Below are 144,179 nucleotides of genomic sequence, written 5' to 3'. Positions count from 1 at the left end.
CGACATCAGGTCTACATTCTACACATTCATTGTTATCTTGATTATTCCCTTCCCTTCTGGTCTATTTACACATCAGCCTTTATCATTCCTTCTGGCTCACCTTTAATGTCCCATAGTTACCTTACATAAGAGAGCGCAGCTACACGGTGCTAAAATCAGCAGCTTGATGCTAACTTATTAATAATAGTATATGTTATTTTGGGGGCTATATAAATTACGTTAAATAATCTGATAATTTAACCCCTTAAGGACAATGGGCGGTCCCTAAACCCATTGAAAACAATGCATTTTGAGCCCGTACATGTACTGGCTTTGTCATTAAGGGGTTAATAGGGTTTAGGTGTACTAGAATGGCACTATCCCATTGACAGTTATGGACAGAAGGCTCATACTGCAACCTTTGCCCCTATAGTAAACCAATGGTTTATAAAATGAAGTAGCAATTTAATAAACACACCAATGTTTACTTCTTAAAGTGTTTATTTGGTTTTCTGTAGTTAACAAACAAACAGAAACAGTAAAAATATTTAAGATATAATTAGAATGTTTGGTTTTTTGATAAGTGAATCTAACTTAAGTCTACACAGCCATAAACATCTCCATGGAAAAAAAACAAAGACCATTGCATCACGACATAAGGCTTATTTTTCTTATATCTAGAAGAAATATGTAAAATGTAATTAATGGGTTTATTCACTTAATCTTATTATAAATTACCCAGAATAAATATAAACCTTAAGTATGGGAAACTGGTTTATTCGCTAAAATATTTTATACCTAAAATAAATCTATACCTTACATATTGGAAATTGGTTTATTCACCAAAATATCTTATACCCAGAATAAATATATACCTTAAATATCAGAAATTGGTTTATCCAACAAAATATCTTATACCCAGAATAAATATATATACTATAAATATCAGAAATTGGTTTATTCACTAAAATATCTTATACTCAGAATAAATATAACCTTAAATATCAGACATTGGTTTATTCACTAAAACATCTTATACCCAGAATATATACCTTAAATATTCACTAAAACATATTATACCCAGAATAAATATATACCTTAAATATTTACTAAAACATTTTATACCCGGAATAAATATATACCTTAAATATTTACTAAAACATTTTATACCCGGAATAAATATATACCTTAAATAAGAGAAGTGGGTTTAGTCAATAGAGTAACATGAAACATCTCACTATTTATTACCAAAAGCCATCCTTGTTTTTCTGAACAAACCTGCATCTGTTTGCCCTTCCATAAAATAATGCCTTTTTTTAGTGCTCCCTAGGAAGAACAGTAATACAGTAAGAAATTAAACACTGCTCTGATTTTTTTTGTTCTGTTTTACAAAGTTTATGTCTTTATTGGCTCAACAAGAAGCCTCTGAGGTTCTGAAAGATTCTGATAACTACGGTACATATTTTTTCTATGCTTGCCCAAGAAAAGGTATCAACTTTTTACTGGCTCTTCTCTTGGACTAATACAGCTGTATCAATATTCATTCTCCTGCAATTCATCTGAATTGAGCCTGACAGAACGCAGATCCATGTGCATGCCGGTTTCTTTTATTATGTAGATATAAAGTGCACATTAAAAGACGCCCCATAAACAAACGTGCGCATGCAAGCAATAAGAAACTGGAAGGTCTGAAATCTAAGGCATCACAGGTCAATAGAAAACTGTAATATTAACTCAATACTTTTGATCAGAAGTCCAGTAAACTATTATCCAGGAAGGAAGTATATGCCATTATATGATACTTTTCAATGAAAAATCTTGCACACCATTTTTGGGTAAAATACAATACTTTGCAATTATATACAAGGCTAACTGCTGGTTAAAATGTTGACGGGGACAAAATTAAGTTAATGAATGAGTGTTCCCATTGAGCCATAGAATTTCCCATCCTCAAGCAAATGGAGTCCTCTGAATGCATTCACCGGGGAATAGATCATGCACCAGCATCCTTTATTTGTGCATTAAGGGTTACATTGATTGCATTGGACTCAATGGTAATTGATTAAATTCTTGTCAAGATCTGCATCTTGGGAATATAGTCCTTCAACTGCATCAGAGCTCAGCTGGCCTGTTCACTGCTCATGCGCACATACATAAAACTATTGCAAACTGAAGAACTAGCTATCGGAGGGCTTACACATAATGAAGTGTATGCACCCTTTTTACCTGGGTTTATGTGTGCACAACATTTCTTATGCAATAACTACATGTTACTGTATATGCATCAGTGCTAAATATATATGCTGTACTATATGGTGTGTGTATATATATATATATATATATATATATATATACACACACACACACTGTACTATACTGTAATGTACATATTATTACTGTCTATGTGTATATCAATATAGATATAGAACAGTAAAAAGCATTCATTCCAGAAGCACTGACTATATATACACACACACACACACACACACACACACAGACACTATATGCAGCACAGATACAATGTTTCCCTTCTTATAAATGGCCTTTTTAGATCATTGGAATGATTTGAGACCCGTCGTTTTATGCTGCAGTTCTGTGTTCTGTGTGTAGTTTGCTGAACCTTAGTTTATGCACTTCAATGTACAACAAATAAAGATTATAGATATATGGAAATCTGCAATAATCAGATAGAAGCTCACTTGGTGACAAATAACCAACTGCTCTTTGACCCAAGCTATGAAATGGAGTACACATACGAGATTAAAAAGCACTATTCCCAAAGAGCATTTTCCTCTGTAGTTTCTCCTATAACGTAATAGACCCCACACTGTATGACAATGGAGCTCTTTGCGGTCCCTGCAGGTCCATACTCCAAAGAGTTTGTGGAGTGAATGGTAACTATTGCAATAAGCCCCGCTCCTCCCCAAAAACACAGTGCATTAAACCAGGCACTCAAACACAAAGTGGCAAATTAGCTGTCCCAAAAATCCACAAAGCTGTGAAGTGTTGTGTATGTGGTGTCATTTTAGCCTGGGCAACGCAGCCAAACTGGGCACTATGCTGTTGTAGATTTCTTGTTTCTCAATGGAGAAAATGAGAATCCTATATGAAGCAATCTCTTCTAATTCACTGCGGTAATTCAGGGTCTGTGGCCACCAGCACTGAAGAGAGTGGTTAACAAAACAATATGGATTTCTTCGTCAGATCTGCAAGCATTCGGTGAGCATTTCTACCCAGACAGCTGGGTTAATTCTCTCTCTCTTTGGTATTCTAAGTAGTAAGTGTCTTTTTGCTGCAGAATGATATGACAAACATACAACAACAAAAAAATCCATGACTGCAAAGCTTGAACCTCACTTAAAATGTTAAGGATTTCAATGTTAAGCAAATGTCAATATTTTCATCTTACAAAAACAGGTCTGAAAAGCGGCCCCCACGCAGGCTTTGCTGTTTGTTGATGTTGGGATGTCAGAATGGCAAAGAAAGCTATGATCTACTACACTGCAGTGCCAACGTCAGAAGCAAACCTGAAATTCATCGCTCTTGATGTGACTGGGGCTCAAGGAACCACGGGTCACACAGGACCAAGGGAATGGAACACCAAAACATTTCATTACAAATCAACCATGTAACCCGCTATTAGTACACGTTGCAACAGATAAACGCAGGCCAGGGGTAACAGACGATAGGAGGGGGCTTAAAAAAAAAAAAATAACCCATCCAATTCAAAATACCAATTTCTCTCAACATTACACAGGAGGATTTCTCTCTTTTCCGCATCCAAGGAGTATAGAGAAAAAAAATGAAATTACGGAATTGAACAGTGAAGTAGAAACCTTTAGCTTTCAGCAGAAGGAAAAAAAAACCTTACAACGTACTGCAAATATTAACCCAATAATGCCTGTGATCTCTGCATCACATTAAAAAACAGTGCTGATACCACATAGAAACCTGGTACATTATATCACACAGGCGCAAAATAATTCTAATATAAACACTTGCTTACTTTGTTTTCTTTTAACCTGGAAACCAGTGCCATGCACTTAGCATATAATGAATAGGCAAAAATAAGTAACAATCTACCACAATTGTTTTGGATTTATTTTTGATATACTTTTTAGAGGTGTTTTGTGATTGGAATATTTGCACAGCAATCAGAAAGTATTGCAGGGTGCCAGTGCCCCAGTTAGTACATATTAACCAAGTATCGCCACTTAAAGCACCCCCTTTGCCCCATCCCTCTTTTCATCTTAATTATCTGCATCGGCGACACTTACTTAACAAATCCTTAAACAAATGCCAAATAAATAAAAAACTTTCCCCATTTGTCTAGAATGCCACAGAAACCAGACACATCCCCCCCCTCCAAAAAAAACGAACCCTTTCAACACGATCAAGTTAAAAAATGCTCGCCAGGTGAAAGATTCAAGGGCCGCTCTTGAAGATTTTGATGCCTCGAAAAACCTGAAAGCCCCTCAGTAGAGATTAACCCCCTATGGGTTCCAGGGGCCCATGCCACATGCTGCATTGCACATCTTCTCTGGTACAAAATGGGTTAAAAACACACAAACAAATCATGCATTTTTGAAAGCTTACCACTTGGATTCTTGCTTTTCTTAAGACTCTTGCCACAAAGACACTGCAGCATATGCGTTCCTTTACTGAAAATGTTCCAAAGAAACCACATTGATTTGGGCGAATAGCAATCCAGCAGCTTAGACACCCTGAGAAGGAAAATATCCTTGTTGTTGCATAATAATAAACTGAGATCAGTTCTCCAGAACAAGGGTACCAATTTAACCATAGAAAATGATTATTTTCCTATCTTCTATCAGTCTTGGTTCCTTGCAAGGTTTATTTCTCAGAGGCTCCTCAATTAGAGAGCTGTATTTTTCCCCTTTTCGCTTTCAGATAAGGTTAAGATTAATGGTTATAACTACATCAACACTGGGCTATTACCAAGGCGTACAATTCTCCCTTTCCAGCATGTAGCCAAATGAAAAGTAAGCTAAAGAAATCCCACGAGAGGCCAAAAACTAATCAGAGAACAGTAATACATGTAAGATCCCCGAAGTGAAAAAACATTGCCTATCACTTGATTGCTATGAGGATGGGTGGATCTGTAGAGCATCAAAAGCCAAGGCAGGATTCATGTTACTGAGAGACTGCAGTTGTAGCACCAAACATTACCCAATCAAGCCTGAATGATGATGATGATGATGATGAAGTAAACTCCCCTCTTTAAGTATGGATATTGTTACCATCAATTCCCTGTGATATGTGTAATCTTATTAAACCTGCAGTTCCAAAAATCACACAGCAGGACTGATGTAAAAATCCAGATCCCCTTAATAGATGGATAACTGTGGGTGGAAAGGGAGACAGATCCTCTTCCCTTAGCTCTCACTCTCCCTGCTGCTCCAAGCACTGGTGTGCATTATAAATACATTTCCCTGTCTTTCACTCCCTGTGCTTGGCTCTGAATTGCAGGCACAGATAGAGTAGGAGGAGTTGAAGATATTTTTTTTTTCATTTTTTTTTTTCAAAAAAAGCTTTATTACAACCTAGACATTAAGACATGGGATTTTTATTTATTTATTTCTTTTTGGTACTTAGGATGGGTTAAAAAAAAACAAAAAAAACCCCAAACATAATAAAGCATTTTTCCGTACACGTATGTAATGGTTTCGACGGGCGAATTTGTTTATTGTAAGTGACATACATACCTTAAACAAATACATTGTTTATATACAATACAGCAACACATACATTTGATTAAAAAAAAAAAACATTTGCAGGCATCCCCTGTAATCTCATTAACAATTCATCTACATGGTTTTCTATTAAATGCATGAGAACAATAGACTCATTATATTGATTAAGCTGAGTGAGTCAAAAACAATGTACGGCGGGGTTTTGTTACAATGTTTCCTGCTGTATGATGCCATGAAGGTTAACCCTTAACATAAGAAGCTCAATTTAGTAAGGCTGTTTAGTACGGTTTTGATGCCTATGGTTGCCACAGTAACCACAGGCTGCGCAAAGCTCTGGAGAGCCATACATATTAACCTTCAGGACATTAATAGGGTTAGTTAGCAAATCTAGGTCTGTCAATGGCCAGCACTAAAAAAACAAAAGTACAAAAAGCTAATAGATAAAAAAACTTTAACACAATTTATTATATCATAGCGAATTAGAAAAAAAGGAAGCCAAAAACACAATGGTGTTTATGTATAAAAAGTAATTCTAGTAAAAAGTATCCATAACACCATAGCAAATAATGGTGCGTTCTTGCCTATTGGACTATTCCATCAGTTGCTATGGCAATAAGACAACTTTTCAAACTAGTTTTTGTATATAGAACCCCTAGCGTGCATTATGTGTCATTATTCCTCATCAGCAATTCTCTAATAGGCTGCTCGTGAGGTATGTTTTTATATAACACCCTAGATGTTCTTTCATGCTTGTCCTTCAAAGACTTCCCAAAAAATGATCACAGGCTTTCATACTGGTAAGGATGTCATGATAGTTTGGGTACTAAAATGGCAGGTGCTATGTTATGACATCATATATGACTTCCTCTGTCCTGAACTATGCCAAAGCCTCGTGGATGTTGTGTAAACCATCAGATTTGTTAGAGCAATGGGAGATGCAAATGTATATGTAAATAGGACCCGACAATTAATGGCAAATATTACTCACTTCCCACGTTGACCACGTACTTTCCTTGAAAAGAGTTAAAACGCAATAGACTATTTACATATGTACTACGTTTGAGAGGCAATATTCACATATTCGTCAGATGTAAATGTAGTAGGTGTAGTTGTGGGTTATTACCTGTTTCGAATGAGATTAAATGGTGTGTATATGCATTCTAGTCATCGAAACGTATGAGTTATTAATACTCCTGTTAGGATTAGATTGGTTCCCTCAAAATTGGGGTACATTCACATACTGTAATGATGGGCTAAGCAATATATGGTCATAATTTGTATAACTGAGATGGGTGTTTTTAAATAGCATTTATAGCATTTCCAATATGTATCTGCTGGTTGTGTCCTCTCTTTGATGTATGTACAGAAAGGTCATTTCAGCAGCACCCCAAAATCTGTATTTGTATGCCTGCAAAAGAATTGGATTCTTTTTGTCATACACATGAACCATTACTATGACAGTAATCAAAGAGCAGACTCTGCTAATGTGTGAAAGTCCTGAACCTGCATGGCTGGAGATACACCAAATCTGACATATAGACACTCTACTACCCTACCAGAGGAGTAAGCAATGAGAGTAAGAAGTCCAACATGGACAACATTAAGATAGGGTGACCACATCAGCTATTTTTTCCAGAACACAGGTTGCTGACCTTTATACTATTACTCTGTAGTATGCCATAAACACGCAGAAGGAAATCGGCTACTTATTTACACCCAGAGATTTATCATTTTACCCTACATTAGTATGCACACAATTCTAATAAAGACACCACCCATAACTGTTCTAAAAGGTGTCTCCATGCAGAGTATGAACGCACCAGAATATGGAGGTGGTGATTTACAGTTTTCTGGCACATCCTCTGCTGCTTGTATGTTTTTGTACTTCCATTGAATCAGAAACTGGTTTTTGACATTTAGTTCCTCCGTTCTTGGCTACACAAAAGCAGACCTATGATGTCAACTTGTCATGAAATAAAAATAGGCTTTAGCTTTAACATCTGGAGTGGACATAATGCAACACCTTACTCCAGCCCCTATTGCAGAATCCATAATCCATGCTACTATAAAGTAAGTTCTAAACTCAAAGGCTTTTGGAGAAATGTCTCAATATGATCTCTGAATGTGTCAAATGATTATTCCAAACACATAATACACCAGCTAACGTGGTTTGATAGATCTTACATATAGATGTGATTATTCCCCAAATCATCTCCCTATAGGTTTGTTATATTACATTTAAAAGCTAGAAATCTATAGGTGTACGCTATCCTATCCAATGATCTTAGCGGGACACTTTTGGTACAGCGTGTGGTCTTGTAATTCTAGTAGCCAATGGGATAACAATATCATTATCCTAGTATGATACTTTCACCTAAGCTGCAAAAATTATACCATTGAACTATAACTACAAGAGGCAGTCTGTTCGCTGGAATACAATGACTCGCATTCAACAGCTTTAGTCTTGTTTTCAAAATACTCCATTGGTACACAATTATAATAAATATAAGGGACAGATTTCCCCCACTTTGTCTGGGCCCCCAGAGGTAGACATCGACTGAGAAAAGAAATGTGTATATGGCGAATCGGGAAAGGCCTTTTAGAAGTACATTAGTAGAAAAATACAGTAGCCATAGTTGGAGTCTACATCTTTGAAGGTGTGTGAACAGACTGTCAGGTTCACTAAGTCTGGAGCAGATACTTTTACATTCTGCACTGATTTGATGGTTCACAATAACCCCGAATTGTTTTTTTCTTACTACTGGCAAAATTAGTTGAAATGTATTTATATAAAATCTGTATATAATGTAAACTTACATAAGCTTTTAGAACCTCAGGGGTCCTGTCTTCAAATAGGAAAATAGACTTTTGTTGACCTAATGAAATGTATCAACCTCAACTAAAGACTCAATTTTCTCTTGGGCTAATATAGCAATATCCGTTTTTCTTATTAAAACAGGGTACTGATCCTGAACATTCCTAGGTCTGTTTGTGAAGTACATGTACAGGTTCACTCTGCAGTACATGAATTTCATCTCTCCACATCAATCTTGCATTATGTAGGATCAACTCACTCCTACCTACAGGGAAAATCACTAGGTTTGGTCCTTCATTATGTATAATTAATACAGTGAGATTAAATTTTTCGTACCATTTCTGCTCATCTGCTGCCCATTATTTGATGATTATACCACAACCTCATGTGCAAGATAATACACACTTGCATCCTTTTCTTTGAAATGGAGGGGCCTGACATGACACAAGAGAACCCTATTTACTGGTAGTTAAGATTTACCAAATGATTTCTATTGCATGAATGATTGGTGATTTCCTGATCACTCATTGAATGCAAAACTCACTATAAACCACATATTAATACACAGCATAATAACAAACTCACCAGCACACAGCTGACTCTTCCATGGACCTCTGTTCTGTGCTCTGTAGCGCCACCTGATGGCCAGTCCTACTAAGCATTTGTAACACGACTCAGCCCTGCTGACAAAATATACTTGCATCTTTCCGCCTGCAGTTTATTAATTCAATGTAAATCAGAGTTCATATATACATTTACACACTGGTAAATTATGTTTGGCAGTACAACCTCTTGGCTAGCAAACTCACTGCACATTATCTTCATGAGAGTAGCAGGGTACTAAATGGTTAACAAAGAGCATTGTTAACCAGTTTAGTTCTCTTAGAGGACTGACAGCAGTGATTTTATATATACTGAGGTCCCTCCATAGGGAGACCTTTCCAATGCGAGGTCTTTGTTCTCCCTCCACATTATTCATGAAGAACTCAAATTGTTTCATTATGTTGCTGTTATTAGTCTGTACTAGTTTTAGTCTGTAAATTCGGTGCTTCCCCCCGATTCGACACGACTGATTTGGATTGTTCTTTTTTTTTTAATGAAAATAATGTTGTCATGGTCCTAATAGTGCTAACGAAGTTAAAACGACAAATAAATATGGAACAATTCTTCTCAAACAGCAGCTTTATTGATGAATATTTTATTTTTACAATTAACATTGAATATATTCATCATGCATGAAAGAATTAGCTTAATTTGGGATGAACACAGAGAAAGACATTGCTTAACATATCCCTAATATACTGTATCATATTTGGAGTTGGGAAATATAAATAGATAAAATGTAATTGGAGATTTACCATAAACCTTATTGTTTGTTGGTCTTGTCACGCCTGTCCGATAAATGCTAAAATTCCCTAGCTGCATTAACCTCTGCAACTTCTGCTCTACACTACTAATACGTCTTACATCTACCTAATTTCAAGTATGAACCTTCATACACCAAACTTTGTTGACAAATTCTTTACACTAAATATTCTTGATCTTCACCTTCCTTCAAAGGACCACGCCAGTAAAGTGCATAGGAATTCTGCAAAACAGACGATAATATACAGTTCATTAAAAATCATTTAAAAATATATTTTGGAAATCAGACTATCCATTTAAAAAGCTATGATAATATTTAATATAAGTATAATTTTATTTGAACTTTTATTTTTATATATGTCCCATAACCCAGGGCCCATCTTATATTCTGGTAAATAAAGCTCAATAAATAAATCTAAAAAAAACAGGTACTTTATTTAATCTATTGTAATTTTTTTTTCCATACATTTTTTATTTAAAATGTTTGGCGCATCTTATGTTTAAGTTTATCTTATATTATGAAAGATATGGTATTTTCATTTCTAGGCAGACACCAAGTCATTGCAAAACAAAATATTTTGTTAAAGTGGCTATTGAATTGAAGATCACTTATAAATTTAATGGAATCTTTGATCTATAATCCCCAGTTACATCATTAGAGAAACTTCAATTGTAAAACATGTTTTTATCTCTCCAACTACTTGTCTCCATCAGCTGTAACTGCAAAAATATCTTATTTTACACATGAAGTCAAGTGAGTCATTATGGCGTGTGAGAGGTATTTATTTGGAAATTGAATAAACCAAATCACCCCATGATTCCCTTTCAGGTAATTGACACTAGTTATTTACAATCTGATTGTTCGGGTTATTTCTTCTTTAATTGTTTTTGAAGGCTTTCGAGTTCTGTAGGTTAGTTCGGGGCTTCTAACATGAGGAATCTGGTCATGTTCAACTGGTCATCTTAGGCTAGGGGACTCTTAGGTCTGTGGCCAATAAATGAGCAATAAAATAGTAAATGGGAGGCATCTTTAGGCAATGGGCCACTGGACATCTGTCCAGAAAAGCTTTATTTTAAATGAGGGAACCACTTTAAACATGGAAATTTGAAGATACCAGGTAACCCTACAATACTATCCCTAAGAACACAAAAGTCGTAAAAGATATTTAGGGGAACTTGCTAACAAGGCTTATGAAAAGCTCAAAAGCATGTCTTGGAGTCTTTGATTCTCATCTTAACTTGACATTGGAGTTTATTCACTACCGTGTTTCCCCGAAAGTAAGACAGTGTCTTACTTTCTTTTTATCCCTAAAAGCCCCACTATGTCTTACTTTCGGGGTATGTCTTATATTGGGAAAAAATTGTCCATATATACCAATCCACACGCATACCAATCCACACATATACACCAAACCACACACATATACACCAAACCACACATATACACCAAACCACACATATATACCAATCCACACATATATACTAATCCACACATATACCAAACCACACATATATACCAAACCACACATATATACCAAACCACACATATATACTAATCCACACATATACACCAATCCACTCTCACTGTCACTCTATGCTTTCCTACCTTTCCTCTTTCAGTTTCTTTGCCGCCTCTTCGCTCTTCTTCTTAGTTCTTCTGTCTTCTCTTCTTCCGGGTCAGAGGGCACGGAGACCGGTGGGCGCGGCTTCAGTGCTGTGCGCCGGGATCTGGCAGCAAACCCCGGCGCACAGCAGCTGTTGCCACGGGGATCACAAGGGAGCGGTATCGGAGGTCTGTTAAAGACCTCCGATACTGCTCCCTTGCGAGCCTGCTCCTCCAGCGGCGGACATTACTGTCCGTCTCTGGAGGGGCGGCAGGGGCGTCGGACCGCGCTGCGGCGGACCCCGCGACGGCAGTGGCGTCGGACCGCGCTGCGGCGGACCCCGCGGCGGCGCCCCCTGGAGTGTGGCGCCCTGTGCGGTCGCACAGGTCGCACACCCCAAAGGCCGGCCCTGGTCCTGATGGACCACGGAAAACATTATTGCTGCTCCAGCAAATCCCCCGTGTTTCCCCGAAAGTAAGACATATGTCTTACTTTCGGGGTACGGCTTATATTAGCCGACCCCTCTGAAACTCCCGATACGTCTTACTATCGGGGGTGTCTTACTATCGGGGAAACACGGTAGATACTGAGTTGCTTGCAAGGTGTGATTAGTTGTGAGGTGAATTTGGAATCCCCATCCCCTTGAATAAATTAAAAATAATCAGTAATTATAAAAAAACTAAACTGGAGTCCCCAGGACCCTATATCAATTAATGGGAGGCTGTCAATGTTCTTCTTCCATCATCCCCTGTCCATTGGAGGAAAGGGTAATGAAATTAAACTTGAGTAAAATACCCATGTATACCCCTTTACGCTCATTCCCTGCACAGGTGGAAACAATTACCTGTGGGAGGTATGGACTTCACCACATCCTCCCTCTTACTATCCTGTTATTGGTGGGATGACTGTCAAAAGCAAAAACCTTGGGGACTCACATGCTTTAATCCATTGGATAGGTACAGACTTTGGGAGATGTAGTGGGTTGTGTAATTAAACAACCAAAAAAATAATGGAATTGGTTGATAGAGAGCCCTGAGGACCCCCAATTACACTTTATTTATTTACTTTTATGTTTTTACGTATTTATGTCACAAGGTTGGCCAAGGTTGGTGGTTTTAAAGTTTGAACATTTCAGGTGAGGACATGCAAGTTTTTTTTAAACCTCACCTGCACTTGAAAACATTGGCAAGCATGTGTTTTATTGAATATGCAAGTTTTGCGTACTCTATCACATAATTCCATACAACCTCAGTGAAGTCTGGTCAGTTAACTTTTTTAGTAAATTGACCAAATTGAGGATTGGAGGTTTTTCTTCTGTAATGGAACAAGTTGACTTAAATTTGTTTTTGTTTGTTTCAAAGTTACTTATTCCAGAATTTTAAATGATCTACTGTAAAAAAGCTTTAATTTTAGAAATAAAGGTACATGGTGCACACTACAGAGCTGTTAAATATAAAAAGAAGGTAACATGAAAGTTTATTTGTAAATGACACATGGCACCCATGGAGTAGCTTTAATTTTCTTTGTAAGCTTTACTTGATGTAACCAACTGTTTAAACATCCAATGACTGCAAACATGAAAACTCATCTCTCATCAACAAATTCACTTATCTGTAAGAACAAACTCTCCAAAGATACAAATACAACAAAAAATAAAAAGCAACATAGTTTAGACAAGTTGGTAAAATTCAGGATGTATCACTGTTGTATCCCTCTCGGAGTAACACTCACATTTTAATGAGCACTATGATCCAGGCTCAAACATCTCAGCACTCGCTATATGTGTTTCCAGGAAAACCTTAAGGTCTGGCGGATGTCAGACAGATTCTCAGATGTAGGCAGGAGAGATGTGCAGAGCCAGTCGGGTGTGCCTTCCAACTATCTTTGGAGAGTGATCAATCCTGGGAAAGGACCGGAGGTGGTCCGAAACGTTGGCCGTGCTGATTGAAATAAACTAGTGCTACAAAGACCCGTGAGTGCCCATTTTTCTTTGGTTACATATATATATATATATATATATATATATATCATTTGTTCTTACAGATAAGTGAATTTGTTTTTGCGCACCCTTACCGATGTTTTTTTCATTATAGTTTTACTTTTAGTGATGTATTTGAAGGGTACACTATTTTTGGGTTGCAGCAACATTATATAATAAGAGTGCCTATATTCACAATATATACACAGTAATGTACATATAGCTAATGGTTGCCCTGGGAAATGGGTACCCCAGCTTTTAGGTGACTCCAATATAATGCGAAGGCCATTGCTAATGAATAAGCAAACAGGAGGCGCTGGGTAAATAAGTGTTAAGCACATAGGTACTTAGACCAAAAGCTGCCACTAGCTGACTGGCAGCTGCCTTAAGATACAGGTTGAAAGTGCCACACAGATGAAAGGAAAACATTTTACATGATCACTTTGTTGAAATGATTTTATAAGAGATGTCAGAACGTTGCTTTGCACAGACATGTGGCCTGTATTTCCATCCGCCAAAGAATATTACCTATTGCGACTGCAGTCTTATAGAAAGAGTGAGACGGAATTCTCTGCATACTATTGTGCTCATTGAGTCTCTATAGAACCAGATGGCATCTGAGGCATATACAGAGAGAAGTAGTTTGCAGTGAATCAATCTATGGACTAAAATGAGTGACAATTGCCATAAACCAGCACCATTATATGAGACTGTGTCAGAAACAAACCAACATTACATGAGTAATTATTTCTAAGCTCCCTTGCTTGCACACCTAAACTTCTAAACCTGGCCCTGATCACGATTTGCACATCTGTTTCTGGTCACTTGCTGGACCACTAACATTCATTTGCAGGGCCGGCCCAAGGCAAAGTGCCGCCTGGGGCGAATTTTAAAATGCCGCCCCACCCTTATCTACCCTTCCTCTCCCTCCGTCCCTGCCGCCCACCCCATTATCTACCCTTCCTCTTCCCCCCTTTATCTACCCTTCCTCTCCCTCCGTCCCTGATGCCCCCCCCCGTTATCTACCCCCCCCCCCCTTGTACTTACCTTTCAGCAGTCCTGTGGCGAGTCTCCCTGTTCGGTCTCGGTGCCGGCTTGTAATGCTGAGCGCCGGAAATGAGGTAATCGTCCGGCACTCAGCATTACAAGCCGGCACCGAGACCGAACAGGGAGACTTGCCGCAGAGGAGAGAGGGGCGCCAAGCGGGTACTGACAACTTGGTAAGCGAAAACCACTCGGCGCCCCTTTCTCTCTCCTTCGCTTTGAAAAAAAAAAAGGCAAAGTGCCGCCCCTTCAAAAGTGCCGCCTGGAGCGGTTGCTATGCGATTGGCATTGTATTGTGCTCCTCTCCTGACATCTCAGAGTCAGTGCGGCAGTGGGGGTTTTTTTTGGTGTTGGAGTGGAGGGTGTGATTGCATGCTAGGGAAAGTGGGAGAGAAAGATGTTTGCCCAGGGTCCATTGGGTCTATATCTAAGGGTTTCTAGCAATGACCTTCCTCAGATCGCTACCATAGCAATACTCACTAATGCACATGCTATTTTAATTACGCATTTATTTTAATTGCACATGCTTCCTCTGCCTGGAATATCTGTGCTCTCTTGTACTGGTTGCTACTTAACCCTGTCCACCTCTGTGCATATCAGTGGAATTAATGATAAAAGCAATGGACTATATTGTACTTCATTTGACATTAATAAGATGACGTATAATCCATACACACTTAATGCATATAATCTTTCATATGGTATCGATAGCTGAGTGTGATACTAAATCTACACATTTTCCACTTCCGTTGTTATATCAGTTGATGCAGGAGTAATTACACCTTCAGTGAAGCTCTGTCTCCTCTTCTTTGCAGTCTAATAACCGCATGCTGTGCTGCTTGCAAATATTCTAAAATGAAACAGAAAGTTTCATTTTCCCTGCTTCACATACCTTGAGATTAACTATCTAGAAGCATTCAATGCTTCGGCACACAGAGGCTGTCTGAGATTGTAAGAGGTTGAAGAAAAAGAACAAGTACAGACAAGAGCAAGAACTGAATAACACAGTGACGTGTATATATATCAGCAACATTACACAGTTTCAAGTGTTCTTAAACTATTTTAGTTTTTTTGGAAAATCAAAACACCCCATGACAAATTTAGTGATAAATATTGTGCTAGAAGAATTGAGGGTGATGTCTTTAATCTAAGGTAGATGTGATCTTTTGGACAAAATGACAAACCAGAACTTGAATTACAGCAGACATTGCGAAAGCGCTGGAGAGGCCAGAATAAGACCGAGAGATTTGTGGGGAAAGATAGGTGTAGTAATGCTTCTCTTTCTCTACAAATCTACCCAGAAAGAACATGCCTTGCCATCCCTGCCAAGCACCGCCTTGGTCCCATGGACCCACCAGGCCCAGTGTAAGGGCCAGCCCCGTTCGGTTTCCAAAAGTCATAAGATAAAACCTTTACACTTAATGTTCCAGACCCCCCTCCTTTTAAGATAATATAAACTGGATTCCTTAAACTAATCTATAAACGTGTAAACCTAACATAATATTTCGAAGTTAAGAAACATGTCATATAGCTGATTATTTAAGTTAAATATAGAAATGTGTGACTGTATTTTTATTACTGCTCCCTATTTATTGTCACACAGGTACCCCAATGACTGGAAAAGACTGGCATGTTAGGAATACACTCTTAGAAGTGGGGCTATCAGAAATCAGGACAGCCCAGTATTTACTTTTTTACAGGCTATATATGCATGTTCTTCATTTCTGTTTTACAATTACAATATTTAGTGGTTTATTGGACTTTGCTTTAATTTTATATATTGCCCTTTATACCATAAAGTATATTTTATTGAGTGTTAACTCAGCCCAGATCCATATAAAGTACACTAATACTGGATAAAGGGTTGGTAAGCCCCGCCAATTTTTTGAACCTCTCCCCCTAGCATAGTCTCTGGACTCCTGTTGACACCAAGGGATAGGTACCGTAAAATATCATGAATAATTAGGGTGACCACATAAGCCATGTTTCCCTAGACTATGCATACTTTTCATGTGCTTTTGACCAGCACGTGTAAAGTGATGACCTGCAGAATGTGGGATGAATAACTGAGTAACTTATTACCTTTTTATAAGTTTACACATCCTACATAATAGAGAGCAGAACTAGCATTATTAGCCGGTCAAAAAGGTAACAAAAAGGCTTTCCTGAATTTGATGAACTGAATTACAGTATTTAGTGGTTTATTGGACATTGCACACCTGCTCCCCATTCACACCTGAGACCTTATAACACTAACGAGTCACATGACACTGGGGAGGGGAAACGGCTAATTGGGCCCAATTTGGACATTTCCACTTAGGGGTGTACTCACTTTTGTTGCCAAGGTTTAGACACTAATGGCTGTGTGTTGAGTTATTTTGAGGGGACGGCAAATGTACACTGTTATACAGGCTGTACACTCACTGCTTTACATTGTAGCAGAGTGTCATTTCTTCAGTGTTGTCACATGATATAATAAAATATTAACAAAAATGTGAGGGGTGTACTCACTTTTGTGAGATACTGTGTATATATATATATATATATACACACACATATATTTTTATGTATACGTATACGTATATCTCTTATACACTAATTTTGCCTAATTTTGAATATAAACTTAATTTACTACAAATCATCCAACTTTGTATAACAATTTATCAAATGTAGTTTTGTTTATATCTGAATTCCCAGTGGATTTCATCAATTTAGAGATTACAATACTATTTGGATATTTCTTCATTTACAGAACCATTTCGATAATGACTTAGCCATAGTAGACTCCAGAGGGCCAAAATAATACATTATGTGATTAGCTAAGAAACCATTCCAATATTAGACCAATATTCAATTACTGTACTACCTACTGGTCATTATTATCTACCTATTGATCATCATTATCACTTTATTTATGGTTTCCCTGTATGACCTTAAAAAAGATTGCAGCCACCCTTAAGATTAATAACCAGAAGGGTTGTCACACAATATATATTTGATTTATCCATATTAAATACACTTGAGATAATACTAATTTTCATGGTGATCATTCAGTAGACCATTAAAGGTGTAGTTTCTTGGATGAAGTTATATATTGCTATATAATGCATCTGCATTAAGCACAGTGATATACTGTACATAAGTTATATGTATTTAATTTATGAAATAACCCCAAAAAATAATAAAACACAATGGAGTGTTTTGGTAATTGAACTAAATGTAGCACTAAAATTGCTTTCAAAGTGCAAACCACTAAACCATTGTACAAACCTGGATATATCTTATGGTGAATGGATAGATTATCATGGTAAACATGAGCTGACTCCTTCATATATCTGAGCATCCCAATCGGTGCGTTTCTTTCTGACACATCACAATTAAAATTATGATTGCCATTATTTCTACATTTCTATCATATTCTTCAGCGCTGTAGAATATATTTTATAAAACAACTCTTGTTGTTTCTTTAGCTTCTATAACCATTTGGGGTGCCACCTCCAATGAGTCCCTACAACTGTATCTTTACGAAGGGCTTTTAAAGGGTTAATATTTAGAGAGTCAAAGAGTCCCCTCATTTATAAAGTGTTCAGGTATAATAATATATCTAATGAGTTCCATTTTACCACCTAGAAATATTACCCAACTTGCTTTGAATGTTCTGAGAAATTGAATGAATTGTTAATTTTGAATGTTTTATTGTTTGATTTGTTTCAATGTTTATATTTTAATGGCTATTAGAATTATTATTTCTGTTTAGTACATGGTTATAAATTATTTGTAGGTTGCTTCTGATATACAGATTCATGAGAATTGCTTGCTGAATGCCCAACAATACACCAGTGGAATAATAAAGTAACATTGTTTTTCTGCAAAAGGTGATACCAGGTGATTCTGTGTCCTTGGGACAAGTTTTGTTTCTAAAATAATATATCAAACGCAAATAGTAAATATGTGAAAGCAAAAGAAAAATTCAGAAGATGCAATAAATTACTAATAATCTGCAGTGTGCACATTGGACGATTGTTACATATGGTGTTCAATGTCTTGGAATTTTTGCGTTTGTGAAATTTGTATTTGTTATTTTTTTTATTTTGATACTTGCCATGTTTAAGTAAATATAACGTAAACATATTTTACTTTATCTTCCCTTTTTGGTGTGCATGCTTTAAATTTCATATGTTTGTGATCCTGTTCGGTGCTTGGAGGGCACTTGTTCAAGCATTGCACCCTATTACATTTTATTTGCTTGTTTGATCTTTTTGGTGTCCAGTTCTAACAGTTACATTTTTATTACATTGATGTGTAATAGTGTTTCATACGTGCTGGGTGAGTCCTGAAAACATTTGCCCTCAAAATACCACTAGTAACCATTGTGCATCCCATATTCTTTATTCCATGACTACTACTATGCAAAAATGTTCTCAATAATATATTTTCAAATAATTTTAATTATACATTCATAAAATATAAAACCAAAAGTTCCTGAGCAGGTGACATTTATTAAAGGGTGGTAATACGTCCCAAGACGTGTTCTTTCCAAATAGATTAAAGGAGAAAGAAGCCTTAATGTGCAGAAGCCTTTCTGCACCTTTCTTTCTCCACAAATCTATCTGCATTATTCTGGCCTCTCGTGCACGTCCACAAAAAGGCGGAGCCACAGGGACAGCCTCTTCCCCGTTCCTCTAATCAAGGAGGAGGGTGTGCCCACAAGTTCCGCCCTTTTGTGGAACCGGAGCAGAGCCGTACACATACACAAATTACACTGCAGGTAAGTAGCAATTGGGGGCCCCTTGCTATCCAGGGCCCTGCGGCAAATTCCCCATTTGCTCCATTGTTAATCTGCCCCTTGCCCTGGTACTTATACCAAGGCTCTATCCCTTTAAAACCCGGACAATGGTTACATATTTCTCAATTTTGTTACTTTAATTAAAGGTATCTGATAATTTTCATAGAAAACCACTTACAATATGCTAGTACATTAAATGAAATACATCATAGGGATATTAAAGGGTTTAAGTAATCTAGCCTGTAATACATTATTCATTAATTATCTGTAAGAATAACCTGTAATAAATATATATTTTATTAATTTGAGTTAAAATGTTTCATTGTTTAATGTGTGAAAGCTGTATGGACATCCTCTTCTAGTGTATTAATTCATATCATACCACAGTCAAACTGTGTGTAAGCTAATGTATTGTACCTTTCCCTTTTGTTATACTACAAACTGTTAAGCTCTAGGTACATCTGTTAGTGCTAAATAAATAACATATACATATTTAAATACAAAAGTACTGTATTACATTGTTTTACCTTGACATGAAAATAGTAGATATAATTAGAAAGGGGTTAATGATTAAATCCTAAGCAGCGCTGTCAAGGCATAACTTAAAGTGGCACTTTAGCCTTTAATGCATATGATAGCTGAGTGTTCCCTTTACATTTTTATGTTGTCTCGCTTGCAAATGCATGGGGAGTTTTCAATAAAATCTCCCATATGCATGTGCCTGTTTTCCTGCCCCCAGCTCCTTGGCTTGGAGAAGATGTGCTTGGCCAACACATCTCTTGCTTCCTTCGCCCATGTGGTATACTCCGCTCCAAAAGTGACAAGGGTTCCATGGTGGGGGAGTCTAACACCTACTGCAAAATGTGTTCTTTAAGGTGCATTACCTACTTAATTTTCTTCCCAGGACACCAAGCCTCTCAAATAAAACCCTTCTTTTCCACTTAAATGGCAAATGTTGCAAACTCTAATCCTTTATACAGCCATCTTCTTGCTGACCTACATGTGTTGGGAAATCAAGCTTCTTAATTTTTGGCAAACTGCCTTAAAGGAATGTGCAAGGTTTGCAATATTAAGTGCAAGGGGGCTTGAGGATAGAGTTAATATCCTTACATAATAAATGATACTGTCAAGGAAGAAGAATTACCTGGACAAAAGTTTTCTGATGTGCGGATCTGTAGCAGAGATGCCTATTTTATCTAGGAGAAGGGAGAAGAAATTCTATCTTCAGTTTATGGTGGCCAAAAACTGATTGTTCCCCCAAAAATATGTTTATATGTTAAAATACCCCAAAGCTTTATTCACAACATATTGCATATGTTATTAACAGATGGCTTTTTATGTATATATCAGAGTAATGATGACCCTAAGATATATACCAGATGTGATGATGACAGATGTGCAGGCTCATCTATTGGCTTTCTTTGAGGGTTGTCATCAGGACCTATGGATGCTGTATGTAAATGATACATGGAAATAAACAAAGATGAGAAAGTTCAGCTCTAGAATCCAGCAATTTAGGCATAAAATTCTTTATTAGAAATATCCCATATATGGAATACATTATCCTATCTAAAATGCTAATGCAACTATTTATATATAGCTTATATTTATATATTACTAATGATTAATAAGGAAACAAAGATCAGATTTGACTCAGGAACCAAAATTTATTTCATCTTAGTCATATTATTGACAAAAAAATGTTAACACTTTGTGTGCAATGCTCTGCCTGTTCACCAACGGTAAACCCATGATTTCTATGAAACTTTAACAAACACTTTGTGATCAAACACATGATTATTTTTAGGTGCAGCAATATTATTATTATTATTATTATTTATTTATAGAAGCTTATTTTCAATAGTGTCTCTGGATTAAAGCCAACACGATTCAATAAATATGATCTATGCTGAAAAATGTGTGTTATTTTTTTTAGGAAAATAAAAATACAGATTTATTGTGTATTTTATGTATTTGTAACTTCTTGATAACTGTTGTGTTGATATGTAATCCCAATGTTGACATCTTTTTTTGCAATAAATGTAATCATTAATTGTTTTCTGGAAAGCTTCTGACAAAACCAGTAGCTGGTGAAGTTTTTAAATTGATGGATGATTAATATTACTTTCACACTTATAGGCTCCTATGGATCCCAAGTACTGTGTTCAACTTTTGCCTGTAACCAATAAGGTTTCATATTATGTATATTAATACAAGTTAACACTAATTTGTTAAGTTATTATTTTCTTGTTAGTTAATCTTTTCTTCTGATGAATGGCTATAAATCATTTTCAGCCTCTGAATATACTGACGCTGTACTTTGTTCACTGAGCCCTGGTTCCCATGCCATTGCTCAATGTTTTACAGTTATATTGGCATGATAACAGTTAAATGCGTAGGCTTACGTTGCTGTTCAAGCAGAGAAAGCATACATATAATGAGTTTCTTAATTTAATATTGTCAGTGTCAGATAAGGAAGAATAGAAAGGAATAAAGGAAAAAAGAGCAAGGGAGTTGCTGTAAGCCTCTTCTTATACAGTAAACTATATATTTAATTGTGTGCGAGAGAGACAGTTGATGAGGGAGACAAGAAAGAGGTGAGATAAAATAACCTGGGCTGTTGGAAGATGCAGGTACACAATCTAATTAGGGAAAAAAGGAAGAATGTAATCCTTTCCCATACCGGTCCTAAAATGTAGAAAGGTAGAAAAGCATATAAAACTGCATTTTATAGAGATGACATGTCTCTCGCTCTCTCTCTCTGCACAAACCAAGGCTTGGAAAACTGATATCTATATTAATTTACATATCAAGTGGTTCCCTATCCCCAAACACCACAGTCTGGGGTAAAACACACACTCACTAGTGTTGCTGGATTTATTGATTTTCAAAATTAACAAACCTTAAAGGAATATGGACTGTTATTCTTTATATACGGTATTAAATTAATGAAATGTTAGATTTTATTTTTAATTTACACTGAAAAGCGCAAAACCCACTTCATGTCTTAATTTACAGCATCTACTGTACAGCATCTCACTTTTGTACTGAGTCATTCATTCTGATGTTATTTGTCAGACTCAATCAACTCAATGTAATTCAGTACACAGTATACATTAATGCTGGGATCGATCTTAACTAAAGTATTTTGAAATATACTGTGATGGGTTACTTACGTTACTATGCAGAAGTTGATTCTGTGGGAGAAAATCTGTGCAAATGTAACCACAGCTTTTAAAGTTTTCCACCAAAGCCGTCATAAACTAGTTGCACAAATGACAACATACAAGAGAAAGATATCTGCTTAAAGGGAAATTTAAAGGAAAATTACAATTTTAACAACTTCTTAATTGGTGACGGACTAAGACGTTGGTTGCTTGGTCAGAGCCTGATGGACTGGCACTGAAGGGAACAGAGGCCTCTAGGCCTCTAGGGTTGCCTGATCTCCAGTTTTTGGACTTTCCATGTCAGGACCCTGGTAAGCAGGTCGGGTAGGAGCCCAGTAGCAGGGGATATCAGGGGTTCTGTTTGCACCCCACGATGCATGACGGTAAGTGATGTGGTACGGACAGGCGAAATAACACACAGCACAACAGAATACGAGGAAAGGTACTGTATTGATATAAGATATCACCAGCAAGTAAAGGCAGTAGTCTCTAGGCAGGAAGCCCACTGGCAGGGCTGACTTGTACGGAGGCCCACTGGGTGGGCAGGCAGTAGTCTCTAGGTGGGATGCCCACTGGCAGGGCTGACGGTTACGGAGGCCCACTGGGTGGGCTGACAGCAGGAACCCCACTGGCAGGGCTGATAGGTACGGAGGCCCACTGGGTGGGCTGACGGCAGGAAGCCCACTGGCAGGGCTGACGGGTAGCTCACGGTACCGGCAGGTAGCTCACGGTACAGGCAGGTAAGCTCACGGTACAGGCAGGTAAGCTCACGGTACAGGCAGGTAAGCTCACGGTACAGGCAGGTAAGCTCACGGTACCGGCAGGTAAGCTCACGGTACCGGCAGGTAAGCTCACGGTACCGGCAGGTAGCTCACGGTACCGGCAGGTAAGCTCACGGTACCGGCAGGTAAGCTCACGGTACAGGCAGGTAAGCTCACGGTACAGGCAGGTAAGCTCACGGTACAGGGCCAAAGCAGAGCGGTCCATGCACTTCAATGCAAAGGCCCTGACTACAGGGCAGGGCAGGTTAATAAAGGCCAGGTACTACTCAGGTGATCAGACCCAGCTGACCCGGTAATCTGATCCTGAGCACTCCAGAGAGAGGGAGAGGGTGGCCACTAGTGGTAGCAGCCAGATATAACGGCAAAAATAATTATGCATGGTCCGGGCTAGCAGGGTGGAATCCTGACATTCCAGTTCAAAGTCAAAGGTAGTACTGAACATTACAAATTCCTGCTATAAAGGGAGGCTGTGGAGCAAAACCTGGGGAGTGTGTTACTAGCAGCCATCTTACACATGGTCATGAGGGGTCTGTGCTGGACATCAGGGCCATATCCAGACTCAAACACTTTGGAGACAGTGTCGGCCAAGATGTCCACAGCCTCCCTATATGATAGTTTAGAACATGTGAAGTAAAATCAACTTTTCTGAGAAACATAAAGAGTGGCATAATAAATTGTACAAAGTCTTTGACACTGTCTGAAATACAAATGAGATCCCACAGACAATAATAAGACTATACATGGTCAGGTCAAACAACTTCTGGAGACCTTCCTGTTGGAAAGAGCACAACAATCAAACTCCTGGCAAGAATTCTGGCAGACAAATTGTAGAAGATTCTCCCTCAAATTCTGCATTTCTCGCAAACGGGTTTAGTGAGTGGTCGTCACCTGATCGTTGAGATCAAATCTGCAATAGCGACAGTCTGGACTGCCTCTAGGCACAAATCTAGATCGGCTTTAGTTAGCCTGAATGCGGAGAAGGCTTTCGACCAGGTGGCATGCCCACACTTGGAAACGCTGCTCAGTATTTTGGAGGCCGTTTTCTAAATGTTTTTGCAAAATTTTATTTCACATAAGACTTAGATCAAGATCAATTGCTTGGTTTCAGAGAAAATAACTATCTAACTAAAAATCAACTGGTGCTAGATTAGCTAATTACAATCATATATAACTCCACTGGATTCTGGGGCATAGGTGAGGAGGGTGCCTTGTTTAAGGTGCGCTCGGAAGATGGGGAAAGGTTACAGGGATTGGTGTTAATTTTGATAAGACTTTTTTTAGATAGGGCAATAGTGCCACTGGGTCTAGCTTGGGTATAAACACCCCTAAGAACTCACCAGACTTTTTTGGGAAGAGCTGCACTCATTGAGATGATAAGCTTCCCTAAACTCCTTTACCAAATTCAAATGCTCCCCATCCTGCTTAGAAACAGTAGTAAGATATTGAGCTCCTGCTTTTTTAGATCAATATGGAAAAATGTGAGAGTCAGAATCAGCTAATCCAAGGCTAAATGTCCCATTACCAGTCGACTATAACTTGACAGTACTGGCAAGGTATGCAATTGACTGGATAAATTCTACTAGTATACACTGACATTAACTTTTACCAATCGGCTAGTTCTGGACTACAATCTCTGTTACATACCCCAAGATACACTTTGGCAGAAGAGGCGATCTCAAATCCCGTCACGCGTTGAGCGAGTACCTTTTGGTGTTTGGATATGGAACCCAATGGCATAAACCAGATAAAGGTACTGGAAGACTGAAACATCTAAACAGAAGAAGTAGGCAAGCCATAGTCAGGAACAGTTCCGAGGCTGAGGGAGGCACAAGGTAAGGGGTCCATAGGAGACCCGAAGTCTGGTAACTAGGAAGTCTGGTAGAAGATCAAGGGAGCAGGAGCAGGAACAGGAACCGAGACAAAAACAGGAATAAGAATGCTGGGATATCTTCTGCATAAAGAATAACCTAGCACTGAAGACATGGTGTTGTGGGTTTTTATGCTTCCTGATATCCCAGTCATGCCACTGTTACCAGGGAAGCGAAGGGTGGAGCAGCAGCACACAGAATATCATTGGAGAAGGAGATTACCGGACGCTGTGATGTCAGAGGGAGCGTGTCTTCCTCAGGCGTCGCTACTTTCTTTAATGGTGTACTTGCGTCCGCCATATTGGATGGTGGAAAGCAAGTTTTGGCTTGTGGAACAAATTTTGTGTGGTGGAATGCATGGTGGAATACATGGTGGAACACACGTGTGTCTGCCATCTTGGGAGGTAGAGCGCAAACGTCTGCTGCTTCAAAAGACCCTTGGCTGTCGGAATTCGGCATGGAGACCATCTGGCCCTTTTAGAATTTTTACATGTCTGTTACAAACTGGGTCAAAAAGAAATCCAAGGTCTATAATATAGCACACTGGGCCAGCTTTGTGCTCTCCTGCATAAGGGTGGCCGCATCAGGGAACATTGGGGTGGAGGGTGTCACAAGGTGCTGATGATTGTATGTTTAAATATATATATATATATATATATATATACACACAGTATGTATACTTCTGGATACATTGCTACGTAATATAAATATTATATATAATAATGATCCTAAAGTGGAACCTGTCATCTACACTTTGGCAATCTTCCCTTAATAAGTGACCTATTTTCTCTATTGGTAGAATTAAATTGGTATTGCAAATATTACAAACAGTTTGCTGTTGATATTAGTCTGTGCTGCTGGGTTACAGTATTTATCATTGGTTTACTGAAGTGGAGCGTTCCTAAATACAGTAAATAAATCATTCTGTCAATGCAAAATGAAACATAAAACCATAGATTTATATAGTGAAGCCATTATGTCGTATGTATAAAGCATCAAGACAGAGAAAAGAGGAGGCGCTAGATTGGGTGGCTAAAAGAAGGTTTCGTTGACACCAAGCAGTAAATCTCAGGGGGTTCCAGTGGATCTGAACATCCTGTACTTGTCATATAGGATGGAACAAGCAATTTGTTCTGTTTATTATGTTCTAATTACACGTGTAGTGGAAACTTTACAGTGTATTGCTTAATCCTAGCTGGTCCTAAATGCAAGTAATTCATACGCCATTTCTCCGTGCTTATTAGCTAGATGTCTTCTGCCGTATCTTATCATACTTATAGGCTGTGTTTTCAGAACACATACAGTCAGGAATCCCTAAGCATCGTAGAACAGGTAAGCACAGCAAGCAATAAGGCACTTTTAGCCAATAGGGCCACTACTGAGCTGAGATGGTGCTATAACAAGGCCTGCCTTAGGCAGCCAGCAGAATAGAGCCTCATGGGGGGATCATGGGAATAGTTGTTCTATTTCAACATACTGTTACTGCATGTTACATCTGTGCCATTGCACTAATCCCTAGGTTACACGGATTCCAGCTTAGAATGTGCTGAGGTTTGACAAGTACATGTTCTTTCCATTCAGAATATTAATGCAACGTAAGGGAAAAGTCCCATGGCAGGTGAAGGCGAATATCTAATGGTCCTTTAGAACTGCATCATAATGGAGAGCTCAAAAATGCTTTGTTGGGTGGAAAAATATTACTATGTCAGAGTCTGCCTCGGGTAAGTCACACAGAGGCTTTGTATTAATACATATAATAATTCTGACAGTGCGGATACCACAAGAGTATTACTCTGAATGAGGAGGGGGCTGACACAATATTTAAATATCATACTTATATAGTAAATACAAGACTTACAGCATAGAATGGAAGCTAATTTACTGTAGTATGATTACCATAACAGATAAGAAGTGGTTAATACCCTTTCCATTCCATGTGTATTAAAGGGGATCTGTTGCCTTCAAATTTTCTGCCAAAAGTAAACTCCCCATAACCCGTACTTTTTGTTTTTCAGTCACAGTGAATGTTTTGGATAGATTTTATTTAATAGTTGTCGTTATCTGTATCATTTTCTTCTTTGTACAGTGCTGCGGAATCTGTCACCACTTTATAAATAAAGTATAATAATAATAATAATAATAGTTTACCTCAGTCTACTCTGTATATAAAATAATTGCCTGTCCTTACACAGGCTGCATGAAACAATCAACAACAATCAGCAACTTAACCGGGGAGAGATGACTGTACGTGGCGAAATCCAGGCTTCAGCTACCTGGAGCCTTACCTCTTCAGGATGTGGGTGGGCGGGTCTACTGGCATAAGTGGGAGGTCCCCTGAACATGATAGGAGGGAAAGTGGGTGGAGAGTGCCTAGATACCACTCCCCCAACGCAGAGATTCTCTGCGTTAACCCGGGGGCAAAAAGTAGTTGGTGGAAAAGCAAGTTAAAGACCAAACAGCCAATCACTGGCAGGAAAGTGCTCCCATTCAAATCAGCACTGATGACTCAAGGTGAGTACTGGTGCATGCACACTACTGAGACAGAGATTTATTAGATGTAAAGCAGGGGGGCAGGGAAAAACACCAAATGTATATAGAAGAGAGGATTCTGATCCATGCATTTCGATGCAATAAAAACAAGCTTAAATTTAAGGTAACACTCAGCTGCCGTATGCCATATGCATTTTAGTGCATATGATGGCTGCAATCAGGGCTGGCCTTAGGAGTGTCCGACCTGTGTGGCTGCACAGGGCGCCATGGCAGCAGGGGCGCCTGCCCGGGACTTAAATTAAAACATCGGGGTTTTGTTTTTAAACTTTATTTAACATCCTTCATGTTTATTTAACATGAAGGATGTTAAATAAAGTTTAAAAAAACCCCCAATGTTTTAATTTAAGGGGCGCCGAGTGGTTGCTCGTGAAGTTTTCAGCAACTGCTCGGCGTCCCTCACTCTCCGTGACTCCGGAAGACGGACACCTCCCGCTCCCACCGCAGGACTCCGGCAACAAGGTAAATGAGGATAATGAGAAGTAGGGAGAGAGGGTAGATATAAGGGGCAGGGGTGGGGATAGTGAGAAGGGGCAGAGGGGGGGAGGTAGTGAGAAGGGGCCGCCAGAGGAGTAGTCCGCACAGGGCGCCAGAACACTTAAGGCCGGCTCTGGCTGCAATATACATTAATGATGAATGCATACACTTAGGAAGGAGGTTTCTAATATACATGTATTGCTTATTTTACTACGTAAACCTCACTTCATAGGTTTAGTGTACGGAACTATATTTGGGAAACTGGCATATCCATGTTCATTCTCATGTTTAGGTCATTTAGATAACTATGATAAGATGGTTTGGATCACAAATCACCCTGCCTTTATGATATAAGTGTACATCGAACCATGTAGATGTTATTATTCACTGCCGCAAAGTGTTAAAGTTCTAATATAACACCCAACAGTGCAATTCAGAATGACTAAATCCCCCTCAGCAAAACAAACACATAGAAAAAAAACCTACTGCTTTAAAACAAATACATCAATCATTTAGGGATTTTCTTTGGCAAACAAACATGTTTTAGTACGGTATCATTTATACGCCATCTCGTGTCTGGTTTATGACCGGATTAGGTGCAGAACGGATAGAAAGTCTCAGGAGGTCCTGATCAGTGGGGAAGATATTTCATTATATTATCAACTAAGGTCAAAGAGATTGCAGAGACATAACTGGATATTAAAAATGAACAGTGTGCTACAATGGTTTTTTTATATAGAAAATGATGAAAATATTTAATATTGCTAAAATATATATTTTTATTCCCCTTGTGAATTAACACAGTATCACTATTTTTTATTTTATTTTTTTGGGGAAAAAAAACCCTAACAATTTAAGTTCCATTAACCATTCAAATACTTTGGTTGAGGTGCCTGTCCGCACTAATAATGTAATACAACAAAGCCAAAATATATGCGTTCCATTGAGCTCATTCAGTGATGCAATACAATCTGCATTTTCAGTTATCATGTTGTTCTTCACTAAGGGCCATGTTTAGCCCTGAAGTTATATTTTTCATCTTAGGGTATCTAATTTTGTGTTTGAACGTTTAAGTTGACCCTACTTTTACGTTTACAACCTTGCACCCCGGCATTTCAATTGAAAACCATTTGTAATTTCCTTGCGTTGCCCGGCTTTTACAAATTTTGGGCAACTGGTTTCCCTGGTTACAAGAGGCAAAAGGATTGTCAGGACTCATAGTTTCCCCAATGTTTGAAATCATTCAGAGCCGCAGTATACCGTAGATCACTGCCATGGATATGGTCATTTCTACCAAGGCTCAAGAAGAAAAAATGTTAATGATTAAGTAATTAATTATACCTCTTGCTGCAACCAACTAATATTAAGGTGAACCAACCATGTGTTAGAAGGCTCGAGGCCTACGATTGCGAAACTGCCATCTAAAACTACTGGACTGATTATTGAGTAATGAAACCAATCGTTTCTGATGGCAGTTTTACATTAATAGGCTCTTAGCTATAAAAGATACAGTTTCTCCTTTTCCCCCCCCAAAAAACCCATGAGCTCAGAACACGTGCAAAACCCTGTGGCAGTCTTCAAAGGACCCCAATGGTACTGCCATTAAGCGTTTAAGTCATCACAGTTTATAGCGCTATAGATGCATGATTATCACAAACAAATAGGCAAGTGTACATTTTCCTGCCTTGAAAATAAATCAGCATAATAGTCCCAGATGCTCCAGTAAGTGATCTCTTCCTGATACACATGAATGGTTTAAAAGAATATTACAACCAACAAAAAAAAATCAATCCCTACTGCAAATTAATGTACCCTGGCATGAGGTCTGCTGTTTTCTTATCCATAACACTGCATTGCTTCTATTTAACCTCAAGCTATATGTCTAACATGCACTTAGAATGTGTTCCTATGAATCGTATGACATTAAACCAGATGTAATCATACCAGTATGACAAACCAGTATATATACGTTCATTTAGAAAAAAATCTCAATTGTCATTATTTATTGTTTTATATAGCACCATCATATTCCGTAGCGCTGTAAAATCTCAATTTGTTATCTGGATCGCAAGCCATTTCTACGGCGTATTGCAAACCCTACTTTGGAATACTCATTAGTACTGCTAGCTATGTATTCTTCAAACAGTCAGGTCCCACACTTCATAAATTTTGATTATTAATGTCTTCATAATAGCTGATCAGTTGGAATAGTAGTAGAAATGTTCACAGAATTAGTTGAACCCTAATCACTGCATTGGTTTCTGTTTTGTTTGTGTTTACTATTGTGTAAACATTTAAAGTTAAACATGTAAATTAAAATACCATGAAAATCATTGTACATCGCTACAGAATATGATGGCGCTATATAAAACAATAAACAATAATAAACTGCGAGTTTAATGTAATACGGATGCCGATTTTTTTTTTTTAACCAGATATGATGGTTATAAGCTGAAGGTCCTCTTATAATTAGATTTACAAAAACAGTGTTCTCATTACCATTAAAGAGTTCCTTGCGTAAATCAATAGCTGCATCTATTTTCCTGAGCTAGATTTTAATGGAAAAAGAGAATTTTATCATCTGTGACATTTGGAGGACTCCATAGACGGGGGAAGCCAAGGTTCAAAGGTTCAATTGTCAGGTTAACTCACTCTCACCATTTTAATAGTTGCCAAATTGTCCTCCTTATCACCACTATTTTAAAACCTATTAAATAAAAATGTCGTAATTTCTAAGAAGCCCGGAGCATAGTGAATTATTTTTCATATCAAATAAGGAATCTGTTTCGTCTGCTGTTGCTGAAGAAGTAAAGCAAGGGTTTATCTAACAAGGCGTGTGTAAAATATCAGTGTCTGTGGGGCTTTATTGCAATAAATCAACATTTATGGAAGAATGTGATGTTGTCCTGAAAAATCCTTAAATTTGGCAAAGTTAAAAAAAAAATCATGGGTATACCATTAACTTAATAGTGCCCTGTAATTAGAGAATAATAAGTCAAACTAATCAGTGGAAGAAGAACTATAGACAAATCAAACTGATCAAATGGAGGAAATCAAATACAGTATTATTATATAATTATTTATACTGAATAGTATCTGTAGCAAAGCTTTTGCCATAAACATACTTAAAACATGGGGATTAGTTTTGCTCTCCTTAGCAATCAGTTCCTCATTTTCCAATTTAGTCCTTTTAATCGCTTTTTTTTGTACTCTTATAAGGCTAGGTTTCCACTTGGGTTTTTTATGCTAAAAACGCCTATAAAAACGCCAATAGCGCCACCTGGCGTTTTTTTGTGAAAAACGCATGCAGCCAGATGTTAGCTGTAATTCAATGGGAAATCGCAAAATGCCATTTCCACTTGGCGTTTTTCTGTTTGGCGTTTTTTCAGTCCTCTTTGGCGTTTTTCTGCTTTTTTGGGCTCTGTGGCAGTTTTTCAAAACTGCAGCATGTTGACACTCTGGCGTTTTTTGCAAGAAATCTTGGCTTTTTTTCTCCAATAGAAGTCTATGGGAGAGAAAAAACGCCATGAAAAAGCCATGTGGGTTTATTGCCTTGGCGTTTTTTATGGCGTTTTTTCCACAGTTACAATGCAGAGGATGGACCCAGTATCTGTGTGTCCTACGAGAAATAGGCTGAAAACAAACAGTTTCACACAAAACAAAGTCCTGGACTAGTTCATATTGAATTTTACACCATTTGGAACAAACATGCCATTACAAACAAACATACGCGACCGGATCCTGCGTGCCAAAAGCAACAGCAAACAATTTGCACCATCATTTGGGGCCAATCTTCCCAGAGGAGCAGACATTCGGAATAAAGCATGCCTTACAAACCACAGAAAAGAGACAAAAGGTTCTACCAAGTAAATGACATCAGGAGGGGGCAGATACTTGCCATTTATCCTAATCCCTTTTAGCTGGGTGAAACTTCTAACTTGTAAAGGCTGGAAAAACTGCCTAAGGTCAAAAAAAGCAATTTCCACAGAAAGGCTAAAACGCCAGAAAAAACTGCAGAAAAAACGCCAAAACGCAGGTAAATGCAGTGGCAGTTTCCTTGGCAGTTTTCCTGGCGTTTTTCATCAAGAAAAAAACGCCGGACAAAAACCCAAGTGGAAACCTAGCCTAAGGCTAGGTTTCCACTTGGTTTTTTTTTGCTAAAAACGCCCATAAAAACGCCAATAGCACCACCTGGCGTTTTTTTAGTGGAAAAACGCAGCAGCCAGATGTTAGCTGTTCTTCAATAGGAAATCGCAAAATGCCATTTCCACTTGGCGTTTTTCTGTCTGGCGTTTTTTCAGTCCTCTTTGGCGTTTTTCTGCTTTTTTGGGCTCTGTGGCAGTTTTTCAAAATCGCAGCATGTTGACACTCTGGCGTTTTTTGCAAGGAAATCATGGCGTTTTTCTCCAATAGAAGTCTATGGGAGAGAAAAAACGCCATGAAAAAGCCATGTGGGTTTATTGTCTTGGCGTTTTTTATGGCGTTTTTTCCACAGTTACAATGCAGAGGATGGACCCAGTATCTGTGTGTCCTACGAGAAATAGGCTGAAAACAAACAGTTTCACACAAAACAAAGTCCTGGACTGGTTCATATTGAATTTTACACCATTTGGAACAAACATGCCATTACAAACAAACATACGCGACCGGATCCTGCGTGCCAAAAGCAACAGCAAACAATTTGCACCATCATTTGGGGCCAATCTTCCCAGAGGAGCAGACATTCGGAATAAAGCATGCCTTACAAACCACAGAAAAGAGACAAAAGGGTCTACCAAGTAAATGACATCAGGAGAGGGCAGACACTTGCCATTTATCCTAATCCCTTTTAGCTGGGTGAAACTTCTAACTTGTAAAGGCTGGAAAAACTGCCTAAGGTCAAAAAAAGCAATTTCCACAGAAAGGCTAAAACGCCAGAAAAAACTGCAGAAAAAACGCCAAAACGCAGGTAAATGCAGTGGCAGTTTTCTTGGCAGTTTTCCTGGTGTTTTTCATCAAGAAAAAAACGCCGGACAAAAACCCAAGTGGAAACCTAGCCTAAGTGATGCTCCTGATCCCTTGCTTTTATGTTTGAATGTCATTTTGTAATGTGTGCTTAAAGGTATTATTCCACTTGTCTTCTGTGTTCTATCCAGAAAACAATCCATCCCAGTCTACGCGTTCAATAGTTGGTCCTTCTAAAAGTGTCTTGGTGAAGTAATTACGAATTTGCTTTTCTGAATTAATCACAAATAAAACCATGTTACGGTCACTACTTCCCAAGGTGATCAGGATGGATACATTTTGGGAAGACAATGGGTAGAGACAATGAAGTGAGATACTCCAATAAAAAATAAAATGAGCCTTATTCTACAACCAGTAAAAAAAAACCCCTCTTTAATTAGCAAGCATGATGATTAAACATTAAACATAGAATATAATTAACAAAAAAAACCTCCAGCTTAAAATTTATAGTTATCTAAAAAATAATAATATAACTGTTGTGTCTTCTCTCTTATTTTGTTTCATTTGTTTCACTTCCTCTTTCTTCCTATCACATGTATTCTTCATTGTTGACACCGTCTTGCATCCATCTCAAAGGTTTGTCTGCCACCCGCCTAGAAAGAACTCATTAGGCAGCTGGAAGATAATCAAATTGCATGCACCCACTGTGTACTTTGCATTATTCCAAAGATTCAAACAGAGGGTTACTCTCCAACAGTATCAATATAGCGGTTCTCGCTACGTGCTGATCATCATGTGTCCAACTTCACATACAGTAAGGAAAACCATTTATGTGATCACAATGATTTGTTTTATATACTGGCTCGATTATAGGCCGTACCCGACTTCAGGCCGCACCCTTAAAGTTTGGTGCTATTTTAAAGAAAAACTATTTTTAAAGAAAAAATACACATTAGTGGAATAGTAAAACAGTATTTTATCTAATTAACAGGAATACATGTATTTTATCATTTTTGGTATCTATTATGCAGTTAGTCAGCATATGTTATATACAAAGAGCCATTTTAAGGCCCCCCCCCTTATAGATATGCCGCTCTGCCCCCTGATATGCCACTCTGTCCCCAAGATATGCCACTCTGCTCCCTAGAAATGCCACTCTGCTCCCTAGATATGCCCCCCGACTTACCAATGCACCCCTAGACTCCCTGGTGTCTCATTGTTTCATTGTTTCTCTTTTCTGAGGTCCCTTTTCCTTCCTGTGTAAAAAGTACCGTATTTGCTCGATTATAAGAGCAAATGCTCTGAAAATACCCCTCGTCTTATAATCGAGGTCGTCTTATAATCAGACCCCAAATAGAGGTCTGACTATGAGACTAAGATCTAAATCCCCCGCAGCGCTCCTGAGGACCTGGATCCTTCTGTCTGGTAACACCCCCCCCAAACTTACTGGTGCTTCTGACTCCCCGGTGTGTAGCCGGGGCAGCGGGTAGAGGTCTAAGCGATTCGCGTAGGCAACTTCCGCTCCAGCTGGAAGGAGGTGCTTTTCGCAGCTGGGGTTGACTGCATCCATCGCGCAGACCTTCCCTGACTGTCAGAGAGGAGATTTCCCCACACCGTTTCATTAATTTGTACGTACCGTATTGGCTCGAATATAGGCCGCACTTTTTTCCCCCACTTTAAGTCTTTAAAGTGGGGGTGCGGCCTATATTCGGGGTCTAGCGCCCGAATGTAGTCCCGGGCGCCGGGCAGGCAGCGGGGTTAGGATACAGATACCCCACAGCGGTGCAGGGGACCTGCATCCTACTCTCCGATACGCTCAGACAGCCTCCCCTGCCAGCACTTTCCACGGGGGGGAGGTGCCGGCACGTGAGGTTGTCTAAGCGCATCGTGTGGACGGTCACCGGCTGCGGTGATGCGGGTAAACAGCCTCCGCTGCCGGCACGTCTGCACGATGTGTTTTAACAATCTCCCTTGCCGGGAATTCCCACGGGGGGAGTCCCGGCAAGGGAGATTGTTAAAGTACATCGTGCAGATGTCCCGGCAGCGGAGGTTGTTTACCCGCATCGCCGCAGCCGGTGACCATCCACACGATGCGTTTGCTGAGTGCCGGCACCGGAAATTGTATACGCGTATTGCGTAGATGTCCCCCGCCGGCCCCGCAAGACACCCGGGAGTCTGCTCTGGTAAGTCGGGGGGGGGCAGAGTGGCAGCAAATCTCGGAGGGGGGGACAGTGGCAGCATATCTCGGGGGGGGAGGACAGTGGCAGCATATCTCGGGGGGGGGGACAGTGGCAGCATATCTCGGGGGGGAGGAGGACAGTGGCAGCATATCTCGGGGGGGGGGAGACAGAGTGGCAGCATGTTTTTTTGTTGCTTTTTTAAAGAAAAAAACTTTTTCTTTAAAAAAGCACCAAACTTTTAGGGTCCAGCCTATATACGGGGGCGGCCTATATCCGAGCCAATACGGTATGTCCGAAAACAAGGAAAAAACCCCATTGGCACAAATACGAAGCAGAGAGCTACGAAATTTCTTTTGCTTTTTGTTGTTTTTTTTTTACTCTCTCTCTCACACTCTCTCAATGTCTCTGTACCTTCATTCTCCGCAGCTCTGCCACTTCTTGTTCATCTGTCTTCTTTCTTGCCTTTCTTTTTTGTCTCCTTTAACTTGGCCTCTGGAGTGCTTCTGCAAAAATATGGTGCCTCTGTACACACCCTCTACCCCAACTGGAGGAATCAGGGAGAGGCCCTGCCTGTGGGTCGTGCCATGGCTCTGGCCTTTTGCAGAAGTACTGAAAGAGGGCATAGGAATTCAGACAGATTCGTGGAGAAAGAGAAGTGTTTTTGCACCTCTCTTTCTCTGCGAATCCATCTGGCTTGGGGGTGAAATTCTTTACCAAAAGCTAGAAAACTGAGAGCTGGCTTTATATTACCTTAAGGGTGCTACTGGGAGAAAATATTAATTACATCTGCTAGTTTGTTAACTCAATTAACAATGTTAAGATGTATTATTATGTCCTAGCAGAAGTGGCCCAAACAACCACTAGGATGTAACAGAGCGCCCTAGGAATTTTCCACCGGTGAGAACATTTCCACTGACAGCCTAGAATCCCCGTGTCAAAACTTTTTTCCCCAATTTCTTGTTAGTTTTGATTATCCATACTAGATGTTAGACCATAATACCAAAATAGTAGCAATAGAAAGCTGTATATGTTCTGAACCCCCCCCCCCAATATATAATTTGTGTGGGTTCACTTACCATGAGAGAATGGAAAACATGGTTAAAGAAACATATGCTTAAATGAACACATGTTCATAATGAGGTTAGGTAAATTTACCATTTTATTCTTTTTTACTGAAGGTTGAATCACATAAATACACATACTTTTGACTTTCTATGGCCACATCATATTAGTGTCTGCTTTTGTAGTCAAAAGATAATGAAGTGTTCCCAGGAAAATAATGAATGAGTCAAAATCTTACATGTTTAGGAATAATTTCTTAGAAGGGGTTGGGCAGTACTAGGAATGGTGTTTAATGCTATATAGTTTCATACATGTTAAATTTGTTAGAGCAGGTGGAACTGCACCTTTATATATTTGTTGTGGAACACTTTACCCTCTTTGGTCCAAGTGTGAACATAACCATACTTCCTTATATTTCAAATGGCTTCTGACGAGCCCTGCTGGCTGATCGCATGTACTGCAATCAGAGGCGCAAGGCAATGGAGCTCTGCTTGTTGATCATTCAGGGCTAATGCTCAGTGAAATATTTCTTTTTAAATTTGTTTGCTCTTTTTTGACATATTGCTCATAATAAACGACAGACTATACATAAAAGCGGTATGGAGAGAAAGCCCTATTTGTCCTTGAAAAAAACAATGTATAATTTGTGTAGGTACACCAAACATGGAAAAATAAAGATATGGTAAAAACGGCAAAAAGCTTATTTAGAGTAGTAATACCCCGGGTCATAAAGGGGTTAAACATGTAACTATTAAACACATTCCCTTCACAACTCTCCCTTTGGTGAACAGAACACTTTGCAACGGTCAGGGAGCATTTTATAGATTTCCCAACTGGAAACGACAATGGCAACGTTTGTCAGCGTGTTAGAGATGAAAACGTTCCAAAAGCCGCTGCATGTAAACGCTGTCGGTGCTCTTCATCTATTTCCCAAACAATTCAACTTCCTGTCCGTTGTAAAGAGGTCCGTCGTATACAAAGAGGGATAGCCATTGTTTTGGAGACCATTGGTCTCTAAACCCTATAGAAGGTCTTCACAATAATGGCTCGTGTAGCGGAGACAATACGGTATTTACGGCTTAGAACGGGTTGTAGAGCACTGCGAATTGCGGATAGGCCCGTCAGGAAGTGCCGGCTCTGAGCTCCTGCGTTCTGATTGGTTGCTTTTGGATTGGTGGGGGTGAGCTATTACCTGTTTCCGTTGCGGCCTCTTCTCTTCCTTGTCATGATCATGGCTACCGGTGTTGAGGAGCCTTTCCCTTTCCATGGGCTTCTACCCAAAAAAGAGACCGGAGCCGTTTCCTTTCTGGGCCGGTACCCAGAATATGATGGCCGCGGAGTCCTCATTGCTGTGTTGGATACCGGGGTAGACCCGGGGGCTCCTGGCATGCAGGTAACCGTAGTGTGTGTTTTGTTTTGACCTGAGATTTTTTTTTTTTGCTCTCCAGAAATCTCTCCCGAATGCATGAAACGTTCTAATAGTATATTGTATTATTATAAATACATAACACGGTCAGTGTCATTTTACAATATCCGATCCCCACAAATCACTGCTGCTGAATAGGACACACTGATTATTTACCATATGGGGAAATAGCTTTAATAAAATGGCCATCTTGCATTGTAATTTAGAACTTCTGGGCAGGAGACCTTAGATGTAATGTATGTGTTCATTTACTGGGAAGGTGGTAGATAAGTGGAACAGCCTCCCAGCAGTAGTGGTAGAGGCCAATACAGTGAAGGAATGTAAACATGCAGAGTATAGGTTGAGAACAATGACTGATTAAGGTCTGAGTTTTTACAGCTCGCAAAAAGGTTCCTGATCGTCTGTCGAGCTGCTTTTATTATTAATAAAATGTTATTTATTATATAACGAGTTGGAGTAAGCTGCATTGCAGTCCAAAAACCGTTATTTTGGCAGATTTGTAAAAAAAACAAACAAACCACAGGCTTAGGAGTAACACAATTATAACTGGCATAGGGGCAGGGTTTCAGGACAATGGCAGGACATGGATAGGAATCCTGACCTTGTCCTTAAGCCCTGCTGGGATGACTGCTGTACAGGGCATGGTCCGCAGCACCGTCCCGGTTCCCATCCATCGTCACACGCCGTTACTCTCTATTTCTAGATTGTAATGTTATCTTCGTTTGTTTTGAGGCATCGGTGTAATGCGCTATACAGACAATAAGCGAGCAAAGCTGATTTTCTTAGTGTATGGAGCTCTCTAATACTGTAGTCATCACAGTGCTGTTACCTGCCAGCGTCCGAATGGCATCACACTTACTAATAATAGGAATTCAGTTTAGTGTCTTTTTTTTTTTAGATGCCGCATAGTGTAACATAGTGTGCTATTGTTAATTTGTTAATAAATAACAAGATTAATAAAGGTTGCGGGACAAATTTCCAGACAGAAAGGAATTAAAGAGAAGGAGGGGGGATCCTTGGTAGAGGGTGTACATTAAGTTCCCCAATGTTCAGCTGTATAGTGAGGTGTATGTAAATATATTAATACACACACACACACATATATATCAGGGCTTGGCAAACCCTAGTCACCAGGTTGTCATGACAACTAAAAATCACTTCCTGGTGCCCTGGAATCAGGGTAGCTGCTCTCCCTTCTTGGCTACAGGGGGTGCTGAGGCAGTTGCCGCGAGGGCACAGCATCCAAGCGCCCGTGTTAGTTGACTCCTCGGTGGTAGAGGGGCAGCAGCAGGGAGCTGGCGTGTACTGCAGACAGGTCTCTGCGGATTAAGAGGGGGAGAGGGGAGCAGTGTATGTATAGTGTTACAGTCAATGTGTATGCATAGTGCCAGTCAGTGTGTGTGTGTGCACACACTGTAGTATTAGTGTGACGATGTATAGAACCAGAGCCGGTGTGTGTATGTACAGCGCCATTCATTGTGTGTGTGTATGTATAGTGCCGGTTAGTGTGTGTGTGTGCACTGTAGTATAGTGTGAGTATGTATAGTACTAGTGCCAGTGTGTGTATGTACAGTGCCATTCAGTGTGTGTATACTGTTAGCCAGTGTGAATGTCTAGTGCCAGAGTCAGTGTGTGTTAGTGTATGTTGTTGGATAGTGTGTGTATTAGTGTGGTGTAAGCATATGAGGGCATGATGTGTGTGTTACTGTATGGCATAAGTGCGAGTGCATATAGTATTAATGTGGTTTTAGCCCTGATCTATATATGTATTTTATATTTGATTTTGCAACACTGTACAATGGAATATATTATATAATCTGATATATATATATTTTGTCAACTGCAAAAAAAACTAGAAATCTGAAGAAATGTATTAACATATAAATAAATTAAATACATTTAAATAAATAACATTTACTTACGAGATATGGTACAGCACAACACCCATCACTATGGTTCTTGAGTAAGGCTCATTGAGAGCCGAAACGTTGGACCTTCACCAAGTCAATACATTTTATAAAAAGAAGACCCGCTGAGTGCATCAACTTTATTTGCTGTGTGTGTATATATAATATATTTAGTCCTTCTCATTGAAAGCATAAAATAATGAATAATACACATTACTTCAAATATAGACATACAAAGTGAGTTTGTTTCTATGAAATTGAAACTTGTGTTGTATTTGGCAATATAAAAATCCAGTGGCGTGTTTGTAATAATGGTTGAAGGAAATCAGGTTAGCAGGCTTTATAGTAAACTTCAGAAGGAACTTGGAGGTATTTTGTGATAATAAAGATACTTTGTGACCCAGGAGATAGGTGCAAAGACAATAGGAAAATAACAGACCGTAGCACAGGGAGATGTTCCTTTGTGACTGGCAGCAGAAACGCATCTTCTGGTACACCGCGTGATTTCATGTTTTTGTCTTGTCAGATAACAACCGATGGGAAACCAAAGATTATTGATATTATAGACACGACTGGAAGTGGTGATGTAAATACCAGCACGGTGGTTGAACCTAAAGAAGGAGTCATCGTGGGCCTTTCTGGAAGGGTATTAAAGGTAAAAGCACCGTAACATTTCTTTTTAAATCTGCTGTAATAGTAATAGAACTGTTCATGGGCTCTGCTCATCGTTGCACCATAGATTCATGGTATATTACTCATCTTGTTTCATTAATAGGGCAACCTTTACCGTTATTTATTTATACCGTGCATAACCTAGCAAGTAGAGCTGCAGTCTAATGCCTCGGGCAGCCTCACCAATAAACTGATGCATTTATATGACCTAAAGGTTAGACATGGAGGCGCAACACCCTTAATGCTGAGAGAGCTATGCTTCTATTCGCTAACTATCACTTGGCATTCCTAACTTTTTAAGATACGTGCTCCTGGAATCCAGCAGTAATAAAAGACACCTACAGTCTTTTGCAGGAAGAATCCATCAGCCACAGACCACTATGTCTCGACCTGGAAATTGTTGGTCACGCTTATTGGGACACATTGGCTTTTAGACACATCAGAGATTTTATGCTAATTGTCAATTTTCAATCCTGCTATAGGTTCCTGCAAACTGGGTAAACCCTTCAGGCCAATATCACGTTGGTGTTAAAAATGGATTTGATTTCTATCCAAAAGCACTCAAAGAACGCCTACAGGTAATGTGTACATAACAAATAAACTTCTTCTCAGAATGTTTATTTATTTTTTTTATATATAAATAATAATATAAAAAATCCATTGAAACATTTGTGTTTTGTAATAAGTTACTTTGTTCGATGCTTTAGAAAGAACGTAAGGAGAAGCTCTGGGATCCCATCCATCGTGCGGTGCTTGCTGAAGCCTGCAGAAAGCAGGAAGAATATGATGCCAACACCAATTCCCAAGCTCAGGTTAGTATGGGAAGTGATTTTAAATAACACTATTTCCCACCTCAATACTATAACAAAACATAACGTGATTCCTACAAGTGCTGCTTAAGTCAATTAACTCTATATTTTCTGTTATCACCCCTAGCTAGGAAAACTAATAAAGGAAGATCTTCAAAGCCAAGTTGAAATGTTGAATTCCTTTGAAAAAAAGTACAGCGATTCAGGACCTGTGTACGACTGCTTGGTGTGGCATGATGGCGAAACGTGGAGGTAAAACACCATTCTTCACTTATTTAACCAGGTTCAGAAAGTAGTGAGTAATACATGACCATGTCATGGAACATGTGCTGCTGTGTGGCAGTTTAGAAATTCTTGCCGTGTGCTCTGGAGTGTAAATTAGCCTTCAGAATTTTGCAAATCTTTCAGATTGAATTTTGTAATAATCATACAGCAGTATACTGCCTCTATGAGCTTAAAAATTCGGTGACATATTATACTCATAAAAGCTAAAAATATAAACACCTGGCAGCAAGTAACATAGAGTAAGAATTGCTGCCTGGCGCCTATGGTTTTACCTGCTAGACACACTAAGCAGCCCTATACAGAGCTGGTTCATGGGCCTGGCAGCGAGCTCTATAATAAAGTTTGGTATGTCCAACAGCCAAATATATGAAGTGCGGCCACTGAGAAGGGGGTCATGTAACCCCGCAGGATAGGGGGGGGTGTGAGAATGGGGTCACCTAACCCTGCAGTATTGGTGCGGCACCTCTTGATGTAGGAGCCACAAAACGGAGACAACTGTGCAAACTTTGAGCCTTGTCTTGTAAAATGCACATTTTTTTTATGGGCTCCAACACATTTTATAGTATGGATTCTTCAGGTATTGGAGTAAGAAAACAAGACGCCTTTTCTCATTTTTTTCCTCCTCCTGGCTGTTCTACTGAAGGCAGGAAAAATTCTGAAGTCAAAGGAAGCTGAGCAGCGGGTTAAATCGATGGGAGTAGCAGCAGCAGCCACTTGTAGCTATACACTCAGTGAGATTCCACTAACCCCACTACCCGTCAATTGAATAGTTTGCATTTAGTTTTTCAGACACCCCATCTGAATAGTTGGCATTTAGTGGCTGCTCTAGTACTGTGTTCAGGTCACTCTTAATGTTTTCCCTTTGTTTCCTCCTAGAGCTTGCATGGACACAAGTGAATGTGGAGACCTTGAAACCTGCAAAGTGCTATCCAATTACAGAGAAGCCCAAGAGTTTGGATCATTTAGCGCATCAGAAATGTTGAATTATTCTGTAAACATCTATGATGAAGGGAACTTACTGTCCATTGTGACCAGCGGAGGTGAGATCTCAACTCATGAAATTAATTAACCGTTTACTCGTATATTTTATACATAGAACCGCTACATGTGACATAACCTAGAGGGTTATTAGAGGGGGACTAATACAGTCCAAGTTTTTGCAAGATATTCACGACCAATTTCTCACACTGGTCTATACCATATTAATCTTGTTGTTGTTTTGACTATGTTCGTTTATAAATCTTGCTGCTACATCACATCAGATTTAAAGGATGTGAACAATACTTGCCAATAGATGCAAATGTCTTCTAAAACAATGCAAGCAGAGTCTTGGGAGGTCTGTTACAACTTCTTGCTTGGGCTGATCATCGGAAACCAAGTAGGAATGTATGAAATGAACTAGCTACCACTTTTGGAGGCAAATGTGAAATCAAAGTTGCAAAATACCAAGTCCAAATACCAAAGTTCTTGTTTATCTATGTTGTATTCCAATTCCTTTTATAGTTTGATGGGACTGGTCCTTGTTTTTGTAACGTAGTTACATATAATATATGTGAGACATGACATATTTGTTTGCGCAGAACTAATGAGCACAAGCAGGCATCCCCCCCAGTAAACATCACATAGTTAATGCAGGTGACTGGTAAAATGACTCCTATCACTATTCTATTTTATTTAGTAAACTTCTGTCTTGTCTACAGGTGCTCATGGCACACATGTTGCCAGCATTGCAGCTGGATACTTCCCTGATGAGCCCGAGAGAAATGGTGTTGCCCCAGGAGCACAGATCCTTGCCATAAAGATTGGTGACACTCGGCTGAGCACAATGGAAACTGGCACAGGACTCATAAGAGCGGTATGGCCTCTGCCAGTTTTGTACATATATGTTGCCTGGTTTTGTATTTTTAAATCCTATGGCTGATTGTGAAAAAAAAAATTGTGCGCGTATATGGAAATACATGGAGGCATGATGACATTGAATGCTGTTTGAGAAGGAATGCTTTTCATTGATTAATTAGGGTGTTTTTCTTTTCAACAGATGATTGAAGCAATCAAATATAAGTGTGACCTTATTAACTATAGCTATGGTGAAGCCACCCACTGGCCAAATTCTGGGTATGTTTATTTCACAGTGTGAGTTACAAATATCCACTGCAGCTGCTTAATGTTCGGATAACATTATTTTATTTCTGTTGGTTTTTCAGGAGAATATGCGAAGCAATTAATGAGGCTGTGTGGAAAAACAATATAATCTACGTCTCAAGTGCTGGAAACAATGGTCCGTGCCTTTCTACAGTGGGCTGTCCTGGTGGTACTACCTCTAGCGTGATAGGTATGCTGCAGATCTAAGCCATTTGTGCCGTGCGTGGCTATATTTTAAGAACCTGCTGAAACTGATGTTGTTTGCTTCTCCGTGGTATGTGAATTCATAGGGGTTTTGTAGAAAAAGTGATTTTGGTGCAGTCTAGAACTGATGAAAAGTGTAGGAATCTGTTTACTATAATATGCCCGAAGGAGATACCTAGGTGGTCTTGAAAGTTTGCTATCTGTCACTTTTTATTGGCTAACTAAAATGCATCATTTGCTGTGGTTACTTTGATTGCTTCAATATAGAAAAAAAATTCTTAACCTCGACGTTAGACACATCAGTAACAATTTATTTTTGCCTTAGGCGTGGGTGCTTACGTTTCACCAGACATGATGGTTGCAGAGTATTCCCTTAGAGAAAAGCTGCCTGCCAATCAATACACATGGTCGTCAAGAGGTCCTAGGTATGTTACAAATATGAAGCGTACCCAAGAGCTTATTGCCAAACCATTAAAGGTTATAATTGTCTACATATTTGCCCAGTGACTTAAATTTCTTAGACACCTGAAGCAGTTTGACAGTTCATGATAAAGCAATTATTTTGGTATCTGTGTATGACCTCTCCTGTTGCATCTTATTAAATGTAGTTAAAGAAACTGTTTAATGTCCTTGACACATTAGAATACATATGAATTGATGGCTGCGGTGTCCTTTTTAAGGAATGGACAAAGTGTTCCTTTTTAACAAGTCTCTCGGTCTCTACCTTTTCAATAGTAATTCTGATGTGGCTGTTAATCTTCTCCAAAGTTTGCCATCTGTTTGTTTTATTGGCTAACTGAAATGCATCATATGCTGTGATCGCTTTGATGATTGCTTCAACTTTTCTTTTGCTAGTACCGATGGTGCTCTTGGAGTCAGTATAAGTGCCCCAGGCGGTGCTATTGCTTCGGTGCCAAACTGGACATTGAGGGGAACCCAGCTGATGAATGGGACGTCCATGTCCTCTCCCAATGCTTGTGGAGGCATTGCTCTAGTATTATCAGGTGACTAAGTATGAATATTATAGCCTGTGTATACAGTCTACCCTTATAACAGAATATGCATGATGTGATGTTGCATGTAAGGAAAGACGTAGGGATAAGTAAAATAATGGCCTACAAGCTGGGGTAGGGCACAAGAAAAACTGGGAAAATTAAAACTGTCATAGATGGCAATTAATACACATTGCAGAGTCTCAACTGGGTGGTATGTCTGAAGATTGTTTCTTGGGCTTTTGTAGCTAAAATATATATATATTTATATATTTATTCAGGTCTTAAAGCAAATGGCGTCCAGTATACTGTGCATTCAGTGAGGAGAGCGCTGGAAAATACTGCCATGAAGGCTGACAACATTGAAGTGTTTGCCCAGGGACATGGGATTATTCAGGTACTACCTGGCTATTTGCTTTATTATTTTAATCATGACTTTCTCGCTGGTACGCTAGAATCTTCCAGAGGAGGAAAGGCAATATTGGCGAGCGATGTTTTCAGTAATAGGCTATCTCTGCCATTGGTTAGTTGGAGTGTACTTTAGTTAATCTCCTTGCGCCATTGTATGTCACTATGGAGTATTTGTGTCCCAGTAGACTTTTGTTTCTCTTTTCCTAGGTTGACAAAGCCTATGACTACCTCATGCAGAACACGTCCTTTATCAACAAAATAGGTTTTACGGTTACTGTTGGTGGTGGCCGTGGCATCTACCTCAGGGATCCCGTTCAGGTCTCTGCGCCATCAGACCATGGTGTGGGCATTGAACCATTCTTCCCAGAAAACACAGGTGAGTTGATTCTTGTGCTGAGTATTATCTTTTCCAAGAAAAAAAGATACCATATTTTCTTGAAAACATTTTAGTTCTCGGTAATCAAAGATCTTCTGAGAAGGATTGCAGTCTTCTTGGGTGCAGCAATAGCCCACTCCTGTTTTGTAGTGCTTCATTCAGGTATGCTCTACCAGCACTTTTAAGTAACCTCCAGTAGTACTCAAAAACCATTTATAATACTATAATATATTCAAAATGACAAGAATTAAATTGGTTGACACTGCTGGGTTCAGCTAAACGGTTTCAGCAGTGGTCAGGCGGTAGGACCTTGGTATTGACTCTGAAGTAGCAGAACAAGTCTAACATTACTTAACAAAAAATGTTATAATGCGTGCTGTCATAGTATCCTCCCGAATCTGGTATTTCTTGTGCGCTTGTTGTGTGTGTGTGTGTTTTTATTTATTTTTGTATTGCCACACTTCATATGTGTTTGTTTTTGTTGCAGAAAACTCTGAACGAATATCCCTACAGCTTCATTTAGCTCTTACATCAAATGCAACCTGGGTTCAGTATCCAAGTCATCTAGAGTTAATGAACCAATGTAGACACATCAATGTCAGAGTGGATCCACGTGGCCTACGAGAAGGAGTGCATTACACAGAGGTAAGCCTAAACATTGTTTCATCAATATAGATTACCAAGTTTGCTTATTTTTCCCGATGTAGAGACTGAGACCTTAATCAGTCCTTTGTATGCAAAAACCATTTGATGCAAGCTGTGTTCATGGTAAATATTTTTTTTAAATAACTAAACTGCTGTGGAAGTCCGTGTTGAGTGTTTTTCTTGTCTTCTTCCTAGATTTGTGGTTATGATATCTCTGCACCAAACTGTGGTCCATTATTCAGGGTCCCTGTAACGGTTATCATTCCAGCAAGGTAGGTTTTATTAATGTGCTATAACTAAACTGTAGAAACATACTGACATCAATAAAGCGTATGTCCTGTGACTCAATAGCATACATTTGAGTATAATTCACCACATGAGAGGTCTGACACCCTCAATGGACCATTAATGCATTTGTGAAAAAGGAACCAATACATGAAAAGCTTAATTCAAGTGAAGTTTTGCAGAAAAGAAAAGCATCTGCACTGGAACTTCAACCATCAGCTTCCATGCTACATACGATGGTTTGGTCCTTAATCTCGGCATTTACATTATATTAAGGTAAAAATGTTAACATAAGTGGAAGCCTAATGTGGCGATTTCCTTTCAGTTTGAATGAGGAAGCCACTTATGATCTGGAATGTAAAGACGCACATTTCAAGCCTGGTCAAATTCGAAGACACTTCATTGATGTTCCTCAGGGAGCCACATGGGCAGGTAAGAGTTCTGTTAAATGCGGGAGATACTTTTGTGTGTCAGCAGTCTAGGCCTAACTTTTTAACCTTTGAAAAAAAAAAAATCATGCATTTGCTGCAAATCCTCTAAGTCATGGTATTTTTCTCCCCATTTTTCTTCAGAGGTTACAATCACTTCAAGGTCACCTGATGTGTCTTCCAAGTTTGTTCTGCACGCTGTGCAACTGGTGAAGCAGAAAGCTTACAGGAGCAACGAGTTCTATAAATTCTCGTCTTTACCTGAAAAGGGCTCTGTGACTGAAGCCTTTCCAGTGTTGGTGAGTTCTGCCGCACTTTCTTTTTTATAATTGATGATTATGTATGATTTTTTGGGGGGTTCTTATAACCACACGTTCTCTGTATTTTGCTTTATAGAGTGGGAAAACCGTTGAGTTCTGCATCGCCCGCTGGTGGGCGAGTCTCAGTGATGTCACCGTTGACTACACGGTTTCCTTCCATGGCCTCGCCTGTGGTCTGCAGCAATTAAATATTGTAAGTTTGTCTTTGTGTTATCTCTCTTAACCTGTAACAAAGTTAATCTCACTAAGTGCATGGATTTTGTGTTTTTAAAATGTAAGAAAAAGTACATGTTTGAGAAGAATCTTTCACTGGTGTTGCACGCTTAATATATATATATATATATATATATATATATATATATATATATATATATATATATATATATATTTATATTTATTTATTTATTTAGTGGCATTTTACCTTAATGAAAATGTTACTTTTGGAACTTTATCATGTAAGTGATAATTCCCTACCTCCCTAGAGTATAACTGACTACGTTGGAGTCGGTAAGCGTGTGACTGAAATAATAATTTGTTTTTGAATTTAAAACTATAAGAACGTTCTCGTGTTTTGAGTTTTAAAACTCCGGTTTGTGTTCCTGCTTGCAGCACGCATCGGAAGGCATTCATCGCTTTGATGTGTTTTCTACGTTAAAGTATGAAGACTTGTCTCCCAGCATTAGCTTGAAAAATTGGGTCCAAACCTTAAGGTATGTTCTTTGTAAACGAGACATCAGTCTTCATTCCCGTGTAAGTGAAAGTTATCTTTTGTGGGTTATGGTAGTGACTTGTTGTTTGTTTAAAAGCTCTTGGATGTCATCGTGTACGTTTTTACACGTGGAGACAGAATTCTCATTATGTATAGTTTTGTACATTTGCTTGGTGAAGCAAATGTAATGTGATCGCACAAAATACGTAGGGACCGGAATGATTTTGGGTTTGTGTTGTATATTTAATGGAATATTGAAGAGGATGGTATTAGGAAATTGAACTTGGTTCAGTGAACATGGTTTGATATGTGTGTGTGAAGTGTTGTATGTGTATGGTGTCCTATGAATTGACATGAGAGCATTAGAGTTTGTATGAGCGTGCACGTACTTAATTTTCCGCATCTCATTGCAGACCGATCAGTGCCAAGACAAGACCCTTAGGATCTCGGGATATATTGCCAAACAACAGACAGCTATATGAAATCATTTTAACGTACAATTTTCACCAGGTAAGTGTTTTTTGTTTATTTTTTGTCCATCCATGTTCTGCCGCCTTGGAAACATTGTACAGCAGAGTAACTGAAGTGTTCTGCAGTCTCTCTTCTTTCTGTGAGAGTTGATGTCATTGTTTTTCTTATGCGTTACTGAAACGTGTTATGTATTGTGAGTAACAGTGTCCCAGACTAGTTGATTTTGGGGTCTTGCATTATGGAGTGGTGTTCCTCAGGAGCACATCAAATCCATGACTGGTCCTGTCTGTCTGTCTTTAAATCTAAGCAGATCAATTTAATTAATTTTATTGTCCTACAATGATTAACGCTTCTCGGCAGAAGAAAAAAAGACATGCTAATATTTATTGATATTGTATTTAAAACTAATGCTGTCCTTTTCTATATATTTAATAGCACAATGTTCAAATAATATTTAGACGTACTTATATTGATGTCTTATCATTTATGGTGGAGATGTATCTTTGAAAAAAGATGGCTCCTTGCAGACCTTGAGCCCCACATGCATTTATTTTGCAAAAAAGCACTAGTTCTGATAATGATAGGAAATGAACTTTTTACTCCTTTTATTATAATACTTTGCCCAATATTTATTTATTTGTCAGCCTAAAAGTGGAGAAGTTACCCCCAGCTGCCCGTTACTCTGTGAATTACTCTATGAATCTGAATATGACAGCCAGCTTTGGATTATTTTCGACCAGAACAAAAGACAGATGGGCTCCGGAGATGCTTACCCCCACCAGGTACTGATCACTACATGGCAACTTGTGACTTTATTCCCTTAACGTTAAAGTGTAGTGTAGTATTCTTATTTTAACATTTAGAATTAGAACATTGTGTGTATTTTTCGTTACATATGCATAAAAAATGGTTCAGTATAAATGTAAGGCAGATAGGAAAAAAAGAATATGCCTTTTTAATGTTACTTTTTTCAGTCCTCTATATGTCAAGGTAACCTGGCTTCCTATTCGCAGGATCTGCATGATTATTCCGTCCCATTATTTAATACTTGATTTAATTAGTAATGGTGGGGTAGAGAAAAAGAGAAATTTAGGACATAAATGCCCCACACTGTCCCAATTCTCGGCTTTCAACAGGTCAACTTTTAAACTAATTGTCTTCAAAATTATTTTTCTTAAAGCTGTGGCTGCAGCACTTAAGGAACTCTTGGCGCTGCGGGTGTATTAACAGACAAATCATGCTGCATTCTGCGACAGCATCGTAGTGATAACTTCACGTAGAGGCATAATATAAATGTTTGACTGTAACAATGCTGACATTGCAATCCCTGCATGTAAATGGCAGGTCCGCTTTAACAGGACATTGAAGCGATAAGACATGGTGGATAGACAGGAGAGCCCGCACAGCAGTCTTAGAATAATTGATATATACTTTCAGAGATAATGATAAAGTAGGGGGAAAAAAATGTCCATGATTTCTGGAATCCTGCTGAAACTAAGAATCACACATAAGCAAAGTCCCTGCATGAGGAAAGATTATGGAGAAAAGCTAGACTGGGACTGTTGGATTTTTGTAACTTCCGCAGGACACTTTTTTTTTTTTTAATTTTTTTTTTTTTAATTTATTTTATTACTTTTAATTTGCTGATGTTAAAAACCTGAAAATAGTATGGTATTTAGTTCTTTATAAATAAAATAATGGTATTATAATAAAACTGGCAATGTTTTGTTTTAACTGCAGTATTCCGTGAAGCTGGAAAAGGGAGACTACACAATCAGAATGCAAGTACGTCATGAGCAAATAAGCGAGCTGGAGCGTCTGAAAGACCTGCCGTTTGTGGTGTCTCACCGCATGTCCAATACTTTGAGTCTAGACGTATACGAAAGCCATACCATGGCTCTTTTGGGGAAGAAAAAGGCCAACAGTACCACGCTTCCACCAAAGCATAGCCAACCTTTTTTTGTTACAATGCTGCCGGACGAAAAGTAAGTAACGTAATGTCACTATGCATGCGCTCAGAAATGCAAATCCGTTTAGCTGGGCTTATTGTTACGTTCCCTTTCACAGAATTCCCAAAGGCGCCGGGCCTGGCTGTTACCTTAGTGGCACGCTAACGCTGTCAAAAAGTGAACTGGGAAAGAAAGCTGTAAGTATTTCAGGAAAATCTTTCAACGCTAGAGATATGCAAAATACATTGTATGTCCAGTGCCAGGATCTGGCGTTTATTAAGCCTCGCTTTACATATTAATCATTCATAAATATACTAAAATATCTTTATTTTGTAAATTTAAAGTCATATTTTTCTTTTAATGGACTACATTTTGCAACCACTAAACCACCAAAGGGATGGATCTATATATCTATATACAGAGATCTATCTACACAATCGGAGGATATTTGGGGATATTTTGACTATGTATCTGATGTTTAGCAATACAATTAGTTGCTCAAATTAATGGAAAACAACCAACCAGTTCACATGAATATACAAATGGAAGTGGTGTGAACACATTGCGGTTGCGTTAAAATAGTAAAATGTGTACATTATTGTCGATACGTTTTTTTGGATTATGTTTTCTATTTACTATTTTGTGTCTTATTAATTAGTATGTGCAGAAGAGTATTTGCCCAATAAAGTGTTAGCGTTAGTAGTTAATATTGCTGTAGCGCCAGAACCGTGTAATTCCGGAAGTTGTCGGTCACGCAGGGTGGGACATAAAGCACATTGTGCACTATGATCGGGACCCTGCCCGTCTGTTCCAGCTCCTATACTCTAACCACACAGGGCAACCTCACGTCCATTCCCTGCATGAGAATCTAGCCGGCCGACGCTCCGCCTGACTGTCTCCGCATCACGTGAATGTATTTGTATTTACGTCGATGTGATATAGATGTACACGGAACCCCGATACTGCTGCTGGAATTGAAGGCACAGTGTTATAAAAATACATAACAGAACACGATAATAAGGCGGTTTCTTAGGTAGACCTGTATCTTTTTTTCTTTTAGTTTTTTTCTCTGCCTTATGGGTTGCCAGGGTGAAGCCTTGCAAATGATGACTTAATAATATTAAGCTATTATAATTCTCAGTCTAGGTAGACCTTCTTTAAAGTCGTTCCCAGCAATGCTTGAATTGTGTCCATAGCAAAAAGCGGTATACTGGATGTGTGACTATTGTGTACCTTCCCTATGACGATCAGCAACAGTGGCCTAGCTCTTCTTTAAGCTGTTTGTTGGTATAGTGAGCCTAAGCCGTGTATACCAAATGAGGCTTCAATACAGACGAGACAGGCCTTCTCTCTTCACTTCCTCGGCCTACACTACACAATATGGGCATGGGTTGAAACTTGCCATGGATCGCAACCATTTTAGGTTTGGATTCGTGCCAAAACTTTTATTGGTATAAAAATATACTCATCAACACACATAACAATGTGAAGCATTTATTGCTATTGGTAAGGATCCACCCAGGTGGAATTTGTATCGGGCATGATGCTTTCCGGACAAGCAGCCATTAATTGTAGTGTCGAAAAGCTGATCAATTATAACAGCCATGCTGGGTTCCTCCAAAAATAGATTTCTTCGTACTAGTCTCGTTTAGCAAATGGGTGAAACTCGGTTGGTGGTTTATATTTTGAGATTGCTTTTAACCAGCAGACATGAAAGATTCCCTTATGATTATGGATGATACTATCATTAATTAAAATAACTGCGTGAATAGGGACGGAATAGAATTGCCTGCGTGCTCGTATTGTCCAGCATTCCGTATACATGATCTCCCATTGTAGCAAGTCTTTGCTAGGTTTGGTGATTTCCAGTGCCGCCCTTTTTGGTAAGTGATCGGCACGTCTTTTCCTTTATTTCCTACATCGTGATTTTGACGGCTATTTGTGAAATCTATGTAGTTATGCAAATATTTATTATCTTTGTTTTCATGCTGTAAATCAAAATGTAATCATTTGCAACATATGCGTATCAATATATTTTTAGGAAACCAGGTTGCATATGTTTCCGCTAACACAAAACTATACAAAAAAAAAAGCGCACAACCTAAAAAGCCTAAAAGCCGTACGTATTCAGATTCCTGGGTTGCTGCTAGAATAATAACCAATAAATACATAAAACAAATCAAGAATTCAGCCTATACTCTGTGAATACCATTAATAAAACACCTATGTAAGTATTGGGGATTCTATATGGCCATATATTGCATAGCCCGCCACTACATCAAAGTACCCCAATGTTTAATGCGTCCCACCTAATTTTTCATGGCTATGTTGCTTGCCAAGGAGCTGAATCACTGGGACTGCTTTGCATTTTAACCCAAAAGAGAAGCTCAATCAATTCTCTGTCACTCATATTTCTGTATGCTAGTTTTCATGTCAGTGTGTCCAAATCTACATTGTGGTCAGACAAATGTGGCTAAATGCAGTGCCATGCCTCCTGCTGCCGGACCCCCCTTTGCTGTCTCGTTCCTAGTCTGGCCAAGAGCTTGAATGTCCGCAGAAGGAAAGCCAGCTAGTTACCTGCCATTAACTGGGCTTAGTGCAGGTTGGTTACGAGCAATCCATTGTATCCACTTTCAGAATGGTTGGGGAAAAATAATAGTTCATGTCTTGCATTTTACTTTACCCTGCTGCTAAGGCTGTAATTTGACAGCAACTACTAGTACCACACTGAGCTAGTGCTTTATGGCAATACTAATGAAGTCCTGCCTACGTCAAGAAGTTCTTTCCTGCTTAGACCTTTTGTTAGTCGGAGCGGCCCAGCGCGTGATCAAGAGTGAGACTTATTTACCCCAAAGCAGTATGGTGACTTCGCATGCCTAGTACATACATGCAGTGAACGACAGATATGTTTTATTATGCGAAGACTGCTGTTTTGGAATTAAAAAAATAAAAGTTCCCCGCTGTTATATGTATATAGATTTATACTGTGTTTCCGATTTATACTGTTGCTGGGATGATACAGAAATGGATATACCGTATATTCCGGCGTATAAGACGACTTTTTAACCCCAAAAAATCTTCTTAAAAGTGGGGGGTCGTCTTATACGCCGGGTACTTACCAAGCCGGAGGTTCCCACGAAGCCACCAATCTCTCTAATCACTACGCGCCGGCTATTGAGGCCGAGCGCAGGGATGCCGTCATGTCCCGGCGCCCGGCTTTAATTGCCGGCGCGTAGTGATGAGGGAGCAGGGAAGCCGAGGTCTGAAGTGCCAGACCTCGGGCTTCCCGAGGTCTGGCACTTCAGACCTCGGCTTCCCTGCTCTCTAATCACTAGGCGCCGGCTATTGATGCCGAGCGCAGGGATGCCGTCATGTCCCGGCGCCCGGCATCAATTGCCGGCGCGTAGTGATGAGGGAGCAGGGAAGCCCGAGGTCTGGCACTTCAGACCTCGGCTTCCCTGCTCTCTAATCACTAGGCGCCGGCTATTGATGCCGAGCGCAGGGATGATGTCATGTCCCGGCGCCTAGTGATTAGAGAGCAGGGAAGCCGAGGTCTGAAGTGCCAGACCTCGGGCTCCCACAACTGGATGGAAGAAAGAAGACAGAAGATAAGGTAAGAGATAGGGAGAAAGGGGGGAGAAATATATATATATATATATATATATATATATATATATATATATATATATATATACACACACACACACACACACACACACACACACACACACACACACACACTGGTGTGTATATATATATATATACTGGTGTGTGTGTGTGTGTGTGTATATATATATATACATATATATACACACTGGTGTGTGTATATATGTATATGTATATATGTATATGTATATATATACACATATACATATACATGTGTGTGTAAAGGCAGGGGTGTGTGGTGAGGGCAGTGTATAAATGTGTATGTATGGACAGGCATATGTGTAGATATATATATATAGATATATATATATTATATATGTGTGTGTGTAAGGGCAGTGCATGTATGTATATGTCAGCAAATCAACCAGCAAATCACCGGTAAGGTACATCGATTGCCGTGATTGGCTGGTTGTTGTACGCTGGGTAGAGGGGTAGTCTTATACGGCGAGTATAGTCCAAACTCTATATTTGGACTGTAAAAGTTGGGGGTCGTCTTATACGCCCAGTCGTCTTATACGCCGGAATATACGGTATTCTTTTTTTTGTATGTATATAAACAAACATTTCAAAATCTCTATAAGGCTCTGTATAGAATGCCTTTTGTATTTAACTGGCTTTATTCTGACTCTTTAGCAAATGTAAATAAAGCATCTTAATCAGCGATTGTTTCCTCGTGATACAGCCAAGGTCCCATGAGTGTGACCTTCACAAGCTGGCATCGTCTGCTCCGGCGGCTGCTCCACTAAACGAGAATACACCTCGGGGGGTACAAGTCTATAGGAATGATAGCAGATGTACGTTATTTCTGTTTGATGTATACAGTCGGTGACAATTTACCTGCTTCAGTCAGCTTGTAACCTCAGGGATGCAACCAGACCTAATATTTATAAAAGCATTGCAATTATACCGCGGCACTGGCCTGTTCTAAAACAATAGCCCCTGAATGACAATAACCACCTCTGGTTCCATTCTTTAAGTGGAGTAATTCCAGTTAGCCACAATGCTCTCACGTTGGCCGCCCCCACTGGTTGCACCTCTGTGTCTTCTTGCTTTAGCCCATATCCTTGCGCTATAGCCATGCCTTGAAGTCTGCATGTTTTCTTACAGTATGTTGTTCTAACTCCCAGGGGCAGTCGGCAGCAAAGCGCCAAGGAAAATTTAAAAAGGTACTGATATCAGTTATTGTCACATGCTTTACGTAGAATCTTTGCTCGTACTGTTAGACAATCAAGACCACCGAAGGTAGACTATCGTATATGACCGTTCTTCCTGACGTTTCCCCACCAAGTAGCGTTTGTAAGAAGTTTGCTCGAGCAATTACCCCAAATGGCAACTTTTACTTTAACGTGTAACCGCAAACCAGCTGGATCATTCTTTCGTTAAGTTCTTTGGCAACTTTGTGATAATTATATTTAATGAGTGTGCATACAGTCTCTAAATCAGGGCTATATTGCATTACATTTATTTATAGTCACAGCAGACTAGGTAGTGCTTTTATAACAAGGCAGCCTTGGAAATGAACAATATGCAATTTGACACGTGTTAAGGCATACTGGTGCAGAAGGAGAAGAGGACCCTGGGCTTGTGAGCTTACGCTCTATTAGGGATATCTAGCAGTCCAAAGTTCAGCTTAGCTGGACCCCTCCGGTGGAGAAAGTACCTGCTGGAAATGTCTGTGCTGAAGACATTACCTCTAAGGGGGCTTCACGGATTAGTTATCTAAATCTGTTACCCCGTCCGTCTAGTGAAGCTAGACATGCTACTTTTGTGGTACTATGACTTTAAAGGTCTGGTTGCATTTGCAATGTTTTGTCTAGTAAACGAGGTGACGAGGTTGAAAATGAATTAGATGGCGAAACGTTTTGCTCATCCCCCAGAACATATGAATCGAATGAAAAGTATTGGGTTGGAAAAGAAGTGTCCAGTTCTGCAGACAAGTGACCTAAAATGTTAGGACTGCTTGGTGCTGCTGATTCTATGTGCTTCTTGGGTTAAATGGAAGTATACTTTATCGTACTATTCGTAACTTTTATATGGTCATAATCCATATCGCTTGATGGTGCCGTTCTTCTAGCGGACTTGGTTTTGGTGCTACTTCTTAACTTTTGCTTTTTTGGCCTAGATGAGGCAGCTCCTCAGCTCATTCTACTTTCATTGCGTTCAATGTATCCTACTTGTTTGGGACACTTGCTTGGTTTAAAATTAAAGCATTTTGAAGGCTTCCTTCCGTTGTGCGTAAGCATAGTAAGAACGTGCACGTCACTTCCGTCCAGGGATTTTTGTATTCTTAGATGCATTTATTTGCACCTGAATATTAAGAGGTACGCTCATTTTTTTTTTAGAACATGTGACTTTTTTCCCCCCAGGATGTAATTTCTGTTCATTACCATCTGATACCATCTACCTCCAAGCTGAAGAATGGAAACAAGGAGAAGGAGAAAGAACCGGAGAAGGAGAAAGATGTTAAGGAAGAGTTTGCTGAAGCTCTCAGAGACCTAAAGATTCAGTGGATGACCAAGTATGTTCACAGCGTCAACCTATGATGTGGATTTGTTTATTCATTTACTAAGTTCTAAAATATGGTCATGCCACATGGTCTATTAATTATATGATTAATTGGTTACTTTGGTAATGGACGTTCTGGTGATGGTGATTAACCTGTGCTGGGATTATACAGCACCAAATACAGTTTAGCTGTATACGAATAACTATATAATGTCGGCTAATGCTTGAAAATACCAAGCAAATGTCTGGTGTCACTTTCAAAACCCCCAATATTTCATCTGCAGGCTTGAGAACAGTGATCTCTTTGGTGAATTGAAAGAATCCTTCCCAAACCATCTTCCGCTGTATGTTGCAAGACTCCAGCAGCTGGATTCTGAGAAGGTAATATGATGGTTTTTGTTTATTGAATGACATTGTTGCCTCTGGCTCATTGCTGGCTCTGTTCTGCACAAATCATAACGTGCTCTTATTTATTGGTTTTTAATTGTGATCAGTGTAGGGTTCTACATCGGTCTGGGCAGCTCTGGCCTTCCAATGTAAGGGTTGGCTGAAGATGAAATTTGTAGTCTTGCGTATCCAGCCCAATTCATGCTCGTAATTGTTTGCCCATTTGTTTTAGTTGTGTTTGTATGTGTAAAAAGTGTTGCTTTTTGTATTGTACTGCTAAGATCTGATTATATGTTGTGATGTACAATTTTATCTTGCTGCACATCAATAGAAGAAAGTTTCTGGATACACAAGGGTGAGTGCACAGCATAGTAATAGATATGTGCGCCATAATCTCCACCGGTGTTCCCCAACTTGACAGATGTTTTGTTTGCATTCTGGAAAATGGTTGACTTATTCCACCAAAACAATCTAACTGGTACATGTCTGAACATACCAGGATACCAGTCTTCAGGAGGACAATGAATTAGTATTTTATGCACGTTCACATGGGATAGGCAAGAACATGCTTTGCACCATGGGCTACCGTCGGCTAGAAATGGCGGCGTTCATGTAGGTACACAGTAACTATCTCTGCTTACAAGACAGGCCCTGAGTCATTTGTGCCAAGTTATTGCCTTAAGACACATTAACCCTGGCAACATGGGAATAACTACATGCTTGACTCTCAGCCAAGTGAAATGGCGTTCTGTCACTTTTTCCATAAGGGCTTGTAGTCTCACTGGTTTCGAGATGTCATAGCCAGAACGCAAACCAACGTCTCCTAATAGCCTCTCGCTGAGCAGTGATGTGCGTATTGACCCTATTTTGGGATTAACTATGGAAAACTGAAAGGATGGTAGTCTTCAAGTTCTGGATATCATTATCCATAATGTAACTAGAGTATTTGTAGCCTATCGCCAGTGGTGTTCCTACTGTTAAACTGAAGGGGCAAACTCCTATATTCCCAGTGCTGGAAACGATAAAACAGTATCTAGAAGGACCAAGTGGTGACGCGTATCTTAAATGCTAATCAGATAACCTTACAACTAACTGCACCTGAAACAGACAAGATGTTGTGTTTGCGCATGAATTTTCTTTAGTTCATGCATGTTTCTATTTCATAATTTTTTATGTTTTTATTTTTTGCAGTTGCTAGTTTACTATCTAGATTAACTATTCTAATGTTTTAAACATCAAACCTCATGTTTTCCTTTTCCTTCCTACTAAAAAAAATCTCAGAGAAGACTTCAAGAATTGTCTAGGAAAGTTTGCACATCTTAACATTAACAGACCTAAATTTACATTAACCCTAGATTGACTCAACTGCTATATGGTAAAAGTTAACCCGAAGTTGTAAAAAAAACAAACAAAAAAAAACGTTACTGCCTTATTGTATAAAACAGGATTCATAAAATTGATCAATGGATTTGCATAATTGTAAAATGATTTCTTGTATCTTTTAACCCATTCAGGAACGTCTGAAAAGACTCAATGAAATAATCGATTCTGCTAATGAAGTTATTTCCCGAACTGATCAGACGGCTCTAGCAATATTTTTTGCCATGAAGACCGATCCTAGACCGGACGCAGCCACAATAAAAAAGTACCTAACCAGTAAATATTTTTGTTTCTGAATGCTTTTGCTGATATATATCTGTGCACACGTGTAAACGAAAATGCAAAGCTATCTTGGTGTATTTTGGCTGCATTCCAAATATCTTTTCCTAGGGAGACAGGGGCCGATAAGCCCACTTGGCTTTACCTGCCGTCAGGGCCAGAAGGTGCCAGCCTTCCCCTGGAGTGGAAGATAAATAGAACAGCCTCCCATCAGAACTAGTAGAGGCCAATACAGTTAGGGAATTTAATTGTGGGTGGAATAGGCATACAGCTATCCCAGATTCAAGGCAAGACCAGTCGTTGATTAAGATGCGAGTCTTTACATGAGAACAGATAGGCATACTGGGTGGTCCGACTGGTTCTTATCTGCTGTCAGATCCTATGTTTCTAATAATATTAAACCTTGTGTTTGCAGTGACATGGACAAGCAAAAGAATACCTTGATCGATGCTCTGTGTCGGAAAGGCTGTGCCCTGGCAGATAAGGTTCTCCACCTGCAGTCTGAGGATGGTGCTGCTTCCTTAGACACCGAAGGAAGAGATGATGATGATGACCAGGAAGCCGTATTAGAAACACTAAATGAAACTTACTGGGAAATGGCAAAATGGGCCGACCTTAGTGACGCAAAGGTACAACCAGTCGCTGTTATTTTCCCCTAAATCCCCAATATTCTCCATATGCAGATGTTTCAAATAGAATGGAGTGATTTAAATGTCCTAATTGTTGGCATGGTGTCTGCCAAGGCTAGAAGTCTGTACTGTGTAGCGATGCCTGTGAGCCGAAGCTGTGATAACAGCACGGCAGATGGCATACAGGAACTAAAACGTCAGTCATCACCAGCAAGTCTCTGAAACTGAAGCTGCTTTCTGAAGGCTACTATGGGACACATTTTGATCCCTGATTAGGAGTGCATCAAATCACTCCCTTTTTTTTATCAGTACTTAATTGCATTCTGGACTAAGTGGTCTGTCTGTTCATTAAAGGTCAGGTGGTTCCAAAATTGGACCTTCAATATCTTAAAAGCTTGTCGCTAATTGTGCAGATATGGTGTATTTATCTGTGTTTTCATGTCTGTCAGAGGTTCTTTTTAAAGGGACAGCGAAGGATGGGGGATGGGTTTATCTGTGTGATGAGTAAGAATAGTATGAGGTGGAAGTTCTCACTCCAAAGGTTTTACATTGTTGCTAAACCCAAGTCATTTATAAATTGTTTGTAGCAAGGGTGATTCATCTGCCACGAAAAGTGTTTAGGGGGGACAGTTTACTGTTCAGGACACCCCGATTGGTTATTCATTATTAATCTGTGTCTGTAAAGTGCTCCCATTGGACCAGCGCTGGGGCTGACTAGCGGTAAGTATAACACACGCAGGGAGATGCGTTTGGCTGAACACATCTCCTCTATGCAAAATAGCTGAAGGATGAGGAAAGGATTCTGCTTCCCATGTATCCTGTGTCTGTCTTAACATCCAGCAAAGTTTGTGGTTGATGGTTTTTTTTCTTTTGTCTTTCCAAGGTTTTGCCATTTGTCTACAAACATGCTCTGGCAAATAAGTTATATGGGCGAGGGATTAAATTTGCAATAAAGCTTGTAGAAGAGAAGCCTACAAAGGAGAACTGGAAAAACTGTGTTCAGGTATGACCTTTTGCTTCAAGTACTGTTAGCAGAATAGTCTGACTGCCATATCAAGCTGGCTGGCCCTAGACTTCTTTTTTGAAAAAATTTAGATTGACCCTTTTCCCACTTTTTTTAATTTCTGTTCTAGTTTAAAAAAAAAAAATGTACCAAATGTATCATGTTTTGGTTTCTCCATTTTTTTGGGTCTTTTGTAATTAAGCATCTCACTGCAAAAATTATTTAATTCTCTGTGCCGCTAGAGTGATGGGCAACTTTTTGAGAATTTCATTTTGGGGCAACGGGAACTCTATATGGGGGAAAAAAATTATCTGGAGATTTCAAAAGCTGTTATAAGAAACCAGTCTGAAAAAAGGAGGCCAGGGGCATAATGGGATACATACTAGTAATCGGGGAAGAGAAAGGTAGTAAATGGTGTAGTTCCTAAGATATTTGCAGTAGGAGATTTCCAAGTAGTTAATCGATATATCGGCAGTTTTTCTGTGCTCTGTTCAGTTGACAGGCCAGCGTAATTTAGTGATGAATACAGCCTTCCTCCCTTCATTCATATTTAAATGATGTGTAGTAGACGTTACTCTTTCTATTTATGTACATACAAGCTCTAAGGATACCTATACGAGGTGGTCGTGAGACAAAGTCTGAAAAAACTGTTTCACTCTACTAACTTAAGGAACGGTTCTGCCTGGTGGACCCATTCAATGGTTGCTATGGGGATAAGCCTTTTTATATAAAATCTTCATTTTGTGCCGCTATTGTTAAACCTGCATGGCAACTATTCCCTCCCACTGTCATTTAGCACATTTCTGTCTCGGTTGCAGCAATTCTGTAACTGTTTTCCTTTCTTATATTAATTTATATCAGTCCGAACCAGAACTAGAGAGAAAACCATTAGCGTAAAACAGTGTTTTCATTGCTGCTTTCCATACTTTAAAGGATAAAAGTACGTGCTCGAGGGTCCTGGATTATTTTTTGTGATTTCCATGAATTGATTTTAGAAGCATCCAAACTTTGACAGCAAATAACCATTCTGGCCCATCTAGTCTACCCATTTTGTTTTCCTCATGTGAAGACCTCTTACCTTAATCGCTCTTGGTCTCAACTTAGATTCAGCACAGCCTTATACCTATCCCAGGTGTGATTACATTTCTGCTGGTTGGCTGTTCCATGCAGTTCCTTTGAGTAAAGACACTTCTTTACATTACATCTAAGCCTCTGACCTGCTAGTTGTTAGACTATGACCTCTTGTTCTAACAATTCTTCTCCTTTTGTGATAGACGTTGCCTCCTGTAGTTTGTTAAACCCCTTTACGTATTTCAATGTTTCCATCACATCTCCTCTTTGTTGTCTTTTCCCTAAGCTATACATATTGATCTCCCTTGGTCTTTCCTGATACGTTTTTGTCCTACAAGCCGTTCACCATTTTTGTAGCGCTCCTCTGAACACGCGCCAAAATGTCAATATCCTTCTGGAGATGGGGTCTCCAGAGCTGTACACGATACACTCTGCTACTAAAGCCACTAGTTATACGGCCCATCGCTCTGCACCACCTGCTTAAAATCTCAGAAATAATTACTCCATACTACCTCTCTTCTGTTCTTACTGACCCTACAGTACTCCCAATGCATGTATTGCCTTGAGATCTTTACATACGTGTCCTTGGCTGTGACCAGCCAGTGGGTGAAAAAATAGTGGCTCATTGGATATCTGACTTTTTCTTTGATTATTCACACAAATATTTTGCCATCTAACAATAAAAAAAAATAGAATCCTTTCAGTGTAGTATGTTTTTCCAGCCCTGTCATTTTGCTCTAATTTTATGTAATTAATGTAGATATTTTTTTTCTTTCCGTGCAGCTGATGAAATTGCTTGGGTGGACCCACTGTGCGACATTTACAGAGAACTGGATCCCCGTCATGTTCCCGCCAGATTATTGCATTTTCTAAAACGTCGCCAACATATCCAGCCATTTTATATAAAATACTTCTAAATGAGAAGATATCAAGATCTCTGATTATTTTTGTTTTCTTGAGCATGTTTTCATTATTGAATGGCAGTCGTTAAATGATGTGTATTTATTAGCAGATGTACAAGGTGCACATTGTGTTATCTGGGATGGGTTTCTTGCATGTCTAGTTGGCAATTTTTAACTACATGATTATAAACTAAGTAGGATTTTACAGTAACCACACCTTTTTAGCCTTTTTTTATGTTACCATACTTATGAAGCCTTAATTGTCCACAATTAAAGTATTATTTATTGTACACATAGCAACAAATACATTGTTTACATATAATTTTTTTCCATCAAATTAGTACTAAGTGAATTGCTTTTTTTTTATTTGTGTTTTTGGCACTGCTTGGTATTAACATTCTTTATGATTTTTAAGTAAGTATATTGTTTATGTTTAACCTGCTTTTGTATATAAACCAACCACAACTCAAACAGCCTTTGGATAAGCATCTGGCTGTGAAGAGATCTATTTAGTCATTTAACAAAAATGTACATGAGTTAAGGTATAGATGTACCAGATATTTAGTGCTTTTAAATCAAATATTGTAAAAGTATATATATATATATACATATCTATTACCAAAAAATCATGTAAAATATCACAGAATCAGTGCACAAAAAATATTTTTAATTTTGACAATTTGATTACAGCATTTCCATACTATTCCATGTTGGTGTGAATGTTATTTATTGAGTGAGGCTTTCAGATGGGATGTTAAGGAGAATTATGTTTGGTCTTATGTGTTCTAGACCGTCCAACATCCAAAGTGCCCACAAATTCACACCACTTCCGTCCACGTGGACTATGCCCCTCAGTTGTCCACGTGTCAGTGGGCTCAAATGGTTTTGATTTTTTTTTTTTTTTTTTTTTTTTTCCAATGTACCAAGCATTTTAAGATTGAAATCAACTTTTTAGTACTATTGGAGTTTTCTTTTACTATGTTAAATGATTTGTCTGCAACAATAAATGAAAATGAAAGCTATTCTGTAGTCGTGAAATGAAAATAATGAAATTAGTGAAAACTGTGCCAAAATAAATCGTTCTAATCAAACAGGGAAGCAACTATTATGGTGGATTAATGGACAATTTTACCATGCATTGCAGATCTGCTAGTGAATCTGTTCGTTTAGACAATATTTACAAGTCAGGTGTTGTAGTTAGCAGGATGTATCTGACAAAATGTCTGTTCTATATAAGGGGGTAGCAGGAACAGTTGTGTTAATTGCATATTTATATGTTAGACTTAATTAGCAACTTTAATACACACCTCTGTAGTGGGTGCGATGCTTAAATACCACCCAAAAAGCCACAAATAGTTTATATTTTTACACAGTTGCTAATTTATGACGAACCCCCGATGCATAAAGTGTCTTTGTACAATATATACCTATTTAATAGAAATGTTGGCATGAAGCTGCATACTGTAGGTTTATTCCACCGCTCATGCTGTCTCGCCTCAATGGCCCTGTTAACATTTTGTATTTTGTCAGATCTAACTATTTTTTCCTAAATATTCGACTTAAGTTTAAAAAAAATTACAATCTTTGGTAATGTCCCTTTAAAAGCTATTAAACTTTGATATTCCTACCCTTGTAAATTCATTACCACCATTTAACTTTTAAAGACAGTTCTGTAGCATAACAGATTAAAGATTAAATAGAGCAAAGCATATTTTATTATACATTTTAAGGTTATAGATGCAGGGCTTTAATCAGTTTTTTTGTTTTTTTTCCTTTTCAGTTTGTATTAATAGCTTCTGAGGGTAAGACAGAGGTGGCTTAGGGCTAATAAGCAAGCAACCCTCGTCATGCATATTGACTAAGTAGCTCTTAAAAATGAATTACAAAATAGCTTCACACATGGTAGTATATGGAATATCAAAAGGGGCACGATATAGTATAGTAAGCACAGGTGTATTGGGCTCCTCACCCTTCATGCTGAGGGTAACATAGAGGATTGTATTTTCACAGAGTATGTGGACTTCCGTTATACGAGCTGCAATACAAGACTTAAACATACACTGTACATACGTCTTTTTTTTGTTTTGTTTTTACATGAAAACCTCTTGGGAATTCAGTCCGATTTACATGTTGCATTAAATATTTTGACCTCCGAGCTTGGAAACTCTGCCAGGACCTCTGTATTAAAGGTCGTACTGAACCATCTTGAGAAATCATAATCTGTGGAAAATCTAAATTTATTAGACCAAATCAGGTTAGTGCCCGGCTGGCACAAATGCTTCATGGTTTCCATTAACTTGTCCAGGTGCGCATGGTGATATACAACGTCGGCAGCGAAGATGTAATCATACAGGCAGGATGATTGGGGGAAGTTGATTTCGAGGTCTTGCCCCCACGACAGCACTCTTACTTCTGGGTCATGCAGTCTCTTCCCACGTGTGTTCCTTGCCAAATTAAAACTCAGGTTTCCAAGTATATCCGGTAAATCGGTTGCTATGACTTGAGCTCCTACAAGGGGAAATCAGTAAGATGCTGTACTTTGTGAACGGAGTGCTAATTTTGCTGCGAAACACATTTATTGCAGAAAATTCAAGCAAGAAAATGCCATTAGTGAAGCAGTGTGTTGTAGCTAATTGCAGTACACCCAAGGATAAATTAATCACAGACCTAGAATGCAGGCAACAATGGCTACCAAGCCTGTTCCTGAGCCAAGTTCAAGTACTTTCTTGTGTTGCAAATTAAATTCTTCTTGGTTGTCCTCCAGAAAGTGACATAAAGCTAATGCCTGTAGAAGGGACAGTTAATAATGCCTAAAATGATTAAACATTTTTATTCCTTAACATGTATTTAATAAGAAAAACAACATACATTATAACATCATTATAAAAATGGCAATTAACGTGATATAATTTGTAAACTCAAGGACAAAAACCTCAACTTTATTAAGTGTTTTAAACAGCTAATGCGTTTTAAGATCTGCATTAGGAATTCTTCCAGCTTGCCTTTCCAATTTCATATGTTTTAAAATGTTTTAAAAAACTTTGTAACCACGTCCAGAATCAGAAGAGGAGGCAGCGTTTCTAAAATATGTTAAGTGGGTATGTCCCAAACTCTACTTTTTACAAAATGTTTTTAGATGTAGCTATTCCATGTAATAAGGTTTTCTATCCTACCCCTAACACAGTGTCTCCACAGCTTGCTCTTCGTAAGCCACCCATAGTCTGCCTGTATTCCAGCCATTTTAAACAAGCCCCACCAATATCAGCACAATGTTGAGGGCTCACAGGGTGACTAATGCTTCATGTCAACCGGCACTGCCTCGCCTCTTTCTAGCGTCCGTCCTTATGTTGAGTGTCTCCAACCATACCCTCTTACTCTTCAGTCTTTCTGTAGTGAGGCTGGTTCACCTCATACTCATTACACATTTCACTTCTTTTGTATTGTAAACTCACCTCCTTCTAGATTAACTTCCAAATCGTTATGTGATGCACTCTACTTATTATGTTTGCCCATTGAACAGAGCTGCGTAATACAATGGAGCTAGATAAATCCATTAATATAAATATGTGCAACATTTGGTAAAGGGAGGAGATTTCATCATTAATTCCTGGAGCTGATTTTTCAACAAATCAATAGTTATGCTTCAGATTGGTTCTGCTGATACTGTATATTGACCAGACCTGAGGGTTGAACACCTCACCCACCATACAAGTGCCTTATTAACTGTTTCCATTATATGGTCCTACAAGAAGTCAGATTAAAGTACTTATTATTCAACATAAATGCAACATTTTACATTTTAATTTCTGAAATGTGATTTAAGATGTGTTTAATCTGCTTTTTCTTCAACTCATAAAGAAAATATAAGAAATCTAACTTCTAATTTCTCATGCTCCAATAGGGTTCTATGAAAATGTACATGCAGTATAATATAAGGTTCAAGATTTTACATGTTGTTGTTCTAAATTAAACATCAGGATGATTCCTGGACAAGCTATTAAAAAAGTCTATTTTGAGTTATGGTTTCAATTACCCTACTTTATTAAAACTTTTAAACGTTTTCTGCCTGCTGAAATCAACTAGTGCCCTAGTTCCTGCTACTCCCCAGGTGTCTCCTGAACGTAGTACGCAGGCCCTTCATACTGTTTCTAGGTTAAGCTAAGGTTGGTGGGATTACAGATGAGGTTTACAAATGACCTATAAGGCTATGCCATCATAACAGAATGTTATGTGATTTATTGTTTCTGTATGTTTGGACATACAATCACGGTGCTCAACATCAGCTGATGTGATGGACATTTGACTAAATGTCCTATATGCACTGTAGACTTTGGTGTCATTGATCAGGGTTGTTGCAGCATCGACACCTTGCCTAAAGTTTCACAAGCATTACGTTTTCATGGCATTATTAGGTTCTATGAGATAAAATAATTGAGAAGCATTGCAACCATTGTTGGAGAAAATCTGGACAGATGTAGAGTGGCATAGGCAGAACTAGAAATTAAGCAATTTCTTGCTCTCCCTACATCCACCAAGGTCTGTTTTGGACAATCATGACATCACTTTCCAAGCATGAAGCTATCACAATGCATTAAAGAGGAAGTCCCATTATTGTTTTTCTCATTACTGCGTTGCTCACACACTATACACTGTTTTGGGGCATTGACAATCTGTGTGGGCAAAGATGCCACAAACAAACTGGGGACACATTTGGCAGAGACATGCTGTGTGCTGGGAGAAGTCCTATGTGTGGAACCAGGGTTCTGGCATGTCCAGTGTATACACCTTGAGTTCCCATGTGTGCAATCTGGGTGTTAGGGCTAGCCTTTAGGTTGTACAAACTGTGATCTATGTCTGCAATTTGGGGTATTAACAGGGCCGGTCCAAGGCATAATGCCGCCTGAGGCGAAGTTTAAACCCCCCCCCCATTATCTACCCTTCCTCTCCCTCCCTATTATCTACCCTTACTCTCCCTCCCCCCTATTATCCACCCTATCCCCCCCCCACTTTGTACTTACCTTTCAGCAGTCCTGCGGTGAGTCTCCCTGCTCGGTCTCGGTGCCGGCTTGTACAAGCTGGCACCGAGACCGAGCTAGAGGGCTCGCAGAGGAGAGAGAGAGGGGCACCTAGCGGGTACTGACAACTTGGTAAGCGAAAACCACTCAGCGCCCCTTTCTCTCTTCCGCTTTTAAAAAAAAAAAAGAAAGAAAAAAGGGCTTGGGTGGCCCTGGGTATTCCATGCATTTATTTGATCTATATCTTCACTTTACATGTGATTTTCAGTTGCTCTATACCTGAAATACTATTTGTTCATGTGTTCTTTCTTTACTATATACCAGGGTTTGTATGTCTTATTCAGTTGATCTATACCTGCAATTCTGTGTTTCCATGTGTTGTTTATTTGAGCTACATCTTCTCTACATGAGGGAGGAAAACAGAGATTTGGCACAGTCAAGGAGGGGACAAAAGGAACTCTGGGAGTGATGACGGGGGAGGTGGCCCACACAGGGTGCCTGAGCACCTAAAGCCGGCCCTGATCACGACTCGCACTCCATTTCAGGTCACTCACTGGTCCTGCACCATTTATTCGCTGTGTGTTCAGCATAGTATTGTGCTACTCCCCCCTGCCCTGCACGTATGGTGTGAGGATATCACATTAGGGTCAGAGGGAGGGAAGACTGCACTGACTCTGACAGTCTCCTCCTGTAGTGTCAGCATGGCAAGTGATTGCCTGGGGTCCAGCCAACATTAAAGGTGGACCTGTTAACTACAGCTCATGTACTATAAACTCAGCTACTGAAAACATTATACGTTTCTACCAGCGCATCAAGTTTCTTTCAAAACTGGAAAACCATGCTGTACCACAAGTTTTCTTGTCCTTCTTGATGCTTCTTGATGGGGAACCAAAAGAGGAAGGGTGAGGATTTTAGCTAGCATACGCTACTGCTCCCTTAACTAATACATATTAGACCATAGCGGGTTAGGTAAAACGAGCAATTCTGGTGCAAAGTGGTAAAAGTGCGAATGTTCAATTGGCTGATTTATCCCCTTTTACCACTTGGTTCCAGAATTACAAATGCTGCCTTTCATAAAGATGGAGCCCTGGTCATGCATCTCCTAGTGAACCTGCAGTCTATGGCACCACAACCACCCTTTCGAAGCAAAGCTCCTTGGTCACACATGTGCACAACAATTCATGGCCAAAGTCCCCTAAAGTAGGACAAGCCCTGGGACAATTGCCCGCACTGACAAAACATTGAAAATAGCCCTTTATATATAAGTCTCAAGGTGCTTAAACCCCCCCTGGTGTAAAAAAGTCACTTACTCCAGGCCATATTACTCCTCCGTAGCTTTCAATGGACTCCTGAACGACAATTTGGTGTCCGGCAAACCAGAATTGCTCCTTGCCGAAACAGGGGTAGAAGGTGGGAGCCCATGTTTTGTAGGGGTTGAAACATGGTTTGTAGTCACATACGATGTCTGTGAAGAAACAAAATCTTTTAAGTGCACAGTGTATTTTCATCCAATGATGTCTTATTAACGAGGTAAATGTATACCTTTAATCTGGAAGATAACAGTAGTGAGTGAGAAGCTAACACACTTGTACAAAATGAGAGACGTGGGTTCTGATTTAAGGCTTAGCTTTAGGGATTTATATTGTTGCTCATGATAAATGTCAAACAACACACTATTAGAGCATCTACATGGATAAAACAGCCTGTTTTCTTTACCAAAAGTGAAGGGAGGATGTATTCTTGTATTTCATTAAATATTTCCTATTAAAAATCATAAAATTAGATATTAAGATTCCTTAATGAATCATTAGTCTTGCCTGCCCATTTCAGAAAATAAAACAATCACATCACATGGATCCATTGGTGAGAATATTTTATAATGGATGCTGTGAGGTTTTATTTGACATCCAATTCCTGCTTCAGCAATGATATAAGATGCTAATATATATATATATATATATATATATATATATATATATATATATATATAGATTGGCGCTGTGTCGCTATAAAAGGTTATTCAATAACAATAATCATACAAATAATAATAAATAATGTGTATATATATATATATATATATAATAAAACCCTTGCAATCAAACTTAATACCCCCCTTTGCACCAAACACTCCTACAGGTTATTGTTTGTTTAATAATATACATATTGTACAGCGCTGCAGAATATGATGGTGCTACATACGGCAATCAATAAATAATAACACATAGATTTGGTTGAAATCCCCTTAAAATAATCACTGACAGCTTTGTTGCTGCCCATGAAAAGGATGTTGTCTATGTCGTCTGCTCGTCACTCCTCAGTGATTACATATTCTATTGAATTAATATCCTCAAATAATACAAATATTAGGGACACTTTATAATGTATTAGAATAAAGTACTTTTTTTAATGAATTAATTAAAGCTGAAGAACAGGAATAGATATTTACTGATCACAATATGAAATATATATAAATATCACATCACCTTAAGCCAAGATCTTTCAAAGCAGTGCTGCTAGCACACAGCATGGTGCCCAATGCAGGCAGGGGACTCACCTTCCTGCTGGTCCCCCAGTTGTGGGGCTTCTGGAAGCTGGGAGCTGTGCACATCCTCAGGCTGTCTTCCCTTCTCATGGCCAGCAATGTCATCATCTCCCTGCCAGCAGCTTTCCTCCTCTGCAGCGGAGAGCTCAGGCTGCACACAGGACATGCACTCCAAACACTCAGCATCCATAGATCCCTGAGAACAGGGGGCAAGGGGACAAGCAGCACACATCAAACAGAGAAAGACATCCTCTACCAGCCTCTTATGCTCTATGATAGGAGGCTGGCTCTTCTCTGAGGAACACAGAGGGGGCAGGGTAGGTTGAGGTTTGGGAGACTGCAGATGAATATGTAGAGAAGTTGTGAGTGAGGAGGGGGTCCTCTCCTTCAAGAGAGATGTGCATCAGTTCATCAGGAGGAGGCATGTGTACAGGGTGTTGGAATAGGAGTCTTCTATTCTTATGAATTATAAATCCCAGCCCAGATCAGAACACACACAATTACAAATACTTTTTGTATGGTAAATTTCCACTATTTTATTGAGGTCTCACATGCGCTAATCGCCATCTAATTAATATATACTAGTATCATGAGCTGGGATAGAGAGGGGTTCTTATAACAGAGGAATTCTAGGTTACATAGGTAATTGTTGCAGCATTTATTAGAGTGGGATCTTGATGTTAACACATAAATTACTCAATTTCAAATGTTTTTTGCTATTATGGAGATAAGAACTGTCTAAATGCATTGTGTTTTGTTACCGATACCAATTTTACACTTTGAAACGCAATATAATCAATATATTGATCTGTGCTCAACTGTTATCCTGTATACTTGCATTTTGGTATAAATGTATTTTCCCGACCATAAGTGGGAATAGTGAATGACGATATTTATATAGCAAAAGAATAGATTAATCTAAAATATAAATATGGGCATCAACATTCTATGGAAGTACCCCATTTTTTAAAAATGTATTTGGTAATTACATAACATTTATACATTTTGAACATTGAAGGTTTAAATTGAATTTATTTTTTCCAGCATGTAACGTGTAGCTTGTTAAGTTAATTGTAATGCTTCCCAATATACAAAGAGACATGATTTTTGCAAATGCACATAGTGTATGTTCTTAATTACAACATTTTTTTGTCCAAGATATGTACGCATTTTGAACTCAGGGAGCACGAGATGTCCCCATTTTCAGGAACAGTCCATTCCCAAGGAGTTAGCGCCCCATACCACGGGGTATAAAGCCAGTTCCAGCTCACTACAGCTGATGCTCCTCATCATGATGTCCAGTTATCCACCAGTTTTATTATTAATGACTATGAGTGACCAGCAGAGCTGCCAGCAGAAAGTATAACCAGTACAGCTATATTGGTCCCAGTCTCTGGCACGGACCTGGGACTCACACAGTCTCACACTGGTGTACTCCCCACACGTACCTTGAATACTAATGCATTGTGTAAGATTGGGGTTTTAGCATTGGGGCAAGTGGAAGGCCTGGGGGCTATATATTTTAACATAAGGGACCTGCTGAAAGGAACAGTGTGTGTTTTTTAACAAGGGGGGAGTTGGGAGAGCTTTTTTAAACACGAGGCCCAGTTGGGTTTTTGAAACGTGGGTAACCATGTGGGAAGAGGGATAGACTTTTCACCTGAGGGCACCTGAGGGAACATGTAGACCATTAGCTGAAAATAAAAATACCATGAAATATACAATGGTAAATGTTATCAAAAGCCTACTGGTCAGAATACCATTTTCCCAGTTGTTTCTTCTGGGAAGATGGAGCCCTAGTGTTGATTCTTTAATCAGCCCTTTCAACTTTTTGTTATCCACTCACACCCATAAGAGTTTAAAAAAATGAATACTTAAAACACATAAAAAGTACACAGTAAACAAACACAGAAAGAAAGTAAATTCTCTCTTTGGTGGCTATATGTGTAAAACACATATCAGACAATGGTTATATCAGAGCAGCCTTCCCCTGAACCTACATCTAGATATATTTAGAGATTTAAATAGATACAGTGGTGCTCAAAATGTTTTTTTAAAGAAAACATGAGTGAGCAGGCAAAACAAATTTCTTTTATTTCTTATGGGGTTCATATTCAACTGTAGGTTATAACAGAACGGCACAATCATAAAACAAAACATAACAACAAAGAAAAAAACGAAATGACCCCTGTGTAAAAGTCTGTATACCCTTAGTTCTTAATACTGTGTATTGCCCTTTTAGCATCAATGACAGCGTGCAGTCTTGTGTAATAATGTCTATGAGACCCCAAATTCTTGCAGGTGGTATAGCTACCCATTCATCATGGCAAAACGCCAACAGGTCATGCAAAGTCTTTGGTCGTCTTGCACGTTTGTGGTTCATGCAGAGGTCGGGAGACTGATGACCGCTTCAGAACCTTCACCTTTTTCTGCTGTAACCACTGAGGGTCAACTTGGCCTTGTGCTTAGGGTCCAAGAAAGTCCAAGAGCGTCCCATGCGCAGCTTTCATGCAGAAGAATGCAAATCGTCTGCCAGTATTTTCTGATAACATGCTTCATTCATTTTGCTATCAATTTTCAGAATGTTCCCTGGGCCTTTAGAGCTCACCCCCCAAAAAACATCAGTGAGTCACTACAATGCTTCACAGTGGGGATGGTATTCTTTACGGTATAGGTCTTGTTGACCCCTCTCCAAACATAGCGCTTATGGTTGTGACCATAAAGCTCTATTTTGGTCATGTCACTCCAAATTCCATATGCCTAAAGCTGTGAGGCGTGTCAAGGTGTTGGGCATATTGTAACTGGGCTTTTTTGTGGCATTGGCGCAGTAAAGGCTTATTTCTGACAACTCGACCATGCAGCTCATTTTTGTTCAAGTATCGTCATGTTGTGCTCCTTGAAACAACCTTTCCTGTATTTCTCCCGAGGTTATCTGTGGGTTTTTCTTTGTATCCCAAACAATTCTTCTGGCAGTTGTGGCTGAAATCTTTCTTGGTCTACCTGACCTTGGCTTGGTATCAAGAGATCTTAATAAGTGACTGAACAGTACTGACTGGCATTTTCAGGGCTTTATAAAGATGGAAAAGGATATAAAAAGATATCTAAAGTTCTATTACCTTGTTACATCATTTGACAGTTCTTTTTTGGTCCCCGTGGCTCAGTATCTAACCTGCTCAGTACATCCATGTGAGAGCTAACAAACACTTTGACTATTTATACACAGACACTTATTGCAATTTAATTGAAAAAGGCACAGGCGTGGGAAAGTAACCTTTAATTAATTAACCTTTAATTGTCATTTTAACCTGTGTGCCACCTTGTGTGTCTGTAACAAGGTGAAACATTCAACGGTATGTAAACTTTTGATCGGGGCCATGTGATTTTAAATGACAGTTTTTTTGCATGATCAGTCATGTTTTGAAAATCAATACCAACATTTCACAATTTCTGCCAGGGTATGCAAACTATGAGCACAACTGGATCTCTCCTCCTCTTTCTCTTTATTTCTCTGTTCTCTTTCTCCACTTTTTATCTCTCTTTGTATCTTTTTATGTTTCCACCTTTTTCTCTTCATCACTCCTCTAACTCCCTTTTCTCCCCTTTCTCTTTATTTTTCCTCTTCTATCTCTTTACCTCACTTTTTCCCATCTTCCCCCTGTTTGTCTCCCCATCTCTTTATTTTGCCTCCCTTTTCTTTATATTTTTCTTTTCTCCATACCTCTCCTCTTTCTGTTTTGTGTCTCCCCATTATCTCTCCTCTTTTTCTATATCTCATGTCTCCTCCACTTTCACTTAATCTCTCCTTTCTCCCAATATCTCTCTCCCAACCTCTCATTTTCACTCTCCATTCTCTTTATCTCATCTCTCCCTTTTCTCAATATATATCTCTCCTTTCTCTTTGTCTCTCCCCTTCCCCTTGTTCATTAGCAAGTCCACCTTTCAATATTGTTCCCCTTTTCCCCATCCTTTTTCTTTCTCCTTATCTTCCCCTTCTCACTATTACTCCCTTTTCTTTCCTTCTCATTAAATCTCCCCTTTTTCTATCTACGCTATACTATATTTTCCTTTCACTTACCTTTCTCCTTTCCGAAGCCCTTCTTCCTGTAGGCCTTCATCATCATGAGCCCAACATCGTGAGGGCCGGGGTATGATGTCATATCCCGTCTCTCTACAGTGGGATCAGGCGCACCATCGTCACTCACCAGCAGCATCTCAAAGGAGCAATCAAATGCAAAGTCAGGCTTGGCTTTTCATTGCTCCCTCGCAATACTGCCAGTGAGTGGTCATGGTGCGCCCAAACTCACTGATGGGTGCCGGGATATGACGTCAACAACAACAGTGATGTCAGACGCATCGTCAGTGAGAGGGAAATCAATCTCCTCAACAGCCCCAAAGCTATCTGAGCCCTTTGCTTATAGGTAGCGCCGGCCCTGCCACTACCTGCCATGTAATGTATTCTAAGATTATTTTTTCATATCATATTTTTGTATTACTATTAGTTTTTGTTTGTAGTTGTATTCCTTTTGTTTGAATACAAAACAATCAACCTATTACTTGCAATAAAGATTGTTAATTATATTACATGCTGTATGTACTATTAAGCATTCTATATATCGCTGCTAGAACACTTCAGGCAAATGTTCATTAAATTACAATTTTTTTTAAAAAAAATCTATTTTCTAAATTGAGGCGTTGGGACTTTCATTTCTGGGATCTCCTACTTCCTGCTTTTTGCATCACACATGGTATCATGGAAACTCCGTCGAGATGTCGGGGGATTAGTTCAAGCCTGAGTGCCATGGTTTTTATTAGCAGGATTTAACTGCCACGTTCTCGTCCAATAAGGAGATTCATAAAACCTGGGCCATTGTTGTGCCTTGAGGACTGTTGTGGGAACCACTCATCTAGAGGGAGTGGGTACAGGAGGCTGCCTTCTCCAAACCTTTTGATTTGCCCCTTTTCTATAGAAAAAACATGGACCAGTATGGATTAACCATAGTATATTAATTTGGTTATTTTGGTAATTGTTAATCATTTAAATGCCATTGTTCAGCATTTTATAATTTTGTTTGTATACAATGCAGTTATAAGTAAAAATAGTGCATGATCGAAATGTCTTAATGTTAGAACGGAAGATGAATCAGCTAACAGATGTATGATTTTACAGCAGAATGTATGACTATTTATTCAAAGTAAGTTTAAATAAAATAATGCATAGCAACTAATTTTAGAGGCTACAGAGAAATTGTACAAATGCATTTTTATAATAATATGCTTTTAAGAGAAAACTCTGTTCCCAACTAAACTTAAGACAAAGCCATATGTTAACAAAAGACCATATTGCTTGCTTGAACACTATGCTGGTTTTTGTGCTATTGCAGGCAAAATACTTAGCAATAAGTCTAATTCTGGCATATGAGTTCTTTAGTTTGAAACAGGGGAACTATACAAATAATTATAATGGAGATTATACTTTTGTGTCTGTTTGCTAAGTATGATATGTGTTAGCACCTTCAAATTATCCATAGATGAGTGTTGTGTTTGGAGATAAGTGCTATATCGTTATACCCCTTGCTGAATTTTGGAAAATCCTACACCCAGACTCAGGGCCGGACGGGGATAAAATCCGACCTGGTACTTTAAAGCCAGTAACTGATAAAATGATGTACTTATGGATGCCCGGATACCTGCCGCTCCACACCATTGTACACGCTTTCACACGTGTGTGCAGCTTGCAGCCGCATGCTAAAGCCCAGAATCAGCATCAAGAGTGGCAAAAAAGGTATCATCGGGAATGACCCAGTTTGGCCCAATGGCCATCCATGGCCTGTGCAGATTTCTTGTTATTTGGACCCAAACTTTTGCCTACAGCTAGGCTAAAGCAGATTGCATGACAAAAGTTCTATTTGTAGAGGCATCTTAGATTACAGGCACCATAATAACAGTGTTTGTGTGTGACTAAACGTTTTGCAAACCTGCCAAAGAAAATAGCTATCATAAAATAGAGGTGAAGGGAAAACTGGCATCTGTCACGACTTAATGGATAACACTTGTTTTTGTCTTTGATTTGTGGAACACACTAAGAGAATGCAAACTATAAATACAATACTGATAAAGAAGGTGGCAAGCATTCTGCTACCATCCTTCACAAATTATTTTGAATTGTTAACGTCACGTAAGAAAAATGGAAAATCAATCAGCGGAGCTTAAATAATGTTATTGATTTGTTTTAACACTCGTGAACATGTACTTTTTATTCTTTGTACACAGTTTTATTTTAACCCTTAATGACAAAGCCCGTACATGTACGGGCTCAAAATACATTGTTTTCAATGGGTTTAGGGACCGCCCATTGTCCTTAAATCTCAGCATCACTGATCACTTAAAACCATGAGTTTTTTTAAATGATTTCTCTCATTTTGGAAACAATTTTTCCACATAATAGAACTTTTTGCGGGTTTCTATGTGTGTGTTTTGCTCTACCCTTTTGGCTTTTCCGTAGACCAGCCTGATGCACACAAATATAAATTAAACTATACCTGTGGCTACATAAGTCATACAAAAAAAAGTCTACTTAAGAATAAGTGTGGTAATTGTGTTCGCGGAGGAGGTACCTTTGATGCTTTGAATACTACAACTAGGTCTTGCTGGTTCAATACGGTTTCCAAAAACAATGAAGAATAATTGTTTTAGTCATATTTGCATTATTTGCATTATCTGCACCTGCTTGGTCTACAACAACTGACAATGGACACTGTGGCATACCTTGAATGTTGCTGAGTGAAAGTATGATGTCATGCAACGTGTTATGCATCTTGTATGATATGAATACATTCACATTTTACTACAAGGATCATTGCCATCTTGTTATTGTTATCAAATCATGTGGCTATATAAATAAGATGCATGAACAATATAAGAATTTTGGCACTTTGTTCTGGTCACGGTCTTAATTTGATACGGGATGGTATTAGAAGTTCATACTCCATAATCTTCATACTATTTGGCCCAGCTGCTGGTGTAGTTCATGCATAACCTGCTCATAGGCATACCTTCTCATAGAGGATCCAATCTACTTTAGACAGGCAGAGGCCACAATCGCTCAGTGCTTAACCAGTGTTTCAGATGAAGACACAACATTAAACAGCTGGGATCAGGAGAATAAAGCCACAAGAAATCATATTTCACAGTGTATTGTGTATTTCCTCTTGTTTGCATGAAAATCACATATACTATGTAAAATGCAAACTTTTCAAATGGGCAGACTAGATGAACCAATTGGTTCTCATCTTCACCAAAATTCTAAATGTGCTGCAGAAAAAAACTTTAAGAACATTTCAGTTTTGAGAAAGCAATGGATCATACTTATTAATACATTGCAAAGTAAAGAACTAAGACAGTATTCCAAGAGACCCAATCTTGGTTTCTGGAGTTTGTCCGGTCTCACTACTAATTCCAAGAGCTCATGAACGTATGTGATAATATCACAGGTTTGCAAAAGAGTAATTGTAATTATGATTTGTCTGTTTACTGGTGGCTCTGGTCCATGAATCCATGAATTATGGCTACATCTTCTTAGGAAACATGTCCAATATATTTTGTAGCTATATCTAATTGTAAATGTAACTATTTTGGTACTGGGCAGACTGCCAAGTCTAATTCAACTATAAAACATTTAGAAACAACAGAACTGGACATTGCAAAATACATTGCAAAGTAAAGAACTGAGACAGTATTGCAAGGTGACCCAAACTTGGTTTCTGGAGCTGGTCCAGTCTCACTCCTTGTCGTATCTGCTTTTGGAGTTCCAGATGTGCTGCTGGGTATTAACAGCTGGGGTTGCTGTCACACATAATGTATTTGTTTAACACAATGTCAAGACTACTACTAATAATATAAGCTTCATGTAAGAATGGTAAAATCTAAAGTAAAGAAAACATAATTGTGATGAGCAGGGTTTATTTTAGAATTGTTCCATTAAGTTTTATGTTTAAAATCTGTCTGGCTTAGCACTTAAAGTTGTAAATTAGGATCCAATTGTCATAGAATCAGGTTTCAGCCTAATTAACACAGCACAGATGCTTCGAAAATCAGACTTTGGGATTAACACTTTCTCTATTAATAAAGAGCAAGTTAAGTCACTTGGTATTTTTGTATTATTTTTTTATTTAAGAAATTAACAAATGTTATTGGCTGTTGTGCTATAGAGCATGTATAAAACTATTAAGTGAGGGTCCACCAGCAGTTTATATACATAGCCAGCTCCTGGAATGTCGCAGTTAGATCTGCGACATACAGCAGGGAGAAGCCATGCAAGAAGTGAGCTTGGGCAGGTACATTTTTCTCTGAAACTGTAAAGGAAATGGTTGCATACACAACTTCTAAAATAAAAGCTTGGTTAAAGTGGTTTCCAGTCTACATTGTACTATAGAGATCCGAACCTTCAAACATAAAGAGAGCTAAAAGTCTCCAATTTTAATTAGGTGTCAAGAGAAAAAAAAGCAAAGTAGTCTAACCAAGCAACAACAGTCCAGCTTTGGGGCAACATGTTATTCGTTGCCTTTCTTAAAGTATCAAATAAAAGTCCAATGTCATTATTCCAACTAAGGCTCTAACACTTTGAAGAGAGAGAGCTTTATTTCCAGCTGTTTATGGTGGTGGGGGGGGGGTCATTAGACACCCCAGGAAATCTCATGAGGGCCAGCAATGGACAACTATAAAAAAAGAAAGAAACGTAGAATGTGTCAACAGTTAAGAACCTTTCGGGCCATCTAGTCTACCTAATTTCTGAATACTTTTAAAAAGCCAGGGGCTAATAAAAGTATTTGGAAATTTGGCAAACTAGATGAGCCAAATGGTTCTTATCTGCCGACATAGTCTATGTTTCTTTATAGTTCTCCAATGCTGGCCCTCATGAGAGTTCCTCGGGTCTAACAAGCCTCCCCACACACATGTATATAAAGCTCTCCCATTAATTTTAATGTTCTAGCAGCCAAAACCGGTTCAATACTCAGACAGTGGAAGTAGCAGTGTGTTTAGAAAGATAAGTACTATTTATTTTGTATAAAGTACAGAATGTTTACTGTAGAGCTTACCAATTTATCATTGGTGAGGCTACCTAGGGGCAGATTACTGTCCCTATAATAACAGCAATCTAGTTATTTCTATTATTATTATTATTATTATTATTAGTATTACACTGCAGTTCCAAGAGTTCATGAAAGTTTTTGATAATATCACAGGTACTTGCAAAAGAGTGATTGTAGTTGTGATTTGTCTGTTAACTGGTGGCTCTAGTATTAAATCCAGGAATTATGGCTACATCGTATGAGGGAAGATGTCCAATATATTTTGTAGCTATAGCTAATTGTAAATCTAACCATTTCTGGTACTGGGCAGACTGCCAAGTCTAATTCAAATATAAAACATTTAGAAACAACAGAGCGGAACTTGTGCAAACGAGTTGACACATTGAATGAACCTAATTTCATAGCTCTGGAGTGCAGTATAATTTTTGACCACACATTAGTAGAATGCTCTGGGCAAATACAATCAAACACAGACGCTTAGCCAATGCCGGCGCATTTTACAATTAAAGTATAATATGTATACATTTAAACATCAAGATAAATATTTGTAAGTAGCTTAACTTACCATCGACAAACTTCTAGGGAACCCTTTGGGTTATGCAAAACAAAAATATGAATATTATGTCAAATCAATGCATTCCCTTTTTTAGAACTTCACCCCAAATCCGCAATAGTAGCAGTTTTCTCAGAGGTAGCTGCTATGAGTCAAGTCTTCATGTCATTGCCATGTCAAATAAACTGGGTGTGCGGGTATTAGAGCAATTTTGAGTAGTACACAATTATGCGGGGTCAATGACCTTTCAGCCGTAAACATAAAACCGTCTAGTTCATATGCCAGGCTAGAAATTGCTGAACTGCTGTAAGTGGATCTGCCATACGTAAACTGTTAAAGCTACTTTCTTGTGGAACACTGGTGCAAACTAAGTATGGAAAGGAATCTCCCACTGGTATTTACGCCACTAACTGGCATGAGTGATTTATAAAGTGTTTTTCTTGTTCGTCTTTTACAGGCATGCTTCTCGGTGTATGAAGCATTGGTTCCCGATGCTATGTGACAGCTTCCTTTCCTTAATTAAGTCCCTCCTGTGTTTGTAAGTAGAAATTAAAATTTCAAAATACAGCCTAAACTAAAGCAATGAAGGTTAGAATTGGACATACATCTCCTGACTGTGACAATGATTGTATTGGGCATAGCTTTGCGTTTATATCTTGGTCATAGATATTTGTACATTTGTATACACTATAAAAGCTATATTGATGATAACAAATGTTTAAGTTGTTTGTATAACACTATATTTGTATTTCTAGGTTTAGTTATTGTACCACCCTACAACCACTTTTATCATATACTGTACATGCACATGTCCACTGCCATTACCTTAAAATTATGTTTTTCTGTTGCGTTCTTTCTCCATTTATCAAGCTGATGATGTTGAGTCTATTATTATCCTAATGGCGGGACAACCTAGGCTTAGCTTTGTTTTAAACAGTCTAGATGAAGAAAAACTGAAACCACCTACCAAGGACAGGATCATAAACGGTAAAGACATTATCTGTGGATGAATCAACCAGACTACAAACATTGAAAAAAAAAAATTAAAATGAACTCCAATCATCCCTATGGTTCTTCGGATCTCAAAGCTTGTATATCTATGATGTGTAAAAAAAAAACCTGTAAATTTGAGAAATGTTTAAATATTAAAAATATGGTGTAAATGAAGGTGAAGTGACTACATGAGTCATATCACATATCATTTGGTAACATGGAGAGGTACCAGATATGGGTCATTTACCCCCCCCCACACACACACACACACACACACAGACAAAGCATTTACATTAGGTCACAATCATTACATAGTAATTCAGGTTGAAAATGACACAAGTCCATCAAGTTCAATCTTGTGTATAAGAAAATAACTATTGAATAGAATGAGACAACAAAAATAGAAATTTGATATGTGTTTTGAACACATCCCTGGCACAGACTTGGGAATTGCTCAACATTTTGACAGCATTCCAAAAGACAAAGTGGCAGTGAATGACAACACGGTGGAATGACTTGTTGCTGCAATAGGACGTTGGCTGAAATAATCTGATTCACAGTCACACTGGCTTCAAAATATTTAAAAAATCCATAACAAATATGCAATACAGCTGATATCAAACCAGCTTGATGATTTTGTTCTTAAATATGATCTCAGATCTCTTCTGTTCTGATTATTTTGAACTTTCAGGTTCCATTGGCTGGACGAGTCTTGCATGTGTGCTCTTCACCGACATGCAACTGATGAAGCCACCTCTCTGCTGAACAGGCCCTTGCACAACAAACCATGTCCCCGCTGAGCCTGTGCACATAACCTCCAAAATATTAGATTTAATATGAAATAAAACATATAGTGAAAAAAAAACACCCTCTATTATGTAGCTAATAGAGCAGATATGTCATTTTATTATTTCATTACATTAAAATAACACAAACCTCAAAGACGATTTTCCAGTTGTTGTCATGGCTGTTTTGTGTGACAGGTATTTTTGTTAAAATTATGAAGGAGGCAATAATCTCTTGTAAGGCTTTGGACATTAAACAGTACTAGGAATTACGCTTTTAATGTAGCATTTAATTACAAACAAGTTATGCAGAGTAGGTGGAATTGCATCTTTAACGCCTGTCTGCAATGTAAAGAGGTCACATAAGGAATGTCGGTGTCATATGATATGTGTTATACATTTGTAAAGTATGCTCACTACATATGAAAGATACATGGCATGTCTAGGGGAGAGTTATATGGTGTCATGTTTTTCAGGCACATGGTCGCATCTACAAGTCAGGCTTCTGTTACCATCATTCATAAGCTCTGTCTCAATTGCCGGGGACGTAATGGAAAAAAAAAAAAAACGTTTGGAAAAACATTTTGTTTATGGAACACATTTTCCAAGATTGGATCTTTTGCCAAGATTGGAGTAGCATATCTCCCTTGTTTGAGGTTTAAATCCCCTTGTTTTTTTTCCCTCCCTTAAAGTCCCTTCTTTCTACTAACTCAAAATGTTTGGTGGACATGGAGTGTCCCAGTGTTCTACAGCCCAATAAATTACACTAAAGTGTATAGAAAGAGCAAAAAATGTGCTTAGAAATGAAATTAGATAAATATTAAATAATCTGTCCCTAAATGTCTTACTTGGTTACATAAATAAGTACCTAGGAGCCACAAAGTCACATTAAAAAGTCTTAGTAAAGCCCATCACTAGCCAAACCTCTAACAGTGTTGAAATGAAACTCATTATAAGTAGACATCATATTATACATCAGTAACATAAACAAATCAACAAAGAGATGGAAATAGAGCTACCGCTTTACAATTAGATTGAAATAACTGGGTAGTAGAGGACTGCATCGGGAGGCGGGTCCCGCCAAAAAACTTGCGGGCACGGGGCGTCTTGCTGGGGTTGCGGGCGGGAACGGGCGGTCAGGCACTGTACCTGCGGGTCCCGGTAATCCCGCGCAGTCCCACAAGGCTGCCTTCTCGCTGCTCCCTTACAGTGTCTCCTGTCTTGCTCCGCCCAGGAACAAAACAGAGTCATGTGATGTGACGTCACTTCCCGTGACTGCGCCTTGTTCCTGGGCGGAGCAAGAGAAGAGACGCTGGGAGGGAGCAACTCGAGTGCAGCCTTGCGGGACTGCGTGGGAAATCAGCTGTTCAGGTAAGGAAGTGGGCTTGGGGGAGTGGGCGGGATTGGCCACAAATGTGGCGGGAGTGGAACACCCACATTGCGGGAGTGGGCGGGATTGGGCAAAAAATCAGCGGGAGCGGGACTGAAAAAGTTGTCCCGCGCAGGGCTCTACTGGGTAGCATTTGCTTAGACTGTAATCCTTTCCCTCTCTGGTAGTCACATAACTACGGCCCTCCATAGCGCTCTAGTAGACAAAACAGGTGGAGTTAAAAGCATAACCCCCCCTCACACTGAAATTGATTGTCACTGTCAATAAAAAAATGGGCTGCTCTACCTACTCTGTTCAATGTAACACTTTTTTTGTAAATACATTGAGAATTAAAAGACTATTCCTGGTGCTGTTGGAAGCCCAAACCCTTTCCAGCAATAATTCTTTAATCAGGGAATTATTTTATTGCCTTGAATACTTAGTTGCCATGTGAGACAACAGAAGACACTGATAGGTTGTTGCCATATAAACATAAACTTCATTGTTGTTTTACAAATCTGCCCAGGTTTATTAGCCTCTGACATCAGAGAGCATCGTTAATGGTTTGTATAAAATGAACACAAAATTCAGTCACCATCAATATGCAGTAAAAACAAAAAAAAGGGCCTAGCGGGGTGCAGACTATTGGTTGTTTCTGATGATATGCAGTACAAGTGTCATAATGAAGGGGAGCTTAATGGTATCAGCTCAGCTAATCCTTGAAAACCAGAATGAATAGAACAGTCTATTTTTATTCTGGTAATTTATTTTTATGCATAATACCCATCATGAAATTATTTTGAATAATTTTATAAAACACTAAAATGTAAAAAAAAAAAAAAGCCAAGCTTCCCCAAAAAGAATATTATTATTCAGGGCTTGAAATACTAAACACTATGTGGTTATTCGACTTCTTCTTACTGCCCTATAGAGCTTTATATTTAGACTTGGGAAATCATACACAACCTCCATGTCAAACAGCTTCTGAAAATTATTAATAAATCTATTTTCTATCATCGTATTTTCCTTTCTAAATTTCATGGCCCAGAGGATAGTGGTATGATCCTTGCACAAGTGATCAAACGTCGCTAAAAGCTCCTCCAAATAGGGGTGATTGTAAACAACGTCGGCTGCGAGGATGTAATCAAACTGAAAGGACGTTTTGGGAAATGTTTCCTCCAGATCGAATGCCCAAGTCAACTCCATAACTTGTGGAACATGTTTGCTTTTCTGCTTAGTGTTTCGATGAACATTGTATTGCAGGTTCCCAATTAGATCCTTCAAATCCGTTGCTGTCACCTGTCCGCCTGTACATTAGATATACAGAAATATATTTGTTTGGTGTCTTAGCTGAAGGAAACAATATGTTTTAAGTAGAGACACCTTCTGACTTACCTAGGAGACTGGCTACTATAGAAACAAGTCCAGTTCCAGACCCTATTTCAATAATATGTTTGTCCTCAATTTGCATGTGTTTTCCATGGTTTTCCAAGAAATAGCACAATACAAGGGCCTAAAGAAAATGAAAAACAAAAATATTTAGCAAAAAAAATAAAGATCACAAAACATAGAAAAACAAAATGCAGTGTTAAGATGGAAAAATTCTAACGTGGGATAGTGGAATGTCCATGGACAGTCACAAATGGAAGTTACCAGGGTATGAATGAATCGGAAACCTCCTACACAGAATGTCGCATAAACACAGTCCAACCCCCAGGGCAACAAGATCATTGGTGGGTCCTACCCACTGCTCATAAATGGACTACGCTCAAAAAGGAATTCCTCACTTCTATAATGATAGGGCACAGAAAGGCAGAGTCCACCAAGCCACTGACACCTCAAGGTTATTGTTATTGTGAGGTATGACACCAAGGTACAGCTCATTTGAATGGCTGGTTAAGATAGGGGAGGTTTAGGATCCATACAGTATTTATGATCAGATAAACCAAAAGTGCAGTGCGGCCAGCACATCAGCAGTCAGGGTTTGGTCCGAAGTTGGTTGCTCCAGCAAAGAACACAACTGGTTAGGACAAGTCAAATATATTACAGAGATGTGAATACAAGTGTGTATAATGTTCTCTTGGCCAGATGTCTATGCGATGTTACTGATCTGTTTTATAAATGGAACATCGAGTGTTATGTATAAAGATGTTGCAAGCACCCCATAGATGTAATGCCTAATATGTTCTTCAGACATAAGGAATGTCTACCAGAACTACCAGTTTTCATATACAAGGATGACTTAGCATGTGGTTAATTTAGTCTTTTTTGACACAATAAAACATTGAATATTTATACATACATATATACAATATGAGACAAATGTTAAGGTGTGTTTTAAGATTTTACATTTGTAGAGAATATTTGGGGCACAAGCAGGAGAAATCTGTTTCAAATTGTCTCAACTGCAACACATATTTCGAGGCAAACCTACAGAGGGCCAAACTGTGGCACCATACAGGTCCGTGGCTTCCACAATTTTTATTTCGTGTCCAGCAAAGCTGAAACCTTCCCAGGCCACATTCGTTAACGTAGGAGGTACGTATCGCCTGTCTAGTATGGTTGGCACTATTAAGTCGTCTTCTGTGCGATTTTCTAGAAAATATAAGCAATCAAGATTTGGTTATGGTTCATTCTTGCAAAAAGTTGAAGTCTTTAATACTGAGTGGATGCGGTGAAGGCCAAATAGACAACTGAGAACAAGTGAAGGAAGAATCTACATAGAGCGTATAGGTAATCAAATTATATTGGAACACGACATCATATAACTACATATTTAACCTCGTAATGTATGTATATATGTTTTCTATTAGAATGCCAGGACTTTGCCATATCTGCCAACATTTCAAATTGTCAGCTTTTGTTAACTTTGAGGTTAGAAATATGGCTCAAGGACACTGCTTTTAAATGCTGCTGTGAGCTGTTATTTGTGTATATATTGTGAATTTTAGAGCTGTAAACCACTATGATGGGCTTATGTTTGCCATACATGCTGATTCATGAGAAGACTAAGGAGGGACCCAAATGTTTCTTTCCCTTAAACAAGACACTTGGCAGGTATGCATTACTGTTGGGCAGTTGTTGCATTTATAAGAGTAAAGATCCTAACAGCTAACAGCAAAGGAAACACGCCAGAAGATCCAAGTGAAAAGGTGAAGGCTATCATGGGGTGATATCCATACCTGCGCCGCTTCTCCAGGTCCACACCCAAACCCTCCAGTTGGTGAGAAAGGGTTCCTGATACGCCCCACTCCACCGCCCATTTATTTAAATGGGGGTGTTTCCCGGAATGTCAGCGGGACCAAACTCTGATGTCAGCGGGTAGTCTTGGCTGCATCCCGCAAGGGTAGGCTCTGGGTATCCAGATCCTAAGTTCCCAGGTATGGTGATATAGTATAATAATACTAACAGAAACACTGCGCCTAATAACACCTGGCATGTATAAAAATAAAAATTTGGGAACAAACGCTTCCTTCCATATGTAATTAATGTAATACAAACACACCCTATGTGTATACTATGGAGGCACCAATCTTAAGTCCTGTCATAAGGATTTACATGATTATTCCTTCCCATTGAGTTAGTACTGCCATTTGGTTGAAGCTGATTGGCTCTTACAGATTCATTAGATAATGCTAGTTTTGTCACCTTTTGCAACAGCTCTATGTGTCTTTGAGATAAGGAACCCCTTGTTGTAAACCAACACAATTACACTAATTGACAACGAAAAAGGAAGTGCTATATATAGTTTTGATAAAGTTATACAAAATATGTGGAAGTGATTGTTACCAACCCGTGGGTTTTTCAGGCATAATCATAAGAAAATCGTTGGTGCTTCATCATGCATGTGGATGTCAAGTAGGACAATATATACACCATCTCAATAAACACTAAGAAACATTGATTGAACATCTTTATGCAAAAGGCATACAAATACATTTTGAAGCGTGTTTCTAATCAATTGAAAACTTTTACAGGCCTTTCACAAGTTGTAATGATTATATTCACAGGAAACTGTGAACATGTTTTGCTAAAACATTTAAAACTCAATATGGTTACCTTGTTTATATTCCATGATGAGATTTTTCACCTTATGCTCCAGATGGAGTGCCCTGCAGGACATAACACACATATAACATAGGAACATTAAACCACAATTTGAAATGAAACTTTACGAATGGTTAGAAATTCTTCATGACAAAATATACAATTTGCTACCAAAATATCAAAGTGGATATGACAGCAAATTTATATATATTTTTTTGTCATTTCCATTTGGTTGACTTGGTGTGTTGCCACTCAGCTGTTTGTCAATAGTTGTGAAGGTTTAAACGGGAAGGCATCTTAGCATTACAATTTAGAACATAACTTCTTCATGTCTACATGTAGCATGGTGACCAGAGACCCAATCTTATCATTCTGATACTTAAATACCAGACCACGGCAAGATATTGGCAGAGCTCTTATATGGGATGTACACAAACACCATCTGGTATAATCATTGTGACTGCTTGTGCTGAAACGGTGGTTTTATGCTTCTACTGGTAGCTGAAACGTTAGACTTCAGTAACGTCATGTAATCTGTCATGCATTATGTTTGTTAAAACACAGTGAATGGTGTAATAATCTCTCCTATGTCTTGATAAGCAACAACTCTCCAACTGCCATCAAGATTAAGTTCAAGCACCATGTGGACAATCCATTAGGCAATGACACCAGTCTTTAGGATCTTCTCATAAAGAATCGGAGGATCTAGGTGCTCTGTGCCGTTATCTGTATGTTAAACGTCATCATGCCACAAAGTGCATGCCTTGTCTTGTACAGCCTACACGTTGAGCGATGAAGGCAAATCTTTTCATGTGCCCCTAGTGATGTAGTAAGAGGATGTATAAGATTAAGTTTTAAGATTTTGTTTGAATCCATGTCTTTAGTCTAAAATGAAGTCATGGAATTTATTCTCAGACATCTCTTTAGGGTTTTGTAGCATCATCTAGCTATTGACCTCTATAAAATGGTTTCAAATAAACCGAGACAGCAAAATATGTTTTTAACAGGAGGAATGATCTGACTGGTTACAATTCGGACTAAATACTTGGGTATATAGTGCATTACTTTCAGTTCTTCTAGTTGACTCCATTATTCTTTACTATGCTTTAAGGAGATAAGCACCAATTTGAAGTATTTTTGCATTTCTGCATTTCTGTGTGATCGGTTTACTACACGAAAGCTCAATGAACCAAAGAAGATGGGATAGTCATTTCCTATAATGTTAGGTTTATTGTTAATACATACAATCTCAATTTATCACAGTTATAAAATAAGAATAATCAGCCCACTCTAAAGCAGTTGCTTCCTCCTAATACACAGAACTGGAGCAGAGCCATGATTTTATTTTTTTACATCCATTCTGATTACCTCTGACCATCACTGGCTAATTTCTCCGCAAGGAGTGTCGGGCTGCCACTACAAAAGGCATAGCTGAATAAGTTAGGTGAGAGGTTGCTGATTTAAATATGCTTTATACAGGGCTACCCAAGCTATTCTCGGACCAGAATATCACTGTTGTTGGCACTTCATAAGGTAAAGTGAAGGCTGCACTCCTGCCAACTTCTTTTAGTTAATTAACTTCTCTGTCAGTGCCTTTAGCTTCTTGTGAGCTAAACTTCCTCCAAATCTACAGGTGGAAGATATAGTCAGGGCGGCCAACAAGTAGACTTTAGAGCAATTACATCTGTTAGGTTTCTTGGCCAGTCTCATGCAATCCAAAGGCTGGCTGGTAATCATGAGTGATATTATTATCTTCTGATCATATACAGCATGAAGACTGAATATAGTACATTCTGGCAAATATTAGAAGTCAAGAGCTAAAAGAAATGCATATCTTAAAAAAGGTGAAGCATCCAAACTATTTTGTTTTTTATGTCCTGGTTTTTATTATAACAGACTTTTTATTGGCTTGAAACTAACCAAAAAAGTGCACAAAACCTGTACTGCTATGTAACTAAATCTCTGAGAGATACGGAACATGACCTGGTAAATTCTCGCCTGCCCTTGAAACCACGTTAATGCATTGTTTCATAAACTCCAATTCACATTATCCGGGTTCTGAATAAAATGCTGTTGTTTCTCTCATATGTGATTACAAAAATATACATGAAGTGTAAGTAAAGATTAAGACATGATGTTACCTTGAGCATTCAGGAGTGTAATCTCCACATTCTGTCTAGGGATCAATGCTTTCCGGAGAGCACTTGGATGTTCTCTTCAAAGGCAGGCAGAGCTTGTATCCCCAGTGTATGTCACACAAGGGTAATGTCACGTTGTAATGTTTTCCCTACATGGAGAAGGCTTAATGAATCCAGACAGCTGCATGTGGAACTCAAACTAGATCATCCCATCTCTCGTCCGATCAAATAATCCTGTAAGAGCGTGAGCGAGGGGCCCTGCTGACTTAAACTGAATATGGCTTCAACATATGGTTTTCTTTCGGCAAATTTTCCACTATAGTCATTAAATGACATCATAAGGTTAAATCGAGCACTTTATTGCAAATAAAAAGCATTCTCCTTATCATCACTTTGAAAACCTCTTTTTATGATTATCCAAGTTGCACCTCCTTGATGAACCAACTATTGCAAAATATGTCTGTTTGCCGACTTTGTTTGATCCCATAAAAAGCACACAAACCAAGACTTTAAAAGATAATCCCAAAATTCCCAATATCCCAAAATTCTAGCACACTGATTTATGCATACAGTATTTTATTAAGAAGCTTAATCAGCTTTATCAGCAGCTGCTTTCGTGCCACATGACAATTAAGCGTTCCCTGTAAAATTAGGAACAAAGGCAAAATTTAGCATGAATAAATAATTATTTCTGGGAACTCAGTAGGTTGGAGATTATGTTTCTAATGCACATAGTCACAAAGTGATACATTCGGAAAAGCAGGTAGAACAGCACCCAAGTTAACTGCAAAACACCCATTTACCTTCCAAGTAAAATACTCTGTTAAATATTATTAATTTATGTTAATAGTCAGGTTGGAATATATTTGTCCCGACCTGTATTTAATCCGGGACTATTGTCAGATTTTCTAGAGCTACAGCTGAAAAGACAGTCAAGGTGAAAATTCTTCATACTCTCACTCAGGGTCTCTCGATTCCCTCAAGTAAAACAGTTAATACCCCAAATGTTGGTTACAAAGACATTTTTGATATGCAAGAATTATCATCCTGTCCCCTGTGTCCGTGGTACCACCGACTTGAAGCCTGAGATGGATTGGATACATTGAGACACTTCAACTCGTTACATAAAATATTCCAAAATTCAAAAAAAAGATTCTGAAGAGCTGAAGATGTAACAATCTCAAACTGCATGTAAACCATTAGCTCTACATTTAGGGGATCTAGAAATATAGTCTAAACCAGAAATTCAAATCTTGCCCTTGAGCTACAAAAATCTTTTGGAAATGTTACAGGGCCATCAAGAGAGAAGGAGTTGAGGATTATTTACGCATTCTTAAAGAATAGGTTTATTGATCCTGTAAGTAGACTCTTCTCAACCTAGAATTCAACAGAATAGCCTGGGGCTCAGATAAACCAAGCTGAATTCACAAAGACTTGGGTGGTTTAAGTTAGGCTTGACTTTGATCCAAGCCTAGAAGAAGTCTTAGAAGATCTAATGCGATATATAGCGTATGATGTATCTCATGGTAGAACGCTGAGGTCGAAATATATGATGGACAGCTGTTTCTACTAAAGTGTTATGGTTGTAGGAAATCTGGAATCTTTATATGTTTAAGAGTCATATCAAAAAGCTGCAATAAATACAATTTCCTGTCGGATGAAACCATTCCTTGAGAAATCATTAAGAAAATTATGCAATGTTTTCAGACCACTGAGCATGGAAACAACTGTAGGTTTAGAATAGTTTATGTAAGAAATCACAGAAGCTCATCGTCTACATCCAAAAATCCCATGTCTTGCACCAGCTTCTGCATGAACTCGGCACAGTCTTCGCTCTCCATGTTTAAATGGTAAGCATGGCCTCCTCAAACAGCTTCTCCAAGCTGCTGACGTACAGTGCGGTGCCGGTGATATTCAGACGCTTATTCTTTGCAGGCAGCCCCATGATTTCAACCAATGATGGAAGTTCTTCATCTTCTCCATCGATGTCCATCACAGCATCACAGCATTGTGAGAGTGTGAGATTGTGTCACATTTTTTGTTGCTGGAGCCTTTTGGGTTGCTGGCAGATGACAGTTCAGACCCAGAAGACGGTTCCGAAAAGAGTAGATGTTTTCCTCCTCAGATTGCTGAGAGACGCTTTCGAGCAAAGTTCCTAGTTCTGGGATGTTTCCTTAGATAAGCAAAGCTCTAATTTCTTCCCTTTTCCAAGACCCTCCATTATAGGACATTGAGGATTGCACAGCCGTGCTTAATTTCTCCCGATTACTGTCCAAACGCTTTTCAGTGTCAACTTTCCAACAGTATAATTGTCAGTGTCTATCCTTGTGAGTTTCAGCTTTTGTTGGCACATTACAAGGTGCTAAAAAACACAAACATTTAAATTGTTATGCATTATAAATCCATACTAACATTACAGTTGTTGATGGAGCTATTGCTTTAAAAAGATACTGATTCCAGATTTCCATCACTTCTAGTGACACAAAGCCAAAGAGGACTATGTGTGCCTTTTTTGCAAATAGGGCTTTCTTAGTTGGTTTATCATTGTTACTAAAGTGAATGTTTGTGTTAGACACAGGTGTATTACTTTGCAAACTCAACAGTTTGTTGACAGTTCCATAATTAGTAGATATAAAAACAGATAAAAATAGAAGATTTCCTGAATTTTGCATTTTCCTTTTGGACAAATACCGGTATAACATTTATTGTAAACCACTAATATTTCTTGAAATAGCCCTTTTAAACCATTTTACAGAAATGTATGTTATCCCATCAACAGTGATATTAGGCTTGCTGGTTAATGAAGGATAACTATTAAAGCATTGACAATTATGTTCTTTCTGGGAATCTTCTCATCTTACCCATTAAGCAATCTTATATTTACCCATTGCTAGTCCATTCATTAACCAAGCATTTAGGGGCTGCCACCTAAAATCCAGTGGCTGAAAAATACGATAGGTTTATATGCCCTGGAGAAGCTTAACTGTGGCACCAGTACAAATACCAAAAGCTGGCCAATTCCAGCTATAAGGAAGATTGAGCTGGTTTCTCTTTCGGAACACAAGCTGGGTTGTTCATGGAAGGATCCACAGGGTATAGGTGGTGCGATGCAGCTATTGCAGTGTCTGTAATGATGATGTCATAAGCTCAGAGAGCAGAGATCAGTGCAGAGATGGGACGAGTAGAGCGAGATTGAGTCTGGAGGTAACTGTATTAGAGAGGTTTCCAAAGCATTATTATGTGTGGCACTGGAGGGGAGGATATGAAACTAGTAAATTCCTGATGGTGGACAGAATATGTGACACATCTTTACGCAATAAGCAGTCTGGTACTGTAGGGTTGTAATGTCAAACAAAGAAGTTAAGAACTATTTGGCCGATCCAGTCTGCCCACTTTTTTCCTGATGTAAAGACTCTTACCTTAAACAGTCCTTGGTCTTGTCTTAGATTCATGATAGCTTTACACTACCCTATGCATGTTTATATTCCCTCATTGCATTAGCGTCTTCCACTTCTGATGAGAGGCTGTTCCATTTATCTGCCACCCTCTCTGTAAAGTAAAACTTACTTACATTACATCTAACCCACTTGGATACCCTAACCTTGAAGAAAACTAAGTTAAGAGATTGTTTCCTGAAGTTCATGCTACTACATGGCAAATGATAATTATAAGGCCTCAGAGACATACACATTTAGTAGCTAGCTATATACTTGCTTGCAATGCAAAAAGCATAGATATTTTGTGCTCTATAGATATTAAACGACATGAAAAATTTGTTACATTCTTGAGACTTCAAAATATAAAAACCAAGGACAAATATCTTTATAATCAGTACTTGATTTCATTATGCAAAGAATATAATAGTTATAAAGGCAAAATAATTTACATAGTCATGTAAGTTCATTTAAAGTTATTCATCACTTCTTCCGTCCTTTCAAAGCTTTTGATTTTCTTTTCCCTTGAAATACAGGTCTAGCAGTTACTAAGACTGTGTTCTCCTCTTCGTCACTCGAGCTGCTGCTTCTGCTTTTCTTGGCCACTTTTTGATTGAGGACCTTTTGATCCCCACCAATTTTTGGGCTGCTATGTTGTGAATCGCTGTCCGATTCCTCTGCAGAGTGGAAAGCGCTTATACCACCTCCAATAAATCCCCCTTGGGAGCTTATTGGATCCGATTTCTCTTGTAACTGTTTTGTAGATCTTTTCCTCTTCGCGGACTGGGCTTTGGCATTGTCTGTATGCGATTTCTGACTTTCTGTAGCCTTTTCTATAGCAAATTCCTTCTCCATTAATTGAGTTGCATCTTCCACCTCCAACGCATCGCCTTCTTTTTCCTTTCTCTTCAAGCATGTAACTGCCCTGCGTAATCTCTGGCTCTTTAAAGCCTGCACCTCGTGTTGTTCCACTCGGAAAAAAGTGTCTATTCGAAGCTGAGTCTTAAACAAAACAACAACAAAAATACACCAACAATTTAACTGCAGCCACAAGTAAATGGTCATTTTAAAAAAAATACATTTTGACAAATTTAAAACACCATGCAACCAAAAGAAGAATTATTCTAAAACACTATTTAATCACCATCTTAATACCTCGCAAGGAGGTTTGAAGGTTAACAATGAGGGGATATTTACGGGACTCAAACAGATTGTACAAATAACCTGGGCCATATATATCATACATACAATTTTCACTTTGCCCCCCTCCCCGATTGTCCTTTTAGATAAAGAAGTATCCCACTTGATATAACCTAAAACATGTAAAAAGGGAAGATTAATGAGAAATGTTAAGTTTACCTTTTGTGAATTTAATTGTTTCAGTACTGGGAGCAGAACTTCGTCGGTCTTTGATCGATACCAGCCAAAACGACTCTCACAGAATGTGAATTTTTGTTAAGAAAGCAGTTATTTACACAACAAAAACAGTGCAGGTTATACAGCCTGCTGAAGTATTATCTACTCGGTTAAAGAGTGCCTTCTACCAATTGTTTTCAATTTTAAAAAGTCTTAGTTTTTAAATATTACCCCATTTGTATGTGTTCTAGCTCTGTTATCTTAGCCCAATCTACAAGGCAAACACATCGACTCAGAAAGGATTTAACTGAAGAAGCGGGACTTCTTTATCACGTAGTTCCTTTATAATGTATATTCGGTTTAATTCTTCACTTACAGCTGTTTAGAGAATAAACCTCTATACTAGCAGTTAGTTTTTCAAGGTAGAAGTGTGATTACACTTTAGGACCACATGTGATCTGTCAACATAAAGCTTCTTATGCTAATATGTTTATTGAACCTAAAAATCCAAGGCAGGTTATTGTTCTTATGAAAAGTATATCATGTGCACAAAGGATATTCTCGGATTTGCTCCAGGTCCGGCCTTCCCCATGAAAAAGCTCCCTGGGAATCATCCACCGTAGGGCGCAGATATGCCTCGGCTACAGCTTTATCTGGAAAGCAGGGATGTAACACCAGGTCTCTCAGTTTCTTTTTTACTTTGGTATCATGTGGATTAGGTCGGATCTTTTTGTGTTTCTGGGCTTCTGTCCACCAGTCCCTGAAACAAAATCATAAGTAGTAATTAGGAAGTAATTATAGTTTATTATGTAAGTATGTTAACCTCAAGACATTGAACTATTACCAATAATGTTAAAATAAAGAAATTAAAAAGGATAATCCGAATAACCGATGCCTTTTTTTTCCCAGGTACGTCCACTGGGGCAAGATTTCTGTTTCTACTTACATCAACATATAACCAAAAATAATAAATACGAACTTGGCCCTGCATAGTAAAATCTGACATTACACAAATTCCAGGAAAAAGATTTGAATAGGGTCCTGCAAGCTTTCCTGATACAGAATATGAATCATCAATGATCCTACTGCTGGATTTGATTATTTTATTCAGTCCAAAATTTAAGATTTGCAGGGCCATAGAATAAAAAGTTAATAGCCAACTTGGTCGTAATGTAGAATTAACTCACCTACATTGCCTCAACTCCAACAAGCAAAAGGTTTTCAGGATGTGAAAGAGACATGGTTGCAGACAAGGGGCATAACAATCATGGTCACAGGTGTCTACTCTAGGGGGCCTTGACAACCCCTTGCCCCCTCCTATAAAGTCACTAGGTTTGGATGATCTTTACTCTCTCCCTGCATGCCGTGTCTGACTGATCCAGCGCGCAAGTACAGACATCACAGCCACTACTTGTATGCTGGAGGAGTCTGCACACAGCATGGAGGAAGAGATACACACCACTCCTGCAGGTAAGTGGTGTGGGGGCAGGGGGACAGGCAGGCTGTTTGGGGGCAAAGATGGCACAGGCAGGCTGCCTGGGGGCACTGACAAGCTGTATGGGGGCAAAAATGGCACCAGACACGCTGTTTGGGGGGAAAGATGGCACTGTGGGAGATATTGATTGGTGAAGTGGTGGAGGCCCAAGGCAATTTTCGCTCTGGGGCCCTGTTTCTAATTACACCCCTAGGTTGCAGATAAGTCTCTTTAAAAATCAGAGACAAATAAAGATCCCCATAGTTATAACTGTTAAAAACTTTGGTACACATAATATATCCAGGTACATGACATAAATGGAAGTAGAGGGAAATGGTTAGGAAAAACTTATTTCCCAAGAGAAAATTAAATTACAGAAATGCATTTCCTTAATTTGGTTATTTTATGAGCTGGGGAACAAAAGAGGAAGGATCTAACACATGGAAGATAACTCACTTGAATTTTACGAGAGACTCCAGGCCTTGTCCAGGGAATTCATTGAGAATTTCCATAGCAGATACATAACCAACAGACGGGATGCCTTCTGTGTAATCACTTCCCATCAGATAGGCTAAATTTATTAACCTTGAGCGGTCTAATCCTGCAAGGGGGTTTCCAAGACAAAGAAGCGACAGGTTACACCACCAATGAAAGGAGAATCATCTCGGCTTGTGTTTCAAGCATGTATGGACAATTGCAGGGGAAGAAAAAAACAAGACCAACAAAATGCTACAGACAACAATATAAAAAAACTTTTACAATGCATACAGAAAATACAATGCATTTATAAAATATATTACAAATATATATATATATATATATATATATATATATATATATATATATATATATATATATATATATATATATAGACTCATATTGAGGCTAAATGACAATTGGAGGAATCTTCCTTACCCAGCTGATTCTGAATGTCTGAAAACTGATAATGCATCACATATTTGTTTTGAGTGAAAAAATTCTTATACACATGACGCGCCCCAAACAGCCATATATCACTGTCATCTGTGATCGTCCCAGAGGTTTGATCCGTCAGATCCAGGATGGCACACTGAGCTTCTGCCTCCATCGGGGCCACAATGAATGGGATGCCAAACAGACGCAGGAGCTCCTAAAACAACAGGGGGAAACATCATAAAAGGAACACATTAACACTTTGAGCAAATAAGTCATTCAAAGGATGGAATTGGCTCTAAATGAACTTTACTAATCATGTGGCTGCTTCCTCTCTGGAAATGCAGCAAGGTCTTAGTTTATGGTCCAGCTTCTTTCATGGCTCAGATATTGTCAAGAGTACAATATGTTGTCTACTGCGTTAAAGCGGAAATATATTCTTTAACCCCTTAAGAACATTTTTTTTTTTTTTCTTCTTCGTACCCTTTGTGACCGAGGCGGTTTTAACATTTTTGCGGTGCTTGTGTTTAGTTGTAATTTTCTTCTCTCTCATTTACTTTACCCACACACACATTATATATTGTTTTTGTTTTTCAGGACAATAAAGTCTTTTTTCAGATTTTGATCATATAATCTAATTTAATTAAAAAAAATAAAAAAACACTTATTTGAAAAATATTTGACTCATTTTGACACCCATGAGTATTTAAAATGCTAGTATTTTATATATATATATATATATATATATATATATATATATATATATATATATGTATTTTTTTTTTTATTTTTTTTTACATTTTGTTGGAACTCTTATGGTAACATCACTAGAGAATGATTTTTGCACGTTACCACTTCATTTTATTCCATTTTATTCACATTGCGATTAGTAAGCTGGGGTCCATTGACTTGCATTGTTGAATGCAGTGCCTGCGAGGGATCCTCTTGGGAACTTCTTTCTCGTTTATTTTTTTAATGGGCACCACTATCTCCCTATGGGGCTTGTCGCTCTCCGGAGCGACCACTCCGGTCGCTGAAAGCTTGGCTATTGAGGCATTTTAGAAACACCGGTTCGGCAGCATATGCTATAAAGCAGATGTTGACACATCGGGGTGGGATCACACGGGGTCCCTGGAGCAGATTTCCTTGTTGCTGAATGTGTCGACATCGAGGCATTAAAGCAACATTGTTTGAAGCGAGAAGCCTTTACTAAGCTCATTTAATGCCATCGGTCGTTAAAGTGTTAAAATTACTCTGTAACTTTACCTAACTGAACAAGCCTATCTTTTGCTTGCCAATAACTCCAGATATCCTTCCTTGATGCCATTATAAAGATGGAGGTGTGCAAATAAATATATTGCCACATTAAAAGTAACCAGACAATAACTGCAAAATTACACAACATGGGTCCTCTACACCTTGCCTTTTGGTTATTGTCTGCATAACCCAATGTACAGCGCGGGGTGAAATTATCACTTGTTCTATTCTCTTTTGTACAAACCACGTTATTTATGCCCAAAATATACAGTAAGTGCCAACCTGGCTTTCTAAGCACATCTGGCCTGTAACCGTTGCAGCCACCCGCTCCTGCTGCTGCCTCTGGGCCTGGAGTGAGGTCTGCTCGACAAACAGATTGTTCTCAAGTGACTCGAGTTCCTCCTGCCGAAACAGAACAATACAAATACAAGACATGTATAAGTAAAAAGTATAGGGCTAAGATACAGGTACAACTACCCGAAACAAGCAGTCATTTACAGACTTGGGTGTGACTGATTATTTGGTTTAAAGCCAAAAACATTTTCATTATATGATCAGCCTTTTTGTCTCCCTAAGTTGGAAGGACAAGTGCACCCTACAAAACCATCTATGTTACATTGTTGTTATGGATTTTGAAGGATAAGGGTATCGTCCCTCTTGGTAAGGCTGGTGCCCAAATTTATGGGCACAAGAGTGTAATTTCTAGATTTACATGGGTAGCCAAATTACACGTATTCAAACACCAATTCCATAAAATCAAGGTCAATCAAGTATCATCATCTTTAACTAAGGAGTACTTATGCAACATTCAATGACAGATTACAAGAGAACGTGCCATTCCTTTTGTTGAATGGTGACCATGAGATTTAACACAAACAAAAAAAACTTTATTACCATGCTAAGATCTTGCCATTCATTCACAGCAACTTCTTCATCATCATCAGAGACTTTCTCCTGTGGCTCCTCTGTATTGTCAGCCATGAAAGAATTTCCCAAAGAGCCGTCAGAGCCACGTGTGTTACCGGTGGAACTTGGTTCTGGAATGGATGGTTTGGTTGAGGCTTCTTTTTCATCACTTAGTATTTTAATCTCAGCAAGCTGTGAATCGCTGTCACCCGCATCACTGTTCACATCAATAAAGCTACCTGATTTAAAGGGAAAAAAGTAAATTTCCTTCATAAAAACAAGAGACGATGTTGCAAGCAATACATTTATTCCAAAACACTTACTCAATGTGGAATGACATCTTTCTTTCCATATATTTTTAATGATGTAACGATCAGAAGAAAGGCATCATGAAGCATCTTACCATCAGAATCTGATTCGGCTTCCTTATTTCTTGCAGATTCCTCTTCGCCAACCTCTATACTTTCCGGAGTCATAGGAAAGTACATGGCGTCTGGGTTATTACTGCTGACTGGCTCCATACGCTGTGCATTATCTTCATTAGGTTCCGTGGATGCGGCTGAAGGCTTCAAAGACTCTGTCGTTGACTTTGGGTGCATGCCGCCTTTAATTATTTCAGGTTCGAGGTAAGTGGTGTTGTCCACTACCAATGCATTAGAGACAGAGGGACGAGTATTACTCAGAGGTGCTGAAGATTCTACAGTTCGTTCCGGTTTACTGTGTTTTACCGTGACAGGAGGATTATCACTAGAGTTCTGTGTACTGATCTCTATTTTAGCAGGTATTCCTGTGGAAGGATCTACATTTGTTACAATAATTTCTGGTTTATTGGTTTCTAGCACCAAAGGAGTCAGGGTAGTTTCCGGTTTAGCGTCCACTAAATGGCTCATGGAAGAAGATGAAACAGATTTATCCTGGTCGGAAAATAGATTCCTTTTAATTCTCTGCTGATTCAGATCGATGTCAACTACTTGCAGTTTATTCTGGTCAAGTAATAGTTCTTCTTTCTTTGAAGCAGGGACAAGCTTTAAATTATGTTCAGTACTTTTCAAGCACTGTGTGGGACTGGGTGAAAATTCTGTATTTTGTAAAGGGGCAGTAATAGCCAGATCATCATTCTCTTCTTCAGAACTGCTGATAATTAGTGTCTTTGCCTTGGACCGCACTTCCGTTTCACTTTCATCTCTAATCTCAACTGCTTGGTTTTTAGAACTTGTGTTTGGTTCATCTTCCGCAAGTGCTTGCTGAATGGCTCGCATGGTCCTAGGTGACACATTGCCCTCTATTTCCCCAACAGACCTAGATGGCATATTGTAGCCATCAACCTCTCCCTTTCCAAACTCTTCTTCAGAGCTGTTCTCCATCATTGCTTCTTGTATAGCAAAAAGTGTTCTTGGTGAAGGTGGTGCTGCTTCTGCCTGAATGTCTTTGTTATTCTTAGGTTTACGAGCAGATGCTAACTTTAAATCAAGATATGTTTTGGGAGCAGTATCTAAGTGAGCAGAAGAAACCGCCTTAACGGTAGAATCTTCTTTCTTTTCCTCCTTTGCCTGGATTCCTAAGGAATAATAAAATCATTAAGTTACAATGGTGTTCTGATATTACTAAACATCAAATTATCTATAGGAAAACGTTACACTTGACATTTGCAGAGGGTTTCCCCCCGGTTAGACAACTTACAAGCTTTCATCAATCTATCTGGGGTCTGGGGATGGAAGCGATCGTGGCGATCCTCACTCTATCTTATAGGGGGGCAGAAATGGCTTTTTTTTTTTCTTAAGCAAAACTAAATTGGGTATATTGCCAGGATTCAGTGACACACTAAATAGCTGGAATCCTTTATTGTCTAAATGACTAAAACCTACCACTAATTAAAAAAAAAAAAGCACCTTTTTCAGGTATTACTGAATCACAGCATCCATAATCCTTTTAACATTACATACATCCCCATGTCTATCGTGCATTGAACATAACATACAATTTTAATCACAAACAATGCTGAAAAACCACCAATACAACATTCCATAAAACTTACAAAATACAAAAAAAAATTTTCAAGGAGCATCAGTGGACTTTCGGGTAAAGCAAAGAAGGAAAAACCTACATATTTTTTGTTTCGCTGGGGTGGCTCATGAAGAGCAGGTGTTATCTGTCTAATTATACCTTTAATTAGAATGTAATGAGACGTGTCCTCCGAGACCAGTCGCCGCGTTTCCACCTCTCTCATAAATCCCCCTTCCGTCTCTATCTGAGCACGGACCTCCCCGCTGTACTGCTGGCTCATCTCTTCTCGAACGTTCCGAATGCACCTGTTTAAGTCGTTCTTTTTCAGCAGACCCCTTAGCTGATAGCGCGAGAAATCGTTGGAATCCTTCAAGAGAATATATTGGTATCAGTCATCAGAAAATGAAAATAATTTGTTTATGATGGTAAAAAAAAATGCAGGCTGCCAAAGACTACAAATAAATACGATTTCTGATGAAGGCATTATGACATTGGGCAGAGTTGGCCCCGTTCCCAAGGTTTGTGTTTTTGTCTTGAAAAGCGTGTCCTTAGGTTGTTTAGTCTCCTAGGAATAATCTGTGATGACATACAATCTGTTATTTTGTGCAAAAAGCATTTAAGACCAGTGATATACGTTTTATTCTCTTTTGTGCCTTTTCACCCATCACTTTCTACGCAGTGCAGAAAAGAGAAGAGGCGTTCATCCTATTATACGTGTAACTTAAATTGCATCATATTACCTTTAGTGCACATTATAGCTGAGCGGTCCCGTTAAATTTGCGTGATGCCCCCCTTGCAAATGCAGGGAAGGAATCTATAGAATCCTCAGATGTGTGAATCCTCAGGCCCGGGGGGGGGGGGGTTGGTGGTGTCAGGGAGCTGCAGCTTCTTCTTCCTAACACATAGTTAAGTGCTCGGAGTGCCCCAAATGCACTAATACATATTATGGGATCGCTCACTGAAGAGTCATCTCTCAGCATCCAGCACCTAAGCCATTGTATCCTCTATTACAGTGCTTAGATGCCACTATCAGAGCGCTAAGTTCAATTACCTGACTGAATGTACTGTATATTCATTCATGTTTTGTTACATTTTATTTTTAATTTTGCAAAGGAAAAGCCCCAGGACCTGGTGTTTATACAGTACCATCAGATTCGGCAATGCTGTGCGGTGAAGAACGTGAAGAACCATGAAAAAGGTGAATACAGCGGCACCAGAGTAAAAACTGGCAGCAGGTACGTTATAAGCACAAATGGCGACATCTGCTGTCTATCTAATATATAAAACCAACCAGCAAATAAAAACCATTCAGATAGAAAAAAAATGCAACTTGTGCCATCAAAAACATGTAATTCTGTGAACCGATACCTGATGTTAATTTAAAAAATAAAACATTTAAGACTGCATTTACAGTTAATAGAGTTAGACTACTGGCCTTCCTCTCTCTTGACCTTAACATCTCCTTAGCACTACCATTACCTCTACCACGCATGCCTCCAGGACGTCTCCTGAGATACACCTGTCCTATGGAACTCTTAGCAAACCAGAAGGAAACAAAACACTATTCCTACCTCCAATATCCGGTAATCATAACCTTCTGGCAGATTCATGTTTTGTACAATTCTTGTAGTAATTTCACCAGCCACTAGTCAACTATGCAATATTTGAAAAGTTCAGAAGGGAACTGCTCTTCCTCCTTATCCTTAGCTAAAGAGAACACATCATCTCAAACGCATCTCACATTCAACTACGTCTATGACCAAGCAGTCCTGAATCCCAAACTATCGTAACTCTATACATTGACTAAGCTGTCATTTAAACAAAAAATCTGTGTTTTATGCTTAAATTATTACGTATATATTTAAGCAGCATAATCTCAACTCTTTTTAAGGAGGCCTGGCCAAATTTCACCCAGGTAGAATCTATGATGGTGGACACAACCATGTAGTCATGTGACGGTTTGAATACTTGGGTTAATAGGAAAGAATGGTTGAGATGCCGAAGTCCAGCTGTGCTTCCACACCTTCTTTATTAAGGGCTTGTGGTCTTTGGTATAAAATAGAAATCACTGCTCTGACATCTCCATAAACAGAGGATGTCCACACTGACATTTCTGGATAGTGGCTGACATTTGTTGATTGGGGAAACATCTAAGATACATTTTTTTAAAACATTTCTTTTACCTCTGGCATTGCCTCAAGCAAAGTCCGTCTTCGCTTTGTGAACTCTTTCATGTCATTCAGGATTTCATGCTTTACTTCCGGAGGCAGGCTTTTGAAGTCTTCAGATTCAATGTCCACAGAATGAGGGTTTGCAAAATATTCTTCCTATACATTAAAAAAAGTCATTGAAAAAGAATGACTGAAAGGAGACGATGCTATTCTGCCATTATATCTGGAGGTTGACAGTATTATTATTATTATTTTCCCAGGAAAGAACAGGGGTTTACAAAGTAGAAAATGTATAGCGAATGGATATTGTTACCTGCAGGATCTGTTTCTGAGTCATTCGTTCCTCCCATTCTCTCTCTTCTTCTTCTTCAGAGCTAAGAGATATGGGCACACAGAACGTATGTTATAAGGACACGACATGCCAGTAAAGCAGATTTGGTGTTCAATAGCTCATTTCACATGGATTATCCAAGACACTAGCGGTCCTCATAGCAAATTATGTTTACTGGGCATGTTTAAATCATAAAACTATTGAAACTGCAGAAAAGAAAAAAAAAAAAGTATGATGACACAAATTAATTGGTGCCAAACAATGGATGACAGATTGATTTCTGAAGATCTGAATAAAGCTATAGTATTTTATAAAGCTGCCAGACCACTTACCGATAGATGCCTACTAGATTTTGTTGTCTTATAGCAACTATAGTGCTAAGTAGGTATGGATGGACTGGCCATGGCAAATCATGAGGCAGGTCCCTGGGGGCCAACTCGCCCTGCAGAAGCCAGATTAGCTGAATACAGAGGGTCCTTGCGTATCTTGCATAGCTCTTCTAACATGCCGATAGTTGGAACTTTGCACAGATTGAGCGATTAGACCACTGATACCACTTTGTACAGGACTCCTTAATCCTAGAAGTCTGATTGCATTTTAGATATTGTTTTAACACACAAGTAAAGGGATGCTGTAATGATGGTTCTTACACTTAAATTCTATGGCTAGATCCTTACATTCCTTAATCTGCACAACTACATATTATCCTGAATATCAGCTTCTTTTTCGTGGGGACTTCTGATTTTGAGGCTTCTAATCAGACCAAGCTTAAAGTAAACAGGATTTCTTTGAGAGAGTGTTGGGGCTATATTCAGTTTAATACCAATGACAAACTGGATAACCACTAAACATAATAACAAACAGAAATGCCATTGCCTCCAATACTTAACAGTATAGTAAGAGTGTCATAATTACCTATTGTTATCTTTCACCTCTAGTGGAGGCAAAGCATATATGTCATCCTCTTCTTTTCTCCGAACGTGAGAGAGGCTAGGATATTCTTCCTCCTTGCTTTAAGGAAAAATGTAAAAAAAAAACATATTTATCAGCACTTTTGGACATAGAAGTGTCCACTTCCAGTCCATGAGGGCTGCATATGCACTGGGGTTTCAAGATAGTACTGGGTCGCAGTTCATCGATACACAACATTAACACACATAAAAATGTATATTCTTGTTTAAATAATTATGATTTATTTTAAATACTCTATATTTGTCTCAATACAAGCCAAAACCTAGGAAACTTCATGCATTTATTTAAATTATTGTTTCCACTGGGGAAATATTATAAAGTTATCCCTATACCGAGTTGTAGCACATAAGAGTTTTGCGTGCATTGTTTTAGCAAAAGAGATCATAGATCTACAGATTAAAAATAAAAGCTATATCCTTTTTAAATTTAGATAACATGCATGATTACCCAAGTACAACTATCAATATACATGATGACATTCAGTAGCAATTCTGCAAGCAGATGCAGAGAATGGCTAAATGTAACATAGTGAATATCTGAAAGAATGTGATAAGGATACATTGTTAAGTGCTTACATTTGCATAGGGTTCTGTAAAGAGTTAGTGATGTAATTTACTAAAGAGTTAGTGATGTCATTTACTGAAGACTAGAATCCCCTTAAAAAATAAAAAATAGCATTTTATTGGTCGTTGGTCAACCAGATACATGCTCGGTAACACTCGGAATATATTCAGTATTAGCCGCATTTCGGGAACGCCTACCACTATACTTTTCAACCATTCAAGATAAAACCTGTAAGGGGACTTTCCCTTCCTTCTTCCGTTACCTATTTTAGGTTATTTGAACTCACTTTCTAAAACGTTCCTGGGGTTCATTGGTGGCATTACCATGATGAAGTGAAGATACAGTATATAGAACAGATATCTTCTATAAGAATAAGTACTGAAGATGATCTGGAGGTTACTGTCCCTTAGGGATCATTATATCATTATTGTCTGAACCTCTGGACCTCGATTAATCTACCTTTACCTGCTTCCTTCTGTCAATGCAGCTTTAATGGCTTGTCTTTTCAGAAAGGTTCTCAGCAATTTGTCGCTCGTTTTTTTAGCTTCATCGGCTGCCGTCTCCTTCTTCTGTCGTCTCTTCGCCTGGAGAGAAAGGGCATTTGGAGAAGCCATTACGCACCAGCTGTTCTACCCATGTTGGGAAGCTAATTTGCTTTGAGGCTTGTTTTTCAATAGCAAACAGACTGACAAGCAAAACGTGTTATTCAAAATGGTAAATGGCTGCCAGGATAACAATGATCAGGAAAGACTAAGAGGACACAATATGTATTGCTTGGAGGAAAGAAGAGCCAGAATAGAAATGGTTTAATGCTTAAAGGGACTTAAAGTACAGGAGGGAAGTTTATTCCAAATCCAAATGGAGAGGGTCAGAGGTTTAGATGTAATGTAAGGAAGATTTACTTTACCGAGAGAGTGGTAGAGGCTAATAGAGTAAGGCCATTTAAACACGCATGGGATAAGCATAAAGCTACCCTGAATCTAAGGTAAGATCTGAGCTTTACATCAAGAAAAATGAGCAGAATGGTCCTTATCCGCCTTCACAAATGTTTGTTACAATGTTTTACCTGACTTTATGCTCTTAAAAGGAAGCTACATTTAAATTACAATTTGGTATTGCCTTGAAAATGTAACACATTTGCTTGCATGAGGCACATTTCTTAGGGTTAGAATAATATACAGTGTGTGTGTGTAATTATATGTAATCATATTCTTTATTTTAACACGTGAAAATCAAGCAGATCTGCTTCGATCCTAAATGTTTGGTTAGGTTATAGAGCTTGAGTTCTCATTAAGGCATTGTCTGGTGTGGAACTTAATGCATTGTTACAAAATACCGACGTTAAGGTCCCAGGTGCATCATTTCTAACCAAATAAGTGCATTATAGGTAATTTACTGACCAGGGTTTGTCTTTTCAGCAGAGGAGCTTCTCCATCAAACACAAATATTGGCCGGATTCTAAAAAATAAGAGCTTGCAAAGTCGATGAAATAAGGTCAACAAATGTGCATTTTGTATGGCGTTGCCGTGGCGATCTCTGGCTCCTTTTACGGCTTGGTTCAGCCAAATGCTGATATCTTAAACCATCGTTAAGGGGAAAGAATTGTCACAGCCAATTAATATTTGCGAACATTTTTATATCACAATCAGATTTGGGGCCAATACAGACCAATCGAAGAATTATTACAGTTAACGGCCAAATTAGATTAAAGGTTTTGTTCACAAAATTTTAAACTACAATATTAAGTGAAACCACATTTAAAAAAAAAAAAGAAAACATGGAAAAAAATTAAGGATGTTTATTAAGTTACTACGGCAAAAAATATTACCCAATTGTGTGTCACAGAGCAATTTAGGATTCCCCGAAAAAATAGAAATATGGCAAAAAGTTGACATGCTTTTTTTTGGTGAATTATGGGTAAAAACAGCAGCTTTTACACTTTAACGTTAGTAACAGTTTTTGGACTTTACTTGAAGGGATGGCTGTCGAGCGCCGGTTATTAGTATTTTATTTTGATTAAAATTCTAATCATTTACATAAGTTGATTTAAAAATAAGTATAAATATGTTCATTTTAGATTTTTCTGAAAAAAATGAAAAAAAAAAAAGACTGTGTTCACTAACTAATTAGTTCAAATAATACTGCCAAACCCACACATAGTTCTACAATTATATATTACAAAACACAGGAGCTGAAACAAAATGTTAGTATTGTTTTAAAACATGGAATTAAATAATTCAAAATCGTCATTATAAGTAAGCATTTATTCAGTGCCGTAAAGGATACCAACAGCAAGGATTTTCCCTTCCAATGTCTCTGGATTTATGGGTCTTCCAGAACATTCTAAAAGTTTCCATAGTCCTTGGACTCCCATTGCCTTTCTTCAGCTTCACCTACAAGTCACACATGAACTTTTGTTAAATGAAATGTCATTATTGGTAATAACATACAGACACAAAATAAATATAATAATATATAAAAGTTTAAAGTAAAATACTAATTCTTCCCAGTTTCGGTAACGCTGCTTTCATCTGAAATATTGTGGACTAACTATAATACATTACAGCATGTCGTTGATGGGCTGTAGAAAGATGAGATACTTGGACAGTATATAATATAATATAATAGACATAACCGTTTCTCTATTGTGATTGAATTCTTGCGGCAGTTAGAAAATCAGTAAATACAAACATATAGGACTCGAGTTGTGTACACACCTTAAAGATATACAACAAATCCAGCAACCAATAGGAAAATATTAAATTGTTGATTTATCCGACACCCAAATCAATTAGCATATTTCAATTGGCAACAAAATGCTTCTGTTCATAACCTGCGGCCACAGCTTTCATACATTTTTTTCATATAAACGAAAAGGTTTTATTAACATAAATATATAGAATGTTTATTAAACACTGTAAGGAGAGGGGTTTATTCACTAAAGGGAGAGTTGTGTTTCAACATCTTGACTTCACTATACATTACAAAGGGTTAACACAGCCAAGTTTTTCCAGCAAGAAGTGCTGAGTTGGCCCTGTATAATGCAGAATTCATAAAACCTTGCTGATTTAACTATATTCTTTATACAAGACCAGCCAAGGTCCCCCTGCAGCAGAAACACAGCGGGGTTGGAAGTCGAAAAGCTGAACAACATTCTCCCGCAAACGCTCCATGTAGTGAATAATCCCCTGCTCCCTTGATGTTACCTACTTAAGGAGAACTTGTCTATAAGCAGAGCATGCTAAAATGAAATGCAAACAGATGAGGATATATATATATATATATATATATATATATATTACCAATTATATAAAATGATTTATTTTTACTGTAACAAACTACATGTGCCGTTTGTTATCAAGGAACACAATTCACACTATATATATAAAGCCTATTCTACAGCGCTGCACAATATGATATACAACCAATTTATATATACACATACACAGAGAGAATTCTAAAAATTGAGATTTTGCTTTATTTACTAGAAATTAGATAAGGTACTGTGTATCATAGTGACAAATGCTCTTTCTGGATTAAATAATTTGGATAATTTCCTCTTTAACCTTCTGAGTGCCATAAAGTGTTGCTCCACATGCTTAAATAATCATACAGCATCGAAGACATTAATATGTTATAACAAACAAAACACTTTGACAATTTAACTATGCCATCAATAAATTGCTCAAAAAATACTAATTCCATATTTTAGCACAATATATGTTTCAGGTTTGAGAGATTACACTGCACATCTAGTACATTCCTTACAGAATCAGTACCGTTTGTCCCTGGTTAACAAAAGTCCAACAAGATGTATCAGTAGCATATTAACAGTAAATTGATTATTAGTTATTGATTTATAGCGCCATCATATTCGCAGCGCTGTACAATGCATACTAATAAAGCAACTTCGCCTAAATATTGCCAGCCTAACAGGTTTATAATTTTAAATTACCAAATCGCGTTATCTGGACATAATTATCACGACTACAAGCTACCTTCTCTGCCGGGAGACTGCTGTCAGCACGACTTTCCCCACGAAACCCCCGAGAAATGATCGCTACTCCTATACATGCATTTCAACAAGCTGCTTTGTTTCCTTCGGTACTTCCTGTGTTTGCCTCCGTCCCATTGGCTGCATTGGGATACGCGAGTCTCAAAACCGTTTGGAATTCTGGGACTTGTAGTTTAATCTTACAGAAAAATATTGACTACTTGCCCTAGGAGAACTACAACTCCCAAGTCGTATTGGTTATTAAAGTAATAGTAACAGAAAAAGACGTGAATGTAGGAGACAGTATTAGGGTTGCGTGAAAGCTGGTGAGACCAGTCGGGTAAGAAAATGCAGCAACACATTGCAAGATTATGCTAAATGAGCCTACTCATCGATGCCACGCAGCTGCTGGAGCTAGGTGGATACAGCCCCCCACCTGTCAATCAGCAGCTCCTCATGGGAAGGAGATCATAACATCTATAAAGGAACAGACTAGATGAGCCAAATGACCCTGGTCTGAGGTCAGATGTTATGATTGTCTGTCCCTAGTTGCTGCAGCTTCCAGTTTTGGATGCTTCTTAAAGGATGATTGTTCAGGGCAGCCGATGTATATGTATATATGTATGTGTGTGTATTATATATATATATATATATATATTATATATATATATATATATATATATTACACACACCTACAAACAGCCCCTCCTGCCCTATCGCTATAGAGCCACCAGGTCCAAGTCACCAGTAGCTGGCCACAAGGTCCCAAAGCCGGATCGCAGGCTGTAAGGGCAAATAGGGGGCCCATGCTAGATTGGGTAGGTCGACGACATACTTATGATGTAACATAAATAAAGTGTATGATGCATACATGTATTGTCTTCCACATAAAGAAATGTGCTGTTTTTTTTTATATGGAGGCCCTTTTCAGGACTGCACATTATACAGACGTGTTCCAATTAAAGTGTAGTTATGGTTTGTCTCCCAATAACACACGTGATGTTGGAGTGGCTGGAATGTTCCCCGCGTGTCTAACGTTGGATAACAAAGGTTGTTCAATAATGATTTCTTCACGGCAACTTTGCCCCGGATGGGAGATAAACCAGCGTTACTTATTAATTCATTCTTAGAGCCTGAAACCTTGATACCTCCAGGGCTAGTAAATCCAACACAATACGATTACTGAATCCAAGGCTTCATGGATGGACATATGAAGATTCTCAGCGGAGGGCTATCTACTGAGCTGGAGGCAGCTGGCCTGCTGATACAGGTAGCGTCAGTCTTATTTTATTACTCTAGATATAATTTATGTTTTTTTTTATTATTCATTCTACATCATATATGTTTTCAGCACCTTAACTGGCATTAATTGTATTTTTTAACTTTCTGAATTTCAGGGAGACCCACTATGGAGTGCTAGGCTTCTACAAACCAATCCTCAAGCCATAAAGGATGTACACAAAAGGTAAGTTTATCCAGAAAAGACGGCAGGGCTGTTTAATGCATAGGTATGAAACGGTTTATAACGGCTCGTGATCCGAAGCATACCACATTATCCGTGAAACATGGCGGAGGCAGTGTTATGGCATGGATGAATCCAGGGCCGGCCGAAGACTTAACGCCGCCTGGGGCGAAGTTTAAAACGCCGCCCCCCCCCGCGGGGGGGGGCCGGCATTTTAAACTTCGCCGACGCCATGATCTACGATCCCCCCCCCGGTACTTACCTTTAAACAGTCCTGCGGCGAGTCTCCCTGCTCTGCCACGGTGCCGGCTTGTAATGCTGAGCGCCGGAAATTGACGTCACTTCCGGCGCTCTGCATTACAAGCCGGCACCGGGACCGAACAGGGAGACTCGCCGCAGAGGAGAGAGAGAGAGGGGCGCCGAGCGGGTAAGCGAAAACCACTCGGTGCCCCTCTCTCTCTCCTCCGCTTCAAAAAAAAAAACAAAAAAAAAGCGCTTGGGGCGGCAAAGTGCCGCCCCTTCTAAAGTGCCGCCTGGGGCAATTGCCCCAGTCTGCCCCATTATAGGGCCGGCCCTGGATGAATCCTGAAGTGTATAGAGCTGTACTATCATCTCAGATTCAGCCAAATTCTGCAAAACCGATCGGACCGCACCGCGCAATACAGATGACCCAAAACGTACCGCGAAAGCAACTAGAGCAACGTACTGCGACTGGCAAATGAGTGTTATGTTCTTCAATGGCAGAATCAGTCACCTGACCTTTACCCGAAGCGTTTCACTTACTGAAGAAAAAAAGAGACCCATAAACAAGCAGCAATATAAGTCAGGGGTATTAAACGCCTGAAAACGCATCACTAGGGCGAAGCTCAGACTTTGGTGATGTCCGTGTGTTTCAAACTTCGGGCAGACATTCACTGCAAAGGATTTTCAGTATTACAGATGATCATTTTGTTTATCATTATGTTAGTTTCTCCAAATACTTTTGAGCGCCTAAAAATGAGGGCAGGAGACTATGTATGAAAATGCGGTAATTCTTAATGAAGTCTGGACTTCAATCACTTCTTCATAGCTTAATTTCAAATCCATTGTGGTGATGTACAGAGCCAAAATTATGAAATTTGTGTCACTGTCCAAATATTTATGGACCTGACTCTATATATATATTATTCTAATGTATAGAGAGAGTGTGCAATAAACTTAGACTAGAGAGACGTGTGTCACCATAAAGGATAATGGACCGTGTGGCTAGGTATATTTAAAAGGAAAATCTAATATGTTTAAAAGGAGGCTACAAGTATATGTCAAAAAAGTTTCCATTATTATATACACTCACTAGTCACTTTATTAGGTACACTGGTTCAATTGCTTGTTAACACAAATAGCTAATCAAATGGCAGCAGCTCAATACATTTGGGCATGTAGACGTGGTCAAGACCCCTTGCTGAAGTTCAACCGAGCATCAGAATGGGGAAGATGGGCTACAGCAGTAGAAGACGACACCGGGTGCCACTCCTGTCAGCTAAGAACAGGCAACTGAGACTACAATTCACACAGGCTCACCAAAATTGGACAACGGAAGATTAGAAAAACGTTGCCTGGTCTGATGAGTCTCGATACTAGCTGAGACACTCAGATGGCAGGGTCAGAATTTGGTGTAAAGAACATGAAAGCATGGATCCATCCTGCCTTGTATAAACGGTTCAGGCTGGTGGTGGTGTAATGGTGTAGGGGACATTTTCTTGGCACACTTTGGACCCTTAGTACCAATTGAGCATCGTTTAAATGCAACAGCCTACCTGAGTAATGTAGCTGACCATGTCCACCCCTTTATGACCACAGTGTACCCATCTTCTGATCACAAAGCTCACATCATCTCAAACTGGTTTCTTGAACATGACAATGAGTTCACTGTACTCCAATGGCCTCCACAGTCACCAGATCTCAATCTAACAGAACACCTTTGGGATGTGGTGTAATGGGAGATTTGTATCATGGATGTGCAGTTGACAAATCTGCAGCAACCACGTGATGCGTTCATGTCCATTTGGACCAAAATCTCTGAGGAATGTTTCCAGCACCCTGTAGAAAGTATGCCACGAGGAATGAAGGCAGTTCTGAAGGCAAAAGGGGATCCAACCTGGCACTAGCAACGTGTACCTAATAAAGTGGCCAGTGAGTGTATAAGACAGATGGCCACTGTTAAAATGTTTAAGGAAAAAGCTGTTTGCACAGCATTACTATCTTCAAAAGACAATAAGACAGAATAGAAAAAAAATCTGCAAGACTAGACTACATTTACGGTGTAAAGATGGTAAGATGATTTTATTTCTACATATGACACTGTGTGAAAATTAAACTTAATTATATGCACATCACATTCTATTTTTATCAGAGGATTAGTTTTTCTCAGATAAATTGTTGTTTCAGTTTTCTCAAGAGTGGGGCTGATGTACTAAGTACAGCGACCTATCAAGCCAGCATTGAAGGGTTTCAGAAACATCTTGGGCTGGATGTAGAAGCAGCAGCAGAACTGTTTCACGTGGGTGTCAATCTAGCCAAAGAGGCTGCTGAAGAGATTGTCCGTCCAGGTACCTTTCCGCTTTATAAGCCTTTCAAAGGCACATTTCTCCATGTTGATTTTCAGTTTGTGAATGTACAATAGCAAATAGCAAGTATTTAATTCATCAGACTGATCCCATATGTTGTAAGGTGGATGAATCCATTAAACAAAATGAGTCTGATAGAATCTCGGCTTAAAAAACATTTGAAAAAAAAAAATACATTCAACTTTAATATGGTAGCATTTCTTTATAATAGGTTAGGTGTAATTATGCTGTGTATGAATGTTTTGCCCGCTATTATTGATTATGACTTGGTATAGGAACCGATAACCATTTTGTTCTACAGGAAAGGAAAAAATCTTGATAGCTGGATCCATAGGCCCATATGGAGCGTTTCTGCATGATGGCTCTGAGTATACTGGTGGCTATGTCACGGACATGACTATTGAGGTACAATACAGACTGCAGATTCATCCTATAATATATGTATGTAACATTATAAGGAGCATCACCTTTCAAAATTAGATTATCCATTTATCCCACACGTGAAGAAGGGGGTACCTTTGAACCACAACCCTCCTTTTTGATAAATCAAATCTGTCCCGTGAGCAATAAAATTAAAATGATTTCAATATTTTCTCAGTTTCATTTTCCAATTTTTGAGGCACAATTAGAAATCTCTTCAGTGTGGGTTTTTGACATCTTCTGGATCAGCAACACGAGATTTTCATTAGTTATTATATATATATATATATTAGCATTTTCTCATATTTTCCAAAACAGGAGCTCAAAAACTGGCACCGGACACAAATGCAGTGCTTGGCCTCTGCTGGGATTGATTTATTTGCCCTTGAGACAATCCCAAGTCAAAAGGAAGCTGAAGCCCTTGTATCGCTTCTAAGAGAGTTTCCAAACTCGAAGGCATGGCTGTCGTACTCGTGTCAGGTGAGCATTTCCTAAATGCTACTAATATTACTGTCTGTAACTACTGTAACTGTTTCGCAAGCATTGTTATTAAAATATTGTTTTGACTTGTGATACAGATATTGGGTCAGTCACAGTCTATTATGAAATGTTCAACAAGTCCCAATGTGCCTTTACAACATTGAAATACTAATTGAGTGTTGCAATCCTGCACCTCATTGTGATTGGCTGTCATCCTAAAACTTGGCAATTAACTATGGGCAAAACTATGGGCTTTACTTATTGAACTTCCTTAAAGAGGGACCTGTTTGATGACATCACAACTGCTAGAATCTACTATCTTGGATTTTTTTGTAAAGCGAATAGAGTGAATGCCTTTGAGAGTGATAATGAGAAGCTGATTGTCTAAAAGAAGAGAGAGAAACATAGTGAGAGATGTTACAGTGTGTGGCAGGGGGTGGATTCGCTAAACAGATGTGTGTCATCACAACTAACTTGTTTAGTGAATGAACACCACTGACACAGAAAACAAGCAGGGGGAGATACAGAAACAAAAACTGAAAGACTAAGCATGTAGCACATGCACAGATGCAGACCCAAAATAAAGTGGGATTCTGATGTCATACTTTTCTTGCCCTAAAAAAATGATGTCATCAAAAAGTGTAGTAAAACTTTAGTCACAGCCAAGATGCATTGCCATGCCATATCAAATATGATTTGACCTAATTCATCAAATTATATACCTTAACGGTATATATATATATTGTGACACAATACCCCTTCACTTGGTACTCTGTCTGGGAATCTTTACTCACACACAAATCAAAACAAAAAGCCTTGCTCTCGTGAGCACATTAGTGAGCACTAATACAAGGTTCTCCAACCTAACTGCAGTTGGACGGCTTATCCGTTCCCAACAAACAAAAATAACTGTTTAAATGCAATATTGGCCTCTCTCTCTCTCACTCTCTCACCATCTCTCTCTCTCGTAAAAACTATTGAGGGTAGCCACCCTGCAAAATATAAGGGGATATATACGCTCCCTCCGTTATCATCCCCTGCTTTCTGTCACAATATATATATATATATATATATATATATATATATATATATATATATATATATATATATATATATATACACGCACAGCTTCAGTCATAACATTATGACCACTGACAGGTGAAGGGAATAACATTTATAATCTTGTTATCATGACATATGTCAGTGGGTTGGATATATTAGACAGCAAATATTTCTTCCTCATAGTTGATGTGTTAGAAGCAGGAAAAAATGGGCAAGCATAAGGATCTGAGCGACTTTGACAAAAGACAAATTGTGATGGCTAGATGACTGGGTCTACAAAACAGCGGCTCATGTGTGGAGTTCCTGGACTGCGGTGGTCAGTACCTATAAAAAGTAGTCCAAGGAATGAAAAGTAGTGAACCAGCGACAGGGTCATGGGTGGCCAAGACTCATTGATGAACAATTTGTGATAGATCCTCTTTAAACTGCACTGCGGAGAGGACAGTTACATGTTATATACCCAGGGACCCATGGCTATTTTCCTTTTGACCTCAAACCCAAGTGCAAGAAACAACGCAAATAGCATTCTTGTGTAGATCCCTAAAGAGATTACTTTTTAGAATTTATATTCCTGATATTTTATGAAACACATGAAGGTTTGCTCAGTGAAACAGATGGTTGAAAGCACCGGGTGTTTAAGGATATTGTTGATATAATATGCAATTAATTAATGGTTGTTTGCACGTCTTACAATTGGTTTTGTCCCTAGATGTATTTACTTTGTACTTGTTAGGTCATTTATCATTTTACTAAGAAGTCCAAGTTTCTAATTATATTGCAAGTAATTTTTGCCCTCCTAACCCAGCAAAACATTTTGAGATCATAAACGTGAATGATTTCTCCATTCAAGCAGAGTAATGTGTAAACCCATGCAAGTTTGCTGTCAATGATTATTTATAAGACCATGATATTTCAGAATGCTTCCTTAACCAGTTATGGGGACAACTTTGAAGAAGCAGTGAAAATTGCTGTAGGAACAGAACAGTTGGTGGCTGTCGGGGTGAACTGTTGCTCTCCGGATTTTGTGGCTCCACTTCTAGCATCTGCAAACAAAATCCAGGGGCTGGAAATTGGATGGATTGTTTACCCCAACAGTGGAGAGAAATGGAATCATAACTCAGGGTGAGTGAATCTACTTCACTGTACTCTTTGCACTTTTGCCTTTGTGTTCTTCTTGGAAAATGGATATAACTGATGTTGGTCCAACATAGCACAGAGCCTTCAGTTGAACCTTTTATTGTGCTGTCAAGTGCACGCAAACAACATCTCAACCCAAATGTTCTTTTGCCAAGCCACTTGTACCTGTTAAAAGTAAAGACCTAATCAGCACCAATTTGACGCTTTACACTGAAAATCCTATCCACTTTTCAATAAGTTATGTGATAAAATAGATATGTGGGTTGCTTTTTTTATATTCATATAGATGGCAAAACCACAATGAAAGAAAGCCTCTCTCTGCCGATGCCCTAGAATGGGTTCAACTAGGTGCTAAATGGATCGGTGAGTAGGAGCGTTTTACCTTCTTTTGATTTTAATTAAATTATTATCTGGTTACTAATCACATCTTTACACAATCCCACCATACTTAACAAACGTGGCTTGTATGTAAACACAATGCCAAGGAGAAAAGACATCTGAACGCTCCAGACCAGCAAACCGCTAAAACTTCGGCTTTTCTAGGGGTGGTCAGATAACCAAGGGCATCTAACCAGCAGCACCTGTCTGCTACTTAGCATCTAAATGCCTATGGAAGCAGCTTTTTGGCTTTTTGGCTTTATTTTTGTTGAATAACTCATAACACTGTGTAATATGTCATGTGGTGGTATTTATCTGAGGTTGTATTTACCTATTTTTTTTAGACCTGCTAAGGAACAGATGGTTGTTGTTATGTGCTGATATGCAAGTCCATAGAATTCAAAGAGTGTACTTTTTTTCACGTGTTTGTATATATGTATATTTTAGCTACACACACGCACACACACGCACACATTATGCTGGACAAGTTCAATCTTTTAGCAGTAAAACCCCCTTTAGTGAATAAAACACAAAGGTATTGATGCGCTTGGTATTTGTACTTGTAATTTTAAATTTAGAATTAATTTTCTCTAATAGAATGGCACCGTCTGCATGCAGGTAGTCACTGTTAGATCTACCAATCAGGGGCATTCTGACTGGTCCCGGAGTTGCTCTTGGTCATTTCACTTGGCCACATGGTTGCACATTAGTGACATCAGTAGACAAGAACCAACTAGTCGATAATCCTATACATTAAAATGTTAATTCTATTTGCAGTAACGAGAGAAACCGACCAACCTATGCAGAGATAAATACACAGAAAAAAATGTTTTTGAGGTTCTTAAATGATAAGATAAGAGTCATAGTAGCAGTCCTAGGTTGGAGAGCAAAAATACAAATACCAAGCTAAGCTATATAATACACATAACAGAAGGAACATGTGAATGGCAATGCAGGAATGATATAGCAGGGTAAAAGGAATAGATAAATTGCCCTAAAACACTCAATAGCTCCCTGAGCCCTAGTAGCCTGGCTAGAATAAAACAGTGTCTTGCGGCAGGATTTAAGAGCCCAAGTTGGATCACTTCTGCCTGGCACGACTCCCTAGGTATTTTCTTACTGTGTAGTGGAACGTAATATCCTGCAGGTAGCAAGAAGATTGGATATGACTTATAATGTACATGTTATTATAAAATGTTCAGTCATGTATGTGTGTACTACAGGTTTACTGTTACAAGGTGTATACAGATATTAAACTGTTAGCATGCACTCATTTCCAGGAGGCTGCTGTCGGACCACTCCTTCTGACATTGCAAGTTTACAACAAGTTCTGCGGCCGGCTACCTAATCTTGCATTCATTTTCTTGATGGAGGCGGAAAAAGTATTAAACTTTTTTTTTCTATTTCCTGTTAACGCAGCATATACTTTTGAAGTGTAAAGCTAGCATTTGTTGAAAACGTTGTTTAGAAAAATAATACCAAACTCAGTTTTTACGATTACATTTTGTGGATTGGTTTAATAACACAAGACAAGACACATCAATGAAAAACTATAAAAGTAGAAAATACAGTGTAAACTGGTAAAGCTAAACTACCTGAAAGTATTTTGTTGTGGCCAAGTAAGAAATCAACGATTGCTTCTCTGTAGCATTTCCAGAAAATCTATTGTGGCCAAGTAAGAAATCAAAGAAGTGCTTGCCTGCAGTGTTTGGGGAAAATCTGTTGGGTAAACATATGAAATCTGCACAATCTATTTCTTTCAGAGTTATATATATATATATATATATAAAATAATAATAACCTTTAGCAACCCCCCAAAAACTATCAGTACTTAGAGGTATGTAATTAATCCCTTACCTTCAAGAGTACAGTTGCCATTCTCTACAATTGGCTAACCTCCTCAGGCAGAACATGCAAAATACGAGATGGTTTCAAATTAATTTGATCAGATATCATGCTCTCTCATTATATGATCTACACATACAGTTATAACCTTTATATACACGAGGCAACGTTATTATATGCATTACTGAATATTAGGTTTTGGTGTTTGTCTAAGAATAGCAGCAATTTATTGGATGAAAATTTCTCAATTCAGCTTTATCGCAACTGAACTTCCAAACTATTGAAACAACCTTTAAACTCAACAGAGCTCTTTACTTCCTAAACAAAGTTGAATCACAAGATTAACTATGCATCACAAAGAGACAACTGTGATGGGTTAATCCAGTGAAAAGTGCCAGCCTGCCAGGGTTGGCTCTTCATTATACATTGCAAAATTGCTGATTTTTTTTTCATCTTACATTAACTAACATGTATCTCATTGCTTACTAGATAAGCCCAAAATTACTCTTAAGGTCTCTTCTGACATGTTCACACAGGGCAGTAGGATAGTTACTATGTAGACTATATGTTAGATCATCAGGCCAGCTTTCCAGATCTCCTCACATATGTGCAAGTGGCTTCCTTCACCTAACTTATGATACAATCAAACAGCCTCTTTTTATAGCTTTCTCCATACACATTGAAACCAGTGACTTATATCCTTAACCCCTTAAGGACAATGGGCGGTCCCAAAACCCATTGAAAACAATGCATTTTGAGCCCGTACATGTACGGGCTTTGTCATTAAGGGGTTAAACGCATCTACTTTATTATATGAAGCTTTCATGCAACCTCATTTTGGACATTTGCAACTTAATTTCATTGTACCGGGTTCCCAGAGAATAATGTTGAACAGGTGAGGAATACAACACCTAAGTTTAAATTAACTCTTAAGCAGGTTTTTAATATTGTCAAACCCAGGATTGCCTTCAATTTCCTCTTAACTGCTTTGTGACAAATGACATTTGATGTGGTCTTCAAAACAGTGGTCCTTAATGACCATGAAGATGGCATAGAATGTCCTTTCATCAGTCACTTAAAGCACCTCCGTGTGCATCTCTGGCCACCATTTCCCAGTGAGGATTTCTGTGTCAGATAATCACTTTATTTATGTGACAACACCAATGATTATAAGCACTGGCCTTGTCTGTAGGTGTGATTATATCCTTCAAAGGGGACTGTGGAGCAGTAAGAGATAGATCGAGTGTCACAGTGTTACGAAACTATTTACAACACAATATTGTTTTAATTTAAAGTGGATGGAATTGGGAATTTGGGATTGGTTTAGACGATTTAAAGTTAGGGTGGAAAATACATAAAAATAAACCCCTTCATGACCAGGACTATTTTGTACCCCATAGTGGCCTAACTTTACACCACATATGTTCCCCAAACAGCGGCAAACCCTATGCATGTGGGGCTTTCCTGTACTTGAGGGATATTGCTGAACACAAACTAGCTTGTTGTTTTTCTAGCAGTTGTACATAAACCACGTAAGAAATTCCTGACCACATTGCATGGATTAAATAAAAATCATAAGCTTTTGCCTTAACTTTTGGGAGAGAAATTCCTGACCACAATGCATGGATTAAATAAAAATCATAAGCTTTTGCCTTAACTTTTGGGAGGGAAATGACCCTAGTAAAATACCCGTTGGTTGTCCACTTCTTAAGAACATATAGTTTTGCAGAAGTTTAGTGCTGTGCGTGGCTGCTATTGAAGATCTAAATCCTATGCATATGAGGTGGTTTCTAAATCATGAGACCTAAATCAATATTTGGGGGGTAATTTTCTAGTTGCTCTATTATATGCAAAGCTGGGGGAGTATTTTCAAGCTCCTTCCATTTTTATGGTATTTTCTAATATGTTATATGATGTAATAGAATACATTTTGAATAAAATGCAAATACCGTATTGGCTCGGATATAGGCCGCCCCCGTATATAGGCCGCACCCTAAAAGTTTGGTGCTTTTTTAAAGAACCCTCTCCCCTGTCCCTGAAGCTGCCTCTGGCAGCTGGGACTCAAATTGCTGGTCTATAGACCAGCCATTGCAGGGGGGAGTCTCTGATGACTCCTGTAGGCTTCCATGCCTACAGGAGTCATCACAGGGCTTGTGGAGGCTCGTTTTTGCTGTTGCTGGTCTGCCTGGAACCAGGCAGACCACCAGCAGCAGAGCCCCGTACAAAACGGGAATTAACCCCTAAATGCCGCGATCGCGGCATTGAAGGGGTTAACGCTGCACTGTCGCTCTCATGGAGCGATCAGGCAGCTGGGGGGTGTTGGGTCAGGTCCCCACACAAGTGTGGGGACCCAATCAACACTGAACCCCCTTCCCTGAAGCTGCCTGTGGCAGCTGAAAACGCGATTGCTGGTTTTGCAGCAACCGCGTTTTCAGCCTACAGGATCAGTCCGTGGGAGTGATCTCAGGCTCGGGGGCGGGCTCGGAGTGGCTGTGCTGTCTGCCCAGACTCCTGGGCAGACAGCAGCAGCAGCGCCCCCGTGTGGTGACTCAGCCTCTTACATCCACAATTTTTTCTGCATGTAAGAGGCTGACAAAACCTAGGCGCCAGGACAACATTCTGTCGCCATGGCGACCTGGCGCCTGGGATTTGTCGAGCCCTGTCATAAGTTATCTAAAGAACAGTCTGGATATTTTTGGCTCCAATGCACACACCAGTAGGGTACAGGTATATTGTATACAATTCCAACCCAATCTCTTTAGCATGTCCATTAAGTGCTGTGGTAGCCAATTTGCACACATGCTAGTTAAACACCAATATATAGTAAATGAAAGCTGTTCAAGTGAGTAGCTAATGATTATACAAAGCTAAGTCCTGACCACAATGCATGGATTAAATAAAAATCATAAGCTTTTGCCTTAACTTTTGGGAGGGAAATGACCCTAGTAAAATACCCGTTGGTTGTCCACTTCTTAAGAACATATAGTTTTGCAGAAGTTTAGTGCTGTGCGTGGCTGCTATTGAAGATCTAAATCCTATGCATATGAGGTGGTTTCTAAATCATGAGACCTAAATCAATATTTGGGGGGTAATTTTCTAGTTGCTCTATTATATGCAAAGCTGGGGGAGTATTTTCAAGCTCCTTCCATTTTTATGGTATTTTCTAATATGTTATATGATGTAATAGAATACATTTTGAATAAAATGCAAATACCGTATTGGCTCGGATATAGGCCGCCCCCGTATATAGGCCGCACCCTAAAAGTTTGGTGCTTTTTTAAAGAAAAAGTTTTTTTTCTTTAAAAAAGCACCAAAAAAAACATGCTGCCACTCTGCCCCCCCCCCGAGATATGCTGCCACTGTCCTCCCTCCCAGAGATACGCTGCCGCTGTCCTCCCTCCCAGAGATACGCTGCCGCTGTCCTCCCTCCCCGAGATACGCTGCCGCTGTCCTCCCTCCCCGCGATACGCTGCCGCTGTCCTCCCTCCCCGAGATCCGCTGCCGCTGTCCTCCCTCCCCGAGATCCGCTGCCGCTGTCCTCCCTCCCCGAGATCCGCTGCCGCTGTCCTCCCTCCCCGCGATACGCTGCCGCTGTCCTCCCTCCCCGCGATACGCTGCCGCTGTCGCCCTCTGCCCCCCCCCCCGACTTACCGGAGCAGACTCCCGGGTGTCTTGCGGGGCCGGCGAGGGACATCTACGCAATACGCGTATGCAACTTCCGGTACCGGAAGTTGCATGCGCGTATTGCGTAAATGTCTCCCGCCGGCCCCGCAAGACACCCGGGAGTCTGCTCCGGTAAGTCGGGGGTGGGCAGAGGTAAAACGCTTAGATAACCTCCCGTGCCGGCACCCCCCCCCCGTGGGAAGTGCTGGCAGGGGAGGCTGTCTGAGCGTATCAGGGAGAAGGATGCAGGTCCCCTGCACCGCTGCGGGGGATCTGTATCTTAACCCCGCTGCCTGCCCGGCGCCCGGGACTGCATGTCCCGGGCGTCGGGCGCTAGAGCCCGAATATAGGCCGCACCCCCACTTTAAAAACTTAAAGTGGGGGAAAAAAGTGCGGCCTATATTCGAGCCAATACGGTATATAATTATAGAAATAGATAAGTATAATATTACTTTAGCAGAGTAAATAAGAAAAAAGTAAAAAATTATAGTTAAGCAGCCACATGCCAAAAAAAGAAAAAGTTGCCAAAATAGATCTGTCATGAAGAGGTTAATATATCTGTGGGAATATGTAAAGTCGTGCATTGTTTATATTGGTGTGTATTCAATTATTAGTATGGGAACTCTAATTTAAAAGTACATCTTTATAACAGTTCGCTTTAGTATTGTATGTGTGGGCCTCAGCCAGCAACTGCGTTATATTGCCTATGCAAAGGGTCATTGTTCATATTCCTAACAAAAAGTATAATGCAACAGTTATATGTGTTTTAAACAGAATAAAGTAAGCTGATGTCAGGCTCCCCAGTCCAATACATAAAACACTATCAAGATTTGGAACTGGTCTTTATTGTACTGGTCTTAGCGAACCCCTAATGTGTCAATTCTCCAATGGAATAGTTCATTAAATTCCACACTAGGAGAAAACTCCATGTACCTCAAAAAGCAAATCACTAGTCGGCAGTGTAGACACAGTCATTGCCTTCACAGTCTGTGTCACTTTCTGGCGAGGCAGTGCTCCTCATTTCATGAATATTACACATCCTCTTCCATGCAAGGTCTTGCTGAAAGCCTGTGCTGAAAGACCTTCCCAATCGCCCTTGTGCTTTCTTGGGCACATTGTCTTCACTTTCAGACTTTGGTATTCTCCTTGCGTTCATAGATGGCTGAGGTTTGGGCCGCATGTTTCCAAGCTGCATGGTCCAAGGTCCAAATCTTTGCCAGCTTAGTTTCTGAAAAGCCATGAGGCAGTGAAGATTTCCTCCGGCCTGAGAGACAGAAGTCAAAAAAGTTGTTTTGTGTAAAGTCAAAAGGCAAACAAAATATAACTGGGGGTCTGCTCTCTAAGGCTCAAATAAAATATGAAATATCACAAAAGTCTAACTATGGATATACAGACTAATTCTCTACTAATGACCCAACGAGTGTATACACAGGGAATTGAGAGGACTGTCTAGTGCAGAATTCTTAGACAAGCTTTGGGAAATCTACCTAATTGAGATGTATATAAAAAAATCTCACCTTCTTGGTTTTCCTGTACTGTAGACCTCTTTCAGTGTGCCGAATATCCAAGTATTCTGGATTCTGAGTGTTTAGGTCAGTAACAATGTCCGCCCATCTATACAAAAGAGTATATTATATTATATACACACACACACACAAAGCAAGAAAACCTAATGTGCCTTGATACAGTCAAGATGTGTTATCCATACACATAAAAAAATGTGTGATAGAGAATCCCCCTTCACAAGATGCAAGGGGTCTCAGAATGTTTAGAGTACTTAGATCAGCACCCGCTCTTAATATCACTAGCTGTGACACTTCAAACCACACTACAGATTATTGCTGAACATGATGGTCACTCTCCCAGTAATGCATTTTTCTGTGTGCTGGGACATCTTGACGTTTTTATTTATATATTTCTTTTTTAACGTGTTGAACTTTGAAATGTAGCATTTCATAAATAAACAGGAACACTTTGATGAGTTCACTAGTAATCATTCACCAAAGTACCAAAAAGGGTTAATAAAAAGGTATTTATATCCATCCTTGCATTGTGTGTGTGTGTATATTAATGTTCTGCTTGTTTTTGCAAGGCAAATAACCTACTTTTTACAGTGAATTGTAGGGTGCTTCCTGCTTGGCTCGCCAATTAGTATCCAATATTCAACTTCATGCTGGAACAGCTGACCCCTGAAATTTAAGTAAAAGGTTTAAGAAAGACTGCTCCCCATACATAATATTGGTTGTCTACTTGGGCCTTTTAAACAGTATCTATTCTGAATATAAGGAAAGACCGATGATCTGTTAAGGTTTGAGCTTTTACAGCAGAAACTGGGCAGGCAACATGGGCTGTATCTGCTGTCAAATTCTGTCCTTCTACGGATGACTTTATCTGCAAGTTTATTGTTTTAGGAGAAGCTTTCGGTGACAAGTAGCTGGGCTTAATCAGACAGACAAGTCCAGTGTGTGACTAGTAGCCAAGCGTGTTCATTTCCATCTATACACAGACAGCAGACGTAAGAAAATGTGTACGTCAGTTTTATCTATAAAATGCTATAAAATAATGTATTCAGAATATGGTAACCACATGTACAGTATAGTATGTGGCCTGTCCCTGCTTCCCTATGAGAATATCCATACCATGGCAGCAGTGTGTCAAATCTTTTTACAGAAGTGAGCATGCTTGGCAATCACGGCTTACATTAAGCTTACCTATATGCCTTGCAGGCTTTCACAGGGGTGGCTTCAAATCCAATAGGACAAAAATAATGGTTTTGGCAATGGTAAATGTAAGCCATAGAATCATCTTTAAGTCCTTGGGTTAACTTTGATAATGCTCCAGCAGCTGTAAAGCATGTAACCAGACAGGTCAACTTTAGAGGAGGAATACTATTAGTATTGCATTAAAAATTAGTTTTTTTTCTTAATATAGCTGTATATTAGTAACTTGTAATAAGTAATAGGTGTCCTAGCTTTGTTAACTTAGCCCAGTCTACTAGACAATCAGACTGATGCCTTATCACACTCCAGGTCTGCAGACAAATAGAGTTTATTGGAACAAATATAAAACAAGGTTTTTGTCACTGCTAACCTTCGTAAGATGGAATACATTATACAGAATATGGCAGTACACATTTCCACACATACATGAATAATTGTGATGACCAATTCCAAAGATAAGCAGGACTTCATCATAAGTCAGGGCTTGACAAATTTGTTGTGAATCTAGGCGCCAGGTAAGTTAGGAGCCAGGATTTTTTTAAACTAACAGTTGGTCAGAAGTGATCTGATCATCATCAGCCCACTTACTAAACTCACAGCATTTGACCTGGAAGCACCCTGGACTTTCAGGTCAGTGCTGTTTTTTTTTTTTTAATTTTTTTTTAACCCTTTCAATGCTGATGTTCCATTGGAGCACAGCATTGACTGATATTTAGTCCCCACAAGCTTGTGGGGACAAATGTTAACCCCTGCAATGCCACAAATGTGTCATACACAATTGTGGCATTGAAGGGGTTAACGCTGCACTGTCGCTCTCAGGGAGCGATTAGGCAGCAGGGGGGTGTTGGGGCTGGTCTCCACACTCACGGGGAGACCAAAGAACCCTCTCCCCTGTCCCTGAAGCTGCCTCTGGCAGCTGGGACTCAAATTGCTGGTCTATAGACCAGCCATTGCAGGGGGGAGTCTCTGATGACTCCTGTAGGCTTCCATGCCTACAGGAGTCATCACAGGGCTTGTGGAGGCTCGTTTTTGCTGTTGCTGGTCTGCCTGGAACCAGGCAGACCACCAGCAGCAGAGCCCCGTACAAAACGGGAATTAACCCCTAAATGCCGCGATCGCGGCATTGAAGGGGTTAACGCTGCACTGTCGCTCTCATGGAGCGATCAGGCAGCTGGGGGGTGTTGGGTCAGGTCCCCACACAAGTGTGGGGACCCAATCAACACTGAACCCCCTTCCCTGAAGCTGCCTGTGGCAGCTGAAAACGCGATTGCTGGTTTTGCAGCAACCGCGTTTTCAGCCTACAGGATCAGTCCGTGGGAGTGATCTCAGGCTCGGGGGCGGGCTCGGAGTGGCTGTGCTGTCTGCCCAGACTCCTGGGCAGACAGCAGCAGCAGCGCCCCCGTGTGGTGACTCAGCCTCTTACATCCACAATTTTTTCTGCATGTAAGAGGCTGACAAAACCTAGGCGCCAGGACAACATTCTGTCGCCATGGCGACCTGGCGCCTGGGATTTGTCGAGCCCTGTCATAAGTTATCTAAAGAACAGTCTGGATATTTTTGGCTCCAATGCACACACCAGTAGGGTACAGGTATATTGTATACAATTCCAACCCAATCTCTTTAGCATGTCCATTAAGTGCTGTGGTAGCCAATTTGCACACATGCTAGTTAAACACCAATATATAGTAAATGAAAGCTGTTCAAGTGAGTAGCTAATGATTATACAAAGCTAAGTCCAACCATTTTGGTAAATTAAACATCAAACCAAACTCACAGGCAAAAAACCCAATGATTCTAACGTGCTTTGTGAAACACACATATAACCAAATACCCACATTCATTCACATACACACAACGCCAGAGAATGAAACAAAGTTGGTGTGATTACATCTTGCGGTTTCTACAAATACGAAAAGCTTCACCATATTCTAAGCAGCAGAGATCAGCGACTGAAGTGAACTCACCGGACTCGCCCGCCGTCTTGTTCTTCCCATGAGGTTTGTACATGACATATGAACAGCCCTTGACGTGGAAATGGTCGTTGATTTGTCTGAACCATCTAGTAAGAGAATTTTAGAGTTATATTAAAGTAGCACTTTAATTATTGAGTGATGGCAGAACTGTTTTTACAACAGAATAACGTGCGGTTTATCCATTCGCTTTCAATGCTTTATTTAAGAGAAAGAAAAATCTAGTAAATAACCCAGAAAACAGGACTTCACCTTTTAGCATTTTTATTAGAGCACGGCTGCATTAATTTCTTATTCTGTAAATTATACACTTCATAAAAGCCAAACACTAGAAAAATCCAATTAAAGGGATTTTGTGACCATGCATTTTCACACATAAGATAGCCGAGTAGCCCCTTTAACATATTTCGCCACCTGATGCATTTACTCTCATTTCCCACGTAGCACCTTTTGCTTAAACTCTCGGCACTACTTACTTAAATGGGGAATCTGATCGGGATTTAGCCAAAAAGGTATTTAAGTATGATCAAACAAGTCCTGATTTCTAATGGCACATGAAGTAGGCAGCCAACTGACATTTGCCCAGCTGTTGTGGAATTAGGACTCTCAAAAGTCTTTTGTCGTTTTTAATGCATCTGAAGAACCACAGGAGTTATAACAACTGCTTGTTTTGTCCTAGGTTACAGTAAGTTAGATTATTGCTAAATTACAAACTATTATTGGAATTCAGAGTTTAAAAGTGCTGTTATTATAAGCGTAACAGAAGAACAGAAGGGTTTAGCAGACCTCACCTCATCAAAGTTGTATTGCCAGTAAAAGGTCCAAACCGGATCTCTTCAAAGGGTGGTTGAAAACCCAAAATACGTAAAGCATCTTCTTGAGTAATTGGTGGGAGACTATGGAGGGAAAATAAAAGTACATTAATAAGAGTACCCCCAGGTCCTTTTTTGGACTGCAGCATAATTTTAGGAAACATCTAAAAGTGATATGATTTTCACAATGTAGGGCAAAATCCACAATCTTAACATTTGGATTTAAAACCAGAGCCATTTTATGACTTTTGGCCATTTAGCGATCGACAAGACTTAACTATCATATTGTGGGCTAGGTTTGATTGCATCTGTAAACGCTCCATCAAAGGTAACTTTTGTGTTTGCCAACTTTCCACAAGCTTTTCTTTTGTAATGGAATTTGGCTGTCTGAATGTGATAAATTATTTACCGATACCCGACTCCTAACTGCCAGAGAATGGCCTCATTGAAATTAAAAGTCTGTCTTAGAAATATCAAATGCCCAGACACGCAAATGAAATATTAGATTGTTAATAACAATGCAACATATACTTTAAATTGTATCTCCCAGGGAAAAAGTACTAAGGAGGAAGATTTAGGAATAACCATAGACAACAGACTTAGCAACGGTGCACAATGCCACCGTATTGGCATAAGATATTGGCATGTATAAAACAGGGTACTGATTCATGGGAGGAGGAGATCATCTTGCCTCTTTATAACTCAATGGTAAGACCTCACCTTGAACATGTGGTGCAATTCTTAAAAAAGACATTATGAAACTAGAAAAAAAGTGCAAATTCATATTAATAAGGGGATTGTACGATCTTAATTATGGAGACTGAAAAAGCTGCATCTATATACACTAGAAAAACTGGGTCTTAGAGGAAAAATTGTTACATAAATATGTACAGGGCCAATATAAAGAGCTCTCTATAGTCTCCTGTCTAGACAGGAAGATTTTATTACCGTAAGGGTAATAAAAAGGTATGAAATTCACTGCCAAGAGAGGTGGTGCTATGCAATAGATGCCTTCATAAAAGGTCTTTTGTTATTTTATTTTTTGAAAAAAACCAAAAGCATACAGGGCTATAAGTAGCAGAATTAACATTAACATTTTTGAGCTTCTTGATCCAAGGAGAAATATGATTGCTTTTTAGAGAGAAGGAGTCCCCCCCAAGTGGGAAATTCCAAGAAGTAGCTTAACTGTTTTTGTTTTTTTTTTGTCTTCTTTTGGATGAAAAGCAGGAAGGATAGGTATAAGGGTTTAATTAACATAAATTATTAAGTTACCATAGTATTACAATATTGTACACACATTTATACATTGAGTACACACAGTTACAATTGAGTACCTTCCAGTCCCAAGACTGCTATAGAGAAAGTTCCAGCAAGATACCAGAGAGGAAATTCCACACGACGTCTTATACTGTGGTCGGCTGATACAATACCTGCAGAGACAAAAGTTTTTTGCTATAATTAGCAGTGATTACGATTTTTTTTTTTGTTAATTAAAAAATTAAAGCTTGATCCAATTCTAGGAAAATGATTTTGTATATATTCTATATTGAAAATAAAACATAGGCGATATGTTTTTCTCATATTATATAAATTGTAAATAAAGTAACTAATGTTACAGTGAGGAAACACTTTAAATGTAAATTACACCACAAAAATAACCAAGTATTTCGCTAAGCGCAGTTACAAAAGCTACAGAGGCAGTCATTTTACAGACTCTAGTAGTAATGCAAACATCATTGTGTTTGAAATAAATAATTCCCTTTGTGCCAACAACATTGTTGGAAAGTGTTGTATAAACACGTATCGTAGTGCTCCCAACGACTTACCACTTTATACATCACTTTACAAGTAATATCACATTGCGTAGAACATTAAAAACGGTGAGATGTAAGCTTTCTGTAGCTTTTTTAACTTTAGCAACTATCAACTATTGAGATTGAAAATTGAAATTCAAGTAAAAATCTCACAGGTTCACCCTTAACTCATGTAAAAAAAAAAAAAAAAAAAAAAACCCTCCTAATCCTCTATAGAATGCACATGGGAAAACACTACACAAACTTTCTATTAAAGGAACAGCTATGGGAAAAAAAATTGACATGTGCCTTCTTTTGCCCTGGAGAGCATTTGCCTTACTGATGATTGATGGGGGAATAAAATGGGGACTAGCTCCCCTTTAAGAGAAAAGTTATTCTTAAACTGTGTTAATAAACTAGTTTAGCGAATACACCCAAGTTCATACCATCTCCGCAGGTCCAGTACTTTCCGTTGTTTGATATCATCCAAGACGAAATGCTGCGGGCATTCTCTTGACGGTTTCACTTTCCTATCAATTTTCTTCTTTGGAACCTGTTTATTGGCCACACCTGTATTAAAAGAAAATAAACGACGTAGAATACCAAGCAACATGTTACAACATATAGAAATTACAGTACTTAAACGTAATATGATGAATGCCAGACTACAGTGTTCAAATCCCAAAATCAGACAGCAAAAAGGTTGCATATTTTTTAACCTCAAAATGGGTCTATGGTCTATAAATGATAGCCTGAAAAGATTTGCTTCAGGTACAATACACAAAATTAACACAAAGGGCCAACCATAAAGAAAATATACGCTATAGATTCCGTTAGCACTATGCTACAAAACCCTCACATTGTAGGTTTCAATCACATTTAGAACAGTTATAAAAGATGGATTGACCTGTAACCATAGGCGACCCAAAAACATGCATTGCTAGGGTACCTTTGATGACCGATTTTGGCAAATCCTGCAGCAAAGCAATACAAGTTCCTCAACAAAATATTGTATAACGCTTGCAATATCTCAACAATAATTTAATAATCAAGTGTATTTCATTTGTTTTGCTTGCTTAGTGCAGTACAGGAAAATCAATTATAATATACAAAATGATGAAGATCACCTGGTTTGCCCTTTAACTTTGAAGCCATTGTATTGAAGTCTGATGTATCAATTTCCCAGGCAAGTGGAATTGTCCCAATTTCACTAGATAAGGAATCCAGGCTTGCGTCTTCATCATAAAGAGTTTCTGACCCACTAGCCTGCAGGTCGATATAATTCAGGGGATTGTTTAACACCGGATTATCTTGCGAACTGGAACCAATAACGGAACTTGGAGTTTTGAATAGCGATGTGGCTTGGTTCAGGAAAGCGTAGTCTGAGCAGATAGTATAGAATTTCTCTCTGGTGTGTGTTACAGGACATCCCCACGGATAATGCCTGTCTCCGCCAGCTCCAACGTTTTCGACGGGACCACCTCCCACGCTGAACGATTCCTCAGCATCATGGAGACTGCTCTTTGTAGATTTGTTCTCGGAATTGTTTTCGTTGGCTTCAGGACCATTAGCTTCTCTATCAGCTTCTACGTTAGGCATTGAATGAAGATACAAACTGGAGATACATAAGAACCACCACTAGATATCAGCTTGCGTACTCTAACAGACAGCCTTGCTATTTTATCTGAGATGCTTCATATTTCATGCTGAAACCTAAAATTCAGACAGAAAATGCTGTCACCAACTAAACAATGAAGTAGAAACAGAAATACATCACAAGGAATACGGAAAGTGTAAGGATAATTTGGCGTCTAGTTGCAATACACTGCCAGAAAGCTCATAAAATGTCCACATGTGCTCTTATAATCCCTGATCGTTTAGAGCGCCTAAACAACCTCCACTGTATCAAACATACATTCCTGTTTAGATTACATTTTTTATAATATATGTATTACAATGTATAGTATAATATAGGATCTGTACTGTGCAGGGGCGGGCTGGGCCGGGGGGCAATTGCCCCCCAGGCCGCCCTAAATCCGGGCCGGTGGGCCGGACGGACGACCGGCAGACGAGAATTCAATGCGGCTGCGGCCGCAAAGTTAAAAACTAAGCGGCCGCGAGCAGGATTGAATGCGGCCGTCAAGCGTACCTGGCGGGGGGGGCGGTCCGCTCCGGCTGCCGCTCATCTGAGGGCTGCCACCATGCCGGCACGCCTTCAGAAACGGTGCGCGCGGCAACTGTGTCTGTGCGCCGGGACTTGATGTCAAATCCCGGCGCACAACACTGAAGCCACGCCCACCGTCTTCAGCGTTTAGTACACCGGAAGGACAGGAAGAAGAAGAAGAGGACGAAGAGGAAAAGTGAGAGTGAAAGAAGAAAAGGTAGGAGAGAGTGGATTAGTAAGTGTGTGAGAGTGATGGGTGTTATGCTAAATGTAAGTGTGTGAGAGTGATGGGTGTTATGCTGAATGTAAGTGTGTGAGAGTGATGGGTGTTATGCTGAATGTAAGTGTGTGAGAGTGATGGGTGTTATGCTAAATGTAAGTGTGTGAGAGTGATGGGTGTTATGCTGAATGTAAGTGTGTGAGAGTGATGGGTGTTATGCTAAATGTAAGTGTGTGAGAGTGATGGGTGTTATGCTGAATGTAAGTGTGTGAGAGTGATGGGTGTTATGCTAAATGTAAGTGTGTGAGAGTGATGGGTGTTATGCTGAATGTAAGTGTGTGAGAGTGATGGGTGTTATGCTGAATGTAAGTGTGTGAGAGTGATGGGTGTTATGCTGAATGTAAGTGTGTGAGAGTGATGGGTGTTATGCTAAATGTAAGTGGGTGAGAGTGATGGGTGTTATGCTAAATGTAAGTGGGTGAGAGTGGTGGGTGTTATGCTGAATGTAAGTGTGTGAGAGTGATGGGTGTTATGCTGAATGTAAGTGTGTGAGAGTGATGGGTGTTATGCTGAATGTTTGTGAATGAGGGTTTCAGATAGCATGGATGTGTAAGTGTTGGGGGATAGCTTGGCATAGGGAGTCCGTAATCACATTCCATCATGTAGTGGCTGCCTAGGCATGATAGGAGGGTGATTGCTGTTATAAATTATTTTTTGGTCCAACTTCGGTGTGTTAACACTTTTATTGGACAGAATAATTCAGTATTAATATATATATATATATATATATATATATATATAATTGCAAACAGCAATCACACGCCTATCATGCTAAGTCAGCCAGCACATGCTAGAACCTGGGCATGATAGGATTGTGATTGTTGTTGTTATATATATATATATATATATATATATATATATATATATATATATATATATATATATATATATATATATATATATATATATATGTATATATATGTATATATATTGTTGTTGATTTTTTTGTTTTATTTTTTGTGTTACTTTTAATAAAGTATTTTAAAGTTTTTTTTTTTTTTTTTTTCAGTTTTGGCCAAGTGAATGCTGAATTTTCAGTTTCAGTACAGAATGTTCATTTCGGTGCATCCCTACTATATACTATGCCAGTCACTAAAGTGGTAAGCCTACACCACATCAATGTTTGGCTTAGTATATAGTGATAGGGGTTGTCGGTGTCTGGCTCAATGTATAGGCACGCATTGACGGTGGTACCGCATAATCCCTAAGTATATAATGATAACAGTTATGCTGTACCCCTGTCAATGTTTGCCTAACCATAGAAACTATGCAGTTTTAAAGTGTGTGTGTGTGTGTGTGTGGGGGGGTGCCACATACAGGGTCTGCCACAGGTGCCAAATACTCTAGGTACGCCCCTGCATCATGCGGCTGTCAGACCCCATGGCCATGCCTCAGCTCCTCTTCCCACGTCTTAAAAGGGGTGTGATGAAGAGCTGAGGCATGCGGTGTGTGCACGCCGGCCACTTTAATTTCATTAGGCGCTGGTGGAGTGACTGCCGCACGAAGGCCGCTTTCAATGTCGCTCGCAGCCGCTTTAAGGCTAGGTTTCCACTTGGGTTTTTTTAGCTAAAAACGCCTATAAAAACGCCAATAGCGCCACCTGGCGTTTTTTTGTGAAAAACGCATGCAGCCAGATGTTAGCTGTAATTCAATAGGAAATCGCAAAATGCCATTTCCACCTGGCGTTTTTCTGTTTGGCGTTTTTTTAGTCCTCTTTGGCGTTTTTCTGCTTTTTTGGGCTCTGTGGCAGTTTTTCAAAACTGCAGCATGTTGACACTCTGGCGTTTTTTGCAAGAAATCTTGGCTTTTTTTCTCCAATAGAAGTCTATGGGAGAGAAAAAACGCCATGAAAAAGCCATGTGGGTTTATTGCCTTGGCGTTTTTTATGGCGTTTTTTCCACAGTTACAATGCAGAGGATGGACCCAGTATCTGTGTGTCCTACGAGAAATAGGCTGAAAACAAACAGTTTCACACAAAACAAAGTCCTGGACTGGTTCATATTGAATTTTACACCATTTGGAACAAACATGCCATTACAAACAAACATACGCGACCGGATCCTGCGTGCCAAAAGCATCAGCAAACAATTTGCACCATCATTTGGGGCCAATCTTCCCAGAGGAGCAGACATTCGAAATAAAGCATGCCTTACAAACCACAGAAAAGAGACAAAAGGGTCTACCAAGTAAATGACATCAGGAGAGGGCAGATACTTGCCATTTATCCTAATCCCTTTTAGCTGGGTGAAACTTCTAACTTGTAAAGGCTGGAAAAACTGCCTAAGGTCAAAAAAAGCAATTTCCACAGAAAGGCTAAAACGCCAGAAAAAACTGCAGAAAAAACGCCAAAACGCAGGTAAATGCAGCGGCAGTTTTCTTGGCAGTTTTCCTGGCGTTTTTCATCAAGAAAAAAACGCCGGACAAAAACCCAAGTGGAAACCTAGCCTAATGGTGCAATGGGCCAGTTGACTAGACTTGCCCCCCAGGCCTTAGGCTGCCAGCCCTCCCCTGGTACTGTGCATACGGTTATACTGCATTGTCATTCCCTGTTTAGTGTTTCAATAAGAAAATCAGCAGCGCTATGGAATTTGATGGGGATATATACCAATAATATTGATTGAATATGAATACGACATTCACTTACCACCATAGTGTATATACAGTATATAATATATCTATATGTATATATATATATATATATATATATCTATATGTATATATATATACACGTCACATGTTGGTGAAGAACATTTTAACATTCGTTACTAATAACATTATAATATTAGTGATAATACCAATAATAAAAATAACAGTGCGGAATTAACAGGATCTTTGTAGGGACAGAGATGAAGGTGCATAGAGGAGGCATTGAAGTCCCAGGCCTGTGGCAGCAGCTCCTAGACAACAGAGAGTCCCCCAAGCCACAACACAGCTTTCGAGCAGCTGACTGACACATACACAGGGCAGGGCTGCAGTGCAGGCAGCAGGCTGGTGTCATGGCTACCACAGGCGTTTAAAGAGCCTTTCAATGACTGGGGCTAATGCACAGCCGTGTATTGTTAATGTGATACAGGGGAGCAGCGCAGGCTCTGCCACAGTCAGCGTGTCTCTTACCTCCCTGCATCCCCAGAGCACGAAATCCAACGGAGCAACGGCAGGTGCAAACCGCCACAGCCCACGTACCGTCACGTTCCGTGTCCCGTCCACAGCCCACGTACCGTACCGTCACGTCCCGTGTCCGTGTCCCCGTCCACAGCCCACGTACCGTCACGTCCCGTGTCCCCGTCCACAGCCCACATACCGTCACGTTAGGTTGGACAGCAGGACAGGCGCTCCTCCTCACTCCCCTTCTGCCTCTTTAACGGTCCCCTGGCAGCATTAAAATAATCTCTATTGTACAGGGAATGATCGCCATCTACTGCAGGGATGACTTCATCAAGTAAAGCATTCAGTGCTCTGCCATATCGTATTCGCTTTGATTGATCCGCATGCTAATAATGTTATGACGATATGGAAGTGAGCAGGAATACTCTCCATGGCTGCCACAAACACTGCCTCTTTTAGTGGTGTACCTACAGGAGTCCCTGTGATTCAGCCCTCAGTCCCACAGTGCCAAGCCTGCTGGAGATCTGCACAATGACCATCACTGACCTTTAGTCACCTGCTTTGTCGACCAAATAACTATGAGAGCAGCCCTTTGTCATTCGCCTTTTCTTGTGCATAAAGTGAGGGCTCCCCAATATTTTAGGGCAGTTCAGTTACCTATCTGATCAGATGTGGGTTGGAATATACACCATAAAAGATGGGATCAGGGATTAAAAGTGATCCCATGATTTTCTCCATAGTAATGAAATGATGCAATCAGCAAATATATATTGGTTTCTATGGTAATAGAACAATTGTCTGTGCTTTGCACATAACCCCTACGCCTGAACATAACATCTATTTCAACTTCACGCCTAGAAGACCGTACCGCGACACTGATTGCTCCATGATATTCTATGGAAAAGCTGTGACACCTAATAATCACAGCAAGGCGAGTATAGACTTTACAGCCAAGGGTGTGATCCAGTGGCCATAATCCTAAACACCTGCAGTAAGTAGGCGATCAAAGCAGACAAAATCATACCTCCTTAAAACCAAGTATGCGGTTCTCCATATATATATCTGGACCACCATATCTTCTTTTGCACATAGCATGGACAATACATCAGGGCCATAGAATCGTAACCTTAGAAGAGGCAGTCTCGACAATCAAACTGTTTTCATGATAAAGTGGCAGTCATTGATGTATTCTAAATGAGATTCTACCTTGGGTTTAAATGGGAATGCTCGTATTTAGCTTTAGTAAAAACCATTCATTTGTTAAAACCAGCTTTAGCCTGTGGTCTTTTTATTTGAAACAATACATCAAGGAGGCTAGACATTGTGGCCTCATCAATAAAAGCAATAATTAAAGAACAGAGGAAACAATTTAATGGGGAGGAATAACAATGCAGATCCTGCGAACATGAGGTTAGGATGGCTGCTCCTATGGTCTGCACGGGTCTAATAAATGTATTTTGCTAATTTTAACCTGTAAATGCCATTACAATCGGTTATTTGGTGTATTAGGGAAAATGCGCCCCCTTTAAGCTTTTGTTTATATAAATATTAAATTAATTAACCCATTTGTGGCATTAGGACACACTTCCTAAGCAAAGCGGCTGACAAACCACACTAAGGGTGTATTAAAACATCCCATTAATGTAACTCTGATTTACCTGTTGGCGTGGACTTGAATATATTTAAAATTGCGGTGAATAACTACGTTACGATTCTAATCTGTTACTAAACGGGTCTTATCTAATGCCAAAATCTATATTTCTTAATACAAACAACTCGCAAATGTATTAGCCTATAAGTTAGTGAAGAGGTGAGATTTGTAGGTAAATAAATATCCAAAGGTAGACACAGAGCTCACCACAGTATGATGGGTCTTTAAAAGTAACCAAAACCCCCTTAGGTATAAAGATGCCATCTCTTCCTTACTACGCAACAGCTACCCATTGGGATGGGGTAAAGAAGGTGTAGGCAGACACAGGCCCCTGTTTTACATTTGGTAATTAACTTATTTAGTTCTTTTGAAAATAATGTAAAAGTTTTTTCTGAGTGTTAGCATGCAAGTGGATGTGTCTGTTATGGTGAACCCTTACCTCAACTGACTGCTGAACTTGGTAAACACCCGCACAGGGATTTGGGCGGGGACACAGTCTCCTTTTGTTTTTGCAAATGTATCTATTTATTACACAATTTAATTGAGAACATAATACTTACAGAGCTAATAAATGCCATTCCATTGGGGAGAACGTCAATGTCTTCTGATTCGGCCTCTGTAAAGAGTTTTCATATAACTTTAAAAGAACCAACATTATAAAACAGATAAAGCCTCGGCAAAGACCGTTAATGAGGCCGCATAGGCCCAGTCAGTCCGGTCCTGACTGGGCCTATTTTAAGGTAGGGGCCTGGAGCTGCAGCTCCATCAGCCCCTCAGTCAATTCGGCCCTGCCGCGGCCCGGCCCAACGGGCAAATGCCCGGTGTGCCCGATGGCCAGTCCGGGCCTGTTGTAGTGTAAGTATGCTTTCCTGCCTGCTCCAGTCTTTGCTGCAAAGTCAGCGGTGACAATTTATAGGGAACTGGTTACTCTGCACAGAGCTAGATAAAGCCTTTACCTTGCCCTTTGTACACAGTATACAATTTGTAGCCATTGAACGAGAATGACTTGGGCATAAATGTATATAATAAACAGTGTTAAACATCAGACAGGAACAGCAAGGGCCAATAAGATGTCATTTATGAAAAGGGAGCTGCTGAGTTAATAAAAGGAATGGAACTCCTTAGTTAATAATACGTTGAAATTGTTTACTTGGCAAAAAAAAAGGCGTCTTAGAGGGGATATGATTTCATTATACAAATACATACAGGGTTAATAACAGCTGACCTCTAATGATCTATTGATTAATATGACTGTACAAAAAACACGACATTCATTCATGAGAAATTTTCACTTAAAGCATTCAATCTTTACAATAAAGATGTGGAATTCACTAGCCACAGACATTGTGCTATCAGATTCGATAGATGCTTTGTAATATGGGCTCAAATTTTTTTATAGAAATATTGCGGAACCCCCAATACTTACTCCTCAGATCAGTGAATGATATTCGATGAGTATGCGCAGAATTCTTCTATTGTTTTATGTTAGTGTGTGTGCAGGCATGTTATTACTGTGTGTGCAGGCATGTTATTACTGTGTGTGTCTGGGTATGATATTGTCTATGTGTGTCTCTCTGGGTATGATAGCATGCATTTGTGTTAGTGTGAGTGTCTGTGTGTGCATTAGTGCTGATTGTCTGGTTGTGTTAGTGTCAGGGTGTGTGTTAATGTATGGGTCTGGTTGTGTTAGTGTGAATGTCTGGGTGTGTGTATTAGTGCTGATTGTCTGGTTGTGTTAGTGTGAGTGCCTGGGTGTGTGTGCTTTAGTAAAAAGATTGTGAGGAGAACCGCTGTGCCCCAAAAATAGTGTGTGGTAAATAAGGAAATCTCTAAAAATACTTCCCTTTTGTTTTCTCACAGCTGCCTCCTTAAAAACAACTCTCTCCAAGTGTTGTAAAGTATAGGTTCAATTTTAATAGGGGCACTCATGTAAGAAAAACAAACTAAACAACAATAGTGTATACTGTTTAGACGATACGGTGTTAATTATATTGCGTTAGTTGCACTCACAATAGTGCTGAAGATTTGTGTCTGTTTCTCATTCCCTTCTCATAGCAGCTCGTGAAAAAGGTAGTAAATGGTTGCACTCACGGGATCCAATGCACATAAAATTATGTGCAAGGTGCGCTCAGGGAGGGGGGTAGGGGAAGCCCACGGTGTCCAGGATCTCTTCTCCAAATGTCATGGAATTTCAGGTCCAATCCCCCGAACGCTGTGATACAGTGCGGCAACTTCTTCCAGCCAGGGAGCGGGAAAACCACCCCCAGAGAATAAACAACTGCTGCTTATATTTAAAAATATAGATTTATTATGGGAATATCCCTTTTATTTAAATTTTAAAAAAGTACTTTAAGATATATAAAATATAAATCTGTAAAAGTCAAACGATTAAGTGAAATAAAAAGTCTTTCCTCAACGCGTTTCGGCTTTAATGGCTTCCTCAGGAAAAAAGTATTCGATCGCTTCTTCCACTCTTTTTATGTGTTAATTCGTTGTATTTTCTTCCATATACGCTAGACGGCGGTGTAACGTTGTTTCCCAGAACATGAGGACGTGTTGTACGCACATGTACACTAGGTGGCGCTGTTACATCACCTTACGTGAGGACGTATTGGAGGCTGGATGTGCGTACTGCCGTCATTCTGTTTATACGCGTCCCCATAGAAACGCTGGCTTCTCCTTCTTCGTAGGGCTGTCTCTATTCTTGGTGTTGCATCGGGTCCTAGTGTCCTGCTGTGCTGTGAAGTGCAGATGGTAAGCAATGACATTTGAAGACGGATTAACATGAAGGTTGTACAAACGCTATAGGATGTAAACGTTTAAGGATGTGATTGCATGAATGAGAAAACATTAAACGTGGATATATGAACTATAACTAAACATACTATGGGTTTTGTTTATACATAAATGTCTATATGAATCCAGGGAAAAGAGAGCAATAAGGGTGGAAAAGTGCCAAACAATAATACAAAATACGAAATATTGGAATTATGTATAATACATATACAATGTCTATTCCCATGATTCAAAATTGATTAATTGAGAAAACAGGACATGAATTACATTATTGTGGGACACCGTGTTTAATGCTTGAATTCATAATGTTCCCAAGATGTTCCTAAATTCTTCCTTTAAGTGGTCTGATTGTTCTTCCCCCATACTGTGCACCACATGGACATTGTAATAAATAAATTACAAATTTGGTGGTGCTGGTGATGAATTTCTTAATTTCGTATGTAGTTCCTGTCTTATTACTGATAAAACTGTTCGCTTTCCTTGGTAGGTAGGTGCACATCTTGCACCTACCGCATGGGAAAAAAACAATGGGTTTCTTGCCCAGAAAGGTATTAAAATTAATTTCTGTTTTCTTTGTTGGGAGGAAAATGTTTTTCAAATTGTTTTTTTTTGTATATGATTTGAGGTTTTTCCAGTAAGAGGGGACCTAAAATGTCATCGCTCTTCAGGACATGCCAGTGTTTCCGCAATATCTTTTTAATGTGGTGAGCCTTAGTATTATATTCCTTAATGAATGAAAAACTGAAATCTTTCTTGTTCATATTATGTTTGGGCTTTCCTTTTAGTAGATGAGATCTATCCATTTGTTCCACATTCTGTTGACTTCTCGTTGACTTCTCGCTAATAACTCTATTGGATAGTGTTTCTCCCTAAATTTACTTTTAATATCTGTGGTGTGTTTAATAAAGTCCTGGTCCCGTGTACAGTTCCTCCTTATTCTCATCACCTGTCCCGTGGGGATGTTATCTAACCATGCTGGGTGATGACAGTTTGTATAATCAATGAAACCATTGGCATCGGTAGCATTTTTATAATTTCTGGAGCATTGCCTTCTGTGAATAGTTCCACATCCAAGAATTCAACACTTTGCTTTAGTATGTTGAAAGTAAATTTTAGGTTGTATTGGTTCTGGTGATGTATTCTATAAATTGATGTAATTTATCCAGTGTTCCCCTCCATATAATTAACACATCATCGATATATCTCTTCCACAGCACCAGGTCTGCTTCAAATGGATTGTTGTGCCATATCAGTTCTGCTTCCCATTCGGCTACGAAAAGGTTGGCGTAACTCGGCACGAACCTGGCACCCATGGCTGTCCCACAAAAATGACGGTAAAACTGGTGTTCAAACCAGAAATAGTTATATTTCAAAATAAAATCGATACATTCCAAAATGAAATCCTTCCGATGTGTTGCATGTTATCTCCATGTTTAATGCTATCTCAATGAGTAGTGTTATGTCCATGTTTAATGTTATCTCTATGTGTAATGCTATGTCCATGTTTAATGTTATCTCTATGTGTAATGCTATCTCCATTAGGGCTGCAACTAATGATTATTTTCATAATCGATTAGTTGGCTGATTATTTTTTCGATTAATTGATTAATCGGATAAAAAAAATCAATATGCAAATTTTTCGTGTATTTAAAATAAAAACTTATAATTTACTTTAAGATGCGTCATTAACACTTTTTTTTCTCTTTATCACAATGGCATTTCTCTATTTGCCTTCTTATTTTACCGATATAATAATGAAAGCTATATTCTAAAGGTAGAGGAACCCAAAACACATTTTTTCTCAAACAAAGTTTTACCAAAATACCAAAAAAAGTTTTACTAGTAAATATTCATTCATGTAAACTATTTTTTCATATTTAATAAAAACTATGTCTGAGAAAAATGCCTCTTGTTTACATTTTATTTTATTTGCCATCCTGCCCCCAGATATGCACATCTCACCCCCAGCTTGCCACTCTGTCCCAGAAATGCCTTATACCCTCCTATATGCCACTCTGCCTCCCTGATATCCCTTACACCTCCTATATGCTACTCTGTCCCCTGATATGCCTTTTACCCCGATATGCCTTATACCCCGATATGCCTTATACCCCCTATATGCCACTGTGACCCCCTGATATGCCTTATAGCCCCCTATATGCCACTGTGCCCTCCTGATATGCCTTATAGCCCCCCTGTATGCCACTGTGCCCTCCCTGATATGCCTTATAGCCCCTTATATGCCACTGTGCCCCCCTGATATGCATTATAGCCCCCTATATGCCACTCTGTCTCCTGATATGCCTTATATATGCCATGTTTAATGTTATCTCTATGTGAAATGTGTGACAGTGTAAACCCCAGGGAGATGCTTAGTGTGGCATTTGGGTACAGGTGCTATCCAGATCGTAAATATGGGTCCCTGGGGTGGAGCAATTGGAGAGCAGGGTGGGCCAATGCTCCGTTTTCCCATGCTGTGGAAATTCCATGCCGGGTTTTCCAGGAGGCAAGAAATCTGCAGGATCCAGTCCGGGATTCCTATGGGGCCGGCGTCAGGCACAGGTGCTGGACATTAAAAACCCCTGGAGCCTGATACTCAGAGAGACTGTTGGGGGAAGAGGAAGTTCCCTATGGTCCCAGGGCAAGGAGAGGCCCTGAAGAGGACAATCCCTGAGCCAAGTGAGGCAATACCTGCCTGGACATTTTGTGTGTTGTCTGGGGGAGGTTTTCCAGAGCCTGGCGTAGCTGGGTCTGGCTGGGAGGTTGAGGTAGTGGGTGATTAGGCTGGTCGGTCTGGACCAGCATAGTTCAGTTAGAGAGGGCTCCAATTGGAACTAGGTTTTCTTTTGCAGGTTTCACAGATACGTAATACTTTTATCCAGCAAAAAGAAACTTCACGTCCGGATCATCAATAAGTCGTCACAAACACATCAAGGCCATCCTCCATAAGCATATGTATTTCAGCCAGCAATACACAAGGGCACATACCATGCAACAGTCAAAGAGTGTTTTTTGGGGTTTAAGCGGTTAAAATAAAGCGGAAAAAAAAAACGAAAAAAAAAGAAAAAGAAAATAAAGCGCTGTTTTGTTCAAAGCTGCTGTTCCTGGCTCTGATTGCCCTAGAGGACTTAGGTGCTTAGGACCCCTAAAAGTGACATGTATGGCCCTCATGCTATAGGGTTTGTCACATATGGTGGAGGATGCGGGCAAAGCACTGCTATGGTCTGTGGGCTGAAAGCAGGAACCGAAAAAAATAATAAAAAAAAATAAAGCGCTGTTTTGTTCAAAGCTGCTGTTCCTGGCTCTGATTGCCCTAGAGGACTTAGGTGCTTAGGACCCCTAAAAGTGACATGTATGGCCCTCATGCTATAGGGTTTGTCACATATGGTGGAGAATGCAGGCAAAGCACTGCTATGGTCTGTGGGCAGAAAGCAGGAACCAAAAAAAAAAAAAAACGAAAAAAAAAAAAATTTCGCTTTATTTTAACCGCTTAAACCCCCAAAAACGCTGTTTGACTGTTGCATGGTATGTACCCTTGTGTATTGCTGGCTGAAATACATATGCTTATGGAGGATGGCCTTGATGCGTTTGTGACAAATTATTGATGATCCGGACGTGAAGTTTCTTTTTGCTGGATAAAAGTATTGCATATCTGTGAAACCTGCAAAAGAAAACCTAGCTCCCAATTGGAGCCCTCTCTAACTGAACTATACTGGTCCAGACTGACCAGCCTAATCACCCACTACCTCAACCTCCCAGCCAGACCCAGCTACGCCAGGCTCTGGAAAACCTCCCCCAGACAACACACAAAACGTCCAGGCAGGTATTGCCTCACTTGGCTCAGGGATTGTCTTCTTCAGGGCCTCTCCTTGCCCTGGGAGCACAGGGAACTTCCTCTTCCCCCAACAGTCTCTCTGAGTATCAAGCTCCAGGGGTTTTTAATGTCCAGCACCTGTGCCTGATGCCGGCCCCATAGGAATCCCAGACCGGATCCTGCAGATTTCTTGCCTCCTGGAAAACCCGGCATGGAATTTCCACAGCATGGGGAAACGGAGCATTGGCCCACTCTGCTCTCCAATTGCTCCACCCCAGGGACCCATATTTACGATCTGGATAGCACCTGTACCCAAATGCCACACTAAGCATCTCCCTGGGGTTTACACTGTCACAAATGCTATGTCCATGTTTAATGCTTTATCCATGTGTAAGGCTGTGTCAATGTTGAATGCTATCTCCATGTTTAATGTTATCTCTATGTGCAATGCTATGTCCATGTTTAATGCTATTGTCAGGAACCACTTTTTCGCTGCCTGAACCACTTTTTCTTTTTTTTTTTTTTTTTTTTTTTTTATACCTGTGGTGTTTAAATCTGCTACCACTAGTGGCCACCCTCTGGAACACTCAGAACTCAGGTGTGCCTTTTTACCTGGGTTGAGCCCTAGCCAATACATCCAGCTGGGCCTTGTTACTTGGGATTACCCTGCCTTTCAGTCAGGGCCTTTGTATTGAAGTCTATGGATCTTCCTACTGTGGCTCTGCACTTGTACTGTTCCTGGTTCTCTGCTTTGTGTCCTAATCAAGTGGACTCCCTGCTTTGTGTCCTGATCAAGTGGACTCCCTGCTTTGTGTCCTGATCAAGTGGACTCCCTGCTTTGTGTCCTGATCAAGTGGACTCCCTGCTTTGTGTCCTGATCAAGTGGACTCCCTGCTTTGTGTCCTGATCAAGTGGACTCCCTGCTTTGTGTCCTGATCAAGTGGACTCCCTGCTTTGTGTCCTGATCAAGTGGACTCCCTGCTTTGTGTCCTGATCATGTGGACTCCCTGCTTTGTATCCTGATCATGTGGACTCCCTGCTTTGTATCCTGATCATGTGGACTCCCTGCTTTGTATCCTGATCAAGTGGACTCCCTGCTTTGTGTCCTTCCAAGTGGACTCCCTGCTTTGTGTCCTTCCAAGCGGGCGGTGTGCCTTTTGGACCCTTCCAAGCGGGCGGTGTGCCTTTCGTGCCCTTCCAAGCGGGCTCCCTGCCAAAAGACTCATTACCGGTATTTTATTTTGCCATACGTCTGGTTTCTTGCTTAGACTGTATTACCCTTATTTGCTGGTCCTGTTATACATAAAATACACTGCATTACCTGGATTTCTGCTTGTGGTGTCTTTGTTTGCATAATCATGCACCGTGGGTTACAGACTGAACCCCAAGTATCCCCTGCGCATGGGCTCCTACCCGACCCGATCACCGGAGTCCGGACAGAATACAAAGGCCATTACAAGGAGCCCGCGGGGTTACTTTCAGTCATCAAAGTGATAGGAGAATGTTTACTTGAACTGTGCAAATCTGGGACTCCAACTCCAATCACTCTCATGAAGACCATTCACCTACACCTGTTCCGTCACCTGAGAAATCCAACGAGCCTGTTACCAGTATGAAAAAGGAATCTTCTAGGAAACGTGAACCCCTTACCACAACCAAATTGCAACAAAGGCGTGATGATCAGGCTTGCTTTTACTGTGGCAAAAAGGGACACTGGATCACCCAATGTCCTCTGAAACCTCCCAAACCCTCTGTACCGATTGAACAGTCTACGTCACAAGCACAGAGCTCTCCTAAAAGGGGAAGTAGCTTTATTCCCCAGGACAGTGAACCCATGGAGTATATACCACCCCTGGTGATTCCTAATGCTTCTCAAACTGTAGTGGATGTCCAGCTGATGACTGTTCTGTGATGGAATGCAGCTTCTGTGATTCTACAGTCTGTGGCAGT

General features: G+C 39.3%; 7 protein-coding genes and 1 long non-coding RNA gene across 13 annotated transcripts in view; 2 read left to right on the top strand and 6 right to left on the bottom strand.

Annotated features, from left to right (window-relative positions):
* The window catches only part of FGF14 (fibroblast growth factor 14), a 231,816-nt gene extending 226,391 nt beyond the window's left edge, over nt 1–5,425 (bottom strand). The window contains exon 1 of the mRNA XM_053455318.1: nt 4,576–5,425. Coding sequence (XP_053311293.1) covers nt 4,576–4,783 — 208 coding nt within the window. The 5' untranslated portion in view covers nt 4,784–5,425. The remainder of the gene's footprint in view (nt 1–4,575) is intronic.
* A 32,099-nt stretch (nt 5,426–37,524) lies between these two features.
* TPP2 (tripeptidyl peptidase 2) lies at nt 37,525–62,189 on the top strand. Of its 2 annotated transcripts, XM_053455315.1 has the most exons (30): nt 37,525–37,705; nt 40,172–40,300; nt 40,800–40,895; nt 41,025–41,129; nt 41,254–41,378; nt 42,288–42,451; nt 43,112–43,266; nt 43,450–43,526; nt 43,616–43,743; nt 44,083–44,182; nt 44,613–44,761; nt 45,031–45,146; nt 45,368–45,536; nt 46,024–46,181; nt 46,377–46,453; nt 46,792–46,898; nt 47,039–47,193; nt 47,291–47,407; nt 47,824–47,924; nt 48,337–48,433; nt 49,039–49,176; nt 50,135–50,379; nt 50,462–50,540; nt 55,137–55,175; nt 56,376–56,527; nt 56,799–56,895; nt 58,416–58,546; nt 58,976–59,189; nt 60,073–60,192; nt 62,047–62,189. In XM_053455315.1, the coding sequence occupies exons 1-30, from the start codon at nt 37,538–37,540 to the stop codon at nt 62,134–62,136; spliced, it is 3,798 nt and encodes a 1,265-aa protein (XP_053311290.1). In that variant the 5' UTR covers nt 37,525–37,537; the 3' UTR covers nt 62,137–62,189. The 2 variants fall into 2 exon arrangements, with proteins under 2 accessions (XP_053311290.1, XP_053311291.1); XM_053455316.1 differs by lacking the exon at nt 55,137–55,175.
* Nucleotides 62,190–64,179: 1,990 nt separating this feature from the next.
* On the bottom strand, nt 64,180–79,510 carry LOC128475140 (protein-lysine methyltransferase METTL21C-like). Of its 2 annotated transcripts, XM_053457615.1 has the most exons (5): nt 79,377–79,510; nt 69,735–69,918; nt 68,491–68,645; nt 64,833–64,950; nt 64,180–64,673 (listed from the first exon to the last, which is right to left on the bottom strand). In XM_053457615.1, the coding sequence occupies exons 1-5, from the start codon at nt 79,377–79,379 to the stop codon at nt 64,279–64,281; spliced, it is 855 nt and encodes a 284-aa protein (XP_053313590.1). In that variant the 5' UTR covers nt 79,380–79,510; the 3' UTR covers nt 64,180–64,278. The 2 variants fall into 2 exon arrangements, with proteins under 2 accessions (XP_053313590.1, XP_053313589.1); XM_053457614.1 differs by lacking the exon at nt 79,377–79,510 and having other exon boundaries at nt 69,735–69,982.
* Nucleotides 79,511–83,013: 3,503 nt separating this feature from the next.
* LOC128475139 (protein-lysine methyltransferase METTL21E-like) lies at nt 83,014–88,916 on the bottom strand. Its single transcript, XM_053457613.1, has 5 exons — nt 88,700–88,916; nt 86,571–86,623; nt 84,946–85,106; nt 83,907–84,024; nt 83,014–83,818 (listed from the first exon to the last, which is right to left on the bottom strand). The coding sequence occupies exons 2-5, from the start codon at nt 86,584–86,586 to the stop codon at nt 83,406–83,408; spliced, it is 708 nt and encodes a 235-aa protein (XP_053313588.1). The 5' UTR covers nt 86,587–86,623; nt 88,700–88,916; the 3' UTR covers nt 83,014–83,405.
* A 3,599-nt stretch (nt 88,917–92,515) lies between these two features.
* ERCC5 (ERCC excision repair 5, endonuclease) lies at nt 92,516–108,178 on the bottom strand. The gene is made up of 16 exons (XM_053455307.1): nt 108,076–108,178; nt 106,364–106,470; nt 105,478–105,653; nt 104,543–104,661; nt 103,457–103,552; nt 102,524–102,584; nt 102,223–102,366; nt 100,199–100,406; nt 98,439–99,593; nt 98,024–98,274; nt 97,412–97,531; nt 95,876–96,089; nt 95,417–95,561; nt 94,046–94,246; nt 93,490–93,574; nt 92,516–93,132 (listed from the first exon to the last, which is right to left on the bottom strand). Exons 2-16 carry the CDS (start codon nt 106,449–106,451, stop codon nt 92,614–92,616), a joined length of 3,582 nt encoding a protein of 1,193 aa, XP_053311282.1. The 5' UTR covers nt 106,452–106,470; nt 108,076–108,178; the 3' UTR covers nt 92,516–92,613.
* Nucleotides 108,179–108,357: 179 nt separating this feature from the next.
* LOC128473213 (uncharacterized) lies at nt 108,358–117,116 on the top strand. Its single transcript, XM_053455312.1, has 9 exons — nt 108,358–108,411; nt 109,202–109,341; nt 109,469–109,536; nt 111,961–112,121; nt 112,441–112,544; nt 112,878–113,039; nt 115,018–115,223; nt 115,525–115,601; nt 116,897–117,116. Exons 2-9 carry the CDS (start codon nt 109,270–109,272, stop codon nt 116,962–116,964), a joined length of 918 nt encoding a protein of 305 aa, XP_053311287.1. The 5' UTR covers nt 108,358–108,411; nt 109,202–109,269; the 3' UTR covers nt 116,965–117,116.
* On the bottom strand, nt 117,105–118,684 carry LOC128473214 (uncharacterized). The gene is made up of 2 exons (XR_008346255.1): nt 118,259–118,684; nt 117,105–118,169 (listed from the first exon to the last, which is right to left on the bottom strand). It is a non-coding gene; the product is annotated as an uncharacterized LOC128473214 (long non-coding RNA).
* Nucleotides 118,685–121,947: 3,263 nt separating this feature from the next.
* On the bottom strand, nt 121,948–134,402 carry LOC128473211 (basic immunoglobulin-like variable motif-containing protein). Of its 4 annotated transcripts, none has more exons than XM_053455309.1 (10): nt 134,165–134,402; nt 129,547–130,132; nt 128,866–128,989; nt 127,961–128,056; nt 126,606–126,710; nt 125,809–125,903; nt 123,836–123,968; nt 123,230–123,313; nt 122,642–122,738; nt 121,948–122,388 (listed from the first exon to the last, which is right to left on the bottom strand). In XM_053455309.1, the coding sequence occupies exons 2-10, from the start codon at nt 130,016–130,018 to the stop codon at nt 122,074–122,076; spliced, it is 1,521 nt and encodes a 506-aa protein (XP_053311284.1). In that variant the 5' UTR covers nt 130,019–130,132; nt 134,165–134,402; the 3' UTR covers nt 121,948–122,073. The 4 variants fall into 4 exon arrangements, with proteins under 4 accessions (XP_053311284.1, XP_053311286.1, XP_053311283.1 ...); XM_053455311.1 differs by having other exon boundaries at nt 129,547–130,034; XM_053455308.1 differs by lacking the exon at nt 134,165–134,402 and adding an exon at nt 133,978–134,095.
* Nucleotides 134,403–144,179: the final 9,777 nt, after the last annotated feature.

The sequence above is a fragment of the Spea bombifrons genome, chromosome 2 (assembly GCF_027358695.1).
Source record: "Spea bombifrons isolate aSpeBom1 chromosome 2, aSpeBom1.2.pri, whole genome shotgun sequence".
NCBI classification, from domain to species: Eukaryota; Metazoa; Chordata; class Amphibia; order Anura; family Pelobatidae; genus Spea; species Spea bombifrons.
The sequence above is the reverse complement of the archived record's forward strand: the minus strand, read 5'-3'. Positions and strand labels throughout refer to the sequence as shown.

Bases quoted from the DNA above. Each gene is read 5' to 3' on its own strand.
- LOC128473211 (XM_053455309.1), bottom strand. From the start codon at position 130,018: ATGCCTAACGTAGAAGCTGATAGAGAAGCTAATGGTCCTGAAGCCAAC. The intron at 128,057-128,865 runs GTATGAACTTGG...TTGTCTCTGCAG, and splicing joins GTACTGGACCTGCGGAGATG to GTATTGTATCAGCCGACCAC. The intron at 123,314-123,835 runs GTAAGCTTAATG...CTTAAATTTCAG, and splicing joins AAAGCCTGCAAGGCATATAG to GGGTCAGCTGTTCCAGCATG.
- ERCC5 (XM_053455307.1), bottom strand. From the start codon at position 106,451: ATGGGAGTCCAAGGACTATGGAAACTTTTAGAATGTTCTGGAAGACCC. The intron at 103,553-104,542 runs GTAAAGGTAGAT...TTTTCCTTAAAG, and splicing joins GCATTGACAGAAGGAAGCAG to CAAGGAGGAAGAATATCCTA. The intron at 100,407-102,222 runs GTAAAAGAAATG...ATTCTCTTGAAG, and splicing joins TGCTTGAGGCAATGCCAGAG to GATTCCAACGATTTCTCGCG.
- LOC128473213 (XM_053455312.1), top strand. From the start codon at position 109,270: ATGGATGGACATATGAAGATTCTCAGCGGAGGGCTATCTACTGAGCTG. The intron at 112,545-112,877 runs GTACAATACAGA...TTTCCAAAACAG, and splicing joins TCACGGACATGACTATTGAG to GAGCTCAAAAACTGGCACCG. The intron at 113,040-115,017 runs GTGAGCATTTCC...ATGATATTTCAG, and splicing joins GGCTGTCGTACTCGTGTCAG to AATGCTTCCTTAACCAGTTA.
- TPP2 (XM_053455315.1), top strand. From the start codon at position 37,538: ATGATCATGGCTACCGGTGTTGAGGAGCCTTTCCCTTTCCATGGGCTT. The intron at 48,434-49,038 runs GTAAGTGTTTTT...TTTATTTGTCAG, and splicing joins TAACGTACAATTTTCACCAG to CCTAAAAGTGGAGAAGTTAC. The intron at 58,547-58,975 runs GTACCTAACCAG...TTGTGTTTGCAG, and splicing joins GACGCAGCCACAATAAAAAA to TGACATGGACAAGCAAAAGA.
- LOC128475140 (XM_053457614.1), bottom strand. From the start codon at position 69,954: ATGTGTGCTGCTTGTCCCCTTGCCCCCTGTTCTCAGGGATCTATGGAT. The intron at 64,951-68,490 runs GTAAGTGACTTT...TCCCTTCTACAG, and splicing joins GAGGAGTAATATGGCCTGGA to GCATTAGCTTTATGTCACTT. The intron at 64,674-64,832 runs GTCTGTGATTAA...TTCCCCTTGTAG, and splicing joins CATTGTTGCCTGCATTCTAG to GAGCTCAAGTCATAGCAACC.
- LOC128475139 (XM_053457613.1), bottom strand. The intron at 84,025-84,945 runs GTAGGTTTGCCT...CATTTTCTTTAG, and splicing joins GTGCCACAGTTTGGCCCTCT to GCCCTTGTATTGTGCTATTT. The intron at 83,819-83,906 runs GTAAGTCAGAAG...TCTAATGTACAG, and splicing joins TATAGTAGCCAGTCTCCTAG to GCGGACAGGTGACAGCAACG.